Source organism: Giraffa tippelskirchi, chromosome 3 (genome assembly GCF_054371585.1).
Source record: "Giraffa tippelskirchi isolate mGirTip1 chromosome 3, T2T-mGirTip1v1.2.pri, whole genome shotgun sequence".
In the NCBI taxonomy this organism is placed as follows: domain Eukaryota; kingdom Metazoa; phylum Chordata; class Mammalia; order Artiodactyla; family Giraffidae; genus Giraffa; species Giraffa tippelskirchi.
In genome coordinates, this window is record NC_137277.1 from 25,227,536 (window position 1) to 25,371,714 (window position 144,179).

Genomic DNA, 144,179 nt, shown 5'->3' on the forward strand with positions numbered 1-144,179 from the left:
GCTAGGGAGATAAGTATAATTATGATGTAGAGAAAAGGAAGAAAAGTTAACTCTTCATAGCAGAGAAAGTATCTGAATTAGAATCTTGGAATATCAGTGCTGGAAAATTTCTTAGGGGTTTATATAATCCTTTTTATATAGGTGGGAAAACTGAGGCTCATGATGGGGAAGGAGCTTGCCCAAGTACCACGAGTTAGAATGCTTAAGTGGTCTTTAATCAGATTTATTAATGAGAAAATAGGAGCGGTCCTTAGCCTCCCACCCTGATGGAGTGAAGCCAGGAAAGGTGGAGACAAGAAGGGGAAAGTGGGGTCATCCTGTAAAAGGAAGCCAGGGAACATAAAGCAAGGTCCATGACCTAGGTCCTCCCTCCCTCAAGCTTAGATCCTCGAAGGCTGCCATTCCCTCACCAGGGGAGGCAGGCAGGAAAAGAGGGAGATTGGCCTGTTTGATTCTGAGCCCTGCTAAGGAGGGTTTTCCAGAGCTTCACTCCAGAGACTGACAATGGAGGGATAGGAATTCTCTCTTTTCTGTTAGCTGTATCTCGCAATGTGTTTTTGGCCAAGTGGCTTCTCTCCTCAGTTTTGCCATCTGTTAAAGGGAGTTATGGTCCCCGCCAAGTCGCAGGCGCAGATGGCAAGAGAATCAAAAGAGACCAGAGGCAAGGTTATTTGTACCCGGCTTTTCCTGAAAACAGATTTCGCCCCCCTCCCCCAGGACCTGTCCCAAAGAGGCGTCTGGAAATTCAACAGAGCCAGCCAGTCTGGGAGTTAAACAATCGGCAGCCGACGCGGGGATCTGCCGAGACAGAACAGCTATTCAGACGGCGGGGGCGGTGAGCGGGGCCCGCGCAGTGACACGTGGAGGGAGCAGCGTTGCACACGCGTCCTCTCCCGGCCCCCACCCGTTGCCATGGCCGCCCCCACCCCACCTCGCCGGGCTTCCCCGGCTTTTCCTGGTTCGCGGTCGCTGGAGAGCGGAGCGTGTCACGTCCAGGAAGGACGAGTTGGCCCGCGGCGGGGCCGGCATCAGGCTCCGGCTGGCAGCGGCCCTTTGGCTCCGGCCACGCCTCCGGCGGCGCCAGATTCTGGGTCGGGTGCGTCCGCCAGGAGAGTCGCTTCTCGGGCCGGGGTGCCCGCGTGCCTCCCAACCACACGTGGCGCTCCCGGGACGCCGGGCGGCAGCTCGCGGTTGCAGGGCGCACGTCCGTCACTGGCCCCCTTTATCAGCGCCGGACACTTGCTCAACTCGAGTTGGCATCTTAGGGGCTGAAACCAACGGGGAAGGGGCTCAAAGGACTTCCGCTGGCACCCCCCCACCCCCAGCCTCTGCTGCCCCGGGTGGGGTTCTAGAGCAGAAGCACTTCCTTCGCGCTTGGGTGACACTCTACCTGCCCCAAGGGTAACACTTTGCCTGCTCAGATGAACCAATCGGTAGAACTGACTGCAGGATAACATTGCCTGGTGGAGCAGGGTGGAGAGAGCCTAAGGTCAAACCTGTGTGTTTTACTGCTGGGGAAACAGAGGCCCAGAGAAGGGGGTTGATTTGTTCAAGGTCAAGGTCCCAAGGTAAGTTACTACCCAGCAGGAACTGGGACCTACGTTTTCGATGCCCAGCCCAGGGCTGTTTCTCCAACACTCTCCTACCTACATTAAATTAAATCACAGCCACCCTGGGGCTAAGGACAGTCAGACTTTTTGCCAAGAGTGGCTTGGCTAAATTAGTGAAATGCCAGAAAAATGGAAGGTTTCTAATAAAAGCTGTCTCCAGGGGCCCAGAGTGTTAGAAGGTCTCACCCACTGACTCCACTCCACAAATCACCTGCACAACCTTGCTGGATGTTTGCCGCCTGGCAACAGCAGGCGGTCCAACACCTCCCTCCCAACCCCATCCCCTGCTCCGGACTCACAGACACAATAGCATTTTCTTCTCTGGCACTTGGAAGGAGTGGAGATGTCCAGAGACCTGATTTGACCTCTTACTGCCTGTTTTCTCCTCTAACTTTAAAAAAATGCCCAGAACTGGGAAAGTGGGAGTGGGAGGTGGGTTTAATTTTTCTACTATCTTGTTCTTCTTGATGGGGTTCTTGCATTCTACCCACAGGCAGTTCTCAAACTGTGTCCTAGAGTTATATTTAGACGTCCCTTCATTCCCAGTCTTCATGAAGGGCTAATTTAGCTATTATCCAAGCACACCATGGCAGTGTTTCAAACCGCATCAAGGAGGACCTTTTGTATGTGAGTCCCACATCAAAAGTATTGAGTAACTCTTCCTAGGTCCCTGCCCTGCCCCCTAAAGAGTTCAGAGAGGAAATGGCCAGCTGTGTCTGCTGCAGTAGATTGAAACCTTAACCTGAGATTAAGATTTTCTTTGGTCAGGAAAACCCAGAGTGGAAACTGAGAATGTCAGCTGAGAATCGGGATCACCCCTCAACATGTGTGTGGTTCAGCACATCACTCAACCCCTCTAGATTCTTCTCCTTTCATCCCCTTGGGGAAATGCTGCATCTTCTCACCTATTAAAGAAACACCATCTCATCTCACACTGTGATGACAGACCTCAAAATGCTTTCAGATGACTAATCTATGCCCACAGGGGGGGTGGAAAAAAAAGAGGCATGTCTAATCTCCAGATCTCTGTCATGCCTGTGTACATGATGTATACGTGTACTTTCCCAGACTGCTGCATCGGTGCCCCAGAGGTGACTTCTGGGGTTACCTCTCAGAGAGGTAACTTCTCAGAGACCAGCTGGGTTGGAACACTTGGATTGAGCATGCTTGGTCTGAGGGTTTAGGGAATCCTAGGTCTTTTACCTCTCTGTGCCTCTCGGGCATTGGGGTCATCATAGACTCTTAAATAAGGAAGCTATCTTCAAGATCACCCTCTCATTTTAGAGTAATTCCATAATTATTTATTTGTATATTGACTACCTATAAAGATGAGATAATCAAGACAATTCTTTTCCTTCAAAAGCTCACAGTAGGCACATACACAGAGGAAGTGGTGCTTAAGCTGGGTTTTGAAGGATGGACAGTTGGCCCAGAAATGCAGGTTGTGATAGAGGCTGGAGTTAGGACCTGTTTTCTAGGCTGGTGCTCTTTACATATATGGTCACTGCTTCTGTCATCATTAAAAAAAAATTATTTAAAAATATTTTAATTTATTTATTTCATTATTTATTTGGCTGCACTGAGTCTTAGCTGAGGCATGCAGGATTTTCTATCTTTGTTGCAGCATATGGGATCTTCTTTTAGTCTTAATTTTATTTATTTAGTTAGTTATTAGTTTTGGTCTTTGTTGCTGCACACGGGCTTTCTCTAATTGCAGCAAGGAGGGCTATTCTTCATTGCCGTGCACGGGCTTCTCATTGCCCTGGCTTCTCTTGTTGTGGCTTATAGGCTCTAGGCTTACAGGCTTCAGTAGTTGCAGTGTGCGGGCTCACTAGCTGCGGCTCGTGGGCTCTAGTTGTGGTGCATGGGCTTAACTGTCCCGTGGCTGTGGAATCTTCCCAGACCAGGGACTAAACCAGTGTGCCCTACGTTGGCAGGTAGATTCTTAACCACTGGACCACCATGAAGGTTCTTTTTTTTTTAGTTGCAGCATGTGGAATCTTTAGTTGCAGTATGTGAACACTTAGTTGTGGCATATGGGATCTAGTTCCCAGAAGGCCTCCTGCAATGGGAGTGTGGAGTCTTAGCTATTCGGCCATCAGGGAAGTCTTTGTTTGTATTATCTTGGGATGACTTGCTAGGGAAGCTGGAGACCTGAATTCCTAGCAGGCTGAAAAGGGGCACCAATGCAGCAGTCTGGGAAAGGCCATTCTTATGTTCAGCCTTGATCCAGTATCCATCAGAAGACCAGAGGTGTCTGGGCAGTAAAAGGAGGAAATGAGAAACAGCCTCACAGATGGACTGTGCTAGGCAGCAGCAGTGGAGATTTGAAGCCTTCAAAACCTTGGCATCTCCTGGAGGGAAACCATGGTCAAGTTGTTCCATTTTTTCCTAGGCAAAGAAAGGAGAGGTAGTTTCCATTTCTCTTTCCACTTGTAGGCACCACAAGGATAATCTGCTGAATCTGAGCATTTGATTCTTGATTATCTGACTGTGGCTTATCCACTAATAAAGAAGCTATTTCCCAGACCCCTTGGTCCCTGCCTTCTGGCATGGGTGTTCAAAGGATGCAAATATCTTAGCATAAGACAAACCCAACTCAGAATGGCAACATGCCGCATTAAACACACACTTACAGAATGAATATCTAGTAAAAATGAAGTTGGAATCTGTTGCTGTTTTGGATTAGTCTCTATATCTCCTTTAAAATATGAATGAATTAGAATTTTCATATTATTTTGAAAGACTGAAATGAGAGAAATGTAACAGAATGTAACAGAATGCGGTGAGTGCAGGCCATAACTCACAGCCATTGCTGAGCATCATCACTCCGCACCCTGTTACTAGGCAACGGGTCCTGCTCAGTCATTGGTCAGTGCCTCAAATGGGCACCACCCACTGGCAATCAACAGTCAAGAAATGACAGTGAGGAGATTTAGACAACAGTCGAGTGGTGGTTGTGAGGTGGAGAGTAAAGCAAGAGGCGGATCCCGGCTTTCTCCCAAGGCCCTCCTGCTCACCTGGCCTTGGGCCAGTGGGTGAGCTGGGGGGCCCAGAGAACAGGCTTGGGACTGTGTCCTATAGGGACACAGAGCTCTGTGTCCAGAGCCCTCACCAAGGCCACCCACTAGCCTTGGCCCAGGCCTTGAGGCAGCAGTGAACCTCTCCCCTATCCTTGTCTCTGCAACCTAATAGCAGTGGCAGTCTGCCTGGGTTGCTGTCTGTGGGTCCTTGTCTCCCTGCCTTTGGGCAGCTGAGGAGCCCGAGGGCCAGTTGGGTTGGGTGCCTGCCTCCTTCAGCAATGACAACTAGGCAGGGCCTGGGGACCTGGCCCTGAGGAAGCTGCCAGCTGAGAGCTGCCTCCTCTCAACCAGGATGGGGATCTTGGAGGGTAAAAATTGTGCCTTGGGACCTGGCCCTTTCTTGTCAGGACAGAGAATAATATTCATTTGGTAGAGATTTACAGGTACATCATTACTTGACCATGACCTGATTTCAGGAACAGAGGATCTGATACCAAGAAATTTGCAACAACTAATCACACCCTTCCCTCACTTTTTTCTTTTAAAAGGGCTATGATGAAAGCTTTCAATAACTTTGGGGTTGTTAAGGCATGAGCCACCCATCTCCTTGCATGGTCCTATAATAAACCTTTCTGTGATCCAAACTCCAACATTTTAGCATTATTTGGCCTTACTGTGCATTGGGCACACTCACCTGCATTGTTTGGTAACATCAGCATGCAAGTGGAAGGATGAGAAAGGACTGCTCCAGGGAGGTTCTGGAACTGACCTTCCAAGGGACACAGCCTCAGCTCTGCCATGAACTTGCAGTGTGGCCTTGATTGGTCACTTCTCTCCAGGAGTCAGTTTCCTCACCTATAGAATGAAGGCAGAGACTCCAGGGACTATGAAACATGGAGTTTAGTCCTAGAGAGCTCAGACTCTTGAAACTGAAACCTACCTGTCTGACTGTATCCCCTGTCACATGGAAATGTCTCCTGGTGGCTGTCCTGCACATCAGTCTAGAACACAAGAGCAAAAGTGGAGGATGAGAGTCTCAGTCTGGGGCCCAGGCCTGGGTGAGCACGCAGAGGGTGAGCTCAGGGCCGGGCAGAGGGGCCGTGTGATCGTAAGAGAGCTGGTCTGGAGGGAGGTAGAGGTGGAGGCAGAGGGGTTGGAGACAGTTCTGCCTGTTGCTTGTTAGGTGGCCTTGATGGATCCTGCTCTCCTGTCATTTTCACAACATGTGATTCAACTGATGGGGCAGCTCTCAGGATTCTCTAGAATGGGTCCCCGAATATGGTGGAGTTTTCAGATGGTCTCCTGAGCTGAAGTCCCCAGCTCTCTCCTTGACCCTTCCGTAGGGTCTGGTAACTTAAAGAGATGGAAAAAACCAAATCCTTTGACAAGGGCTCTGTTCTTTCACTCAAGACAGCCAGTATGGTCTTCATAGGCCCAACCCAAACATGTCACATCACCCCCTAAGGACATCATTCTATTCATTCTGCTTGTGGTGCCGACCTGGACAGAAAGATGTGGCTCCCTGAGGGCGAGGAAGGTAAATAAAATGGTTTTAATTTGGTAACTAGCTAATGTCTGAAGTTCTAATTTTATAGCTTTCCAGGGTGAGCACTATTTTGTGGTCTGAGATTGTCTGGAATATTATTTGCTAACCCAAGCCACCGTCATTTACCTAAGCCTGCATGCATTCCTGTTCTTTAAAAGTTCTGCTGCTCCATGCCCGCATTGGGCTGGCGTTTTCCAAGTGAGTTCCCTGATTTTAACCCTCTACTGGGTTGGTCTATGGTAATGAATGTCCTTTCATGGGCTCAGCATGAGATGAAGACAAACCCAGCCGCGAAATCAGAGCATCGGTCAAGGCAGATCAGTGGCTTCCTAAACTGATTTTTACAAAGTCACAACCAGAAAGCAAGAAAAGTAATTTCCAAATGCTGAATGACGACTGTTCTCATTTTTCAGCTCAATATTCCTGACTCCAGAGGAGCATCTCTCATTACTCTGACTGGTCAAACTCTCATTCTTCTGCTTCTGACTCCTTTCAGGGCTCCATCCGGTCACTTCACACGAGGGACCGCGGGGGGTCATGCTACATTCATCTTGCAGGGACACCTGACTTCACCCCAACATCAGCACCTGCCCATTTCCTCAAGTGGGAGACTTTTCAATGGAAGTCTTCTTTGGATGAATGTGTGTGCACCCCCTCAGACTGGCCACACTCTCTGGTTACCGTTTCTATCATCCATTGACAACATTGCCAAATGTGATTTGCCACCATCTGTGATTATTAGCCTGGAGAGTTATGATCCTGAAAAGTTTTCTTCTTCCTTGGTCTTGTCTTTAACAACAAGTCTGTATTAATGGGTACCATAGCAGGTGCTTAAGACAGGTGAGCTGTGGACTTATGGGTTCCCTGGAAACTGGTGATTTGGGAGCCAGAGGCTTTCTGTCCATGCTCATGCTTTTTTTTTTTTTTTAATAAGCCCTCAGATAGTGATGCTGGCACAGGCCTTAAATCAGCCAGGGCTCTACCAGAGAGATAGAACCAGTAGGAGATATATCTGTGTCTATCTATAGCTCTAGAGACTTACTGCAAGGAACTGGCTTATACAATTGTGGGGGCTAGCTAGACATGTCCACGATTTATTAGACAGATCAGCAGTCTGGAACTCTTAGCGGCTGATGCTGCAGTCCACAATGGAATATATTCTTCCTCAGGGAAACCTCACTGTTGCTCTTAAGGCCTTTCAGTTGATTAGATGGTAGTGGTTTAGTCGCTAAGTTGTGTCTGACTCTTGCGACCCCATGGACTGTCGCCCTCTGTCCATGGGATTTCCCAGGCAAGAATACTGGAGTGAGTTGCCATCCCTTTCTCCAGGTGATCTTTCTGAACCAGGGACCGAACCTGGGCCTCCTGCACTACAGAAGGATTCTTTACTGACTGAGTCACCAAGGAAGCCTTCTTTAGACGAGGCCCATTCAAATTATTGAGGAGAATCTCCTTAAAGTCAACAGATGTTAACTACCATAACAGCAAAACCTAGGTTGAGTTGGTGTTTGATTGAATAACGCTGCTACAGCCTAGTCAAGTTGATGCAGTTCCCTATTAACTTCCCCGTGGCAGGAAGGGCAAACCCATACCCAGAATATGTGTTGATTCCAGTCAAGATTAATTGCTGCTTCATCCAGAGTAGAAGGGATCCAGTGTGGTCAAGCTGTTATCAAGTGGCTAGTTGATTTCTTTGAGGAATGGTAGTGCTATATCTGTACCACAGCATTGGCCTCTTAGAGGTAGGTTGGTTGGCAGTAACTGGATGAATCTTGGTGAGTGGAAGTCCATGCTAGTTGGACCAGTTATAACTTCCATTCCCTGCTTTCATGGATCTCCATTCATGTACCCACTGAGTAAGCACTGGATTGATCAATGTCAATGGTTGATGTCAACTGGCCCAACAATTTGTTCTACTTGGCATGTAGAGTGTAGACATGGTGGATGTCTGGGATAGTCCTTAATGTGTATTGTGAAGATCTTCACACTTCACACCCATTCCCTTAGATCCATCTGCATATCTCTTTACCATGTTTCTTTGTTCCTGATCATCCAAACTTTATTTCTCAAGCCCCTGCACAACTAGTCGGACCATTTGCACCTGTGCGTGTCTCTGGAATTTTCTTACCTCAGGCTGCTCCTTTTTCCACATGCAATGGATGTTGGTATGTGTGACCAAAGCTCTGCCCATGGAGGATTCTCCCTCATTGCTCTTCCTCAGGATGACCCAGAGAGGGTGACAGTGTAACACTAATCTATCCCAGAGTGTGTCCAGCAAGCCAAACCCTCTGTGAACCAAGCTTTTCCTTCAAATGATCATAGAGGGCCCCTCAACCCACACTCCATGTATCCACCACACATGGATAACCAGAGGGGAAGTTCTTATGTGGTGGGACACATGGGGGTTTGGGCCACGTCTTGTGTAGCTTATTTGTATGTCTTACTTGTACCCTCTGTCTTTGCTCAAGTTCAACCCTAAGTATATTCCTTACATCTTAGAGTGCTGCTCAGCCCACCTGACCTTGTGAGTTGGTGAACCTGACAGACTTGAGCTCATGATGGGAATTTCTGGCTGCATGAACATTGATAGCTGAGGTCAGTTGTTCTGTTTATACCAGAGTTCAGTGGCATTCCAGAAGCTGTTTTGCAAAAAGTTTATAATGATCTTATGCAAATAGGTCTGCTCCAGATCCCACAAGGAAAGTGTTAGTCATTCAGTTGTGTGCAACTCTTTGCGACCTCATGGACTGTAGCCCACCAGGCTCCTCTGTCCATGGGATTTTTCCAGGCAAGAAGACCCCATGTCTATGTAATTCTCCTATTTGGGCTTGCTATAAACTCCACATAATTTCTTCACAGATACCTCTAATGCCACAGTTGTGTGGCCCTAATGTGTAAACTGGTAGGCCTGCTTGCACCATGGCCTGGACCTGCTGAAGAACTCTTTTAAACTCTGGACCCCACTAAAGTTGGCATCTTTTTGTGCCACCATTTACATGAGTTGAAGCCAAGTATGGAAAGATGCCTCCAGAACCCATTGAGGCCCACCAGGCATTATACTTCTTTAAGTTGTAAGGTGCAGGATGAAACCATTTGTCCTTTATTATAGATACCCTAGGGGGCTTCCCAGGTGGTGCTAGTGATAAAGAACCCACCTGCCAATGCAGGAGACGTAAGAGACATAGGTTTGACCCCTATGAGTATGGCGGTCAGGGAAGATCCCCTGGAGGGGGGCATGGCAACCCAGTCCAGTATCCTTGCCTGGAGAATCCCATGGACAGAGGAGCCTGATGGGCTATAGTCCATGGGGTTGCAAAGAGTCAGACACAACTGAAACGACTTAGCATGCATGCATGGATGACTTAGATCACTGGACCCCTAAACATTTCACTGATGTGGCAGGCCCTGGAATTTTAAGGATAATTTTCTACTCTCTAGAGCACACGTGTCTTAGCAAAGCCTACAAACTACTTGCCACTTCTTGGCCCTGCAGTCTGATTAATAATGTCATCAATGTAGTGTATCAATGTGATGCTTTTCAGGATGCCCAGTCATGTCCCTTTGGACTATATTATATCAGAGGCAGGAGAGAGGACACAGATGGAGGGTAAGGGGAATAAGGCTATAAAATATACTTTTATCCATCTAAAGTGAATGTAAATTTTTTCTGCTTCTCTTTGACCAGCATAGCCATTCACTAGGTCAATGGCCATAAACCATGTATTAACACTTGAGGCTGTATTAGTTACCTTTAGCAAAGATACCAAGTCTGGCACAGCAGTTTCAATGGAGCTACCATTTGTTGAGTTTGCAGTGAAGCCTGTTTTAATCCCTGAAGCCCTGTCTGTTTTTTGCAAAGGCCAGACTGGTGAATTTAGTGAGGATATAATGGAGATTGTCATTCCTGCCATGTTCTATTAATCATCTCTGTAACTCTTTGCAGATCAGCTACCCTGCCCGCCAAATCTGACATGGCCATTCATTATAATTGAATCCACCTTGCCTCTGATGTTTAAGTGCTACCATCTGCCTCCATTATGTAAGGATCCTAGCATCCCCATTGCTATTAGGAAGTCTAGTTCTGTACCATCAGCTCTGGTCAGCAGAGGACAGACATGGAGCTTCTCAGCCATGGTCTCCCTCTCACCAGAGATTTCTAATTCCTCTGGTAAAAGCCATGTGCTCCAGGTCCTCCTGTGGAATACAGTTATCTGTTGACTTTTCTAGCTCTTCATTGTATGTTCCACTCAAGCATGCCTACTTCTTTGAGCCTCCCATAGCAATTTCAGCTTATCTACTTCTCTTAGTGTAGGCCGTTTTCTCTCCCCATTTCCAACAGCCATCCTTGCAGCAGTATATTAGCACCATCTCCTGTGGAATCTTTGCTAGGGTCCATTTTCAGAATGCTCCCATATCAATAAACTGTCACCTATTCAACCTTACACCACTCTGTATCTCTTGATCTTGATCATAATACTGTCCTGGCTTCTGTCAGTACACGCTGGCTAGGTCCTACAACTTCAGAACATGGAGTCTGAATCAGTCAGAGTCCAATCAGGAGTCAGAAACCACATTGTAATTTGGACAATGGAAACTTTAATATGTAGAATAATGAAGTATATAGGGAATTGGAATGATAAATGATTGGCTAGTAAAAAGCAAAGAGAACTGAGAAGAGTATAGAGCAGCAAATGTAAGGAACAGCCACTACCCTTAATGTTGGGATGGAGCAGTCAAGGAAGAGGCCAGCCCAGGGTTGAGATCCAGATCTTGTTTAGAGGATATAGTCATGACTCTCAGGATGGCAGAGAAGTCACTGTGGTGCTGAGCAGGTGGACTTGCTGGAAATTGGCCCTGCAAACTCACCAAATCCATCCTCCAGGCTGCCTGGGTCAGTCCACTATAAAATTTTCTGATAGGAGTGCTGGGAAAGGCTGCTGGCCACTGGGTGCTGCTGACTGTCTTGCACCAGAACTGGACATGGAAGCTGTCCATGCTGCAGAAGCTGGGAGCTGGAGAAGCTGCAGGAACCTGCCAAGAGTGGCACATGAGAACTAGGAAGGAAAGCCCCTTGCTCCTGCAAAGGTTCTCCACGGCCCTCTAGTGCTGAAGCTTAGCATCATGCCAGCTGGCAAAGAAGAAACATTTAAAGGGCTCAGATCCATTCCTACAGAGCAGGCAGTGAAGGGTATTTCTGGAACTAAGAGGCAAAAACTGACAACTGGCACAACTCTTTTCTTCCTTTGGCAAGGCCAGCACTTCCCTGGTTAGGTTATGTTGTGACTTGATCCTAGTTGTTGGTCTGGTAGCCAGGAGGAGAGATGGGGTAGGCCCAGAGAGGTGTGCATTCTAGCAAGGCAGAGGTCTCTGCGTCCTTTTTAAGCAAGAGGGGGATGTTAGTTTCTTCCAGGAAGGGGTGAACTGTTTCTGCAGTGCTAGAGGGTTCAGGGAGACCTGGGATTCCCTGGCCCAGATGTCTCCATTACATCTCTTCCCAACCAGACCCCTGGACTTGTCATAGTAGACATGCAATGGATGAGAATTCAACTGTATCTGGAATTCTGCTACTCTTATATTTAAAAACTGGACCTGATCTTCAGCTTTTCTGCTTTCTGACTGCAGAAGATGAGGATCTGTCCTTATATGTTGCCAAGGCAGTTAGTTTTCTATTGCTGTGTAACAAAAGACCACAAAGAGTTGCTTTAAAAAACATCCACTTAGTATCATGCAGTTATGTGGTTTAGGAGTCTGGGCAGACTGGACTGGGTTCTGCTCAGGGTGTCAAGTCAGCTGTGCCATAGTATACAACATAAACATGGGGGTAGAATCTCATCATATTAATGGGTTCTGAGGATTAGGGCATAGAATCTTGGGAGGCCATTTTTAGAATTCTGCCTTCTATAGTCTACCCTGTGGTCCCCAAAGATTCACATTCCTCCTAAATGCAAAATATACTCAACCCCTTCCAAAGTTGCCAAGGGTCTCATCCTATTACAGCATCAATTCAAAGTCCACAATCTCATCTAAATATCATCAACTCAAAAGTACAAAGTTTTATCATCTAAATCAGGCGCAGATGAATCTACTGAGTATAACCCACTAAGTACAGCTCCTGGGCACAAATCTCCATCTACTGACCTGTGAAACTAAAGAAATAACAGGCTCTGGTTCAAAAAGCAGAAAATGTCATCAGTCCAAAGCAGTCGTTAAATCTAATCAAGCAAGCTCTTAGATTTCAAGGCCTGGGACAACTGGCTCTTGACTCTGCCCTTGGGGCTCTTGGATCCCCTATTGTTCATTTTTCATGAAAGATAGCACATGTTTTCAGCTGAGATGTTTTATCAACCTGCTTCTTGCCAGTGAAATTTGGGGGACCCAAAAATCTTCTTTCAGTTTCCACTCTGTCTCTTTCCCTGTGGGTATAAATTTCTTGAGAACCTTGTGGGGTTTGCATTAATTGCACAGGGATTAACCAAACATCTAATGAGACAAAAGTCTCTCCCTCACATCTTTCTTGAATAATCCCTTCTCTACATTTGGCTTCTGTTGAGAAGGCTAAGGAGCAATAACCCCTAAGCTTCCTACAGGACCCCTGGTTTACTTGAGATCTATGACAATGACAGAGACTGAACTGTGTCCTCCCAAAATTCATCCTTGAAATCCTACCTCCCAGTACCTTAGAATGTGATTTTATCTGGAAATAGGGTTACTGACGAGGTAATTAGTTAAGATGACGTCAGCCTGGAATAGGTGGACCCTTATCCAATGTGACTGGTATCCTTATAAAAAGGGGAAATACACACACACACACACACACACACACATACACACACACGGAAATGAAATGAGAAGATGGAAGCAGATACCAGGATGATGCTTCTACAAGCCATGGAACTCCAGAGATGGCCAGCAACCCCCGAGAAGCTAGAGAGAGGCATGGAACAGACGGTCAGTCTTCAGAAGGAACCAACCCTGCTGATACCTCATTCTCAGGAACTGTGAGACAATACATTATTGTTATTTAAGCTACCAAGTTTGTGGTACTTCACTGCGGCACCCCAGCAAACTAGTACAACCCCTGATCTTTGGTGACTGGCTCATGGATCTTTCTGAAGTTTCAACAAAAGGTTTTATAGCCACATACCAGGGCTTTTCTTTAGGCCAGTTTTTGGCAGCCATTTGGCTTCCTTGGTGGCTCAGATGGTAAAGAATCTGCCTGCAATGCGGGAGACCTGGGTTCCATCCCTGGGTTGGGAAGATCCCCTGGAGAAGGGAAAGGTTACCCACTCCAGTACTCTGGCCTGGAGAATTCCATGGACTGTACAGTCCATCAGGTCCCAAAGAGTTGGACACGGCTGAGCAACTTTCACTTTCTGAATTCTAGTTATCTTTTGCAATCTAGATAGGTTAAGAATTTCCCAAATCATTGTTTCCATTCCCTTTCAACAATTCTTCCCTTAATTTCGTTCTCTCCTCTTGTATTTTATTATCATTAGCAAAAAGAAACCAGGCTTTGCCTAGAGAATTTCGGCTATACATCTACATTCCTTGCTTGTAAGTTCTGTTTTCCACATAACTGCCAGCCACAATTCTGCTAAGTTTTCTGCCACTACATAACAAGAATTACCCTCTCTCCAGTTCCAATAATATATTCCTCACTTCTGTCTGTACAGGCCCTGTCAGCATCTTAAGTTTATGTTTCCATTAATGATTTGTTCATGGAGATTGAGGCTTTCTCTAAGGCAGTTTAGGATCTCTAAATTTTCCTCACGTTCTTTTGACCTGCAGCATCTTGAATGTACATATTTCTACTAAGAGTTAATCTAGGTCTTTCTTGTCATTCCCCTCAAAATTCTCTCTGGCCTCCACCCGCTGCCCAATTCCAAAGCCTTTTTAGGTATTTGTTTTGGTACTCTCCTTCCAGGTACCACATGTTTTAACTTTCTATTGCTGAATATCACAAATGGGGGGGGGGCCTTGAAACAACACAAGGCCCTTGGCTTTCATACTTGTCTTCAGTCGGTCATTAAGCACCCTCAGCCATTCATTATCTTACTCCAATGCGTCAGCGGCATTCACCAATAGCCTTCAGATTCCACTGTCTTTAGAGTTAGTACTTATTCTGCTTCTCAAAAGCCTGTGCTGTCAACAGCCACACCCCTCAAGCCCCAGGCCCAGTGCATTCCCTTCTGCAGGGTCACCACTAGTGAAAGTCTGAACAGTTGTCCCACCTATCACTAGTGATGGTGTCTTCATTACCAGCTGCCCAGCAAGGGTCCAAAATTCCATTTTGACTCTGCTTCCCTGAGCCAATCCTAGTACCAACTGTATTAGGTCAGGTCCCGATAAAACTTGGAAAGTCTTCAAAGAAGGACTGGATAGAGGTCAAGTTGGGCAGAGTTGAACTGTGATGCATTCACAGCAAAGGCCTTAGCTTATCTCACAGGAGGTCAGGAGAGGGCAGCTCTTTAAAACTGTGTCCCCTGAGGCAACAAGTCCGGGTCATCATACCTCTGCTCCAACCAGTCACTGGATGTGGGCTTCCCTTGGGGAAGGGAGGAGGTGTGACTTTGGGGGAGGTGGCTGTCTGCAGCTGAGAGCAATCCTGGAGAGACTCAGAAGCTGAGGCACAAAGGCTTTGGAGTGACAGGGAGAATGAGTGCCTGGACCCTGAAGAGGTGGCGGTGGGATGGGGGAGGGGGCAGGGGGTGTTTGGGGGGTAGAATTTGGGGAAGCACACCACAGCATCTACTGCAATTATTATCTTCTGTATCTGCTAATAGGTAACATTTATACTTTATATTAATACTTTACTGTTGCACAAATTACCCCCAAACTTAGTAGCTTAAAACAACAAATGTATTATTTCATGATTTGTTGGTCATGAATCTGAGCTCAGCCTAGACAGGTGTTTCTGGCTCAGGATCATCAAGCTATTGGCCTGGGCTAAGTCAATTCCAGACTGTACTGTGCTGGACAGCCCGCTTCCAAGCTCACTGATGTGGCTGTTGGCAGGCCTCAGATCACTTCCAAGTTCACTCACGTGGTTGCTGGCAGGCTTCTGTTCCTGGGCAAGTCCTCCATAGGCTGCCTTAAGTGTTTTCATGACATAGCAACTGGTGATTAAAGAGGGAGAGACCATGACCAGGAGTCGTTTTACTTTCCTCCCAAGTCTTCTTGTAACTAATCTTGGAAGTGAAGCTGCATCACTTCTGTCATATTCAATTCCTTAGAAGCAAGTTTCTGAATCCAGCCCAACTGAAGAGGAGAGGATTGCATGGGGTGCAAATATCAGGAGGTGGGGGTCATGGGGGCCACTTGTCACAAATAACTACCTGGCAAACACTGAGCTGAGCATTTTACCTGCCTGGTTTTATTTAATCCTCATAGTGACCTTAAGGGAGCTGCTATTAATATCTTCCTTTGTAGATGTGGAAATAGGCACAGAGTGATTAGATAACTCGCTTGAAGCCATACAAGTGACTGCTAGAGGAGAGAAAAAAGAGAGTCCAGTTTTGTAGACACACACAAGTCTATGTATTTCTAATTCTTATACTGTCTCCATTAATAACATCTTAGGAAAGTCAAAATTGCTGCAAAGATCAACGCTAGATAGGGGCTACCAGCTGTAGGTGCAGGAGCTGGGAGTGAGAAGTACCAATCAGGGGAGTCTAAACCCAGGCAATTCTTAACTCAAGAAGCTCAGGAAAAAGGCTGGGAACACAGAAGACAGGCAGAAGTCTGGGTAGAGGGGAATTCTGAACTGGTTGTGTTCTTGATGAAATCAGTTGTGGCCATGAGGAAACCCCTCCTTCCTTTGCAAGTTTATAGTTGCTGAGTAGGGACTAGAAATAGAAGTAGTAGGGTTACAAATGAGCTACAATTATCACTTAGTCATGCCCCCCAAAGTTCTTGCATAATGGACTATGCAAATTTATAAGCTTTTAACTGTTAGACTTAAGTTTTAACTGTTAGACTTAAATCTGAGGGCTTTTCCAAGTTATCTTATTGCTGTGTAACAAACCACCCTGAATCTTACAGTTTCTAACAAAAATAATTTATCTCTAGTGATTCTCTGAGTTGGCTGGGCAGTTATTCTGCTGGCATCACCTGGGCTCTTAAGCAGGTGTTTAGTTGGAGTGTTAGCTGAGCTGAAGGGTCTGGGATGCCCTCACCCACAGGCCTGGAATCTTGACAGGGACACCTGGGATGTCTGTTTCCAGCAGTTCTTGTCAGTCAGTGGTCGCACCTGAGTTACCTCAGTCATGTCCCAAGAGAACAAAGGCGGCTGCTGCACTAGGCTCCAGAACCACAACATCACTTTCTCACACTCTATTGCTCAAAGAAGTCATGAGACCACCCCAGGTTCAAGGTAGTTGAGAATGGCCACTAAGTTCCTCCTGGGAGCTTAATAGAGAGAGGGGCAAGGACAAGCCTACAAAAGGGTATGAACACAAGGAGGCATGGCTCATCAAGGATCACTATTATTGCCATTTACCATGGAGACCTTGACACTACAATAAAGTAGTTCTAGCTACCATGGTACAGGCAGCAGGTTAGAGGCCCCACAAGACAGGACTGCAGTGTGCCCAAGATTGACCTGTCTTCACAGCAGGGCACTGGAATGAGCAATGGCTAATCTGTGCCAGGAGCTTTAGAGTCTGGACCCGATCAGAAATAGAAACATGGAAGACTTAAGATGTTGGGAGACCTAGTTAAAATAACCAGATGCTACATGAAATTGAATTCAGGCTGCTGTTGGGATAAAATAATACACATACACATATACCCTGCTTTAGAAAGATTCTTCAAACTGCAGGCAGAACTTAGTGGGTCTTAAAATTAATTTTGTAGTTAAAGGGTCAGCATTTAAAAAATAGAAAGCTCAAAGTGGATATTTTTCTTGAATTTTTAATTCACTTATACAAACAAACTCATCAATATATATATTGGATAGCCAACTAATGAGAAAATACATTTCTTACTATGGGTCACAGCCAAAGTTTGAAAGCCACTGATTTAGTATGTGCTGGGGTCAGGGGCTATCTACTTTATATTCATGAAAAAAGTGTGTTAACATCAGTATTTAGTCCGAGTTACAAAATGATAGAAAATAAGAATGTCAGTTCTATGATTTGGGCAGTTACATTCCATTCTAAGAGGTTTTAAACAAAAGGAACCTTGAACAAGGTTTCCTTTCTATATGCTTAACTCCCTCAGTGGAATCCTTAATCTGAATGAAACAGGGTGCATCCTGAGCTGAAAGGCTCCTGGCAGAAAATGGTTGCTCCTCCAGTGGCTACAGTAACAGCTCATGTGTTGGAGAATTATTTACTTGCTTGTTTTCTGGTTTTCTCCACTGGAACACAGGCTCCATGAGAGCAGAGACTATCTTGTTTATGGTGGAAGACCCAGTGGGCAGATCAGTGCCCAGAACCTGTTAGGCACTCCATAAACATTTGTGGAGTGGGCAAATGAGTGTATGAATGAGTGGGGAAGGGAGCCTCATCCAACTACCACGTTTTATAATCATTGCTTTTCATTGAATGTGCTTTGTAAGCACTTTCCATCTGGCTTCTTTTTCTTCAGACTGATTCAGAACCCAATCGTGATCCTTTTTTCAAACACTGTTTTCTAGGATAGGTTCAGATTATTGCTCAGTAGACAGAGTAGTGTTACTGAAACCAATCAGCACGGAGCCAGGCAGCAGAGAAAAGAGAGAATTAATCACTCTAACTTTGGCCAGCAGCCGTGAAAACATGCTACCCTTCATAAAGAGGTCAGCAGGATTCGTGGGCTGGATAGCGTGATATGAAGACTGTCAACTGAGGATAAGGAAGACATGAAGTGAAGAAAGACACGCAATGGATATGGCTACTTTTTTTTTTTTTTTTTTACTGTGAACATTAGCATTAAATTGGTTACCGTACACATCCAAAGGCCCAGCATCTTGGAAATATCATGAAATGGCACACCTTGTACCAGAGTCTCACAAGAATAAAATAGACAATGCTACATCAAGTGGTTAAAAATACACAAAAAAGTAGTTTCAACAGTCTATAAATTTTTATACTTAAAATTATGATTGAGTTGAAATAAAAAAAGTGCATTTCAATTGCTAAAAAAATAATATTGGTATAGTTAACACAAGGGGGGGAATCAGTACATTGAGGGATCTGACAGGATGCTGGAATACAGAGGACTCCGGGAAGCTGGGCACGTGGAGATGCGGGAGGGAAGCTTGGTTCCCCCTCCCCATGGTTCCCTGGGGCCGAGCAGCTCTCCCTCCCCAGTGTCTTTCCCATCCTACGAGATCCTGTCCCATCACCTGTCACTTCCCCAACTGAAGACTCCTCTAAACTTCTTTGCAGCATGAGAGTACCTGCCCTACATAAGTCCAACTTGACCTTCAACTGCATCCTCACAGAGGTAGGAGAGGGACTCTGCCCTCTTCTGGACTTGACACAAGTACCCCAGCCACATGGCCTTAATCCTTATGACCTAGCAGGCAGAACAGGGACCAAGCAGCTTCTGTTTCGTCAAACTCCTTTGGACAAATGTTCAACATTCAACAACAAGCTCTGTAAACCTAACGCTGAACAATTCCTGGCAAGCAAACTGGACTTTTTCTTTAAGAAATGAGGAAAAGTGCAAGTGATTTCAGTACTGTCAGGGAAAACAAAAATAAAGACAAATAAGTTACACCTGGCCCTGTTACCTAAACCGATCACAGCTTCAGTTTTCTTTTTCATCAAATGGAGTTACAAGCAGACGCCTCTGTCTATCTATATTGCTTAGGGTCAGATTTGGCTGGGGAAGAAGGGCCAGGCAGATACCTGTTTGGAAGGCCATTTCAGGTGCAAATGCCTCCCAGTTCTACAGGCTAAATAGTTAGGGTTTGGGGTTTCCTCTTGGGTGATAACTGACTTGCTTCTTGTGAGGAAGATGCTGCTATAAGCACAAACAAATCTTGTGATCAGAGAGCTGATGAGGATTACGAGCCCGAAGACAAATAACTGACACAGAGGGAACATGAGCTGAACTCTAACTGGGCGGAGTGGATGCTGTAGCAGACCTCCCACAGGTCAGGCTGCAGAGCTGACCCCAATGACGTGCTCCCTGCTGTAATGGACATGTGCTTGGAGCAGAGAAGGTAAGAAGCACCTCCTCATTCATACTCCAGTCATCCCTGCCGCTCTTCTTCTCAGAGACGTGATGGCCCCGCACTGATGGTGGGATTTGGGAGGAAGAAGTAAGGAGGGTGGCCTTCCTGCTTTGCATTTAGCACAGGACAGATCCCCCAAGGGAAGGTTCTGGCTTTCAATTCAGATGCCTGACCCACAAGGACACCTGACCCACACATCAACCTTTGTTTCCATAAGGCTGAGCACTTAGTAATATGGGGAAATGTGTTAAAAACCAAGATCTGAAAACAAATATTGAGCCAAGAAAGAATATTCTGTAAGAGACTTAAAAGTGGGATGTTGCTTTAGAAGGTGAGAATAAAGAAGCTGAAGTATTTTGTTGCTCCCTTGTGGGCAAAGCCAGTACTGCTGGTGGAGCAGAATCACACTGCCCATGTCAAGAAAAGAGGAAAAGGCATACTCAGACTTACAGAAGATCGAGAATTCATCTGAGGCTGCATATGCATGGTTGGGGATACAACTCTAGCAGGAAACACCAAAATTATGCCACACAGTTTCTTTCTTTTTCACTTTTGGAAAAAGTCTCAGGAGTTGAATGATCAAGCATAGAAGAGATATTTCTAGGTCAGGTTAGTGATTCTAAGAGAATAAAGTATTTCCCCATGAGCTTTCAAATGCAGTTAAAGATAGCCTCAAGTCCTATGCAGAATGTGAGTTGGAGTCTCTAGCCTTGCAATCACACAGTCCCTTTCTACCTGTAAAAGGCAGGTAGGAAGGAAGCTGCGTTTGTCAAAGGAGCTGGATACTTAGAAACAGCTGGACTCTTTGGCACATCCACTACAGAGACAGGCCCTTTGGTTGACCAAACCCAACAACACAAGTACCAGACTTCCTTCCAGCTGAAGGAAAATTCAGCTCCTACCCCTTTCTTGCCCTGTCCCCCAAATCATTTTCAAGTAATTTGTAACATCCCTGATCTCACCAGGGAAGCTCAGATAGTGTGAAACTACAAAGTGGAGGCAACACTTCTCCGGGGCAAAGACCCTTTGATACCTGTGCCAAACGTCTCATACAGACATGGACATGAAACAAGTCAACAGCCTGTCTCAGGGATGTGGCTCCTCAGTGTGAGTCCCCAATCACTCCCACTGCTGTACTGCCTGAGAGTCCCAGGAGAAAAGCCAGATATACAAAGCAGTTGCTTTAGGTAGAAAGTTACTACATAAAAGAGGCAAACTTCTAGGTCAATAATGAGGACTACCAAGGCGTATTAAAGTAAAAAGATTTAAAACAACAAGAAACTTTTGTTACTTATTCCTGTAGAAATCAACTTTTTGCATTTTGTAAACTAGTATTCCCATTCCAAATAGCCATTGAAATCTTCAAATGTCTAGAACGTATTCATTATCAAACATAAGCATTCTCACAATTTTGCACTATCCCATCAATAACATACTGTCACCAGATAAAAAGCAGTAAGAATTTATTAACAGCTGCCTTCTTAGACTCCCACTTCATGTGGTTATTAGTTAGTCTTGAAAACCTGAGTATTAGAATTACTAACTTTAAGGAAAGAGACATGACATTTCAAGTCAGAAAGAGTTTGACTAAGGCCAATATACTCAACAGCCTTCTTTTACTTAAAAAAAAAAAAAGCAACCTAATTTCCTCATTTGAAAGAACTAAATTTGTTTTCAGTTTTGGAGGAGAACTGAAAGGGAGCAAGAGACCTGTGCACGGCACAAACTACAGTGCTGACCGTGAAAGGTGAGCCAATGACTAAAATGTTTTTATCAATAAGGTGCTCATATCACATGGAGAATACAAGGAAACCTCCTTTTCATTACATCCTTCATATATTACGTATCAACAATATTTTAAAAATTAATTAGATGAGAACAAGTAGAAGAGAAAGTAACTGGAAGTTTTTGAGGGATAGGATAAAAGAGGCAGATCAAAAATCAGTAAGGGACTTCTGATAAACCCAGAGAGGAATTTGAAATTAGACTAAAATAAAATTATGAGTACAACCTTGCAAAATGTTTCTAGAAGAGAGAGAGAGCACAGAGAAAGAGGGCATAGCAACAGCAGCATTCACGATCCCTTACTCAGAAAGGGGAGGCATTCAGGAAGACTAAGATGAGAAAAAGATGTTCGGAAGAGATACTTAATGACCTTTAATTTGAAAGGAACATCTAGTTTCTGGTGAAAGAAAAACACATGAGGAGTAAGATAAGGATAAAATATTTCATCATTAGAGATGTAATACATGAAGAAACAAGATATAAATAAAAGTTTAAAGTGGAATCTAAATGGGGGAACAAAACAGAAATGCATAAAAAATTCACACCCAAGGCTTCAGCGAGCTGGTAGAGACAAATCAACTGGAATATAGGTGAGTTCCAACAGTCATGGAGGATGAAATAATCAGAGGTAGGATTCAGATCAGGAAAAGAATGTTCCAGGATGCTGGCTTTTTGAAGGCACTCAAGAACAGAGTGAGAGAGACTGAAGCTGCAGCGAGAGAGATTAGAGAGATGTACACTCACTAATCTGTCGTAAGAAAATTAAAAACAACTCCAGGAACATTGTGACAATACATATATTATCAAGTTATACACAGAGTCTAACAAGGTAGAAATCCACTTTGGAAGTAGTTTCTGACAACAGTATAGCTTCTACTTAGGGGATAAGGAAGAGAAGTTTGTTTTCTGGATATGCAATTCTGCAAATGATAAATGGTATACTATCTAATTCTTTAAACAAAAGTACTGAGTTACAGCATCAAAGCTGAGACAATCAAGGAGTGTGATTTTCCTTTGAATATTGCAAAACCTATCCTCTAAGACAAAAAGATCTGATCACAAAGTCTATAAAAAGTCCAGAGAGTATAAAAGTACACAACTATGAAAGTAGATATCTTGATGGCAACTTTTATGGCTTCCATAGAAAGTCTAGAGAGGATCTCTGGTTTGCTTTATCGAGGTAGTGTCCAGGGTTGGAAGGTCATTGTTATTTGTCACAAATGCTACAGATGACAGAAGCAGGTTAGCTAGGGTGTTGCTAGTACATAATAACGCCAGTATCTCTTAATGGCTAATGACCTTTCATTCCTGAAAAAAAAAAAAAAAGATCTTTTGGGAAATTTCCTATCTTGGTTCAGGCAAAGGAAAATTATAACCTGATATTTACTTGCTCAATTTTAATAGTCTGAATAAATCCAAGTGAGTTGATTTTTGTAATGGGACATAGTTCATAAAATTCCTAAATGTAATTTATCCCTTTTTCATCATATGCTTCCCATACAGTCTGGAACAGCATCAAAATGTTCATCATGTTGGGCAGCATCGTAATAATAAAAGTTGTCTCTGCTATACAGTAGCTCAAACAGAAGGGTTTCTCTAACTTTAGTTTTTCTCTCTCTCTTTTTTCAAACATTAAAATCCCACCCACCATTCTGTATTTCACTAACTGAAATCTTTAAGATGTGGTAAATACACACACACACACACACACACACACACACACACGCATATATACACACACATATCTGCAATGAATTTCTATTTCTGCTTGATTTTCTTAAAATTTAAAATTTCCAGTGAAATAATAATTAAGCTAACAAGCATATCCATTCAACAAACATAAAAACTGGAAAAAAAAAAGTCAAGAAAAAGAAAACCAAAAGTTCACAAGCATCTCTTCAGAGTGTTTTGCCTTTAGAATACAAGGGACAATCAACCATATATATAGAGTGTACATAGGGAACATTCTAACCACAATGAAATGTTCTTCCAATCAATGTTGGTTTAAGAAAGATGGTATGACTATGGTAATGTCCATGCTCAGTCATTAATTTAGAACAGAAAATATAAATGGTAGACTGTAAAAGTATATGTAACTGATTTGTAAAGGCTACTGTGAAATATGTAGTAAAGTTTTATGTGGAGACTTCCCTGCCTGCTAAAAATAGGAATCAAATCACAAATATACATGGAAAGGAAGCCACATGCTTTAAACTGTTCATCTTATTTTCTTCATTCAAATGTAAAAAATCTAACTCTGTATAAGCCTGCCCCTCTCAATTTGAGAAAACAAGCAGCCTTTCATTAAGGCTAAGGAAGAGTTCATATTTGAAAGACAAATCTAGGTGAAAGGACAGAAAAATGTGAAAAGAAAATTAAAAAGCAATATCAACTCAAGCTGGGAATTTCTAAGTCAGTCTTAATTCTAGCAATGGTACAAGCCTTTGAAGACAGTGAAATTTAAGTCATGAAAAACAGCCTCAATTTGATATCATCTAATGCTGAAATGTGGCCTTTGCTGTCTTTAAAATTTAAGTACAGATAAGGGCTGAGAACTCAAACTCCTCCAGAGTTCTTTTTTTCATAAACAGATAACAAATAGGTAATCATTTCTGGAGAAGTCACAGGGTGCTGTACTACAGGTGGGAGGGAACACACCACGCAACACAACTTTTATCTTAGTAAAGGATCCCGATCAAATTTGTAACCCTGAGTTTGAGTCTTAAGCATGTTAAACCTGATGCACATATATGTTTAAGGCTTCATCCTCCTCTATTCAGTTCTTCTATTCAGAAACATTGTTATGAATATTCTTAATGCATTTCATTAGGCATATGTAATCTGACACCGATGAGCAGCCAATGTGTTCTGAACAGTTTTCCTGAAGACCACAAACCCCAAATCAGGGAAGGTATACTTAGCTAGGGGAAAAATTTGAGTTTCCAGATTGTTCCTTAATACATTTCACTAAGAACTGTATTGTGTGACAATGCTGATTTTTTTAAAAAGATACTCCTTTTTTTTTTTTTTGCTTCTATTAAGGGTGGTAGTGATTATCTGCTTAGTATTGGTTTTCCTATGTACCAGATATTTTCTTATGGCTATATTCACTTGAATGAAAAAAGAAATATGACTACCTGAATTTTCCAGTGTGTAATTTATAGTATACCTCATAAAGTGGTTGATTCTGTAAGTCTCCAGTTAGAATTCAGAACTGTAGCCCAATACTGTAAATTTATTTAGAATAAAATAAGGTATAACCAATTAATTAAGCTCAATTTACATCTTAAAAATCATTTTAATATTATAAGCTTGGACATGAAAAAATGGTATGTCCACACAAAGGTGTATACCCACAAACCTGTCATGGAATGAAAAGGAAATTGTGGAAGTAAGGGAGGCAGCCACTAAAGATAGAACAGTCATAAATAAAGAATTAACTTTTCTTATTGGTTTGGGTACTTGAGTGTTCAAAGAATGTATACAAACATTCAAAATAGCATTCTTTAGAAGTTACATCCAAAAATAGGGAGAGAAGTATGATACTGAAGATACTTTTCTGCCTCACTCCCAAATTTTCCTATGCTCACTATAGAAGACAAAGGCGATAATCAGAAAGAAAAAACCTGGAAATATTAATCCAAAAAGCTAGCAGAGAATGCAGTATTTTAAAAATAGGGACTTAACCTCAATGGAGAGTTCCAGTTTTTCCTACCACAGAGCTAATAAGCCAGAAAAGTGCTGCAAATATTTCTGCACACTTAATATTAAAAATAAAAAATAAATAAAAGTCAGGGTTCTGAGTCACGCAAAAATTTAAAAGCCCGAGGAGAGAAAAATGAATTTCAAGATTAAAAAAACTGAGGAAGGGAAAGAGAGAAAGTAGACTTCACACTGGAACTCAGCTCACTGACATGAAAAATTAAAAAACTTTTAGCTATACTGAGTCTGGATAAATGTGATCAGTTAAAAATAATGTTAGCCCTTCTGCTCAGCCTTTCCTATAATGAACCCCTGATTGACCATGCTCTTTAGAAGTTACCCAAACTCTTCCAAACCTGCCCCAAATTAGAGACTGGCTCTTCTTATCACCAAGAAGACTGCTACCAGGTAGTTACTTGCAGAGGACAGGGCAGCAAAATGTCACTTTCTTTCCCTCACTGCAATTTTAACTGTGTTGAACAGCTTGAAGTTGTGACTATATCCATTGACAGAAGAGACATTTTAAAAGTCATAACCCATTTGTGTTCTTATCCAAATTTCTCAGCCACTATCAGCAAGATCATGTTTTGATTTTAATGTACTATTTTATCTTTCCACAACAATTCTAGAAAAACAAAGCAACCTCAAAACGAGCAGTGTAGCAGGAGACTTCAACCTGTCATCCCACAAAGGTTGAATCTGAACACAGTTCTGAGGGAAGTGAGACGTGACTGAGATGAAACAGCCTCCCCAACTTCCTCCTCTTGATGGTGAACAGCTTGACTCAGATTTTCAAAACAGGCCAGCTTCAGGTGACTTCCCTGGAAAAGGCTCAACCCCCTGCAAATCATTCCATTTAACACACTAACTGAACCAAACCGAACATGGAGGATAGAGCATGTCCATAAGCCTAACAGACCCCCCCAAGTGTTAAGCAGAGATTAAAAAACTACCAAGGACTTATGTCAAGTTCTGAAAGCAAAACCTCATTTTTTGCAGTAACTTGGTCTGGAGACCCTCTGAGATACATCTACTTTCTGAAGCACCTTTGAGTTGTACGGATGTAAGAATAACTTTGAACTATAGAAGTTATATGCATCTTTAAGAATCACATTTTGATGATTATAAAAATTTTTTCTATTTTACAACATAGGTCCAGCTACACTGAAAAAATTACACCGCTTATTGAAATACATTTCATTTTAGAAACAGACTACTAAAGAAGTCTATACAAAAACTCTAAAATAATTTCTGTAGTAAAATAAAGAGTGCATTAGGAGAGCTACACAAAGAAGAAAATTTCTGTCTTTCTCTATAATGCTTGATATACTGTGAAACACAGCTAGCTCAACTCTGAAGCCAGCACCAAAAGCTGAAAATAATTTGTTACGATACACAGTGATACAATTAATGCTCTGGATTAATCTCACAGCCTTCCCGATTAGTACAAAGGAAACCAGGCCTGTCCCCTCTTTGAGGAGAAGTCCAGGATATAAAAGCAAGCATACCTCATCAGCTGATATGAAATTATAAAATTCCACAAGTCTGAGTATTTGAAATTTATAAAAGTCACCAGAAAATGCAAGCAAATTGGGCTTTACTTCGGTGGTTCCCTGGTTTAGATGACAGTTCCCTCCGTGAGCTCAAGGTCTTCTTGTTCACTCCCTCGGATGTGCTGATTCACCAAGACAATGACACAGCTCTTGGTGGAGGCTGAGAGTCTGACAGCTACAGAAATGCTCACCAACCCCCTCTCTGCAAACTCACACAGGGGCACGTAACTCGTAACTCGTGGAGAACACACTTAAGGAGATGGATGTTAGTGAGGCTGTGCTGCACTGTTCTTCTCTGCCAGGTGCCGCAGAAAGGTGTCCTCACCCTGGCCTCTGTTATTCAAAGGCTCACTCTTAAAGAGAGCTGGAGGTGGGGGGAGGTGAGGGACTGGGGGAATGGGAAGGTGGTGTGGGTGGTGAGGGTGAGCGTGGATGTGAAGGTGTGAGAAGGGGTGGGGGATGGGCCGAGGGGGCAGAGTGCCGACAGGGTTCATACTGACGGGCGGGGCGGGGGTCGTGGGGGTGTTCACCGCAGAAGGAACTGGGGTGGCTGGGGAGGTTGTGAGTGGGATCTGGACAGCAGGCGGCACGTTCACGGGGCTGGTCACCCGGAAGCACTTCTCCTTGTGGGCCTTAAGCATGTTGGAGAAGCGGAACCGCTGGCCGCACACGTCACACGGGTAGGGCTTCTCGCCTGTGTGAGTCCTACGGTGCCTCTTCATGTTGGGGCGGCTGGTGAAGCTTTTGCCACAGATTTCACAGATAAAGGGTTTCTCTCCTGAGATGAACACAGACACAAAGACATGATTAACACACTAGGCGGTAAGTATGTGCTCCAGCTACCCCTCATACTAAATAAGGAGGTTACTACTCCTCTCCCTTACTGCAGATTATATTCTAATAGTCATAAAAGAGTCCCCCAAAGTTGGGACTTCACAAAAAACAGCAGACACAACTAAAACTTATATACAACCTACCATCGGGGCTTGGTTAAAAGAAGATTAAAAAAAAAAAAAGCCATCTACAAAAGTGATCTTCCACATCCTACAGGAAGAAGTGGTCAGATGGCTTTCCTGTGCTCAAGGGGACCAAGCCCACAGATGAATCTCTGCCTTTAAGGTAGGCAAGCTGATCTGTAAGCAATTTCTGACATTCCAACCCAAAGTAGGACTTTGCTGAAAATGTCCCACGGAGTCAATAAGTCTCCTTATGTCTACTCATACATAATCCTTAGCATGTGGCTTACTTTTTAGTATTTGGGGAAACACTGGACTGACTCACCCTACAACATGGATTTCACAATGCAGAGTTTCTCTGCAGGCAGTTCTCCATCACATGGGACTGTCTACACATCTGAAGAGCACTCAGGGGTCCTGGCTCCAGTCTACTAAACGCCCCCAAGAAATGCTGACCATCAAAAATGTCCCCATACCATTTCCAAATGCCCTTGGGTGTGGGGAGGGTTGAAAGGCAGGCTACCGTCCTTGGTGGAGACCCTTTAGGACAGGGAGCCAAAAAGGAAACAAAACCCCATAATTCTAAGTGCACCTAGGGAGGAACTTGGGTTTGGGTTCTAAGGGATTAATTTTTAAGCTTTCCTTTGGACTTACTGCATAGCGGACTTACTGCTTATTCTATGCTGTTTGCCTGCCCCTCTCCCCAGGTCATAGGGGAGAAACAAAATGATGTTTGAACATTATGTGTCTGTGATCACTTCATCCAGAATGCTGTGGCACGGTGTCAAGTACCTGTACACATGTGCTCCAGTGACCATGTGCTTGTATTTATCAATTCCTTCATCAGTGCTCAGTGTATGTAGCTTCTATTGTTACTGTAGCTCCTGCTACAAGAGTTTGCTCTCACTTCAATCATTGCTCCCTTTCTTTCTAATAGATGTCCTTATTCTACTCAGTATAAATCAAAGCTACTGCATATTGTTCTAATATGCAGTATTACTTACTTACCTACTGTGTTCTAATCACTTAACATCTCATTAACCTTTGGTGATCCTGACAGCCTTATGAGGGAGGTATGTTGTTATCCCTATTTTACTGATGTGGAAATTAAGAAATTTGCTAAAGGTTCTATGGCTAGTGGAGAGGCAGGATTTAAAAATCTGCAGAATGGCTCCAGACACAAAAACCACAGCACTTTACACCTCAATGCTTTGTGCATTCCTGCACACACAAAGGAATGTTATTTTCTTACTGTTTTCCTCCACTTTGAGACTTCTAACCCTTTGACAAACACCTCTTTATCCATACTGCAGTCTTTACTTCTCTCTGCCTTTGAAAACGGACATCTCCTGGTGCCCTCCTTCCATGGAAGCCAGAATTGTCCTCACTTCCTAAAGACTGAATTGAACCGTCAGGGCAGACCAGTTTTCTCCACTGTTACCAGTACTATCTGCTGACTAGAATATTTCTTTTATCTTCCTACTTTTCATTATTCAATCACTGCCACTCTTCACTGTGATTCACATTCATCTTTCTAGATAAATTCTACACCCACTTGCTTTCCTTCTTTTTAATCCATTTCCTCCAATTAAAAACTTAAAATTCTATGTTAAATGGAATCAGTAATTGTGGTATACTTATCTAACAGAGAGTGTCATTAAAAACAATATTTTAAAAAGTATAGAAATGTAATTGTTAACATGAAAATCTATAATCTATTATCTGTAGTCTACTAAGTAAAACAAGCAAGTTATGAACATGTGAGCATGTGTTATTCACTTTTAATAAAAAATGCATGTAGGAAAATATGGAAAAAATACAACAAATGTTACAGTGATTATCTTTAGATAATGGGTTTATGAGTGATGTTTTATTTTCTTTTTTATGCCTATATGTACTTCCTGTTTTCTAAGATAAACATGATTCATTTGTATAATAAAATGTTTTAAAAGCACACCTATTTGATAACCTATTAATCCCCTTGATCCTTTCCTCCTTGACTCTTCAGAGTTAATAGTCTTCATTCCTAACAGCCATGTGGAGCCAGAGCCAAAGGACCTAATCTTTGATTATTAATCTAACACAGGCAAACACTCTCCATTTCACTAATCACTTCGTTGGTTCACTATACATTTTACTGACTGAAAGTTTATTAAATATATGGACATGTAACTTTCTGTTATGTGCTCAAACCTGGGTCCAATACTGGATCTGTCTAATCATCTCTCATTTGTAGTCTTCCAGGCTATAATGATTTGCCACAGATAGATCAAAAAACTATTAGAATTGGTCTACCACAAATCCATGTATTCAAATTTAAATGAGTCCTTTTTACTACTTACTAATCTTTTATCCATTTCTTGAGGTCCTACCAAATTTTCTACATTTGCTGTTCGAGACATAAACCCACAATCTCACCTAACTCTAACTCTCATTATTTATTAGGCCCCATCTTTTAACTGTGCTAATGACTGATGATACCCTGAAACCTCAAGGCAAGATTACAATGAGGCTGAAACAAGGAAAAATAAAAATATAATATTTGAAACTAACCACCTGTACAATGTCCCATTTTAAGGAAATGCTAGTAAATGGGTGGCTGGAGGAGGTACTAACATCTAAGTCCATCAAGGTAACTAGAAATACATATATCAATACATCTTATGATATGACCTAACTGTTACATACAGATAAAGCTAACCTAATTGTAAGAAATAGTATAGTGAATCTGAAGAACACACAATATAAACGAACAGAGAATCTGCAGGGAAGATAAAAAAGAGCAAGAATTTGGCTACTTAGTTGTCTTCTGCACTGTTCAAAGGAAAAAGTGATCTGGCCAATAAACATAACCACTCTAGTCTGCTTATGAATATCCGTGAGCAGCATCAGAAATCTGTATATCTATATATCTGGCCTACCATAAGATTACAATTGTTCACCTGGATTACTGCAACAGCCATCTGACTGGTTTCACCTTATCTATTCTTGCTCCCCACCCTCCAATCCACTCTTCACACTGTGTAGGCAGAGTGAACTTTCAAACAGTTGTGTCACACTCTGCTTAAAACCATTCAAGGATTTCCAACTGTCCTTAGAATAAAGCTCAAACTTTTCTACATGGCTTATTCTGTGATCCAATACTTGCTTATTGCTCTCAGGTATCATGTCTTATCATATTCCCTGCCTCCTGTCCTCCCCTAATTCATAAAATTCTAGCCCATTTCATTTAGTTGTACTTACTATGCTCTCATCACCCAAACACTGTTAGGCCTTGCTTGTCTATCACCCTAACCTGACGATAAAGTCTGTGAACCTAGGGACTATTTTAGCGTTGTTCACTACAGTAACCCCACTGAGTAGATTCTTAATATCAATAAATAAATATTAGTTAATTCTAAGACATGCATCCCCCCCCATAGTGACATCTGTGAAACTGATATATGCCATAACAATCGATGGCATTTCATTCTTTAATTTGCAGCATTTTGTTAGTGATGTATAAACTTAGCTTTGTCATGGAACTGATGACTTCTTGAATTCAATGAAGGTTGGGACTCACCATTAAGATCATTCGATTACTTTCCTTGCCTATAATTTCCTGTCCCTGACAATCTTGTGATTATAATTTAGCAACTAATATAAATTTTATTTTTTATTTATTTATTTTGTGGCAAGGTGGACTCTCCACATTTCTAATCTCTGAATTTAGAAAACCATCAAATTAAAAAAATAAAAAAGAGGAATGCCCTGGTGGTATAAATTTTATTTTAGGCAAAGAATATTCTGACCAAAGAACATAAGAGTTCTGAACCACCTATCATTCAGCCTTTTCATTGTAAATTAGCAATTTTATTAATATATCATTAAGACTATTTAGCATACACACACAAAAAGACTATTTAGCACACACACACACAAAGACTATTTAGCACAGATCAATCCCTCTGACCCTGACTGGGTATGCTGACCAATTCTGGAAGTTGAGAACCAGACTCTGGGATGGTGCCTTTTGCCCTCATGATGTCCTGTGTATCCTTCCATTTTATTACTTGCTTCATTAAATTTGTATCAGATTAAACTAAGTATGTGTTTCTGGAGCCAGATTGCCTTGGACAAGTTCTTTACTCTCTAAGCCTCATCTGAAAAATGAAGATAATAATAGGTTACTATGATAAGTTAAAAATTCGAGGAAAGTGCTTAAGACAGTATTTGATACATAGTAAACATTCAATGCATTTTAGTGCTACTACTACTATTATTATTACTATTATTATCATCATCACTATCACTGGACTGTAAGCTTTGTGAGGGCAAAAACCAGGCCTTAATTCATCCTGTATCTCTAGGTACTTAGCACTATGCCTGGTACAAGGAGAATCAGCAATTATTCTATGTTGAACTCACCCCGTGTCCACACCATCCCAGGAAACCCTGCCTGAGGGCTGGTCGCTTCCCTAGATAAGATCTGCCTCACTTCTGTTTAACTGCAAAGAAATAGCCCAATCAATGTCAGTTCCTGCAATGGCCTTAATCCCAACCAAAACATACTCTACATGTGGTTCCAACCAGCCGTAAAACAGCTATCTTTTTTCTTCTGTAAAAGCTAACCCTTTCTGGGTCCTCTCCAAGGTACTACTGTCATCCTTATTTAATATTGATAGCAATGGAACCAGAGGCCTACAGGAGTTGCATAATTCAGGTAAGGTCACACTGCTAGTGAGTGGCAGTGCTTTCCCAGTGTGAGCATCATAAACAATATTAAAAGGCAGATGACAAACTAGGGGGAAGTATTTTAATACTTCTGTTAAACAACGTCCAGGGGACATAAATACATACAAAGAGCTATTATATAAAGAGCTGCCATAAGCAGTAAGAAAAAACCAAACACTGCAATGAAAGGATGAATACAAAAAAGGCATAAGCAATTCAGAAAAGGAAATATACTGATACTCAACAAGTGTACTGAAAGAAATGTTCCATCTTACTTAGCAATTAAGTACAAATTAACACAAAAAGAAACCATTTTTCACCTATTAATTCAACAATTATTTTATTTACATTGGACAGGGCTGGGAAAATGAGTGTTTTCATGCACAGCTGCTAAGAGTGTATATGGACAGCTATTTGGCAATATATACCACCAAGTCTTAAAAATACACACATCCCTTTGCCCTAATAATCCCATTTCCAGGAATTTATCTAATAATCATGGATGTGTTAGCCAGAAAGTTGTTTGTCACGGTACTATTAATAATTATAACAGTAGAAAAATTGGAAAAATCTAAATGTCCAATGGGGAACTGGCTAAATAAAATGGAGATAATATCCTTAACAGGACTGTGGTAAAGGTTATATTGATTAAATGAGATAATGTATGCAAAGTGCTTAAGATAGTACTTGGCATATATGTGCATAATAAATGATGGCTATTATTACAACAAATTTATAAGGACTATTACACAACCATTAAAATGATATTACTGTTAATGACATAATATAGTAAAATAAAAGTAGGTTATAATAGAGCATAAAGACCCAATTTTTGTTTTATTACTATATATATATGAATATATAAACAGTTTTCCACAGTATCTGTTTACATATTAAGAAATTACAGAATTTAAAAATATATATGCTAAAATGTTAACAGTAGTGATCTCTCAATGATAATATTATAGATCATTGCAATTTTCATATTTTCAATATATTTTCAAAAGTATGTACTACTACTTTTAATGAGAAGAATAAACATTTAAGTGAATTTAGGTGGCTATATTCCTTTAGAAGAAATAGGAAATGTTCAGGTTGCCTATTTGGTCAAAGAAGAATATGTTGAATATATAAAACTTTGTTTTTATTCAACAAATACATTAATCATGAAATGTACACTTCAGTTTCATACTCTGGACATTTAACGGCCTAAAAAAAGAAAGAAGGACAAAGGAGCAAGAGGAAAGAGGAAGAAACACAGGAGGAGGAGAGGAGAAAGTGCAGGGAGGAAGCAGAGGGAGACAGGCGGAGAAGCGGTGAGCACAGAGGCAGAGGCTTACACGGTGGACGTTCCTTCCAGTCCTGCAACCAACATTAACTGGGCATCTACCAGGTGCCAAGCACTGTTTGTGAGTGTGAAACAGCTTCTGCCAACAAGAAGACTTATTTTCTGCTGAATAGTTTCCTGCTGAATTAACAAAAAACTGCACCCTAAAACTGGCTCAGAACTAAGTGTCTATCCAAGAACCACCAGACTTCAAGGGGAGAATCTGTTAAATACTTTGATATATTAGGCTTCAAAGTTAGCATTACCTTTTGAAATGCAATTTACTTAAACTTCTCTTGTGACTCTTCCTCTAGTTTATTCCTTAAAATCTGAGGTGCTCTGCTCTGAAGGGGAAAGAAGCCCATCAGGCAGGCATTCTTCCTTGGACTTTAAATACAGAAATGGGAACTACAGAGACCCAGACATGGGAAGAATTTCCTCACGACTCATAAGCAGGCTAAGCAAGATAATCTCTTGTGGTTCTTTGTAGCTCTGCTACTCTGCAGATTAATAAAACCTAGAATTCTGTGATTAGATTTTATTTAAAAGCTTGAAAAATGTTTCATACTGTTCAGTTTGTGCAAAGATATCTAATTCCAGAGCATCAAGATGAGATGGAGATACAATGCCCCAGTGTTTACACTGGGCTATTATTCTAACCAGCTCTCTGAAGGCTGGGGGATCAAATGCTTACAAGACAAATCTATGCTATGAAGCATATACCCCTGAAAACATAAAGCAGTTAAAACATTATTTAACCTCAGTTGATGGTTATGTTCATGACAAGTAGTGAATTGTGGTAAATCAATTCCAATCAAACTTTAAGAATACTGAGAGGGTATTCTGTTAAAATCAGTCAATATCCTCCATTTTTTAAAGACCTAGAATCCTTTCCTCAGAAAAATAACATACACACATACACAAAATAAGTTTCATACAATTTCAGGAGATCCTGTGCCCCAAATAAAGAGTCCATCACCTTGAAGGAACTCACAGTTAAAAGGCACTAACAATACTTTTTGAAATAAATAAATTGATAAAAGCCTAATTTTTCAATATTATAAATTTATATTGTTCAACATCAGATTTATGTAAAGCGGTATTTGCACTTAGGATGCAGGCTTGTGGTTTAGAATTTTAAGTAAACAGACTCACAGGTGATCACTAATAAGTGCCTGAGACACATCTGTACCTTTCTCAAGAATTCCTTACCAGTGTGTGTTTTCATGTGCTCGTCGAAGTACTGCTTCATGTTGAAGTCCTTGCCGCACCACTGGCACATGAACTGTTTGTGCCCGATGTGGATGCTCATGTGGGAGCGGAGCTGGTACTTGTACTGAAACCTTTCGTCACAGTTCTGCATTGGACACAGTGGAGACTTTTGAATGCCAAGCATAGTCACTTTACTTGTGCCCACCCTATATAGTCTGAGATTAGGTTTATTTTTCATACTCAAAATAGAACCTGCTTGTGTCAACTGTTTGGCTCTGCTGTATTTCCCAGCTGAGTTATTAATAAAAGGGAACCTTTCTCAAATAATTATCACTGAAGTATATCCAACTTCTCTGAATTAGTGAGAAAAGTAAAATAATTTATCATGTGTTAGTCCCAATTTTAACCTAATCTAAGAAAGTCAACACTGTTAAAAATGACTGCTCTTCACCCAGCAGTGAGCTAACAACACACAGCGCTCAGCACATGGTCTGACGGTTCTGTGGAAATGCAGCCTGTGCTTTGCACAAGGCATGCCTCTCTTCCACTCTCACCACGTATACACACACACAAGCCAGTCCCCACACCTGGGTCTGGTGGGCAGCCTGGGCCTTACCTCACATCGGAAGGGCTTCTCTCCAGAGTGCTGCAAGGAGTGGACCTTGAGTGACATACTGCGTTTGAATGACTTTCCACAGGTTTCACAGGTAAATGGCATGTCTTTTGTGTGTGCTGCAACATAGAATGCACTTATACTCAAAATCAGTTCACCAAAAGGCTCAAACTGGAAAAGAGATATGTTCTACTGTAAGGACATCTTAATTTACTACGCTCTCATCTGTGAGGCTGTAGCAGCAGAGTTGAAAGAATAACAATGTTGAAAAGAAACCTGGGTGTGGAAGACTCTACCATCCAATCTGGTGATGCTTACTGAAGACATGTTGCATTTGGTTTCAACAAGTCAAAACTGATTCAAGTAAGGCAGTTTCTCATCCTGCCCAATTCGAAGCATAAAACACACCAAAGAACAAGGGAAAATTATAGGTGTTAGAGAAAAGCAACTTACCAACCATATGTTTCCGTACATGAGCCATGGTATAGAATTTCTTCTCACAAATTTCACAGGAAAATTTCTTTTCTGCATATCCATGGACGATCTTGATATGTTCATGAAGGGACCAGAGTTTCTTGAACGATTTATTACAGGAAACACACTGAGCAGGATAAACAGAAATAATCTTTATTTATAGGGGTTTCCAGAAAGCCTCACCTGTGGACCGGCAGCTGAAATATGCCAAGTTGAATGGGTTGCAGTATCTTAGTTCCCTCAACCAAGGACTGAACCCAGGACACAAAGTGAAAGTGCAGAGTCCTAACCACCAGACTGCCAGGGAAGTCCCATGCAGTGGGTGTGCTTTAGATTTGTGGCACAGACCAGAATCCAAACAAATGCTATTCTTCCATGAAGTCCAGATTTCAACACCAACATCTTTATGTTCCATTTCCTAAGATGAATTTTTTAGAGACACTTTGGCAGTATGAAAACAATGGCAAACAGTAAGACAAAAAGAAATACAAAGTTCCACTAACATCAAAGAATTGACTGCTTTTATCAAATTAGTATTGTACCTTTGAAAAGAACCTCAAGTTCTGTTTTTTTTTTAAATATGGATTACTATAAGCAGCCGTTTCCTACACGTGGGTTACTATGCAGTTAATGTGTGTTTACCAGAGAATACAAACTAATTTTAAATTAACATAAAAGCAAGATAAAACAAATCATACGTGAATGGTTATAAATCTACAGAAGAATAACAATATTTTTGTAGCTTAGTGAACATATTCAGAGTCTTCATTAACACAAACTACTGAGATTTTACTATATTTTCCTAATTTTCTCTATTAAACATTTCCCTCTGGCAGAATTTAACATAACCCCTCAGCTGCTGGTATCCGTCCCTTTTCCTGAGAAGCTCAGATCCAGATCTCACACAGGCATCTGTAGGAGACACAGGCAATCCACCTACTGCCCTGTATTATGCATCATTACCTGTCTAGGATATCATAACATGTACCAAAATATAATACTTCTCATTAAAAACAGTATTAGGAAGTTCTAGGTAAGCATCAGACTCTGCAATACATAAGGGAAAAAGTTGTTATTTGCTGCAAATATTTAATAAAGATCTCTGAACACACTGTCATTTCAGGAAATGAGGACCAAGAAGAGTCACAGAGATAAGCCTCTGGCTGGATACTGCTGGAGGAAAGGATAGACAAACCCTATAAGCCATTCATTCTGTAGAGCACAGCTTTAATTTTTACTTGTTATTAGGTCATCAGGATTAGAAATGCAAAAAGAGTTCATTCAGCAGAATTCACAAAACCTAAATTATAAGTTTAAATGAAATCATGGTGAAGAACAGTGAATACAATCACACACAAAGAGGATTTGTTAAATGTTTTCTTTTCTGCATTTCTTGTTGTTGTTTAGTCGCTAAGTTGTGTCTGACTCTTTGGGACCCTATGGACTGCAGCCTGCCAGGCTCCCTCTGTCCATGGGATTTCCCAGTCAAGAACACTGAAGTGGGTTGCCATTTCCTCCTCTAGAGGATCTTCCTGACCCAGGGAGTGAACCTGCATCTCCTGCACTGGCAGGCACTGGCATGCAGATTCTTAACCAGCAAAGCTACCAAGAAAGCCCCTTCTGTACTTAATGAAGGAAAGTTAAAAGAAAAAAAAACAAACAACAACTATACAAAGATCAAGATCAAGAGATACCTTTTCAGCAATGAATCGTTACAGAACTAAGTTTGACCCCTAGGGTGCAGCACAGCATCGCACTTCCTCTGGCCTGAATTGTTGCAACCAATTCAGAACCAAGCCCCAGCACCAGCAGTTATTGAGACAGGCGCCATGATTCAGTCTTCTTTTATTTACCAAGTGTGTCAGAGATCAAGTCACAACTGATGAATCAAAATGCAGTGAACTTTTAGCAAATGTAATTTATATATATATTTATTTATCATTTCATGTATTTATTTTTGGCAGTGCTGGGTCTTTGTTGCTGTGTAGGCTTTTCTCCAGCTGTGGAGAGTGGGGGCTACTCTCTAGTTGCAGTGCTCAGGCTTCTCACTGTGGTGGCTTCTCTTGTTGTGAAGCATGGGCTCTGGGGCACAAGGGCTTCAGTAGTTGCAGCAAATGGGCTTAGTAGTTGTGACTCTGGGGCTCTAGAGCACAGGCTCAATAGTTGTGGCACATGGGATTAGCTGTGGCATGTGGGATCTTCCTGGATCAGGGATCAAACCCATGTCTCCTGCATTGGCAGGCAGATTCTCTACTACTGAGCCAGTGGGGAAGCCCCTAATTTATATTTTTAAAAATCCTCTTTAAAGTAATGATTTCAGTTGTTGATTAAAAACAAGAAAGAAAAACGAAAAATAAGGAACATTCCAAATCAGGAGTACTCCAAGAAACACACTGAAACCAAACGATTTCATCTTCTACAAGAAGTTCAGCTTAAGTATGGTACAAGAAATTTCTATTTTACATGTCTTTTGGAGACATTAATAGACTTACCTTTTATGAATGAATATTCATATTCATTAATATGCACTTACATGTGCAAACCAACATAGCTCAACATAATATAGTTCACACAACATGATACAATTAGCACACCTTTTAACCTATCACAATATAGTCCTTTCAAGACATCAACCTGGTTTGAATACCGTGTTTTGTTACTTTAATACTACACAGTAGCATTATATAAGCCTACTGTCAGGTGGGCAATATTTTCAATCAGCTCAGCCTCCTTTAAAGTTTGCATATTCCCATGAGCTTAGCCTCTTGACAAATTTAGTGCTGTCATCTCTCCACTGGTTTAGAAGCAAACTCACTCCTGGAGATCTTCCATTTCCACCAGTCTGAGTCATTATGGATTTTGTCCCCAACAGCTGCACTAGAACCTGGCATCCTTTCAAACCTTAGAAAAGGACCTCTCTACTCCTGACTTTTACTTGATATCTCCCACCTTGACAGCGAAGACACCAGAATGAATTATATTACATGTCTTACAAGAGTAAATCTCAGTGCCAAGTCGGTGTTGACTTTACCTCCTTGTCAATCACCTATATCAGATTCCCCTTTCCAATGGACCTGAGTTCCCACTAGTCCAGCGTCAGTTAAATTTATGCTTTTGAAAGAAAATATTAAGCCTGGTTTTGAAAATACCAAAGCAGGGGCTTTAAAAAAAAAGATAAATTGGTGAAAACTGTCCCTTCAGCCTCTATTGTATTTATTCTCTTGGGCAGATACCAGGTGAGTCTGAAACAGCCAGGTTCTATCCTGGAAAGTTTGCCCTCTTGGTGATAAGACCTACCTGAATATTTTTTTCACAGTCTGTTTGCTGGTGAAGGGACAGCTCACTTTCCAGGACAAACTTCTTGCCACACTTATCACAAATCTGCATGCGCCTATGAGTAACGTTCATGTGCTTCTCCAGGTACCAGCGAGTATTAAACACCCTGGGGCACTTCTCACAGGTCAGAGTCTCTTTCTCTTCACACTTAGCTTTCTGCACTGGTGCTTTGGGCTCCTTTGTGGCCCGCTTCTTACGCTTAGGTGGCTCTACACTCTTCCTACGACCTCTCGTAGCTCTGGGAGTAGGGGAAGTGGCAGCTGCGGCAACAGAGGCAGCTCTCCTCGTTCTCCTCTGTGTAACGCTGACCTTCTCCACCGTCTTCTCCTTTTTCTTCTGCCTTTCATTCTCTCCATAGTCATTGCTGTCATCCGTGGCCTCTTCCTCACTCTCTTCCTCTTCCTCCTCACTGCTTGTCTTAAGAACAGGAGTCTCTTTGGACTGAGAAGAGACACCCTTTTCCCCTTTAGACACATTTAACGTTTGATTATTAAGGTTTACCTCCACTATGATCTGCTCCCTTTTGTAGGAGACTTCCTCCTCCTCCTCCTCTTCTGTGTCATCAGAATTCTCTCGGTCTTCTTTAACACCGTGCACGTCAGACACTGCTCTTGTCTCCCTGAAATACGGCTGCTCCTCTGTTTCATGGAGATGTGGCTTGCTCATCTTGGTGTCCACTAACACAGAATAAGGACTTCCTGATTCCCTTTTGTACACTTTGGTGGACAGGTCGAGTTCTTGGTTGGCACCATGATAAAAGGAAGATGGCACTTGACCACGACGGCTATCTTCTTGTGCCATTCCTGCTACGTGCACAGCACGGTTTTCAACCAGCTCCTGACAAGAGCCGGCTGTGTGGCTCATTAGTAAGTGGCCTAATTTATTAAGCAGTTCAGACTATAGAGAATAGGTTTAAAACAGGGTAATTATTAAGACTCAAATCTTTTTCCATCCACAAAGAATCACTCAAACGGGGGGAAAAAAGGTATTCCTGGAACCTGTGTGCAATTCTTCCAGTGTGTTGCAGCACCAATGCATAAGTCAAAAGGTTTGGTATTATGGCAAGAGCAGAGCACTAGTGATTTTCCTTTTGCAGAAAGCTGCAAATGACTTGGAGCATCTTATCTGCAAAGAAAAGCAAAGAGAAAAAAGATCAAATATCTCTTATTTCCTTCTTATAGCATGCCCTGACATCATACAACAAACATACCTTAAATGATTAAATTCTTTATATATACAATTCTTTATCCTGCTCAAATGGTTCAGTGTGGGCCATCATGTTACTGCATTACATGAATTCAACAAACATTTTGTTAGAATGCAAATTCTAAGACAGCAGGAGTCATTATCCGTCCCATTCACTGAGATATCCTTAGAGCTTAGTACAGTGACTACCAGTACTTAGCTGGTATTCATTACATACTTAATGATGCTTAGTGAACATCTGTCTTTGCATAGCAGTCATTATCCTGGACATACTGACATGGCAGAATATATGGTCCACGTCCACAAGGAGTTTATAGTCTAGATACCCAGTGTGTGAGGTCCATGAAATACACAAGAACCTCATGCTGGCTGGCTTTCTTTTCAACATCAGACACCACCATCCAGCACAGTGAGAGCTTAAGGAACAAAGGAGGTAGTGGTCTAGGCACTGTGGACCAGAAAAATAAAGCAGCTAACTGACATAACAATAGAAGAGAGAGCGAGAGATCCCTGGCCTTAAATAATTTATAATCTAGGTATAGATATCATTGTTTTCAGGTTTATTAGAGTAATTTCAAAGTTGCTAGGTATTTTTAAATTTGTTCTATGCATAGTTCTCTAGATTCACTCAATAACCAGGTGATTTTCATGTTTCAGCTGCATAGGAGTCTAAATGCTAAGAAACAGTAACCATAAAGCTGATATGGTTCCAGGAAAAATAAAATCCATTAAAAAAAAAAAAAGATGAGAAGGGTGCATAATTTGCTTTGTGATGTACCTCACATTGCTGCTTAGCCAACCACTTAACTTCTGAGTCACATAAATATTACTACAGACGTATACCCTAATTAACAAAAGGAAGGAAACTAGTACTTACTGAATACCTGCCATGTGCACAAACACTGTAAAGGTGCTCATTATTTATTATTCCTATTTAATGCCCACTACAAAACTCTGGGGTTGATTTTTAAACTTATTTTAAATCTTTCATCAAAGTAATCACTAATAAAAAAAGCATCCGCAGTTTTACAAATCAAATATACTGCAAGGTTTATAGCAAAAGCAGCCATCCTCTGCCTATTCCATCCCATCTGAGTCCTTTACCTGAGACAAAAGTGTTTCTTTTAGCTGTTCCTCTTCCCTTTCCCTCTGTATAAACTTTTATATTTCTAAACAATGTGGTTATATTTCTTTCTTTTTTCTTTTTTTGGGCTGTGCCACATGGCATGTCGAGTCTCAGATCTTCCATTAGGGGTTGAGACAGGGCCCTTCACAGTAGAAGCGTAGAGTCTTAACTACCGGACCGCCAGGGAAGTCCCTGTGATGACATTTCTATTTCTTGACTTTTTTCCCCCCAATTTTAGACACTACCACTTATCTCCCACTATAGTTTTCTTACCTTATTGCTCCCAACTCTCCTCTCATCCCCCCAATATAGTTGTATCACTTTTTTGTAAAGTATTTATTGCTTACATTATTATGACTATAATAAATAATTCACAACTATTACTATCATTCCTCTGCTACTGTCTCTCTTCCATTTTCTAAAAAATTATTTTAGGGAATTCCCTGGTGGTCCAGTGGTTACGATGCTGTGCTTTCACTGCCAAGTGCCTGGGTTCAATCCCTGGTTGGGGAACTAAGATTCCATAAGCTATGTGGCATGGCCAAATAAACAAATAAATTAACTTAAAAAAATGAATTTTACTTTCATTTTAGTAGAATTTCAGAAAGGAGCAGTGATAAATGCCACCGTGCTTTACTTGACATCTGAATATATATATATATATATATACGTATATATATATACGTATATATATATACATATATATATATATACTTCTTTGTATTTATAAAAGGGAAAATTATGCCTATGAGAGGTTAAATAATTTGTCCAAGATCGTGCATCTGTTGAATGACAGAAGCAATATTTGACCCCAGGCCTGCCTGACTCCAAAGCTTTATTTCTACTATGACAAATGACATTCCAAAATAATTTAAACTCAACTCTTCCTGTAACCATATAGCTTTTTAATCAGTTTTATACCTTGTATTTCAAGTAGGAAAATCACAGTAGCTTTATTTTGTATTGCCCAAACTTCTGAAATAATGTAAACTACAAGTACCAGTAAATAAAACTTACCCACATTAATTATCTCAAATTAAGCAAGGGAAGAGAGACAGTAAAATTCAATTAACCAGCAAAAAATAGGAACAGAACAAAATCATGACGAAAAATAAATGAAAGGATATCCTCTATGGTCATCATCAATGTGTTCTTCCCAAATATCCTGGCCCTCAGCCTTCTGGACACGTGACTGTACTTTCTGACTCTGCCCCTCCCCCAGTGGTTGGGGGGACCACGACTACTTTCAGCCAGTACAGCTGAGTAGAAGTGACACGTGGAAGAGCAACGTGAGACCCTCCAGGCCTCTCCTCCCACTGTGACAGCGACCAGCAACCCTCAAAGTGAAGACTGCTATGGCTGCTATCAACCTAGGACCCTGAGTAACAAAATGACCCACAGGATATGCACAGTGCAGCGATCATTAAAATTCTTTGTATTTTATTTAACTTTAAGGAGACCATGTTTTCAAAACCACCGAGATTTTGTGTTGTTTATTACTGCAGCATAACCTGCGTCTCTCCTAGCTGATACAGGTGGAATCCAGAAGTGTGGTGCTGTCTCATCAAAAAACCTGAAGTATATGGTGAAGGCTAAGGAGCTAGGGAGAAGGAGGTAAGGAAAAACTTATCAGAGGCTAAAAGGATAGCAGCTCATAGTGTGCAGTGGTGAAGAGAGCAAATATGCCTTGAGAATTTATAGCTCTAGTGGGAAAATGGACCATTAAGAGATTGTGTTGGTTACTGCTGGCTGTATTTAACAAATTATTGGATGAATTCAGAAAAGAATTCATCAGTTTCCAGCGATTTGTGGGGTCAGAAGAATCAAGTACTTAATCCAAAGCTGAGGTCTCTGAGCTACAAATGCTGATCAGAGTTCAGTCTTGAGGCAAGAATCAAGTCAAAGATTTGGCCTTTACAACCACTGATAAAACCTCCCAATTGATTAAGGTACTGCTGAATAAAACAGCTTTTCTAAAAAAAGACTAAAGAGGGGTTCTCTCATCAAAATAGCCTCTTAGTCTGTTTTGCTACTAAGCATGTTGCTTTGAAGTGAATTAGTTCAAATGCTATTAGTAAATAAGGAAATGATATCAATATAACACAGAAGTTAAGTTGGTTTATATGCACTTTTCTCTTGTTGGAAGTAACCAGGAAAAAGTTCCCAAATTTAAAAGAAAGCCTTAGCAATATATGAAAACACTAAGAAAAAAGCTAAACATCCCACTTATGTACCTTCCTTTAATGCAAGTCGTGGCTGATTCAGCTGCTTCATGAACCATTGCATTTTCCACTTTATATCTGGTGAAGCTGAGGATATATGTTTCTCCTCCTGTGTTTAAAGAAGAAAATTTTGATTGCTGAATCATACACCACACCACAGATCAAATTTTTACTGTAATGAAATTAGTTTCTATTGTAAGTGAATGTGTTCAAGACCCCAAAGTCTCAGAGGAAGAAACAAGCATTCCAGAGACTGAGTCTGTAAAGCTTCAACCAACTGATGCTGACTGCATATGCCAGGGGAGATTTAATATGCTATTGTTTTTATTTTAATTAGCTTTGTTTTTATTACTGCACTGGTTACAGTGGTCCACAGGTTTTGAGTCTGCACAATCCTATTTTTTCCCATAAGCTCCGTTTATTTTAGTGTGCAATTTTGCAGAACTCAGGAAAGCATATATGGCATTACAGCAGAAATACCTGTACTCAAAATTAAGTCAAGAAAGAAGTATGAGACCAATAAGGCTGAGCCACACAACAAATCTATGAAGTATGGTTAGAAAGAATTGTGGATGTGGCTAGGGCACATGGAGCTGACTAGAAACAAATAAGTAAAAAGCCAACTAAGTTTTTGAGAGTTATACTGCTAAAAGAACCACCAGCCTACACCTGAGAGGCTGTGACTATTCAAGACTTTTTCTTTCTTTTTGGCTGCACCATGTGGCATGCAGAATTTCCCTGACCAGGGGATCAAACCCATGCCCTCCTCAGTGGAAACAGAATCTTGTCCACTGGACCACCAGGGAAGTACTCAAGACTTCTAAAAATGATCTTTGGGTTCTCAAGCATCCATGGCAGGAAGTGGATTAAAAAAGCTGTTCATCCCCCTAAGGGGAAATATTCCTCATTGTCCGTTTGGGATATAGCCAAGGAACGTAACAGGAAAAAAGGAGGAGGAGGATCAAGAAGATGAAGCCAGGGAGCAAAGAAAGAGCAGACAATTGAGTTAAGGAGCAAATCTGGGATCTCTTTAAGAACATTTCCCATCCCTGGAGGGGTCCCCTCAATGACTGCTCAGAGGGACTGCAGTATTTGCTGTATGTCTCCTGTTCTTCCCCTTTTCAAATGGGAGTTTGTTTTTTTTTTTATCATCCTGCCACTAGTCACCACTTTACATTGTTTGTGAGGGCAGCCAATCATTTGTCAATTTTTTTCTTAAGTCTGTGGATCAAAAAGAGCAACATTTGGGCCCTATGTAGAGACGACTATGCATCATCTCCTCACGAACACAGGATCACGACCTTGCATCCACTCAGAGATCTGGACTTCAAGCTTAATGCCATGATTGGATACGAACTTAGGGTTTCCTACCTGGGGAGGAAGTGAGTATATTTTTCCTGTGTGAGAGAGTAGATCAACTAACTGGTGGCCAAAAGAATGGTGCTATTCATCAAATATTTTCAGCTGTCTGCCTGGCATAGGCATGTTATGCTTCCTGGCCCTGCCTAGTTACATGGAACCATCATGTTGTGAAATAAGCAATGTGAGTCACTTCTGAGGTAATTAGAGACCCTCTGGACTTCATTTCCCTCTTAGCATGAGGACCAGTGGAGTATAAGAAGGTGGTTGGTGGTTCTATCAGCCTGGATCACCGAGTGACACAAACAGAGCTCTCTTGCTGACCTATCATGGCCATAAAGTGAGAAAAAAAATTCCTTCATTGTTTTAGTGAACCAGATTGGGACATGGTTTGTTACTGTAACACAACATAGCTAATGTAGTTCTTTATGAATACATATATATAAAACATACATCAATGGTTTCAGTCTTAAGCTAGACAGACAGAATTGCTAGGTGAAAAGTTAAAAAATCAGAAAGACGATGAGATCAAGTCTCTACTTAGTAAGTTAGAAAATAAGACTTTTCTTTCTTTAAAAAAAGATTAGATTTAAAGGGCTTTATTCTATTTTTTTGTGGGGGTGATGCTGCATGGCTTGTGGAATCTTAGCTTTCTGAGCAGGGATTGAACCTGGGCCCTGGAAGTGAAAGCACTGAATCTTAACCACTGGACACCAGGGAATACCCTTCCCCTCCTTTTTTTGCTTTATTCTATTTTTAACGACGTACATATACATGGGAACTTCCCTGGTGGCTGCAGTACAAGAGATACAGGTTCGATCTCTGGGTCAGGAAGATGCCCTGGAGAAAGAAGTGGCAACCCACCCCAGTATTCTTGCCTGGGAAATCCCATGGACAGAGGAGCGGCAGGCTACAGTCCATGGGGTTGCAAAAGAGTCGGACACAACTTACCTACTAAAATTAGCAACACATATATGGATTCCCATATGAAACTGAAAGTGACATCTCACTACTAATAAAATCGGGAAAGCTCATAGAAACATCAATAAATCACACTGTTACAATGTAAGAGGCGTCTAATGGTTCACTCTGCAACACATATGGGCTTTCTGCTCACATTTTACTTTCTTCATTTGATTTTGGCACCTTTTCCCTTGTCTGAGTTTTGGTGGTAATCTTCCTGTATTTTCTTTCCAAAAAACTTAAAAATGTCTCATAAGGGCACAACTGAGTAACTTTTAAAAAACCAAAACCACATCAGGGAAATTAAAACCTTCCATGTTCCATTATCCAACTCTTTATGTGTAACTGAAGCTAGAGTTCTATCCTTACTTACAGAGTAAGAGTTCTAACTTATCTATTACAAATCATCTTAACTTAGTTTTTAAGAAGACTAAGTGAATATATTGAGCTCTAAGAAACTAAAGATAGAAGAGGCAAATGAGAAATAACTTTCACTGATATTTAAAGCTGTTCTATAGTATTAAAACAACATAAGTCCATCAGTTCTTAAAGATAATTTTCTAAAGTGTCATAAAATAAATTCCAAAATAAAATGGGTCATTCTTTAGTGTTTTGTTATAATTAATGTATATAACTTGGGGGAAAATGTGGTATGTATGTCAGGGGTACACAAGCTGAGAAGCAGTCAGTCCTGGTACTCTGTAAGTTGGACCAGCTATTGGGAAGAAAATACAATTAAAAAAAAAATTAGAAAATATGACGGCATATATATAGATAGTAAAGTACAGCTTCCAGAATGTGCTTTTTTCAATGCCATTTTCCCCCAAGTGGACTACAAAATAAGTTTATGCAGTCCTCAAGAGTGTTTATTTGAATTTAGTTTTAAAAGGAAAACAATTTTGTTCTCTGAATTTTAAGTTAATTTCAACAAATTTAACTTCTTTTTCTACTAAAATATGTACCTGTGCATTATTCTTGCATGTTAAAAAGATTCCATTTGGGATGAGTCTTCAAGTTGAAAAGGCAACCTTGTAAGATGTATCAATCTGGTAACTCTGCTTACTCCACTTCCTTCAGAGCTGTGGCCCCTGACCTGTTTCCAAAGCTCAAACCACTCATGTACTGCCAGACCCTGGTCCTGCTGACTGGAGACGTTTCTAAAGCATACAACTACCTACAAGGCTCAGGCCAAAACTAAAACCACCAAGAAATGGAAAGGAAAAAGGAGGGAGAGATAAATATGTATCAGCAAAGTTCTTTCGAAAAATAATCCATTAGAAAGAATGGACAAGATGGGTCTGTGATAGTAAGGGTCTGATGTTTTAGTCAAAGCTTTCTTGCTTTTGCTTAAGGCTATTCATCTCTTTCTTATTGGGAAGTATGTTGGTGACACATTGATCAAATAACAACTAATCTCAAAGTCTTTAGATGGTCAAGTAATTATTTAACAACTACTAACTATATGTTTAATATGAATTAAAAAAGTAGAAACCTGAAAGTTTGGAAGATAAATTGCATTCAGGTGGTAAAATCGGGAAAGTTCTGTAAAGGATAGTACATTCCAGGAAAACCTGAAAGGCAGGCAGGTTTCAGACTGGCAGAAATGAAGGCAGAAGTCATTTCTAGCACAGAGAAATAAGAATGGGCTAACAGTGAGGTATACTCCTGAACAAGAGACAGTATAAGTTGTTTAGTTTTACTAGAATATAGGGCTTGAGCAACAGAGAGATGGCAAGGTAGGTGAGTTATTGCCATATAGTGACAAACCTTAAATCTTGGGCTGAAGAGTTTGTAGTTAATACGGATGACAAGATAGAGCAAAGGTTTTCCAAGAAGGAACTGATATAATTAGTCGTGTTTTAGGGGTCAAATTATATCATAACAAACAATTGTAGACCTATATTTAAGTATGTCTTTGAAATATATATATGTGTTGTGCTTAGTTGCTCAGTTGTGTCTGACTCTTTGAGACCCCATGGGCTGTAGCCCGCCAGGCTCCTCTTTCCATGGGCATTCTCCAGGCAAAAATACTGGAGTAGGTTGCCATGGCCTCCTCCAGAGGATCTTTCCAATCCAGGGATTGAACCCAGGTCTCCCACATTGCAGGTGGATTCTTTACCATCTGAGCCACCAGTGAAGCCCAAGAATACTGGAGTGGGTAGCCGTATCTCTTCTCCAGGGGAACTTCCCAAGCCAGGAATCAAAACAGGGTCTCCTGCATTGCAGGAGGATTCTTTACCAGCTGAGCTAACCGGGAAGCCCAACATATACATGGTACAACAAATATACAATTAAGCAAAGTAGAATAAATTTAAAATATGTAAATAAATTGAAGTAGAAAAAACTGAAGTAGGAAAATGAGATAATACCAGGTTTAGGATGAAAACACAATTTTATCCTAAATTCTATATTAGAACAGACTAAAACTTAAAGTATCCAAATGTCAACTTTAAAGAGTTCTTTACAAGAATACATTCTTTATGAGATACTTAATTCCCTACTTAGTGATTAAACTGAGTTTAAGACTCATGTTCACACGAAAGTCTTTATATATATATATAATACAGCAGGTTCTACTTTCAGTAGGCCTAAGATAAGTGAAATCTTACCATGTCCTGTTTTTTTCTTAAAAATAATTTGTGAAAGCAGCCACTATGAAAAACAGTATGGCGATTCCTCAAATTAAATTAGAAATAGAACTACCTTCGATCTAGCAATTCCACTCCTGGGTAATTATCTGAAGAAAATGCTTATGTTCATTGTAGTATTATTTACAATAGCCAAGAAAAGGAAGCAACCCAAGGGCCCATCAATATATGAATGGATAAAGATAGTGTGTATGCACATATGTGCACACGTGCGCGCACACACACACACACAGGAATATTACTCAGCCATGAAAAAGAATGGGCTTCCCTGGTGGCTCAGTGGTAAAGAATCTACCTGCTAATGCAGGAGACGCGAGTTCAATTCCTGGGTTGGGAAGATGCTTTGGAGGAGGAAATGGCAACCCACTCCAGTATTCTTGCCTGGGGAATCCCATGGACAGAGAGGAGCTTGGCAGGTTACAATCTATGGGGTCACAAAAGAGTTGGACATGACTTAGCAACTAAACAACAAGAACAATGAAAAAGAATGAGAGCTCGCAATCTGCAACAGTATGGATGTATCTAGAGGGTACTATGTTAAGTAAAATAAGTCAGACAGATACTACATGACTTCACTTATATGTGGAATCTAAAAACAAAACAAGTGAACAAACATAACAAAACAGAAACAGTCACAGATACAGAAAACAAATAGGCGGTTGCCAGAGGCGTGGAGAATGGGGGGAGAAGAGAAACAGGTGAGGAAGATTAAGAGGCACAAACTATCAGTTACAAAATAAATCAATCATGAGTATGAAATGTATAGTGTAGGGAATACAGTCAATAATTATGTAATATCTTTGTATGGTGACATATTTGTAACTAGACTTATTGTGGTGAAATTCATAGAAATACTGAATCACTATGTTGTGTACCAGGAACTATCATAGTGTTTTAGGTCAATTATAGGTCAAAACAAAACACACACACTCGCAAAAAATAAGATCAGATTTGTGGTTACCAGAGGCAGGGCATAGGAGGAGGGGGAACTGGATAAGGTGGTCAAAAGGCATAAACTTCCAGTTATAAAATACTTAAGTAACATACAACATGATTAACATAATTAACACTCCCATACATTATACATGAAAGTTGCTGAGAGTAAATCCTAAGAGTTCTCATCATCAGGAAAATTTTTTCTATTTCTTTCCTTTTGTGTTTATGTGAGATGATGGATATTCATTAAACTTATGGTAATCATTTTATGATGTATCTATGTCAAATCATTATGCTGCACACCTTAAACTTACACAGTGTTGTGTGTCAATTACATGTCTATAAAACTGGGGGAAAAAATCTTAAGAAACCTTTCAGTATACAGTAAACCTTTCAGTATACAGAATACTGAATCTTTCAGTATTCAGTATACAGTATACCCCTATCCAGGGGTTCCACATCCACAGATTCAACCAACCTAACATTGAAAATAAACATATTTGAAGGCGAGGGTGGGGTGATTTGAGAGAATAGCATTGAAACATGTATATTACCATATGTGAAACAGATTGCCAGCCCAGGTTCAATGCATGAGACAGGGCGCTCAGGGCCTGCGCACTGGGATGACCCTGAGCAATGGGATGGGGAGGGAGGTGGGAGAGGGGTTCAGGATTGCGGATACATGTATACCCATGGCTGATTTCATGTCAATGTATGGCAAAAAACACTATAATATTGTAATTAGCCTCCAATTAAAATAAATAAATTAATTTAAAAAAAAGAAAAAAAATATTTTTTTAATCGCAGAAAGTTCCAAAAAGCAAAACTTGAACCTGCAGCACCCAGGCAACTATTACACAGCATTTACACTGTGTATGCCTAGTACAAGCAATGTAAGTACTTAGAGATACCTACAGGAGGATGTGCACAGGTTATATAAATATTATATACCATTATATACAAGGAAGCATCCTTGGATTTTGGTATCATGGGAGTTCTGGAATCAGTCCCTCATGGATACTGAAGGATGACTTTACCTTGTGGTGTACACCAGAGGTCTGAACTACTTAAGATGATAAACTGCTACAAATTTTAATTAGTAAGAATCATTTAGACCCCTCTGTTCTTGTTCTTTTATATAAAACAAAGCCATATTATTATGGTAAAGAATGCATGATCAAACAGGCTTAATGATGAGACTGATAACTAGGGTTCAATTTCAACCTAAATTTTGGTATTGTCAATCCTTAAATTTTACTAATCTATGTCTCAATCTGCCAATCTGGAAGATGTGAGCTAAGCAAACAAACTGCAAAACTTGGTAAATTCTACTCTCTGATCTATGAAACATATATGGTAGTGGAGGTAATTATACACATTTATATGATACTTTACATATTATATAAAGCACATTTATCATACATTTGTTAAACATTAACTAAGTGCCTACTTTCTAAAGGTGCTCACAAAATTGATCTGGGTTACACTAGAAAAGCTACCAACACATAAAAGGCAACTTTACAACAAACAAAACCCCAAATGATATATATCACTGGACAATATTTTAGATAAACATCATAAAGTATTCTCAGATGCCTATATTTTATATAGTTGAAAAATGTAACTAATTTTAATGCTGTCTTATCTAACAAAATTTAATGTGTGAAATTATTTTTTAAGCAGTGCATTTAATCCATTAACTGTAAGAGATGAAATTGAGAAATGCCTGTCACCTCCAATTTTAAACAAACCTTCTGTAAAAATAAAATTTCACTGTGGTTTCTTACATATGCATTTAAATGAGACTGTCACTGTGTTCCTTGGTAATATGCAAATGAGGCTAGCAGAAGAGGACAAGGGAGAGGTACTCCTCCTAGGTACTACCTGATTACCTTCAAGCATCAACAGTCTCCACATTTCCATATAAGACAGTAAAAACGAAAGTGCATTACTCATCACATAGTCAGCTTAAGCAACCTTAACTTTCATCAATAACTCCCTAGGGTCAAAGAAACCAAACACTAAGTAGGCTACACTGCAGGACCTGGGTGATCACAATATATTTTCACAACATCTTTCTCATTATTCAATTTAATTCATAAATGCTATCTACAGACAGGAGAATATAATTTAACAATGGAGTTATTTTTGAAAGAAGAGTAAGAGTTTTGTATCACTGTTATCTTTCCCAATAAAATCAAAGTCCTAGACACATGAACACTTTCAGTGCCATTAAAAACAATCAGAAAAAACAAAACAATCAGAAGAACATAACAACAAAATACATAATTTTAGGAATTCTCAGTCTAGCTTTGACCATAGATTGTTTTATGGAACAGTTATTGCATTTAATGTACCAGTCCATTTTCAAAATGGCTATCAATGTGAGTATCTTGATCATTATTAGTTGATATCCTCCAAGCCAGGCTTCAGCAATACATGAACCGTGAGCTTTCAGATGTTCAAGCTGGTTTTAGAAAAGGCAAGAGGAACCAGAGATCAAACTGCCAACATCCGATGGATCATCGAAAAAGCAAGAGAGTTCCAGAAAAACATCTATTTCCGCTTTATTGACTATGCCAAAGCCTTTGACTGTGTGGATAACAATAAACTGTGGAAAATTCTGAAAGAGATGGGAATACCAGACCACATGACCTGCCTCTTGAGAAACCTGTATGCAGCTCAGGAAGCAACAGTTAGAACTGGACATGGAACAACAGACTGGTTCCAAATAGGAAAAGGAGTACGTCAAGGCTGTATATTGTCATCCTACTTATTTAACTTATATGCAGAGTATATCATGATAAACGCTGGGCTGGATGAAGCACAAGCTGGAATCAAGATTGCCGGGAGAAATATCAATAACCTCAGAAACGCAGATGACACCATCCTTACGGCAGAAAGTGAAGAAGAACTAAAGAGCCTCTTGATGAGGGATGACCTGGAGGGATAGGATGGGGAGGGAGGTGGAAGGGGGTTCTGGAGGGGGAAAACATGTACACCCATGGTGGATTCATGTCAATGTATGGCAAAACAAATACAATATTGTAAAGTTAAAAAATAGAAAATAAACTAATGAAAAAAAAAAGAAAGTGAAAGAGGAGAGTGAAAAAGTTGGCTTAAAGCTCAACATTCAGAAAACTAAGATCATGGCATCTGGTCCCATCACTTCATGGCAAATAGATGGGGAAACAGTGGAAACAGTGTCTGACTTTATTTCCTTGGGCTCCCAAATCACTGCAGATGGTGACTGCAGCTGTGAAATTAAAAGATGTTTACTTCTTGGAAGGAAGTTATGACCAACCTAGATAGCATATTAAAAAGCAGAGACATTACTTTACCAACAAAGGTCCGTCTAGTCAAAGCTATGGTTTTTCCAGTAGTCATGTATGGATGTGAGAGTTGGACTATAAAGAAAGCTGAGCGCCCAAGAATTGATGCTTTTGAACTGTGGTGTTGGAGAAGACTCTTGAGAGTCCCTTGGACAGCAAGGAGATCCAACCAGTCCATCCTAAAGGAGATCAGTCCTGGGTGTTCATTAGAAGGACTGATGTTGAAACTGAAACTCCAATATTTTGGCCACCTGATGCGAAGAGCTGACATTTGAAAAGACCCTGATGCTGGCAAAGATTGAAGGCAGGAGGAGAAGGGGATGACAGAGGATGAGATGGTTGGATGGCATCACTGACTCAATGGACATGAGTTTGGGTAGGCTTCAGGAGTTGGTGATGGACAGGGAGGCCTGGCGTGCTGCAGTTCATGGGGTCACAAAGAGTCGGACACAACTGAGCGACTGAACTGAACTGAACTGATCCTGCCTATGAGAATGAGAAAAATTAGACTTAAAAGGCCTTGTGCATCTTACATTTCTTAAACTCCTAAAGGTAACATGTTAAGTTAGAACTGAGACCTATTCAGCAGGTACAGATGTTCATACCATGGCTACCTATATGGAAGCCATCACAAGAAGCCTATGTGTATCTTGACTAGATCACTGTGAACTTGAATTAAAAGCTCAGTTAGAAAGTGAAAATCAAGAAATTCTCTCATTACATTCATCCACGATACTTTATAAAAATAAAAATCACAGTATTCAGATGCGTGACCAACACCAGGAAATTATAGAATTTATATATTTGACCTGCATATATGCCTGCTCAGTCATTCAGTCCTGCCCTACTTTTTGTGACTCCACAGACTACAACCCACCAAGCTTCTCTGTCCATGGGATTTTCTCAGCAAGAACACTAGAGTGGTTGCCATTTCCTCCTCCAGGGGATCTTCCTGACCTAGGAATCAAACCTGAGTCTCCTGCACTACCAGGTGGATTCTTTACCACTGAGCCACCTTGGGGTGGGATATTTGACCTACCAAAAGACAAAGGATTGTTTATGTTTTCTCATTGTTGTTGCTGTTGTTGTTGTTCAGTTGCTCGGCATGTTGGATTCTTTGCGACCCCAAGGACTGTAGCATACTAGGCTTCCCTGTCCTTCACTATCTCCTGGAGTCTGCTCAAATTCGTGTCCATTTGAGTCGATGATGCCAATCAACTATCTCACTCTCTGTCGCCCCCTTCTCCTGCCCTCAATCTTTCTCAGCATCAGGGTCTTTTCCAATGAGTCAGCCCTTCACATCAGATGGCCAAAGTTTTGGTGCTTCAGCTTCAGTCCTTCCAATGAATATTCAGGACTGATTTCCTTTAAGATTGACTGGTTTGATCTCCTTGCAGTCCAAGGGACTCTCAAGAGTCTTCTCCAGTACCATAGTTCGAAGGCATCAATTCTTCGGTGCTCAGCCTTCTTTATGGTCCAACTTTCACATCCATACATGACTACTGAGAGAAACCACAGCTTTGACTATACGGACCTTTGTCAGTAAAGTGATAGCTCTACTTTTTAATATGCTGTCTAGGTTGGTCATAGCTTTCCTTCCAAGGAGCAAACGGCTTTTAATTTCATGGCTGCAATCACCGTTTCCCAGTGACTCTGGAGCCCAAGAAAATAATATCTGTCACTGTTTCCATTGTTTCCCCATCTAAAGCCATGAAGTGATGGGACTGGATGCCATGATCTTCGTTTTTTGAATGTTGAGTTTTAAAACAGCTTTTCCACTCTTCTCTTTCACCTTCATCGAGAGGCTCTTTAGTTCTCTTGGCTTTCTGCCATTAGGGTGGTGTTCATCTGCATATCTGAGGTTATTGATATTTCTCCCAGCAATATTGATTCCAGCTTGTGATTCACCCAGCCCAGCATTTTGCATGATGTACTCCTCATATAAGTTAAATAAACAGGGTGACAATATACAGCCTTGACGTACTCCTTTCTCAGTTTTGACCAGTCTGTTGTTCTATGTCCAGTTCTAACTGTTGCTTCTTGATCTGCATATAGGTTTCTTAGGAGGCAGGTAAGGTGGTCTGGTATTCCCATCTCTTTAGGAATTTTCCACAGTTTACTGTGATCTACACAGTCATAGGCTTTAGTGTAGTCAATGAAGCAGAAGTAGATGTTTTTCTGGAATTCTCTTGCTTTCTCTATGATCTAATGGATGTTGGCAATTTGATATCTGGTTCCTCTTGCCTTTTCTAAATCCAGCTTGTACATCTGGAAGTTCTCAGTTCACATACTGCTGAAGCCTAGCTTGAAAGATTTTGAGCATTACCTTGCTAGCATGTGAAATGAGTGCAATTGTATGGAAGTTTGAATATTTTTTGGCATTGCCCTTTGGGACTGGAATGAAAACAAATAAATAAATAAATGAGATGAAATGGGCTATCTGGACACTAATGCTTCAAAGATGGCCCAAAAGATGAAATTCGGTATTCTATATAAAAATGACATTATTGATTTACTGGATAGGTCATAAGTGACAAACTGGACTCTTAACAGCAGTGATGCAATAAGACTTAGTGGATAGTTTAAAACCACCCACAGTGCTAAGGTCACGGGACTTAAACTGGCACTATTTTGGGCTCTTCCATACCACTAGGCAGGTTACTTTACTTTTCAAACCCTCAGATTTCTCACCTACATAGTTAAGAGTGTCCCTTCCACCAGTGACACTTACTGTTTGCACTATTATTTCTTTCCATTCTCTTGCCTAGTTCATCTGGTCACCTAATGCTGCACAGTAACCCCAATCTTTTCAACATGAAGGGCTATCATTTATACTCCCCTTGTCACTCTCATGATGCCCCTTCCATGTTTGCATGCAGCATTGTTTTTAAAAGTTGTGTTTAGGAATTTGCATTTAGGTCATACTTTAAAAAAAATTTTGTACTAACCAAATATAAAAAAATAACCTACCTTTTCAGTTAGGCTCTCTAGCTTTTACCATAATTTCCATTTGACTTTCTGAACACTAAAATTAGTTTATTAATCTCAGGATGGGGATGCCTGAGTTAAGGGTATATACTACCTACAGTCTTGAAGGAAGTATGACACTAAATGGGACTGGCCCATAGCCTGAACCACAGTATAGGTAACTTATTCCAAAACCAACACTGGGTCCACCACACTTTCTCAGAGTAGAGAGAGATATGACCATACTTAACACCATTCCTTGGATGATTCAATCCTCAGCCTTGTTTAGAAGGCATTTAAGACAACATGCCAAATAGGATGTAGAAGAAATCTATGAAGCCTCAGATACCTGCCATATCCACTGCTACCTTACTTTTAATGGTCCTTAAAAAAAATGAGTTGTAGGTTGAGTGAAACAAAACCAGGTAGCAATGCCACAACTGTGTCAAAAAGGTAGAGACACATGGTAGCAAACTGAGCCAATGGCTCTTCCTTCTCTTTTGGGAAGTACAACTGAATATAGAGAACAGGTTGATACTAGGATGTGGGTTGTAACCCTAACCACACTAAGTTATGGTTAAAGAATTGTCACGAGACATCCAGTGAGTCACAGTCTTGGAAGTGATGGGACTCTACCAAAATTGCTGCTACTCAAACATAGGGTTTATTTGTGAATGCCCAGATATCCTTTCTTCCTCTAAGGAGAGAAACGTTTAACTTTTTTTTTCTGATTATTAAAGGCAAAGATTACAGGTCAAATGGGTTTATACACTAGGTGTTTTCTATCCAATTATAGCACTCTACTCTTCATTCACATCTGTCATCTAAACACAAAGTACCAAGAGTCTAATATAAGGAGAAAATATTTATTTATTCCTTCAAATAATTATTGTATTGACCCCAACCTTCATAGGCTTAAATTTGTTTGGAGAGCAAGAACAAAAAACAAGTCACGATTGCCCAATAAAACAAACAGTATTTTTTAAAGGTACCACATAACTATTGAAAAGGTCAAGAAAGATGTAGAATGTACAGCTATGGAAGATCCCATGAGGAGCATGAGATCTGAGTGAGGTCCTGGAGGATGGAGGGATCTCAAGAAGCAGAGAGGAAATGAAAACACAGGCTGAGGAAAGTAAGGCTGTCATCATGAAGAAGCACAGTATACTCAGGCCCAGTCAAAGAGATCTTATCAGGGGTTATAAGCTTATAAATGTGGTTAGTGCAGGGACAGAAAATGGAAGGGTTTGACTACAGGGCTGAGAGATATGGGTATTACTAAAAGTGGCAGAGAGCCAAAAAAAAAAAGGGAAAATCAACAGGATTTTCTCATCAGATGTGAAGGATAAACAAAGAAAAGTAATGGACTTCCCTAGTGGTACAGTGGATAAGAATTCACTGCCAACGCAGGGGACATAGGTTCAATCCCTGGTCTGGAAAGATTCCACATGCTGCAGAGCAGCTAAGCCTGTGTGCCACAACTACTGAGTGTGCACCCGAGAGCCCACACCACAACTACTGAAACCCATGCACCTAGGGCCTGTGGTCCACAACAAGAGAATTCACCACAATTAGGAGCCCGTGCTCCGCAATGAGGAGTAGCTGCCGCTCACGGCAACTAAAGAAAGCCCTCATGCTGCAACATAGACCCAGTGCCGCCAAAAAGGAAAGACAGAAAAGTATCAAAGACGACTTAAGACAATTTGAATTTCCATATCTAAGGCATCCTAATTTATACGGTCCTGTTTGAGATGCCAATTAGCCATGCAAGCAAAGAGGTCAAGTAATCAATTGGATAGAAGATCAGGGGAGAAGTCAGGACTGGAGTTACATGTTTTGGAGACAGCAGCATACAGAAAGAATTTAAATTTGAGGACTGGGAAGACAGGATAGATAGAGAAAAGAAAGCTTTAGGGCACTCTAAGAGCAGAGGAGAAAAAGCCAACAAGGAAGAGTGAAAAAATTAACACTGAGGTAAAATGAAAATGCTAACCTGCAACACACAGAAGCCGAGAGATTAAAAAGAATTTTTTTTTTTTTCAAGAAAGAAGAACTGGTCAGCTGTATCAAATACTGCTAAAAACACTGAGTAAGACGGAGACCTGATGTGAAGAACAGACCCACTGGAAAAGAAGACGCTGATGCTGGGAAAGATTGAAGGCAGGAGGAGAAGGGGACGACAGAGGATGAGATAGCTGGATGGCATCACTGACCCAATGGACATAAGTTTGAGTAAGCTCCGGGAGTCGGTGATGGACAGGGGAGCCTGGAGTGCTGCAGTCCATGGGGTCACAAAGAGTCAGACAGGACTGAGTAACTGCACTGAACTGAAGACAGAGAAAAGTGACCACTGAATTTAGTGGCTGAATAATTCCTTAACGTGAAGGCCCCCTTGTCCTTCCACAGCCTCCTTCTCCCTGGAAAAACAGGCATCTTGAGTTAATTAGTACAATACGTCCCCTACATATGAATGAGTTCCATTTTGAGAACATGTTTGGAAATCCAATATGCTTTTAAGTCCAACAAAGTTAGCCTAGGTACCCAACTAACATAATTGGCTATGTAGTACTATACTGTCATACGTTTATAATACTTTCCACACAAATAATACATAAAAAACAAACATAAAAAAATAAAGAAAAAATTTTAAATCTTATGGTACAGTACAGTACAGTACAGTAGTACCAGCTAGATGATTGCTGCTTTTATGCTTGCTTCAGGACATCCTGGGCTTGAAATATACTGTACTACTGTACTCCATACAGTACTGTACAGTAAAGCACACAAAAGCACAACCACTTGTGAAGGATGCATGCATATGGCAATGTATGGCCACATGTACACCAGACATGGGAACTAACTTATGTGACTGGACATGTGAAACGTTGGCATCTTTGAAAGTCTGCAACTTGAAGGTTCGTATGTACAGGACTTACTGTGTAATGCTTGAGGGCTCAGACTTGGGCTGAGTTCTAGAGCTTCCACTCCTAGCTGTGGGGCCTATTCAACTAACCAGCCTGTCCTGAGAGGAGGAGGGAAGAGCAGCTAAGGAACAGAAATTCAAACAGGACTCCAAAAAGACACAGTTTGATTTGGTTTTCAAAGATGGGAGAGATGTGAGTGTGTTTAAATGCTGATGGGAAGGGACACCTTTTACCACAAAGAACTCACTACAAGAAAAGATTTTAGAATTTCATTATAGTAGGTTAGTTTATTAAGCTTTAAAAAATTATATACAGAAGAAAAACTATGATAAAGTCACAAACTTAACCTCCACCTCATTTCAGAACATATCAACCCCCCCCCAAAAAAATTATCTACCACAATAAACAGTAACAATAAATAAGTGAAAAGTAGAAAAGTACCTAATCTTCTCTTGGTTATACTAAAACAGTAATTCCAATATTAAACACTAGGTACTAAATCATAAAAGCTCAGATATTTTAAAAGCTAAGGAAATCTATAACACAGTTACCTAAAACCATTTGGAATATGCTCCTAAAACACTTTGAGTCTTTAATACATTCTCAAATCTTAAGTATTTTTTCTTTTTGGTCTTACTGAAGAAATACGCTGTCTAGAGATGAGCTTTCTATAAACTTGTGTACAACAACCACATAAAAAATACTAAAACATTTTAATGTTCACTTCAGAAACTTCTAAAATTTAAAACCACTCCAAATTAAAATATGACCACTTCAAAGAAAAAGGGATAATTTCAAAGTTAAGACCAAAACAGCTTTTGATACAAACCACTGCATGTTGCAGAAGCAGTAACCTAGTTTCACTTTGAGTGTAGTGTTTGTTGCCCTCAAGGGATCTGCAACTTTCAAGTTTTTTTTCACTAAATGCCATATGACAGGTGAAGCAGTGGAGAAAAAAAAAGTCAAACACATCTCAACAGTTCAGTTTAAGGAAAGAAAAGCACACTCCTTACGAACACATACATATACAAACATGCATACATATACATGTATCATACTGACAAACTTGTGCTAGTTATTGGTGACAAAACACTAAAATTTTAACTCAAGGCCAACCCATAAAACATGTGGCAATTTAACAATGTGTTTGTGAGGAGCAAAAATCCCTCAGCATCACACAAAATTATTCTTGACTATTTGCTCTGTGGTTCAATAATTGGTCAGGGGTAGCCTGAGCAGAGAAAGCTGGTGCAAGATGTTCAAATATACAGAGGTTTTTCCACACAGAATTCTTAATTTTCCCCAAAACATGGTCCTCTATATTGAGCTGTGAATGACTGTGCATATTTCAGTAAGACAAAAATTCCAAACATCCATATTTCTGAGCGAACAACCTGTCCCAAGGCACTATCTCCCTATAAGCCCCAGAGAGGTTACTTTGAGGGTATAAAATAAATTAATTAGTAACAATACACACTTTAAACATTTATATTTTAACTGCACTGGAATGTCTAGAAAATGAGCTTATGAACAGCAAAGGCACTGAGCCCAAGAGGAAAAATGAACAGACTCCTGGACTGCAGACAAATGAGTAGGTGGAGGATGATTTATGTGGGGATGATTTTTATATGATGCTTTTCTTAATCTAAAGAAAACCCACAGCTCTTCACAATATATGTGCTATAAATAGATGTAATCAGTCCAAAAACCTGAATATTTATTTGCCTACTTTTTTCTTTTTAAATAACTTTTGTCATAACCCAAATCCAATGAGTGATCAAGGTAAGCAAGCTAACATGACCAAGCAGGTTGCCCAGTCAAAGCCTTATGGACATATGATCAAGACAAATTCTCCTTCACCTGTTTATGCTGAAGAAAATATTTTAAATAGTAATGTGGATTTTTATTGTAATATCTTTAAATATACTTCCCTCACCAAAACCAAAATGTTTTCACGCTGGTTCACATCAATGCAAAATTTCTATCAACTATTTTTGGCAATACTTTTAAGAAACGTTGAGGGTTTAAATCACGTAACTGTTGTTCAAGTAACTGCTTCCTCCTTCCCCAGCTCCCCCCTCCCCCAACCAAAACCCCACATCAATCTAAGAATTGCAAAGTTCTTGTCAAATGTGTATAAGTCTCCTTTATAAATAGAGGAAATTAAGGTCTGCTGGCTAAATGATGAGTGAGAGGGACTCTGAGAGTTAAGAACTAGTTGAGTATATAACTGCTATGCTCTTTTCTCCCTTAAACTAAAATCCAATCAAAGGATGTTGTTATTCTTTAGTTGCTGAGTCATGTCTGACTCTTTTGCGACCTGCCAGGCTCCTCTGTCCATGGGATTCCCCAGACAAGAATACTAGAGTGGGTTGCCATTTCCTTCTCCAGGGAATCTTCCCCACCCAGGGACTGAACCAGCATCTCTTGCTGAGTCTCCTGCGCTGTAGGCAGATTCTCTACCGCTGAGCCACTGGGGAAGCCCATAATCGAAGGATAGATGACTTTTTTTTTTTTTGGAAGTGGAGGTGAGAATTGCTGGTAAAGAGGTAATCTACATATTCTAATATTTTTACAATGAACATGTATTACTTCTATAATAAACAGAAAAACAGATCCTAAATTTAAAAAATTAAATGAATTCATCAAATCTATTCAGACTCAATGTATAATATCCTTTAGACACCAAGTGTTGATGAAAGCTGGAAGAAAGTGCAAACATAATTTAACAAAGCATAAAAAACACTTAAATCTACACTAAGCCTCAAAATATCAGCAGATTTTCAGTAACACTCAAGTATTTACTGAGCACCTACCACATGTGAGGTACCACAGACATAACTACTAACATGCTAATATGAACCCTTGTCTCTGGAAGCTTACAATATTGCCAATTAGTTTATAAATAGGGTGGCGGTATAGTCTTGATTTATACCTGTTTCTCCCAGAGTAATTATTAATAATGCCCCTCTCACATATCTCCCAGTCTGGACAATAAATTATATGGTTACATATTTATGCAAAAAACAAACATACTATTGTTCCTACATGGCAACAGGTTTGTAAAATGTGTATCATTTCCAGGTTTTATCTTTTTAAAGTCATTCTATTAATTTTTATTACACGTTAAATTTTAAAAAATTATTTTAGACCTTCATCTCATTCTGATATATATCTATCATACAATAAAATCAAAGATTTGTTTCAATCAAGTAAGAGAAAATAAAAATCTGATTTTACCACATCAAAATGTATGCAAAGTAAATAAATCAAATGAATAAAACATAAAAACTCTAAAGACTATAAGCCCCTTGAGATCAGGCAGTTCTTTTTGAAATACTACTTCAGCATTCCAGCCTGTGTCTAGCTCAGTACTGGAACATACTGAGGTCTGGATATTTCCCACTAAAAGGAAACAGGACAGGAAACATCTAAGTCTGAAACATCTTGTCATAATGGAAAGCAAAGAAGCTATCAAAGACTACCAAGGTTGTGTCAAAAGACTCAGAAGCCAGCCTGATAAGCTCCTAATGGATAAAAACAGTACAACTGAGTATCAACAATGATGAATAACAGAGTGCATTGAAACACATCAAATATGCTTAAATCCACTGGTCACCTTTAGGGGATGCCAAAAGAACAAGCTCATTCTTCTGAAAACTGGTTAGCGAAGGACAAGAATCAAGCATTCAACTTGCCATTCCTATCAGATCTGTACCTCAAGGAAACTAAATATTTGTTGAGGGGAAATTTCTTTTAATAGAAGTATTCTAATTGAAGAAATTACTTTTGTATCATTTTGCAACCCATAATGAATTAATAGATATAGACAAAGACCATCAGTGGCTGGTAACGGTACCAAAGAAGAAGCAACCAACACTGCACGTCTCCTGGTAGAATTATACGCCACCACCTATTAGTCTTGCCCCACACCCACAAGAAAAACTGAACCTTAATCTGATCAAGTCTGCAGATCTAAAAACCAATTTACAGGAAATAAAAAGGGACCAAGGAACATATTAAATGGTGTCACATGGATACAATCAGCACAATCCAGACTATGGAAGACTATTCAATAAATGACATGCATTCCTCAACAAAAATTTCAAGGAAAAGGAAAAAGAAAGAAGAAAGGAAGGAGAACCTATATATTTAAAGAGATTTAATAGACATATTAGCCAATCACTCTTTCTTTGGACCTTAATTCAACATTCTAGCTTGTATCTAAATGTTGAGAAAACAAACTGAAAAAACAATTATGAGTCAACTGGGAAGTACAGACACTGATTACTTAATGATGGTCTGGAAGTTTTTTTAGTATAATCATATTTGTCTTCTTCTAAAAAAGAATTTTCATATATAAAAATAATATGATATGACATCTAAACCGCTTCAAAGTAACTGGAGGGAGGGAATTACAGCGAGGGTGGATATATATGAAACAAAATTGTGTGTGTGCTCGGCTGGATCCAATTTTTTGTGACCCCATGGACTGCAGCCCACCGAGCTCCTCTGTCCATGGAATTTTCCAGGCAAGAATACTGGAGTCGGCTGCCATTTTCTATTCTAGGGGAATCTTTCTGAACCAGGGATAAAACCTGAGTCTCTTGCATCTCCTGCACTGGCAGGTGGATTCTTTACCACTATACCACCTGGGAACCCCTATGAAACAAGATTAGCCACGTACTAATAATTGTTGGGCTTCCCTGGTGGCTCAGTGGAGAAAAAAATATTTTATAACTACAATTAACTCTAAATTAACTTTTTGATATGACTAAACTAAGGAATTACAGAGGTAAATATAGTTTGAAAATCCCCCCATATTATGACATTTTCTTTTCCATAACTTAAATTCCACATCTCTAAAAACTATAATATAAAATGTACCAAGTATGGTATATGTTTGATGTAATAAAACTTTAATCCCAAATATGCTAACACAGAATAATAAAATAAAAATTAAATATGTTTGAATAAAAAAATTTGCCAGTAAGATCATCACTCAGTCAAGACTGGTTAGACAGTAGACACTACTCTATCCTATACACTAAGTCAACTTTCAATTTTTCAATGAAAGGACAATAAAACTGAACCACAAACTTCTATCTTCATGTGGAACTTACTATGTAGCTCTGGCTGCAGGTAAGGTTTTAGGTCTATATTGCTCACATGCATAGCTAATGTTTTAGTAAGAAATGGCATTAAAGCTGCTTTACATGTGTTCTCTAGCTGATGGACTACACAATACATTCTGTCACCTTCATATACACAGGTCCAACTAAGAAACCATTAGCCAAACAAAGTACATGTATGTTTATATAAAAAGAGGCCTATGGGTGAGAAGACCATCTTAGATGATTTTCTAAATCTGCTGTACTATGAAGTCACCGGGATTCTCGTCTTCAGTCAGATCTGTGGTGTTGCTATCACCATTAAGTACAATATGTGCTCAGTTGCTCAGTCATGTCCAACTCTTGTGAGTCCATGAACTGTAGCCTACCAGCCTCCTCTGTCCATGGAATTTTCCAGGCAAGAATACTGGAGTGGCTTCCCATTTCCTTCTCCAGGGGATCTTCCTGACCCAGGGATCGAACCCGGGCTTCCTGCATTGCAGGTGGATTCTTTACTGTTTGAGCCACCAGGAAAGCCCATAAGTAAAATGGCCTACACCATTTCACCGTATAAAAATCAGATGCAAGTACAACCCATAGCAATGGTTCTTCACTGTTAAATGAAAAACTACCTTCTTCCTTCCCTGGTTTGCTTACTCTATCCTGAGTCAGACCTAAGCTGCATTTTATGGTTTCTAGAACAGTTCAGTTCAGTTCAGTCGCTCAGTCATGTCCGACTATTTGCAACGCCATGAACCGCAGCATGTCAGGCCTCTCTGTCCATCGCCAACTGCCAAAGTCTACCCAAACCCATGTCCACTGAGTCGGTGATGTCATCCAACCATCTCATCCTCTGTCGTCCCCTTCTCCTCCTGCCCTCAATCTTTCCCAGCGTCAGGGTCTTTTCCAACGAGTCAGCTCTTTGCATCAGGTGGCCAAAGTATTGCAGCTTCAGTTTCAGCATCAGTCCTTCCAATGAATATTCAGGGTTGATTTCCTTTAGGATTGATTGGTTTGAACTTCTTGCAGTCCAAGGGACTCTCAAGAGTCTTCTCCAACCACAGCTCAAAAGAATCAATTCTTCAGTGCTCAGCTTTCTTTATGGTCCAGCTCTCACATCCATACATGACTACTGGAAAAACCATAGCTTTGACAATATGGACCATTGTCAGCAAAGTAATGTCTCTGCTTTTTAATATGCTGTCTAGGTTGGTCATAGCTTTTCTTCCAAGGAGCAAGCAGCTTTTAATTTGATGACTGCAGTTACCGTTCCCCAGTGACTTTGGAGCCCAAGAAAATAATGTCTGTCACTGTTTCCATTGTTTCCCCATCTATTTGTCATGAAGTGATGGGACCAGATGCCATGATCTTAGTTTTTTGAATGCTGAGCTTTAACCCAGCTTTTTCACTCTCCTTTCTCACTTTCATCAAGAGGATCTTTGGTTCCTCTTCGTTTTCTGCCATAAGGGTGGTGTCATCTGCATATCTGAGGTTATTGATATTTCTCCTGGCAATCCTGATTCCAGGCATTTCACATGATGTACTCTGCATATAAGTTAAATAAGCAGGGTGACAATATACAGACTTGATGTACTCTGTTTCCAATTTTCAACCAGTCTGTTGTTGTATGTTCGGTTCTAACTGTTGATTCTTGACCTGCATACAGATTTCTCAGGAGGCAGGTAAGGTGGTCTGGTATTCCCATCTCTTTAAGAATTTTCCAGGTTGTTGTGATTTACATAGTTAAAGGCTTTAGAGTAGTCAATGAAGCAGATGTTTTTCTGGAATTCTCTTGCTTTTTCTATGATCCAACAGATATTGGTAATTTTATCTCTGATTCCTCTGCCTTTTCTAAATCCAGCTTGAACATCTGGAAGTTCACGTACTGTTGAAGCCTAGCTTGGAGAATTTTGAGCATTACTTTTCTAGCATGTGAAATGAGTGCAATTGTGCGGCAGTCTGAACATTCTTTGGCATTGCCTTTTTTTGGGATTGGAATGAAAACTGGAATGCCATTATAGGTCATTCATTGGAATGACCTATAATGGCATTCTGCTGCAAAACCAGCACCATTTTCTCTTTCAAGAACCACTTAATATTTATATTCTCTCAGAGTCAGACAGTGTAACCATCCAGCACAAGTTAATTTCTTAGTAAAACAAAAGGTAGCTATGTGCTCCTAGAGATAGGGACTTGTAACTGGACTGAAAAGGGTATCACTGTGCAAGAACTATACTTACTCATATTATAAATTATGCTTCTGCATGGACACAAGAAGGGTGGGGGAAAAAGACCTTCAAACCTAATATGGCCTTGGGCAGACATCTGTGAACATCAAAAGATAACTTTCAAAGATAATAACATCAAAGATACTATAAATTTATCTAGACAAATATAGAGATCCAGATACATTATACATGGTACAAATGTACAATGTATGACTAAAATTAATCTATGAACATATATTCAAGCTTATTTAAGTACAGAGTTTAAAAGCTTGATTTAAGATGTTTCCAAATAGAAAAAGAATATTAGTTGAAAAACTAGTGAAACCTAAACTAAATCTGGAGTTAAGCTGATAGTAATGTACCAGCGCTGGTTGCTTAGTGTATGTAAGATTTTAACAATAACAGAACTAGATGAAGAGAATCATATTCAATATTTTGCAATAATGTGTAAGGGAAAATAATCTGGAAAAAAGATAAAAATAAATATCTGAATCACTTTGCTGTATACCTGAAACTAACACAACACTATAAATCAATTATACTTCAACAAAAATAAAGTTAAATTAAAATTTTTTAAAAAGAATTAATATATGAGAAAAGTATCTCAAAATCCTATTTGTCATTGTTGTTGTTCAGTTACTAAGTTGTCTGACTCTTTGCAACCCCATGGACTGCAGCACACCAGGCTCCCCTGCTGTCCTTCACTATCTCCTGGAGATGGCTCAAATTCACGTCCAAAATCCTATACAAATGTTATAATTATTACTATGCTTTGTGTTTATATGATTTTCAACTTTATTCATAAGATATAATCATCTGGAATATTTTCATATTCCACCTTTATTATAACTAAACGTGAACAAAATGTCAACACAGTGAAGTAATTTTCAAATGTTAATTTTCATAGTTTGCCAAATATACAATAAAAATGTACCAACTTTAACGTTCTTATCATTTTATTTTACCTGTTCTAACAACTATAAGAGAACAATGAATTTAGCTAAAAATAATTACAGATTCATTTCTCTAATATAAAGTACTCAACTTTTAAAATCTACGTAGGGCAAGTAATAAGCTCAGAAATATTGATATGTAATTGCTTTTTAAATAATAATTTGTTTTCAATTTAGGTTCAGAGTAATGTGAAAGACTAAATTATATTATTTTAATGGCTGTTAGGTAAAACTTTCAGTATCAGAATTAGGTTAGGAAACGGAAACACAGTCATAGAAAAAACAAAAATAAACCTTTAAAAGTACTGGACCTTAAACTCTTTTATTCCATAAACCACAAGACTATAAAGTTATTGAAGATTATCAATCACATTTATAATATTTCTATACACAGTTAGTTGTACTGTGTTACTATAACATTTTTAAGTATATATTTTAACCTAAGGCTTTCTTTTTATAACCAAGAAATAAATGCATATACATTCATCTTAAGAAAAAAGAGAGAACTGGATGTTTTAGTCTACAAACAATAAATGCTGGAGAGGGTGCGGAGAAAAAGGAACCCTCTTACACTGTTGGTGGGAATGCAAACTAGTACAGCCACTATGGAGAACAGTGTGGAGATTCCTCAAAAAACTGGAAATAGAACTGCCATACGACCCAGCAATCCCACTGCTGGGCATACACACCAAGGAAACCAGAATTGAAAGAGACACGTGTCCTCCAACATTCATCGCAGCACTCTTTACAACAGCCAGGACATGGAAGCAACCTAGATGTCCATCGGCAAATGAATGGATAAGAAAGCTGTGGTACATATACACAACGGAATGTTACTTAGCTATTAAAAAGAATGCATTTGAATCAGTTCTAATGAGGTGGATGAAACTGGAGCCTATTATACAGAGCGAAGTAAGTCAGAAAGAAAATCACCAATACAGTATATTAATGGAATATAAACATTAACATATATATAATGTATACATAATATATGTTAATATATACAGTATATATATGGAATTTAGAAAGATGGTAACAATAACCCTATATGCAAGACAGCAAAAGAGACACAGATGTAAACAACAGACTTTTGGACTCTGTGGGAGAAGGCGAGGGTGGGATGATTTGAGAAAACAGCACTGAAACATGTATATTATCATATGTGAAATAGATCGCCAGTCCAGGTTCGATGCATGAGACAGGGTACTCAGGGCGGTGCACTAGGATGACCCTGAGGGATGGGATGAAGAAGGAGGTGGGAGGGAGGGTCAGGCTGGGGAACACATGTACCCCCCTGGCTGATTCATGTGAATGTATGGCAAAAACCACCACAATATTGTAAAGTAATTAGCCTCCAATTAAAATAAATTAAAAAAGAAAAAAGTACCTGTTTTGCATCTTTTCTGTAAATCTAAAATTATTCCAAAATTTAATTTTTTTTTAATTTAAAAAAAGAGAACTTACAGGGATAGTACAAATTGAGATACAACCACATTAATGAAGATTTTCTTTGAATTAAAAAAACAAACTGCTTTATTAGTTCTTCTCAAAAGTGAGGGCTTTTTTAACTTTTTTTTTCCATGCCACGTGGCTTGCAGAACTTCAGCTCCCCCACCAGGGACTGAACTGTGGCCTTCAGTAGTGGAAGTTCAGAGTCCTAACCACTGGATCAGTAGGGAATTCCCTAAAAAACTGCTTTTTTAACTTTGATGTTTTCCAACATTTTCAGGTTTACTTGGTAAAGACTATCAATTACCAAATGGACTGAGTTTCTTCAGCAGGATCCACCTACAAACGTGTATAGATATGTTTTATGTCTTAAATCCCAAACTGGCTAATGCCAAGATAACCTGACTTCTGACATCAGCTGGTTTGGCCAATATAGGCCAGAATGCTACGTGAATATGGAATAACCTTTGTTAGAGCAACTCAGCACTATTTTCCTAAGTGTGAAGTGTGCATATATTTGGACCCAGCTATTGAGAATTCCTCATTAGCAGATAATAACACAAGTATAAAAAGATATGCATACAAGGGTATTCATTTTAGAGCACTACTTAATATAACAAAAACTTGAAACATAAATAATGATACACACAGATCCTGGCATACTACACAGTCATTCGAATGATGATGTAGGTTTATATTAATTGACACAGAAATATGTCCACATGAGAAAAAATAAGAGTAAAGTACATGCAGGAATGGAATCACGCAATCCCACTATGTAAAATTATGCACATACAACTATGCATATGTATGCTCATACTGAGAGATACCTAGGACAGGGGTAAAGATGAAGAAGGAGATATTTTATTTCTTCATATTTTTCTGTAATCCTTAAATAATTTTGGATAAGCCTGTATAATTCTTTAGAAAAACAATAAACTGTTCTTTGTAACACTATAGAAGCAATTTGTTCCACACTCAAATAAGACACTAAGTACCCAAATACGTAATTTCTAAAAAATGATCCCCTGTTCATGACTGAAAATGGTAAAACATTTGTTACTGAACTTACTGTAAACAATAGCCCTAGAAAGTTGAGAAATAGTTCTATTATGAAAACATCCAACATTAGCCAAAGACTCTAGGTTGTCAACGTTAACTGCAACATTAGCTGTATAATTTTAGCTTATAGACATGACAGACACATCTCAGTATTATTATGCTTAGCTAGAGCTAAATTACAGTTATAAATATCAAGTTATTTCACATAGATTCTACTTACAGATAGACATATATTGTTTATAGTGTTTATACCTTAGCTTAGATCAGTCAATAGATTTTTCTGCACAAGCAACACAAATCTGTCCTGTTGCCAAGGATTTATGGTTCCACACCAATGAACTGGGGAGCTGCAAGAGATCCTACAATGCATTCAATATTCTCTATTATATGAGAGATGAGGAAAGATGAGGCTTTAAAATGTTAAATGATTCCTGTAAGGTCAACAGCTAGTTGATGGCATAGCTGGGTCTATTACCCAGATTCTGGTCCTAACGGTCAAAATGAATTATTTCTACATACTCATTAGGACTCAGGCTTCTCTGGTAGCTCAGACAGTAAGAAATCTGCCTGAAATGCAGGAGAACTGGGTTCAATCATTGGGTTGGGAAGATCCCCTGGAGAAGGGGATGGATACTCACGCCAGTATTCTTGCCTGGAGAATTCCCTGGACAGAGGAGCCTGGTGGGCTGTAGTCCATGGCTCGCAAAGAGCTGGACATGACTGAGTGACTAACACTTTCAGGCATACACCCATTAGGACAGTGAAGATAAAAAATACAATTTCAGGTGTCAGCAAAGATGCAGAACAAACAAGACTTTCGTATGTTACTGGTGGAGATACAAAAGGGCACACTCTCTCTGGAAAACAGTTTGGCAGTTCGTTACAAAGTTAAACACACACACCATATCATCAAGCAACCCCACTCCTAGGTATTTACTCTAGAGAAATGAGAATTTATATTCACCCAAAACTAGAAACAAGCCACATGCCGTTCAAGAATGAATAAACAATCTGTGGTATACCCACACAGTGGGATATGACTTGATGATAAAAAGGAACAAACTGTTGATACCCAAAAATCTTGGATGAATCTCATAGGCATTATGCTAAGTGCAAGAAGACAGTCTCAAAAGGTTACATACTGACTGATCCTATTTGCACAGCACTTTCCAAAAGAGAAAACTATAGAGATGGACAACAGATCAATGGTTGCCAGAGTGGAGGGTGGGGGAGAGTACCAATGCAAAGGGATTACAGGAACGAGTCTTGGGTGATGGACTTGTTCTGCATCCTGATGTGGTGGTGGAAACATGAATCTATACAGGTACTGATACAAAGAACTGTACACATGCCAAAATATCACTTCTAGTGCACATTAATTTAAAAATTAAAACAGGGACTCCCCTGGTGTGGTTAGGACTTCAGGCTTCCACTCTAGGGGGCACAGATTTGATCCCAGGTCGGGGAACTAGGATCCTGCACACTACATGGCATGGCCAAAATATTTTTTTTAATAACAATTTAACGAAATTACTTACATAGTCTCTGGCTTCTAAAAGCCAGAAATATTTATGGGTTCTTAAATTCAACTTTAAAACTAATTTTTCAATTAGCAAAATAAAATCATTTGATGGGTCTTTTCCTACAAAATCTCAACACCAAGAAAATAATACATTCACTTTGGCAAGTTACATAACCTCACTTTGTCTTAATTTCCCTGTTGAAAAATGGAGATAATACCTACCTCAAGGGGTTATATGAGGATTAAATGGGTACATAAATAAAGAAAAATACAGACATATTCACAGTATACATAACTTTGGGTATGGAAATGAAAGACTTTTAAGTTTTGTCCTTCCATTGAACCACGTTCTGATGATTGCTTTTCTGACAGAGCTATCTCTGAAATATAGTCCAAGCCCAGAGTCTGATTTTCACACAGAGATAAAAATTCACTACTGAATCCTTGATGTATTTTTATTCTGTAACCATTTTACACAAATAAATTGTTATTTAAACCACACTTTGTGTTAAAGGTTATACTGTATAAATTACATTTGTATATGTTTATATGTATTTGTTTGTATATATTTCTTAGTCCACTCATTTCTACCTAACAATGAATAAACAGGTAGCCAGTGCTTGACTGTATGTGTGTGTGTATTAAGCAACAGTAGGTGTCCCATCTTTTAGAAGAACATAGTTTAAATGCTAGGCAAAATGAGAATCCAATTTTAACCTTTCCAGAGTTTCATCTTTAAGAATTAACTCTCTTTATGCAATAACTGGGCTTCCCTGGTGAGGCTGAGCGGTAAAGAATCTGCCTGCCAATGTAGGAGATGCCGGTTCAATTCCTGAGTCAGGAAGACTGCCTGGAGAAGGAAATGGCAACCCACTCCAGTATTCTTACCGGGGAAATCTCACAGACAGAGCCTGTCTGTGAGTTATAGTCCATGAGGTCTCAAAAGAGTCAGACACAACTTAGTGACTAAACAACAATAATGCAGTAACTAAGGTCATAAATACCATGATTTCCTTCATGCCACGTTTCTTAACACTTCAAACTCATACCATTAAGCACAGCTTTTCATTTTATCACTCCCGCCATCCCCATTTAATCCAGTAAGCATTTGTTTAGCATCAACGTCAAGAAAATACTTTTTGTTAAGTTCTATTTAGGGCAATGATTTTCAAACTGTCTGTCCCATCCCAATTTTTACAAATGAAATAGTGTAAAATAACAGACTCACAGATGATAAGGCTAACTACTGTTTCTGGAGCTTTGTTTCAGTTGTAGGTGGTGGTACACATGTGAGGGAATACATGTGGGCATGCATATACTGCTTCTCTCTGTGGATCATGGTCCAAAAGTTTGAGAAACAGCGTTACAGAGGATTAAATAAACACCAGTTCTAGATTTAGAAGAGTCCAACCCTGCAACAGCTGGCTTCTGTGGACATGTCTTTAGGACTCTCTGTACCACCTGACCTTAGAGACACAAGTCATCTTTAAAGAAAAAAATCTAACTTTCCATTTGAGGTGATGAAAAGGTTGAGGAGATTCTGAAAGGCAGAAAAAACTATCTTTTGGATACAGTTTCAATTCCTGACAAGTTGGAATGGATGCGTAAGTGTATAGCTGTTTACCACAATCCGACAGGAGGAAAGTAGCCATTTGAAATGATATGATTTTTAAATTAGAAAAATTATTTAGTATACACTTGCAAGGATCAAAAATTTTAAGTACATAAGAGAATATAGTGAATACAGCAGCATTACTCATGACAGCTATACCAGAAACAATCCAAATGTCCATTAATGGTAGAATGGAGAAATAAATTATAATGTATGTGTACAATGAAATATTATATGAGAATAAATGAAGTATTGTTACACACAATATGAGTGAATCTTATAAGCCATACTCAAATGAGCACATACTGTATTACACTTACATATGGCTTAGAGATTTTTCACAATAATATATAGTTTCTTCATTCTTTTTTGTAGCCATATAAAATTTACCCAACTGTATGAATATACGCTAACTTATTTATCCAATTCTTACTGTAAGGATTTAGGATTTTCCTAAACATTTACTGAGCTAATTTAAATGACTTTTGACTAGTGCGTATGCCTGGTATGCTGAAGAAAACTGAAGGGCTGAGGATGCTTCAGGTAAGGTAAGTTCAAACTCTTGTTCAGTCCCTCATTCATGTCCGATTCTTTGCGACCCCATGGACTGCAGCACACCAGGCTTCCCTGTCCTTCACCATCTCCTGCCTGTCCTTCACCATCTCCTGGAGTTTCCCCAAACTCATGTCCACTGAGTTGGTGATGCCAATCAATCATCTCATCTTCTGTTGTCCCCTTCTCTGCCTGCCTTCGATCTTTCCCATCATTAGGGTCTTTCCCAATGAATTGGCTGTTCGAATCAGATGACCATAGTAGGAGCATCAGCTTCAGCATCACTCCTTCCAATGAATATTCAGGGTTGATTTCCTTTAGGATTGACTGGTTTGGTCTCCTTGCTGTCCAAGGGACTCTCAAGAGTCTTCTCCAGCACCACAGTTTGAAGGCATCAATTCTTTGGCACTCAGCCTTCCTTATGGTCCAGCTCTCACATTCATACATGACTACTGGAAAAACCATAGCTTTGACTATACAGATCTTTAGAGGCATAGTAATATCTCTGCTTTTCAAGACACTGTCTACATTTGTTGTTGTTTTTCTTCCAAGGAGCAAGCGGCTTTTAATTTTATGGCTACAGTCACTATCCGCAGTGATTTTGGAGTCCAAGAAAATAAAGTCTGTCACTGTTTCCATTGCTTCCCCATCTATTTTCTATGAAGTGATGGGACCAGATGCCATGATCTTAGTTTTCTGAATGCTGAGTTTTAAGCTACTTTTTCACTCTCCTCTTTCACCTTCATCAAGAGATTAGGCTCTTTAATCTCTTTAATTCCTTTTCACTTTCTGCCATAAGGGTGCTGTCATCTGCCTATCTGAGGTTATTGATATTTATCCCCTCAATCTTGATTCCAGCTTATGATTCATTCAGCCAGGCATTTAGCATGACGTACTCTGCATATAAGTTAAATAAGCAGGTTGATAATATACAGCCTTGACATACTCCTTTCCCAATTTTGAACCAATCTGTTTTTCCATGTCTGGTTCTAACTGTTGCTTCTTGATCTGCATATAGGTTTCTCAAGAGGCAGGTAAGGTGGTCTTGTATTCCCATCTCTTTAAGAATTTTCCAGTTTGTTGTGATCTACACAGTCAAATGCTTTAGTCAGTGAAGCAGAAGTAAGATGTTTTTCTGGGATTCTCTTGCTTTTTCTATGATCCAATGGATGATGGCAATTTGATCTCTGATTCTTCTGCCTTTCCTAAATCCAGCTTGTAGATCTGGAATTTCTTGGTTCACAAACTGTTGAAGCCTAGCTTAAAGGATTTTGAGCATTACTTTTCTAGCATGTGAAATGAGTACAATTCTGTGGTAGTTTGAACATTATTTGGCATTGCCTTTCTTTGGGACTGGAATGAAAAATGACCTTTTCCAGTTCTGTGACCACTGCTGTGTTTTCCAAATTTGCTGGCATATTGAGTGCAGCACTTTAACAGCATCATCTTTGAGGATTTGAAATAATTCAGCTGGAATTCCATCACTTCCACTATCTTTGTAGTGATGCTTCCAAAGGCCCACCTGACTTCACACTCCAGGATGTCTGGCTCTAGGTGAGTGATCACACCATCGTGGTTATCCAGGTCATTAAGATCTTTTTTGTTCAAACTCCAGCTCTTGGTATATTAATACAGGAAAAGTCCATGGGCAGCTGGGACATAGTTTAAGAGGAACTGGGGGAAAAAACCAGATTTATCTACAGAACTGAGGTCACAAATGTTCTCCTTGCCACCCTCTCAAGAAACAGAACAGTACTTTACTGTATTATTTTTTGCATTTCAATATTCATAGGCCACTGATATTATTCCAGATATATTAAAATGATATATTCAAAAGGGTAAAGCCAATTTATAAGGGCCTAGTTATAAACCTAATTTTATAGCTCACACAGTATAATTAAGAAGTTATATTCTGGGACTTCCCTGGTGGTCCAGTAGTTAAGAATTCACCTGCCAATGCAGGGGACACAAGTTTAATCCCTGGTCCAGGAAGACCCCACATGCTGTGGAGCAACTAAGCCTGTGTGCCACAACTACTGAACCCCCTGCGCCTAGAGCCTCTGCTCCCCAAGAGAAATCACCACAGTGAGAATCCCATGCACCGCAACCCTAGAGCAGTCCCTGCTCAGCACAACTAGAGAAAGCCCATGAGCAGCAACTAAGACCCAGTGTAGACAAAAATAAACAAAAAATTTTTAAAAGATTATTTAAAAAAAGAAGTTATATTTCATTGAATCCCCCAAACTGAATCTAAATCACAAAGCTGAAAAGTATAAATGTGTTGAAGATTATATTCTACACTAGCATTGAAGTCAAAAGGAATCACCCACACTGCCTATCTTGGTGAAATCCATGTAGTCACATTTTCTGATACCACATCCATACTAAAGACCAAAAATCATGCTCAGGAGCCATTCTTTGCATTATTTCCATTCTTATTCTCTTCCAACAATCCTTTCTCACCACACACTGATTGGCCTATCAAAAAACTGACAAAACCAACAAACCATCTACTAAGCCATTTGACTCCAGTAAAGTAGACAGAAAAAAAAAAATAGCACCCCTTCCAAAAAAAAGCTTACTTGGCAAAATGTATTATAGTTGAGAAAAAATTATGTTAACTTAATCATCTAAACCTTGTTTAGTCAGTGGGTTCATATAGCATAAATGCTGCTGTTATACATTCTGGCCAAGGCTTTTATTCAAGTGTTCTGCAAAGTCTGAGGTGAGTCTAAGACCATTACTTGCCAATGCCTCTTTATCAGTAATCCAATACTAGTGACTGATTCCACTGATGGGCAAGCCCCTAGGTGACTCAATAATAAAAGAAAATAAGGCTTAGCAGATTCCCTTGAGCTATTTCCTAATGCATTACTGATGTGCCTACCTTATCTGAAAAGTCTCTAGTTAACTCTTGGGTTATGGACTTACAGTGATATTCTGCAAAAATGACACAATAATTTAATTCTATAGAACTCAAGAAACCCTATTTTAAAAGTTCTATGTATTGACTAAAACTGTATACATGCCCTGAACCTGCTTTTCAAAGTAACCAGTCTCTTAAACTATGTTTATGTACGTGAAGTCACTCAGTCATGTCCAACTCTTTGCGACCCCATGGACTGTAGCCTACCAGGCTCCTCCATCCATCCATGGGATTTTCCAGGCAAGAGTACTGGAGTGGGCTGCCATTAAAAAAATAATACTGCATTTTACCATAAACTTGCCTTTCTGACTAAAAACAATGCTGGGAACTATATACACAACCTAAAGGTATAGGTCTAAAGTGGAGAGCTGATCAAATTTGACAGGTAAGGGACCTTACTTTTCTTTCCTTCACCCATCAAAGCAAAAATGCCTTAGGCACTCAAACTTATAGCCATAATAATGGTTTATGATCAAAACTTCAGAAGAGCAATGAGAATTTTTTAAGAAAAAAGTTCATAAGTGTTTTCAAATATCAAAGATAACTGCTATATAAACAAACAGATTAACTAAAATAAGCATCCAATGTCTTCACTGATTCCACCAAGCACTTTATGACTTGCATTAACCATGAAAATTTACACAAGGCTTTGCACGTGATTCAACTCTGGACACAGAACTCATTGAGCTACATTAGTGTCCTAAAACACCCCTTTTACCACGTAAGCTCTGAAAAGGCTTAAAACAAGCACAGCCTGTGGGTAACACTGTTGAATTTGGAGCTAAGTTTCACTGTCTCCACCAAGTTCAGCCAGCCATAGAGCAACAAATCAAAGTTCCAACAAGCACAGTGCACCTGCAAGACTTAGGTATGCACCAAGTTAAATATTTGCAATTTTTTCATCTCAAATTGGCACAAATTAAAGTATGCAGAGTGCAGCACCAGACCTCTAAATCCTGTAAGCCAATATGATCTGTAGTTTCACTCCCACATCACTCCTGTCCTACCATTGAGTCCTTAATGTGTATATGTGCCTGTGTTCCAGAAGTTCATATATATTATCTCTACTATCATAACAAACCCCATTCTTCTGATGAGGAAACTGAGGCTATAGATAGGTCAAGGTGACTAGTCCAATGCTGTAAAGGCAGTGGAGCTTTATTCAAATCTAGTTCTGCCTGGCTCCAAAGAACCATCTCCCTGATCCTCCCTCAGCTAAAGTCACTAACTCTAACACCAACTCACTTTTACCAAAATAAGTTCTGCTTCTCAAAATCATTTCATCAAAATGCTAACTGTCTGAAATGATGACAATAGATGAGAAAAACATCATACCTAAAACGGTAGCATAAGACTCAGAAATTCCTGGTGAGGAAATGCAGTCACCTCTTTTAGTTCCAAAGGCTATGATTCAAAATATGAGAGAATCCAGTTGAGTTCTTTTTTGCTTTTGGTTGTCTCTCAACTGACTTTTTAGAACAAGGGAAATGAAACTCAAGAGTATATTCACATTTTGGTGAAATTTTCTGAAACTCTTGAGAAAAGGGTGATTTGTTTTTAAACAGTTTTTACAAGTTTGCTTTTTCGAAAGGCTTCAGACATTCAAAAACAAAATCACATCAGCAGCATTACTAATCAACTTTTTTCTATAGACTTGAAAAGTATTTTCTTACCACACTACAAGATTACTTCCCATACTGAGAGCAGAAATGGAAACAGCTCTGGCTGTCATGCATCAGATCTTGAGGCCACAGTTGCAGAAAGTAGGTGCTGTTTCCCTTGAGTAGAAGCTGATCTGAAACCTCCTAAGGGAAGGGTGTCTGAAGAAGAGCGTTGAAAAAACTATAGCAAGCTGTTTGTGCTAATGAGAGTGAGCTGCCGGTACCACCACTCCGTGTTTCACTGCTATGCAATTGTTTTACGGCTTCCAAGCTCTGAATTTGGCAGAGAGAATGCTGTTCTCACAGCCATATGAGTTATATGATCAGCTGCTTTGTGGTGTGTGGGTGTTTACCTAGGTAAGGGACTGGTTAGAAGAGGTTCTATGATGTTAAATCAAGGAAGCACACTGTCCCCTGAGATTTTAATGATTTGTCATATAATACTACACTGAGAAAGAGAAGTAATATATTTGCAATTTTGAAATTCTTTGGGGTTAGGATAGGCAAATAATTTCTAACAGTAAAACTTTAGGCACGACATGAAAAAAAACATAACCTGCAATATAAGCCACCTCAATCATGTTTATTAGATAATAAAAATGCAATATTTGCAATCTCAGCATGCTTTCATAGGGTATACTGCATAATTATTAGAATAAATGCTATTCTTCAGGTGAATGAAACCAGTTTTATGCAAGATTCCAAGGCTCCCTTGCCATCCAAAATGCTGTTAATACCATAAATTCCTTAGCCGCTCAGAAACTCCAAAATACCAAAAATACGAAAGTCCTAAAGGATTTTGTAAGCGAAAAATATTACCAGAATTACAAGCTCCTGGAGAGCTGGGGACCTGTTTCTTTTATCTCACTGCCCATCATAACACTATCACAGACTGTCTCCTGACTGAGATATGGTCAAAAGGCAAAGGCTGAGGGCAGGGTGATTTAAACAAGAATAGTTGATATTTATCCCCTGCTTATTGTAGAACGGTGCAACATTCATACCTAGTTCTAGATTTTAAACATGGAGACTGAATTTCCTAATTATAATTAAAATCCTTCCATTAAAACAAAATTTTAAAACGGATGATTCTGATGGTAACATCACCCTGAAAAAAAGACATGAAATCACATCTAATAAAGTTGAAAAACCTTCACAGAGCAGGTATTCTACCATGGGAAAGATAAGGTCTTCTTTTAAGAGATCAGATCAAGTTCAAACAACACAAAATGATTCCAGATAGGCATTAGAAAACAGACCACTGATTCTGCTGTTGAAATCTGCTACATTTATAAGAGAGTGCAAGGCACATTTAGACACATTTAGACAAGTTACTTTGACTCCAGTTTTAACTTTTTCTGAAATTCTCACATACATTTCTTTACTGCAAGACAGGGAAATGATACCTTACAAATACCTAACTCACTGTAATTAAGGAACAAAACACAAGGACACATATTTCATCTAGTTTGTTGCTTACTGCTCAGGACCAAAGTAATGCCAATCCTCAAGAAAGAAATAAAGGAAAACACAAAACTCAAAGTCCTTTCAATACAGATTTTAACCTCAGGGCCCAGGACCAGGCTCAAGATGACTGTAACTGCATACAAAATTATGAGTGTCTATTTCCCCTGGAAGAGGGTCCTAAAGGCTTCCATGACTCCAAAGAGAGGTTAGGAACCACTAACACAGACATTTTCAGAATCCCGAACACTCAGCAGTGTACATTTTCAACAAAATTATACTAAAGGCAGTATCTATCTGAACACATGTGCACAGTCCTGATACAAACAACCCAGATGCCTGCCAGCCCTATCACAGTACAGCTCACCACTCTCAAATCAGCCCTACATGGGAACACAACCAACATTCAGTGCACACACTTCTCACATGCCAGCCACAGCAGCTCTTCATTCCCTAAGCAAATACATGTTGTCAACAAAACATGTGCTATTTGCCATTCCCAGAACAATACGGACCGTGCCATCTCTGGAAAAGAAAAAAAAAAAAAAAAATTGGTCCCAAAATATTACCCTATATATTTACTATGCCTTGACCACAGATGTTAAACATTACAACAAAACAAATGAAATTTAAAAAAAAAATTAAATTCCCACACGCCATACGTAATTAACTGAGGGGAAAAAAAAAAACCATCACTCAGGTATTACTGAGGATCCACGGGAGATGTAATGTATATAGGGGAAACACTGGAAAGATGATGCTTGAACACAGAGGCAACCTGAGGACAATCAAAGACAGACTCACACAGCAACATCCTGAGAACATGGATGTGGAAAGCACCCTTCTCCAAAGGCAAAAGCACATTCCTTTGATTGGCACAAGCCATTCCTGACAATGGATCCGTGATGACAGGGACTGTTCAGCAATCAGGAAGTGTGTGTGTGTGTGTGTCCGTCCGCGCGTGTTGTGGGGGAGGGATGTGCTAGATGTGATCAAAGACGCCCTCTTCAAGAAGAGCAGACGGGATCTTAAATCGTGAAGACAGTGTTTCAGGGTGAAGCAGGGGTATTTATCATTTCTGGCGGAGACATTCCTCGACAATGAAACATGTTCTGTGCAGATGTAACGGGGGTGTCACTACCTTCAGTGGCTCCCATCTAAGAATCTTAAGCAGAGCCTGATTGGAGGGGAGGCTGTGGTGGGGGTGGAGAAAGGTCTGCATTACCCTCTGGGTGAGTATTGGGCGGGTGTACACTTAGATGCATTTTTATCTCAGGCGGCACAATACTCCCGGTGGTTTGGGCGCAGCCGCAGGGCAGGGGAGAAAGTGGGTGCAAGCCACCAGCTGCGGGGCAGGAGAATGCTCGAAGGAGGACCGGTGCAAACCTCCCCTCGGCCCGCTACCCCGTGCAACCCCAGCTTCCCCTCGGGCCTCCGGGCGAGCGCACTCTGCAAAACTGGAGCCCAGCCCGGGTCCGAGAAAGAGGGGGCGAAGGGACAGAAGCGGGCGCCTCCAGCCAGGCTCGGGGCCAGAAGAGCTCAGCGCCCGGGGCCTCCCCGCCGGATGGGGGGCTGCTCCGGCCTAGTGCACGCAGCTGCCTCGGCGAAGGGTTAACCCGGCGCCCAGAGCCCCTGTCGGCTCGGCGGGCGGCGGAAAGGAAGGGCTGCTGCCAGGGGCGCAGCCGCGACTGTGGCGTGTGCGTGGGGGGCAGGGGCTCCTACTCACCCGGGCCGGCCGCCTCCGCCTCCGCCGCCCCGACCGCCGCCTCGGCGGTCCATCCCTGCGGCGGGGGGCCTGTAGCCGCGGCGCTCGAGTAACAACCGCCGGCCGGGCCGGCCCCTCCCCCCTGCCCAACGTCTGTCCTCAGGGCCGCTCCGCAGACCCGGCCTCGGCCGCCACCGCCGCCGCCGCCGCCGCAGCGCTACGTGGCCGCCGCTCCGACGTCTCGCGACTCCCTTCCGAGCGCGCGAGGGCGAGCGGGGCTGGCGGGGCGGGCGGCGCGCGGGGAGGGAGGCAGGGGAGGGGGGGTGTGCGTGTGTGGTTGTGTGTGCAGAGAGGGGGGCAGGGAGAGAGGGAGGGCGAGCGGCGGCGAGAGCGCGCGCGCGCCCGCGGCCCCTTCCCTTGCCCGCCCCCCCCGCCCGCCCAACAGGGAGCCCGACACCTCCCTCCGCCCGCCCCCCTGGCATCCCGGCCGCTGGGCGCGGCGGCGCGCATGCGCAGCCCTCGGGGCCGGCCCTGGCGCACCTTTTCTCCCTCCTGCCACATTGTGAGCGCTTCGCCTCCCACACAACCGCCGACTCCCGCTCCACCCCCGCCTCCCCTACTCCGCCCACTGCCGAGCGCCCAGGTAAAGGCGTGGAGTGCGCGTGCGCGCCGCTCTCCTTGGGTCTGGGGGCGTGGCTGCTGAAAGGAAGCCAAAATGTGGAGTAGGAGGGAGCTTTGGGCTGGGGAGTGGGGGCGTTCCACGAAGTAGAGAGCGGGTTAAGATTAGGGAAAGTGAAGTTCAGAAAGGGGGCCAAAGTAGAAAAGTAGGTGCAAGCGAGATTTAGTAGAAGTCAAGGAGGTTTTTTGGTTTATAAGGTAAACAAACTAAAAACAACTTGACTCTGGCCCCCTTGTTACTGAAGGGCGGTGTGGGTGACAGAAGACAGAAATAAAAAAGACAGAATGTAAGCAGTAGTGGGTTATTTGTCTGATGAATGGGACAACTAATAAAAACGAGAAATTTAGAGATCGCCCAGACTTGTCAGAAAAACAAATTTAGAACCCTGCTTGTTCTGCGGCCAGAAATAGGGAAGGGGATTGTGTGTGTGTGTGTGTGTGTGTGTGTATGTGTGTGCAGGAGCGCGCGCGCGTGCGCGATTGTGCTTGAGATATGGAGCTGCGGAAAGAAAGGAAGCCTCTGTTTAAGCATTACAGCATCATGACTAATTAGCTATTAATCATTAATATAATTAATGGTACTATTAGCTAACAAGGTAGCATTTATCCAAGTTCATCGCCAAGAGAAGCTGTCCATAATTGAAAGCGCTTGAAATACAGGGAGGGGAAATGAACCAGGCAAAATAAAGGCCTCCAGTGGAGTAGAACCAAGTCATGACCTTTCCCACCATAAACCAAAGTTCCCTGATGTTTTCCAAATTTTATCTTAATTGGAATTCCTTATTATTCTTACACTAAACTTAATAAATGTTCTTGCACTAAATCTGAGCTCTCAACATTTTGAATATGTATGCAGCTACTTCTCCAAAAATTGCACCCCCAAAAATTCCTGTCAGGAATAAAATGACCTGAGTCTGGGAAAAGGGAAGAGATTGAAACTTTATAAATAAAAGGGTTCCAGGGCTAACTCTATCCTTGGCTACTTCTCAAAACAGATGCTTCGTTTTTATTATACTTGGACTCCAGGGATCATAATTTAGCAACTTTGGGTCATGTTGTTGAATAGGGAGTGTCTTCAGTGGATAAACACTAAAAATAATGTCATATTGAAGCAGGTGAGAGAAAATCTTTAAGAAAAACATGAGGAAACAAGCATAAGTAGTAAAAGGAAAAACTTAGATTCAATGTGAGAAAAACCTTGGCATCCATGGAGGCTAGTGAGCCTAGAACATCTCACTGAAATGTCTAACTTTGTCTTCTTGGACATTTGTTCCATCTCTTCTCCCACTCTGCCTCTTGGAAGAGGGGTATGCAGAGTGATGGCTGAAGAACCAAGTCTCTAGGAGTTTCTACCCACGGGCCAAACATCTGAAGGGCTCCTAGTCACTGGAATAGTAATATTATCACCTTCCACTTGAAGAGTGCTTTACGGTTTTTGCAGACAGGTTATATCCATTATCAGATTTTCCAACAACCTCATGACGCAAGCAGAAGTGGTATTATTCCCAATGCAGGCAATTCAAGCCAAGGTGTGTCTACTGGCTCAGCCTAAGTCACCCAGCTCAGTCAACAATGGAGGCAGGGCAGGACTCAGTCTTCTGACTCCCAACATGCTGTCCTCTCAAAGGGCTTAACAGATCTTCTTGGGAAAATAGCTGCATTTTCCTGTGGAGTAAAAACAAGTAGCCTCACCATGTGAGGGATAATAGTTCTAATATTCAGTTTTACATATCTCCTTTATTTCATGTATTTTTCCTCTTCGCTCTCTCCAGGCACTTGGGACTTGACCAGTGTATTTGAAACATTGGTGACGGGTACTTTGGAAGGCCTTGGGCCTGGCATGGTGATCCTAGTTCCTCTGCTCCCCCTTAACTCTTCCCCCTTGAGAACCTATCAGAAGAAGTACTGTCATCAGTTTGCTAGTTTCAGTGCCTCCCTTCTTCTACTTGGCAGTCATTACAGGCAATATTTAGCACCCACATCTGGCCTTATTGGAAAATGAAACTTCTGTCATCCTGGTTTCCTGGCCCTGGATAATTCTTCACTATCTCATTAAGGCCATCAGCCAAAACCAGCAAAACTCCCTTGCCCCCACCCTTTTATTGGCCATGCCATATAGCTCGTGGAATCTTGGTTCCCCAGGGATTGAACCTGGGCCATGGCAGTGAGAGCCCAGAACCCTAACCATTAGGTCACCAGGGAACTCCCACCATTTTTTTTTTTAATTTGAAAATTTTAGTAAAAAGTTCTATATATTTTGACAGCTCTGAAAACCTTACAGATTTAATTTAAACAGCAGCAGAGCTATCTGGCTCCTATAAGGTGAGCTGGACAGCCTGGTACAAGCTCCCGATTCACTGCATTTCTGTGCTCCCCAAGTTTCCAGGGGTGTAGCCCTAGTCAATACTAGTTCTTTCCACGTGGAGGGGCAGTGGCTGTGGCTCTCTGCCTACCCATTGACTAATGTTACCCCATGTATTGCACCAGACTTGGGGCCAGAGTTCTGTTTGGGGTTTCCTAGGCCCTCATACTTATAGTGCTGTGACCTTTGTTCAATCACTCCACCTTTGAGGTTTTGTAAGAAGAGAGGATTATATGGCTCTTAGAGCCTTTCAGATGTAATACCTAGGATTCTCCTTTAGAAAGTTGACTGTGTTCCTTAATACCTTGTAATTCCATTCCTTTCCTAAGAGTTACTATCCAATTTCTCATCTCAAAGCCCTTACTATAGGAAACTGCCCCTTTTACAGAATGGATAAAGCTGTCCTGGACTTCCCTTTGGTAGCTACTTTTTTCTTAAGTGATAATGTGTAGAGACAACCCAGAAAGCTGGACTCTTGGCTTGTCTGCCAGGGGGCTTGTGTGTGTGCACTTGTATGTATGTGTATATAAGGTCCATGGGTGCTTTCATTCTGTGCCCTCTCAACTTGGACCACCCCCACTAAAATTCCAAAGAAAAGTTAAATGCCAGAATGCACTAGAAGGTCAGGTATGTGAGTGGAGCTCTTTTGCTTTGGGGACAAAGATGAGGGAGGCTCTTGAGGCTCTTGGCCACTTTGATCTTAGCTGATTTAGCTGCAGCATGGCCTGGGACCATCATCTGGTTCAGAGCTCCGTACAGCTCTGGTCTCTACACATCAGCTTCTCCATCTGAAACATCTCAGAGTTTGGGTCCTGATTACTCTGGTGTCCTTATCATCAAAATGCATTTTATAATTTTTTTTTTTTTAGTTCTACCAGTTTATTGCTATCAACCCATCTCCCTCTACCCTCATGCACACATGCTCAGTCATGTAACCTCGTGGACTGCAGCCTGTCATGCTCCTCTGTCCATGGACTTTTCCAGGCGAGAATACTGGAGTGGGTTGCCATTTCTTTCTCCATATAATTTTTTTTTTAAACACACTTATGTGACAACTTCTACAAATCTTTCTTTTACAATATTTCACTTAATTCTTCCCTCGACACTGGAAGGTAGTAAGGGCAGAAAATGTTTGTTTCTGCTAATTTTTTAAAAACAGTATATTAAAAACAAGGTCCAGATTTTAAGGGTAACATGGCCAGAATGAAATCCTGGGTCTCCAGGGTCCAAGTCCGGGACTTGTCTGTGATACTGTACTGCAGCCCTTTGCTGGACACCATACAAAGCAAATGGAACACATGTGGTCTCTGCTCTCTGGAAGTTTGTACTCAAATGGCCAGCCATGATTCTGGCAAACATAAAAGGACAAAAAGACTGACAGGCGACTCACATATGCAAATAAAGAAATGAGTTAAATAGATAAGGAAAGCCATGTTTACCTGGCCTACTAATGTGTTTGTTTGTTTGTTTAATTCCAGTTGGGTAGAAAGGACAATGTTAATGAGGCTAAGGTTTTAGGCCAGGCCCATCTGCCTACTTGCTTTGCACATGGAAAACTGTTTGTAGATGTACTGCATGCTCTTTCCCTTTTTTGTCTTCAGCATTCTATGAACCTTCCTGAAATATCTACCAAGTGTCTGTCATGCAAGGTGGGAATCAAGGACCATTAAGAAATTATTTCTACTCTCAAGCAACATCTGTGACCGTTTTCCTAGTTCAAACCACTGTGAAAGCATTAGTTAAGCCTGTGTCTACCATCTCTATGGATGGAAGGACAGATTAACTTAGTCCCTATCCTGTTGTGCGGAGAAGGCAATGGCACCCCACTCCAGTACTCTTGCCTGGAAAATCCCATGGACGGAGGAGCCTGGTAGGCTGCAGACCCATGGGGTAGCTAAGAGTCGGACACGACTGAGCGACTTCACTTTCACTTTTCCCTTTCATGCACTGGAGAAGGAAATGGCAACCCACTCCAGTAGTCTCGCCTGGAGAATCCCAGGGACGGCGGAGCCTGGTGGGCTGCCGTCTATGGGGTCGCACAGAGTCGGACACGACTGAAGCGACTTAGCAGCAGCAGCAGCATCCTGTTGTGTGAGGGCCTCAGATTCATCTTTATCCACGCAAGATGGCCAATTAGGACAGTAGAGAGGTGGACTTTGGAATTTGAGAGACGTTGTTACTACCCTAGAAAAACCACCTGAGCTTCCTGACTATTTAACCAAAGGCCAAGAGGAACCCTGGGGTTAGGGAGCGTGGGTGGCCCAGGGCAGGAACCCACAACAAGAGAACATCTTCCATTCCTAAGTGGACTGCTGCAGCTCGATTCCTCCCCTGGGGGTTCTGCCTCAAGGTCCTTGTACAGCTGAGTGATCTAAGGTAGTTAGGCTCAAACCGTGTTTGGGTTGTTTAAGAGACTCACAGCTTCTTTAGGCAGCAGACTTAATTGTTGTGTGTAATTGATGTGACATGTGCCCCAGAGGCATGCACTGAGGTCCAAATGAAGAGATGGTTTTTCAAAAATTGGAAGTAATTAATTAAAGAAGGCAGCTGCATGGGGCTGTGAGTTAGTGCCAAACTCCGTAACCCTAAACCAGCCAACCCACCCAACTGGCCTCACCACCTGAGGAACAATCCTGAAGTTCTCACGCAGGTGGGATGCAAGACCTGGGATGCAGTGTAGGACGTGGGGAATGCAGGGGTGAAGGACAGGGCTCAGGGAACCCCCTCTTAACTTTCATGATCCTCAAAAGCCTTGGCTCTGGAGAGCAGTTTGGGAATCAAAAGAAATGTGTTGGGGGTGCTAGAAAACTGCAGAAAAGGGGAGATAAGGTCAAGAGAGGTGTGTGAGGTTACATGGGGGAGAGGTGGCAAAGGGGATGCGGGTGTCTGGAGCTGGGAGCAGTGGGAGCTGGAGTGTTTGCGGGAGTGAAGAATGATGGAGTCCCTCAGATAGGGCCTGGGAAGATCTGCTAGGTTGCAAGGACCCTGAAGGCGGAGCTCCGAGGAGGTGGAGTCTGGATGTGGGGGCGGGAACATGGTGCCTGGGGCCTCTGGCATTCAGAAGAGGTATTCATTAAACCCCTGACCTGAGGTCACTCACAGAGCTGTGGCAGCTTTTCACAGGAGTTGGGTTAAGAACAACAATAACAAAAATAATAACAACAATTAACGATAATGAGACCTTATCTGCAGCAAGTTGTTCCTAGAGCTTTGTAGGCATTAAGTCATTAATTCCCCTGGCCCCTCAGGGCCACTTTTTCTAGAAGTAATGGAGGTGCTAGAGAACACAGATAATCCTGTGTGGTTAGGCCTCCTGCCGTCAGCTGGGTGGGTCAGTTCACATCCAGAGGGGATAAAATTCATTCCTGTTTCATAAAGTTATAATCTTTTGCATTTGCTTAGAGTTTCTGAAATGATGCTTAAATGGGGGGGGGGGGGTGAGTACAGAAATGTAGGAACCAGCCATCACAAGATGTCTAAACAACTTGGATGTGAAAACTCAAGTCCCACCAGACAGCACCAGGCTGAACAATATGCTGCAGTGGAGAGTGGCTGCAGATGACCAGGGAGTGACCTGGAAGTGATCATCTGCTTAAAGCCCTAACTGGTGGCAGGGCTGAGCCTCAGCCTGCAAACAAGGTAAGTTGGAAGATTTCAGGTGTTTACCCCCCACAGACCGAAGTTTAGAGGGCTCAAGGGGAATAAAAAAAGGAGGGTCATTCTAGATTGGAGGAGTTACGTGGGATGGAGCCCGAGAGCCAAACCTTGAGCAAACCTAGTGCCAACAGTGACTGGCCTTGCAGATTTCGGCTGTTCTTTCATTTATCTGTTTCATATAACAGTGACTGTGAATTATACACACCCAATCCAGAGACAGCCTTTCAGTTACATCCCATAGATGGTGAGAGTCATCATCATTATCCTAGTCCCGATCAAAGACAGCAATATAGACAAAATAATCTCGATATGCTTAAGCAGAATGGGTGTCCTGGTCATCCTTGAGTCCTGGAGCAGCAGGGATGATCCTCCGCACTAATGTAGAGTGCAGGTGCGATATGGAGCAGGAACTGAGCTTCTCTGAATCTCAGAGTTGGGCAGAAGAAGAAACTGTATCACAGCTATCACCATTCATATCAGAGAAATAAGAGGGACCAGTCCTCACTATGGAGAAGGCAATGGCAACCCACTCCAGTACTCTTGCCTGGAAAATCCCATGGACGGAGGAGCCTGGTAGGCTGCAGACCCGTGGGGTCGTTAAGAGTCGGACACGACTGAGCGACTTCACTTTCACTTTTCACTTTCATGCATATGAGAAGGAAATGGCAACCCACTCCACTGTTCTTGCCTGGAGAATCCCAGAGACGGGGGAGCCTGGTGGCTGCCGTCTATGGGGTCACACAGAGTCGGACACGACTGAAGCGACTTATCAGCAGCAGCAGCAGCAACAGCCGTCCTCACTATTTGGACCCTTGCCATCCCTCTGGAAACAGCGTTCCCTCCTTTCCCTGTGTTAGTACAGAGAATGTCTACCCGCAGAAGGTACGAGAACTTTCAGGGCTTGAATACCAATCTCACTTGTAGATTACATCAAAGAACATAAAGTGTTATATGATGAATTTAGGGAACAGAGTATTCTGGTTAATCAAATAATCTGGTTTTTAAAGTATTGCTAAACATATAGTAACATTTGAGACATACTAAAATCATTCATTGTTTATCTGAAAATTCAGGTTTAACTGAGTGTCCTGTATTTTATCCATTTGCAGGTAAACTTCTAGGCAATCCAAAACTGTTCCTTTAGAGTTCCATAGAGAAAAAAGCAACAGAAAGGAGAGATTTTCTTTGATAGCTTCAGGTTCATTGGTACCAGAAAATGGGGACAGAGAAGATAGGGAAGAAGAGGCCCCAAACCAGTTGTCCATCAGCTCAGAAGCACACTCATGGGCACACTGGGTATGTGGCTGAGATGTCGCCAGGTCTTTCACTGGCCCTGTGTCAAATCAAACACTTGTTCCAGGGATCTCAGGGAAGAGCTTAAGACAAGGCATCACCTACACTCTAATATTATCTAACACAGACAGAACCCCACCTAAGGATAGGAACAGATTGGTGCAACTTCTATCTATCCCTCATTTCATTTTGCCAGCAAAGAGGAAGAAGGTGAGAGCTCCACTGAGCAACGTAGTGCCATTCAGAGGGCCTGCATGATTCCTCTGTGCCATAGAATCCCCTGCCTCTTGGAGACCTCCTTCCTATCGTGTTGATGGTCCTGTGGAAATGGGTCCTCTAGAAGCTATATTCTGCTCTGCATGGCACCGACTGCAGTCTTTTTGGCCAGATTGCTGTTCTTAGCATGTACTGAGCACCAAGATGTCCCCAGCTTATTGAGTGCTTTCCACTGTCCTAAGTGTTGCACCTCTATTAGTCTGCAGAATCCTTCCGACTATCTTTTGAGGTAGGTATTCTCATTTCAGAGATGAGGAAACAAAGACAGAGAGAAATGAAGTAGAAGTGATATAAGGTCACATAAGTCTTACATGATGGAGTCAGGATTGAATCCAGGAGGTCAGACTCCGACAGCTACTCTTTGAACCACTATGCTGTACTACCCAACACTCCAATTACCCCACGCTCCTGCTCGGAATTCTGGAATGGCTCCTGTGATAAGCAGAATAATAGCCTTCTAAATATGTCCACATCCTAAACCTGGAAGCTGTGAATATATTACCTTATGTTGGTGAAAGGGACTTTGCAGATGAGATTAAGTTAAGGATCTTGAAATGCAGACCTTAACCTGGATTATCCAGTGAAAAAAAGAAAGAAAGTGAAGTCGCTCAGTTGTGTCTGACTCTTTGCGACCTCGTGGACCCCATGGGATTTCCCAGGCAAGAATACTCTAATGGATTGCCATTTCCTTCTCCAGGGGATCTTTCTGACACAGGGATTGAACCTGGGTCTCCCGCATTCCGGGTAGACTCTTTACTGTCTGCCAGGGAAGCCCCATTATCCAGTGGGTCCAATCTAATCACAAAGATCCTTAGAAGAGAGAGGCAAGAACATTAGGGTCAGAGGAGAAGTGGCCAGGAAGCAGAGGTCAGAATGGTGTGATTGCTGGCTTTGAAGATGGGAGCAGGACAAGCGCCAAGGAATGTCGGCAGCTTCTAGAAACTGGAATAAGCAAAGAGCTGACTCTCTTCTAGAGCCCCCAGAAGACACACAGTCTGCTGACACCTTGACTTTGGCCCAGTGAAGCTTTTGACCTCCAGAACTGTTAGATAATAAATCCGTGTGGTTTTATGCTACCAAGTTTGTGGCAATTTGTTACAACAGCAGTAGGAAACTAATTCAGCTTCCATTGCTTAAAGGGAAATCTGAACCGATTTGCAGGGCATTCAGGGGCCTCAGGTTATCTTCCCCTCGTCTAACTGCCTGGCTAGCTTATGCCCACCCCACCCCTGTGCCCACCCTCACCATGCTTTACAGATTGAATTGCTTCATGATCCTCAACAGCCATCCCTTCCTTATGTCAGTGCCTTTGCCTGGAACACCCTCTCCTCACTTGTTTGTCTGGCAAACTCCTCATCCTTTATGTCTCAGCTATTACAAAACAATACCTCCTCTGTGAAGCTTATCCTACTTCCCCCAAAGGAACGTGGGACTCCTTTCCTGTATCTCGTGCCTCTGCTGTTTTTCATGTTCACTCCCATTAAAGCAGATTGTAAGAACCCGTCTGTTCCCTTCCTGGGTTATGAGCTGTTTGAGGGCAAGGCCCTCTCTTTTCAGCTTTGATGTCCTTTAGCACCTAGCATGGTCCCCAGCACATCAAAGAAAGGTCCCCAGAGAACAGAACTCTTATCCTGACCTATGCCTATACCCGTGATGCAGCCCCTCCAACCCCATTTCACCATCAGTAACAAGCTTTTCAGGACGTCATCCCTTCCCTTCCCTGGTGAGAAATAATGACAAAGAAAATCAGACATGGAAGTGTTTCAAGTTTGTTTTTTTTTTTAAATAGCACTAATCAACGTTTTGTGATATTCCAGCTGTAGAAAATGCTTCCTGTCCAAGTCTCAATTTCTTCAGCTGAGAAATGGGTCAGAGACGAGCTGTACAGAGACAGGAGCTCTGGCCACTTTGCATCCTATTGTATCCCCCGCATCTACCCTGCTCTTGACTTGGGTGAATCCTCTGATGTTGGTCGGTAAAGGTCTTGAGGGAGGTTTTTCCACATTCTTCGGATTCATCACTTCTCTCTGATGTGCACAGCAATGTTGGGTCTCTTGAGCGAAGGTTTCCCCACGTCACGTTCTATGTAACTGAGTTCCAACACTGAGTCAGATGAGCCTTCCAGGCCTCCAGACTCACCCGAGGGCTCTCCCCCAGACACATCAGATATGGGGCTTCTCTCCAGTAGGAATTCTCTGATGGATAAAATGGTTGACAGCTCCACCCAAATGAAGGCTTATTCACTTTTATTCTTTTTATTTTCCTGTGTGAATTCTCTGACGTTTAATGAGAAGTAAAGGGCAAGTGGAGGTCTCAATAAAGGCCTATTAGATACCCAGCTCGGGGCTGCGGGACTCTAAAATGTAAGGCATGGCCCCTGCCCTCCAGACGTTTTCAACCTGGTTGGAGAAAGAAGACTTGGACACAAAACAGCTGGGGAGCACCAGACACTGTGTAGTCATACCAAGCGATTCAGAGAAAGGAGTGGACAGCTGGAGATCGACTAGATGGGAAAGGTGTGTAAAAGAGGTTAGCCTTTAGCTTGACCTGAAAAGATGGTAGAATTGAGGCTGGAAGAGAGGAAGAAGGTGTTCCCATTGAAAGAGAAACAAAAGGAAGGATGGAAATAAAGAAGGGGGGGCGAGGCAGGAAAGATGGAGGGAAAGAAACTTTCTAATGTAGGAATTTGCCTGTTGGTTTAGGAAACCCCCACAGACTTAGGGCAGCGGCCTTTGAAAGTTTTCTTCTGATGCTTTTCTTGTTTTAGCGCTCATACCACTTTCACTTCTGCCAGGTGCAGCTAAAAAGGAACACTCTACTCCTGCCTTGCACAGGCCAGCCCCACCCCACCCACCACCTCCACAACATTCTTAGGGCCCACTCCAGTTCCACAGCCAGATGATAGAGGCACCAGATGGGGAGAGACCCCCCCCCCACGAGAAGGCCCCGGGGAAGCACCCAGTAGGCTTATATTCAAGAATATGGGAGCTCTCTGCCCCTACCCTCTTACCCCACCATCATGTCCTCTAAAAAAGTTTCTGCACAGGATCCTGACCCTTACAGAGAATGAGGGTCATCAGCTCTGAAACCCTTTTACTTTTGTAGATGTTTTCTGAAAACATTAGGAGTAGGGGATACTTCATAACTTTTCCTTATTTTCCCCATTCCACAAAGAGCAGTGGACAAGCAAGCCAAGTGGAATATGCAGTGTCTTGTCTTGGTTAGATTGTTGGAGGACTTTTCTGCCAATTATAGTGGTTAAGCACTGACTCAACGTCCAACAACTGCATAAGAGCTTAGAGCCTTCATTCATGGACAAGTTTCAAAATGAAACAACGTCACCACCTCTCATGGGCGATGTAGTCAGAGAACAGAGGAGAGTGAATTTCACCCTTAACAAAGTGGCTGCTTTCTGGAGAAGTGGCAGGATCTGGTATTCCCCAGCACGGTGAAATTGGGAAGTGCCTTTTGCAGCCCTTCTCACTTTCATGGTTGGTTTGGACATGGAATTCTTAAACTCTTAATTCCGTGCCTGCTTCCTGTGTCACTTCCCTAGGAGACTGAGTTCCAGGAGGGCGGGACCTCCTCCCCAGGGGAGGGGGGAGAACAGAATGGGGACTGATGCCTTTGGGCTCTTACCATGTAGACATCCTGTTGGCACATTCTCCACTCCTCCCCAGCAAAGCACACTCTGCTCTGTGAAAAAAATCCAGGCAGGAAGTAAAAGAGATCTGTGCAGCCACAGTGGAAATGCCCAGACTCTCAGGAACCCCAGATGGTCATCCAGTCTGATCACACATCCCATTCTGTTTTCATTATTAGTGTCTGTCCTGCCTGTCCTGTCTGTTCATGGGCTCCCCCAGGACAGGAGGCATATCTGCCCTAGTCACCATCAGAGCCATCTTAGTACGTCACAGTGCCTGGTATAGAGTAGCTGTTAGTAAATATTTGTTGAATAAATCAACAGTAAATGTGGAAGTGGTTCTCTTAAAGACCTCTTTGCTCTTTCTCAGCTACTGAGTTACAAGACGAATGTGCTGTTGGTGAGAAGGGACACTGTGGGGTTATAATAAAAGGAGCTGGAAATGTGTGGGAGGGCTCCTAAATGTTCCAGTAGTATCTACTAAGCAACAGGGAACCTCTGCAAGTTCTTTAGGTCACCAGCAGGAGATGGTGAGCGGGTCGGGGCTGTGTTGTTGTTGTTGCTCCAGCTGCCCAGTCATGCTTGACTCTTTGCAACCCCATGGACTGTAGCACGCCAGGCCTCCCTGTCCCTCACCACCTCCTGAAGTTTACCCAAGTTCATGTCCATTGCATCAGTGATGCCATCCAACCATCTCATCCTTTGATACCCTCTTCTTCTTCTGCCCTCAATCTTTCCCAACCATAGGTGACCCCTGGGAGTGGGGACTTTGCAGGCTATATTTGATCTGGAAGAGGGTAGGGTCATCTGAAGAACAAGTACATCTTCTTGGAGAAGTCTAATCACAGTTGCAAGCTCCAGAGATGACTTTTGTGACTGAAGCGTGAATATTTTAGCTAGGTGAGTGTCAAGAAAGTGGTAGGAATTCTAGTGAGCCTTGCTCCTGTGTGAACTCAGAGCTGGCGGTGGGAACAGAAGCAAGCCAGTGCAGTCATGGTCAGAAGTGGCCAAAGAGGAAGATGCCGCAGGACTCAGCCCAGGATCCTGGTATTGTACTACGTGGAGTGGGGTGAAACCAGATAGGAAAACTTGTCTTTATTCTGAAGGCAGAGGCCATGTCTTAAGGATCAAACCCACGGCTCAGAGCAGAGCAACTGACACATCATAGCTGCTTAATACATGCTTGATAATGAATGAATTGGGCTTCCTAGGTGGCTCAGTGGTAAAGAATCTGCCTGCCAACCCACAGGGACGTGGGTTCAATCCCCAGGTCGGGAAGGTCCCCTGGAGAAGGGCATGGCAACCCACACCAGTATCCTTGCTTGGAGAATCCCATGGACAGAGAAGCCTGGCAGGCTATAGTTCATGGGACCACAGAGAGTCAGGCGAGACTGAGCACACAATAAGTGCTTGGGCAGTTGGCTGGCTCTGGGAGTCACTGAGAACGCGAGAGCTTCTGGAGGCCTCCACAGCTGTCTTTACTATCCTCTCTCTTCATCCTTCTCAGCCTGCCCTCTGTGGTCCTACCTCTGCGTTAAGCCAGAAGATGTTTCCAAAGCTCACTGCTCTCTTGGTGGACAGCACCAGCTGGGTCTCAGCCTCAACTGATCACGCCATTCCCTCCCTTCTCCTGGGGGTTCCCACTGCCGATAAGTTCCCACTCAGCCCCCACCCAGTCATCAGATTGTTGTTCACATCTTTGGCTCTTCGGTCTCCTCTGGGCAGGCAGGGACATGCCACTGCTGGAAGCCTGGCCTTAGCGAACGCGTGTGTATATGCGCACACGCCCCTCTCCCTGTCTCAGAGCCTCGTCTGGCCCTCCGCCCCTGGCCTGGCCCGTCTTTATGAGATTTGGGCTCTTCCTCTCCAGGTGCTGAATGTAGGGTCTGATTCGAGAGAACCAGGCATTTTGCAGGTCTGCGTCTGTGGCCTTGGCCTCCCTCAGGGGCTTGGGTTGATCCACCCATAAGGAGGGACCTTCCAGAGAGACGCCAAACCAGGAGTCTGACCTCATGACGCCCGCAGCACCTGGCAAGGAGGGTACCAGCTCTGCTGTCCTGGCCCAGACCCAGTTCTCTCTTCTAGCATCCACACCTTCACCTTCCCTGGCTCCCCTCCAGGCCGACAGGACCTCCCCAATCTGGGGAAGGATAAGCCTGGTCTGGTGAGTAGGGCCAGGAGAGGGAGGACCCCCAGGATCTTGGTCAAATCATTCCCTGGCTCCGTGCCTCAGTTTCCCCCCTGAGAAAGTCTGCCCCTGGCTCTAGGGTTAGGAAGTTAGTTCCCTGGCCTCACTGGGGAAGAAACCCAAACTAGTGTTGTGTTCCCTTGCAGCCAAGACCTGCCCGCCCCGCCCTGCCCCAGGAGGCCTTGCTAGTTGGTGACGCCCGGCCAGCAAGGCAGGGTCCTGCAGGATGAAAGCTCAGAGAAGCCAGAGCAGGAATAATAATGATAATCATCAGCTGTGGCGTCTCAACCACCCGGGAATGCGAGGCCCACGCCCTGCGCTCCCCACACCCCGAGACACTCCGAGGGCTCCTCTCCCTTCATTTTATTGCAGTGATCCCACACTCAGCCATTCCCAGCCCAACCTATTTGGGTTCCCAAGGACTGCAGTCCAGCTACCTGCTCACTCAAGCCCTATGGGAAGAGTGAGCTCGACAAGACCCACTTGTCGAAGGTAGAACGCCCGGCTCCTTGGAGACTCAGGCTCCTGGGTTTCCCAGAGAAGCATCTAGCCATCCTTGGCCTGAAGCACTTTCCCACAGACCCATTTCTGTCTGGTTAGCGTCAGGTCTAGGAGCTTTGCCTGTGTCAATATAAATCTACATTCAAGTCCTGGCTGGGCCACAGATTAACTCACCATAGGACCCTGGGCGAGTTTTGTTTTGATTTCGACATTTTGTGTCCACTACCTCACCTGCCCCTTGCTCACTGCAGATAAACTCTGAATTTTGTAGTCTGATTTTTGAAAATCTGATTTTAAGTCACTTTTCCAATCCCACTGTTCATTCTCTAGATGCCAGCCAAAGGTGACTCCTCACTGCTGGTCATGCATATCCCATGCCTTCCCATTCCAGAACTTCTGTTCTTCTTTGGGAATGTCATTTGCTCTGTTTCTACCTTGTCAGACCTTCCTAGCCTTTGAGGTCCAAGCCAGGGACATCACCTCCATGACTGTGCCTGACTCCCCACCCACCTTAGAATGCTTGTTCCTCTTTGTCTGAGCCTCTAGCCCCTGGGTCTACCCTGTACTATGGTATGTGCAGATCTCAGTTTGCTCACTGAATCATTAGTGTGCTGGAGTCTCCATCTCTGGGTCCTCCTGGTGCCTTGTATAGCACCCTACATATACAACATGTGCTCGATAAGTGTGTTGGGCATAAATTGTGGGAAATAATCATCCCCACCCACCCTATTAATTTCCCCACACAAATGGGCTTTGAAAAAGTAAAAGTAGTTATTTTAACATAAAATTGTATGCATGTGTGTTCTCCCCAGCTTCCTCGGGGGCAGTGGGATGCAGGTACCCAAGTGGCTTGGGAAGGCATTAGCTCCCTGGCGTTGGGCCAGTAGGTGGAAGGCTTTCCTCAACCAGTCTGGTCCAGTCTGGTCTTGGATTCTGGCTCAAAGGAGATGAGCATTTCCTTCATAGCAATCCCATCCCTTTGGGGCTTCTCAACCCTAGCAGCCTCCATGCCCCATGGGACTCATACACCAGCAGGACCCCGAGATTCAAGTGTTGTAAAGAGAGGAGTGGTTGGATGTGTTTAGAAACCTCTCAGCTGGATCCTTATGAGAACACCTTGGAGCAGTGTTCACTGCTGCTGCCTGTTTAGTGTCGTGTATAATATTAATAGTAACGTAACTTCGGCAACGCCTTGTATTTACTTAATGCTTTTCTCCAGGGAGCTCAACTAATCTTTCCCTCATCTCCAGAAGGAAGAGAAGGACCGAGGCGATGAAAAAGTGAGCCATTGGGGCCACATTTTGAGTACAAGCATCCTTTGTTCTAAGAGGTAAATGCAATATGTAGCATTTCAGATGTGTGGAACTGATAAAGTAGGAAACCTGTTCATGTCCTGGGACCTGGAACCTATGACTTAAGAATTTTCCCTCAGATCAAAGCCAGTGTGAGATGACAGCTCTCATACTGAGAAGTTACATCTCATCAGTAATAAATGTTGAGAATGCACCCTTAACGTAAGTTCAATCACTTACAAATCATACACACGACCCACTATCATTATATTTCAAGACACAAAATACACTTGGGTGAGGTCTGTTTTTAACAATGGTAGAAGTGTAATTCACATTTCAAACAGTGACCTTGATAATTACAAATTATAAAGCAAGTTCGCTGGCCGTCACTGTGTTAGACCTGATCAGATTGTCCCTGTGTTACCCTCCTGACGGGGCTGACCAAGAGCTCCTGTGAGAAGCACCAGTGGTGCCACTTTCTTGTGTGCTAGCGCTTGCTGAGTTACAGAGATCTTTAACCTACAGCTCCTTTGCAGGAATTATTTTAATTCCCATGTCCATTTTGTGAAGTTAATTTAGTTCAAGTTGGATAATATAATCCATAACATCATTTAACCAGGCAGTGGAAACTGTGACATTAATACTTTGTGGTTTTCTAGCATGAGCTAAGGATTCGGGGAGCCCTGTCAGCCCCTCTGGTGTCACTCCCTCTGGTATTAGCTCCTCTGGTGTCAACCCTCTGGTGTCAGCCCTCTGGTGTCAACCCCTCTGGTATTAGCTCCTGTGGTATCACCCCTCTGGTGTCAGTTCCTCTGGTGTCAAACCCTCTAGTACCAGCCCCTCTGGTGTCAGCCCTCTGGTGTCAGTCCCTCGAGTATCAGCCCCTTTGATATCAGCCCTCTGGTGTAAACCCCTCTGGTATCAGCCCTCTGGTGTAAACCCCTCTGGTGTCAACCTCTCTGGTGTCAGCCTTTCTGGTGTCAGGTCCTCTGGTGTCAGCCCCTCTGGTATCAGCCCTCTGGTATCAGCCCCTCTGGTATCAGCCCTCTGGTATCAGCCCCTCTGGTGTCAACCCCTCTGGTATCAGCCCCTCTGGTGTCACCCCTCTGGTATCAGCCCCTCTGGTGTCAGCCTCTCTGGTGTCAGCCTCTCTGGTGTCAGGTCCTCTGGTGTCAACCCCTCTGGTATCAGCCCTCTGGTATCAGCTCCTCTGGTATCAGCCCTCTGGTATCAGCTCCTCTGGTATCAGCTCCTCTGGTATCACCCCTCTGGTGTAAACCCCTCTGGTATCAGCCCTCTGGTATCAGCCCCTCTGGTGTCAGGCCCTCTGATGTCAGTCCCTCTGACATGCCTCTGCGCCTCTCCCAGCAGCCCCCTGGTGTCTACCATGGCCTCTGGCTTCATGTCCCAACTTGCTTGATTCAGTCTAAAGGGAGTCTTCTGCAACTGCACCTCATTTCCATCACTGAACTACCAATCCCTCCGTCTTCAAGCCCCTCCTGGCTATCTCAGCCACCTCAAGCTCACCCTTTTTTTTTTTTCCTTTTTAAAAAATTTTTAGTTATTTATTTATTTTTGGCTGCCCTCGGTCTTTGTTGCTTCAGGCAGACATTTTCTAGTTGTAGCTTGTGGGCTCAGTAGTTGCAGCTCATGAGCTCTAGAGCATGGGCTCAGTAGTTGTGGCACACGGGCTTAGTTTGTTGGAACTTCAACAAACTCCACAGTTTGTGGCATCTTCACAGACAAGGAATCGAACCTGTGTCCCCTGCATTGGCAGGCAGATTCTTAATCACTGGACCACCAGGGAAGGCTCACTGTTTCTTTCTCTCTTTTTTTTTGACCATCCCATGGAGCTTTCAGGATCTTAGTTCCCAGACCAGGGATTGAACCTGGGCCCTCTGCAGTGAAAGCGCTGAGTCCTAACCCCTGGGCTGCCAGGGAATTCCCTGAAGCTCACCCTTCCTAAACCTCCTCTGTCAAGCCTACTTTGTTCCCTTTCTTCCCCATTTCTGATAAGGACACCACTAAACACTCAGACTAGAAACTACAGGGTCATTTCTTCTCTTTCCTCCTTGCCATCCTTCCAAACTAGTCCACTTTCTTTCTTTCGTTTTCTTGAGCAGTATTTTTATTTTATTATTATTTTTAATTGTATAGTTGCTGTACAATATTATATTGGGTTCGCCCAAAAGTTTGTTCAGGTCTTTCCGTAACATATTACCCAGTATGTTGTTGCTGTTCAGTCACTTAGTCATGTCTGACTCTTTGTGGCCCCATGGACTGTAGCATGCCAGGATTTCCTGTCCTTTACCATCTCCTGGAGCTTGCTCAAACTCATGTCTGCTGAGTCGGTGATGCCATCCAACCATCTCGTCCTCTGTCATCCCCTTCTGCTCCTGCCTTCAATCTTTCCCAGCATCAGGGTCTTTTCTAATGAGTCAGCTCTACATCAGGTGGCCAAAGTATTGGAGGTTCAGCTTCAACATCAGTCCTTCCAATGAATATTTAGGATTGATTTCCTTTAGGACTGACTGGTTTGATCTCCTTGTATGTTATAGGTGTACAGTATAGTGAGTCACAGTTTCTAAAGTCCATTTATAGTTATTATAAAATATTGGCTGTATTCCCCATGCTGTACTATATTTTTTATTTTCTAATTTTTTTTACATTTATTTTTTATTTTATATTGGAATATAGTTGATTTACAATGTGTTAGTTTCAGGTGTACAGCAACGTGACTCAGTTATATATATACATATATCTATTCTTTTTCATATTCTTTTCCCATATAGGTTATTACAGAGTATTGAGTAGAGTTCCCTGTGCTCCACAGTAGGTCCTTGTTGTTTCTCTATTTTGTATATAGTAGTGTGTATGTGTTAATCCCAAACTCCTAATTTATCCCTCCCCCCGTTAGTCCACTTTGTAAGGGCCCTCCCTTTGGTGTCTCTGGCCCTTACCATTGCTGGGCCACTAAACCAATTGGCCTCCCGGCCACTGTTCTGATCCCTCTCATTGCCCCTCCACACTTCTGCCAGAGAATTCTTTCAAATACATGAGTCTGATTTGGGTCTCTCCCTTCCTAGCCTCTCCATATGCCTCAGACTGAAAGGATGAAGTTCCACCTCTCAGCAGAGGATTGTTTGGCTAGGCCCTGCTGACCCTTCTAAGCTGGTCACTCCCAGCCACTCTCTCTGCTCCCGACCCCCAGGCATTCACCCAGGAGCCACACCTTGAATACCATGCTCCCTTCTCAGCCTGCTGACTTACTTTACTTGACCTCTAAGACCAGTATGCCCAGCGCCTTCCAAACACTGAAAGCAGGAAGTTACTCCATCTTCATGCACTCTAGCACTTGGTACGAAATGCTTTTGTTTTCTGCTGAAATGTGATGAGCTGTCTGTATCCTCTGTTAGCCATTGGTTCCTGAATGCTTAGGCTACATCTATCTTATTTCTATCCCCTCCTTCCTTCCCTTCCGTCCTAGCCTGGTGTGGGGCAGGCTCCCCATGAAGCGCTGTCCCCTGGACATGAGGCATTGGGAGCTTCTTCCCACATTTCACCTGTGCTGTCTCCTACTCCAGTCCCCAGCAGCTAATGCTGAAAAAGCAATCCTCGGTACCAGGTATTGTTCTAGAAGCCTTGGGCACACTAGCTCACTTAATCCTCCCCACGACACCATGAGCTCGTCCCTTCTGGCATCTCCATTCACCGATGAGGAAGTTGAAGCACAGAAAAGTTATGCATCAGCCCCAGGTGGTGGGGCTAGTAAGCGGCTGAGTCAGGAGTCAGACTCAGCATCCTGGATACAGGGGCGGATGGTTACCTCTGGCCAGTGCCATGCCACCTCACTCAGCCCTCTCACTGTTCTCCCTTCCCTCCACAAGACTGGGTGCTGTTCCCAAGGCCAGTTGAACCCCCTTCCACCCTGCCCAGGGGTGAGACTGAGGGTCTGGTGGCTCAGGTGGCTCTCTCCCCGCAGAGGGAAGGACAGACATGACAGTCTCCCGCTGGCCACCCCTGCCCCACTGTCCCTGGGGGCACTGCTTTCCTGGGCCAAGGCTCTTTGCAGGGGATTTGAGCCCTGGTCTCACTGGATCCAAATCATTTCTCTGGGAATGTCTGCCTGAACCCTGCCCATGAGCCCCTCAGGCACCTGGGGGGCTTTCCCCACCTGTTTTACCTGATCAACTTCCGGCCATTACTAACATCTCATTCTCCTTCTCTGGGGCTTTTTTTCTATTCTGCTTTGCTTCCCCACACTTCCTTCCTGTTCTTCTTTCTCTTTAGAAGAAGACTGGGTATTTTTAACCTGAGGTTTCCACTCACCTCTTACTGTCCGGTTGGGACTAGGTGGGGCTGCTGGCATGGTTTGCCAACCATGGGGGTTATGGTTTGTGGCCACCCTGCTGAGCCCAGTCTCAGCCCTCACCCTTAGCCATCTCTCATAAGCTCTCCCTTCTCCACTTGTAGAGGAAACACCCTAAACGGGCTATTCACTGAAGCTTTGGAAATTGTGCAGGGCAGGTAGGGAGCCGACTCCCTCCCGCTCCTGCGATGCTGGGAGGCTGCTATGGAACCAGGTGAGGATCACTCACACTGGAGCCTCACCAGGCCTCCAGGGTCAGCTCTCGGTCCACCTGTGTGATCCTCACTAGGAAGCGTTAGGGGGCTGCTGGTCCCTGGTCTGTGCTGTCTCCGCATTTTCAGAGAGGCAGCTCTGACTCCCTCTCTGCTCTCTGGTGCTGGCCGACGTCTCTGCCTCCTGGCAACGCTTCCTGGTTCACCTTCTGCCTCAGCCCCAGCCTGGTCCCCCATCGCTCTATCCTCACCGGCCTCCAACCAACCTCCGACCCAGGTTTCCCTGCTCTGCCGGTGCTTAAAAGAGAAACTTTTATTTGAAGACCAAACAACTGCAAAGGGAAGATAACTGGGCTTTTAGAGTTTCCCAGTTATTGTTGTTTATTTTTAAGTTTGGTTTCTGTGCTCAGCTTTCTTAAATAAGAGAATAGTGGCAACTAAGTGAGTTGATAGCTGAGATTCTCTTTTAAGCAACTGACAGTGACTCACTGCAGGCTGCTGGGCCCACGGCTAATGTTCTCTAAATAATTGATAGGCGTAAGGACTGCCCCGGGCAGTGCAGTATCCCACTGCGCCCTCTGAGTCACCATGAAGGATTAAAAGTATATTCAGCATTGTTTTTATGTTGTGTATGTGTGCATGCTGAGTCGCTTTTAGTTGTGTCCCACTCTTTGCGACACTATGGACTGTAGCCCTCTAGGCTCCTTTGTCTATGGCATTCTCCAGGCCAGAATACTGGAGTGGGTTGCCATGCCCTCCTCCAGGGGATCTTCCTGACCCAGGGATCAAATCTGTGTCTCTTATGTCTCCTGCATTGGCAGGCGGGTTTTCTTTTTTTACCACTAGTGCCACCTGGGAAGCCTGTTTTTATGTTGACTGTGCTTTAAAAATTTGAATTCCTTAAAAAACAGGCACTCCCCCACCCCCTCCCCACCCATATAACCTATGTAGTAACCAGCTGATTACTGATTGGAAATGGGTCTTTGGGCCTTGTAGACCTGACAGAGTATGTGCAGCCCACATCCCTAGCCTCAGCCCCAACCACATCTCTGCTTCACACTCTCTTAACTGACCCACCACTCCCCCTGGTCAGCTGCCCCACGGTCCGCTCTGAAGCAGTGATCCCTTCAGGCCCCACCATGAGCTGGGACTACAACCTGTCCTGCCTCTCCTGTTCCCTGGCACCCCTTTTGGAGTTGGTCAGTCATTCAGTTTACAAACACTTATTGGGCATCCCCCATGAGCAGAATGCCATGCTGGGTGGGTGCTGGGAAAAGACAGAAGAGGTTGGTGCCACCTTCAAGGGGAAAGCTCTCCCACCACAAACACCCAGAGAACTGCTTACTGAAAGTTCGCAAGAACTCTGTCTCACAATCAAAGAAGGGGGAGTCAAACAGGGGTGGGCTTTTTCAGAAAAGCCTTCTTAAAAGGGAGAGGCTGGAGTCTAACTTTGATTCTCAGTAGGGCCTTCCCAGCTGGGCAAGTAGGTGCACAGGGCTGCGGAGCTCATCTGGGAATGGGACCAGAATTCCCCACCACCTCTGCCCAGCAGCTGCCTTGTGAATCCTGGGCTGCTCCTTCCCCTCTGGGCCAACTGGGTGATAAGGACGGGGGACCAGCCCCAGCAAGGAGGAAGTGGCCTGGCTTCCTGTTTGTTTGTAAATCTCAGAGCAGCACCATGCAGCCATGAACCTCAGCTAAGCAGAGCAACCCCAGCCTGAGCCAAGAGCTCTGGGGAGCTCGCCAACCAATCCAGCAAGCCCTCAGCCAGCTGGGACTCCAGAGCAGGGACCCGTCCAGGGCAGCCACGCTTGGATGGCCAGCCTGGTAGCAGCCATGCCAGCTTGGCAGGGACAGGAGGTGGAGCAATGACTTCTCCAAAGAAGTTAGAGTCACACACTCACACACTCACTTATGTCACACACTCACAAAATGTCACACACTCACACATTCACAGAATGAAGCCTCTGGGCAGCTCCAAGGGCTCAAGTAATACCATCCCCCTACCCCAAAGATTATTTCCTAGGACCCTGGGCACATCTCTTTTGCCCTAGAGGGAAACCTTGTGCAGAGATCACTGGACCCTTTGAAAAATGGAGCTGCATGCATTGTGGTTTTGTTTGCAACAGCAAAATACATGAAAAACCACCACCAAGTCATTCAAAAGCCAATTGGTGACAACAAAATATGATAGATTCAGGGCAAACACTGCAGCCATTCAAAAGAATGGGGTGGATTTGTTTGTGCTACTGTGGTGAGATGTCCAAGATAGTTCAGTAAATGAAAGCAGTCAGATACGGAAGAGAGTGATCCCTTTTGTGTAAATAACCAGGACAGCAGAGGACATGTTCATATAGGCTTAGAGATGGATGTGCTCCTGAATGCTTGACTTTCTGTTTTTCTGAAAGGAAATTTAAGTGACCTAACAGTGATTATTTTGGGAAAAGTAACTGTGGGAGAAAAGTGATGGAAAGGTATTCACTGTTTACTATTTATTTTCCTGTGCTATTTTCTAGTGATGTATATATGATATTAAATATAATATTTAAAAAACACTACCTGTGGGCACTGGGACTGTGGTTTACTCTGTTTAATTCTTTATACTTCTCTGTATCATTTAAAATAAAAAATATTAGGCTTCCCTGGCAGTCCAGTGGTTAGGACTCTGTGATTCCACTACAGGGCACATGCCGTTTGACCCCTGATGGGGGAAGATCCCACATGCCGTGTAGCCAAAAAAATAAATAACATTAAAATATCAAAGCAATAAGTATTATTTTTAAGCCAATTTAAGGAGTCAGGCAGTGTGCATTTGCAAGATTAAACAGGGTAGAGCTAGGATCACACATTCTCCAGAAAAATTGACCAGAGGAGATGGGGAGAATGCTTTGCTTTAAGATCTGTACACATCGGTAAGAGCAGAGCCAATTCAATGCTCCACTTTATGGATTCCTATGGCAAATGTTTGAACTGTCTCTGTTTTCCTTTTAACCATTCCATTTCCCTGTTTCTCCTCCCATTTCATGGCCTCATCATTTAACTTTTGACCTGAACCTAACAATAAGAAACAGAAATCTGAAGGGAGAAGAAGATACACAATACGACTTCAATACACACGACCCGATCACCTGTCATTTGACTTAAGTTGTATTCACTTCTTTATAAAAGATCTGTGTTTGACTCGTCTTCTGGTCCCCTGAAGCATCTAGCTCAGGACTGCACCCAGTAGGCATTTAGTAATCATTGTTGGATGAGTAAATGGACCAGCATGTGTATTTGACACTTGTCCTTTTCAGGTCTAGTCATTCACAGAGCATCCACGCAGTGGAAGTCCAAACTACCCCTAAGACTATCAGATTTTATTTTGCTTTTCCTCATGAGTGTTTGGGGAGTTGGAAGGAAACTCTTGGGGTCTCAGAAGGAGAATGTGATGTCCCCTCTGTGTCCCACTAATTCATTAAAAACTGGTTAATTCCCCCAAACTGACCTCAGGCTGCCTAAGCCCGAGTATCCAACACCGTAAGAGCCTGTCTGGTTTTAGAAAGAGTTAAAGCTGCTTTCCCACCTGGCAAAGAGAGGGGTAGCACCAGTTTGGCTGGTGGTTGGGGCAGAACATTTGGTATATTTACAGTCGCAGATGCCCAGGGGGTTCTATATCAGGAAGTTGACTGCAGAGGGTCACCTCTATCTATTTACTTACCCTCTGGTTAAGGGTAATGTTAGCTGGCACTAACATCCTCCTGGTCCTTTCCCTGGGATCTTTTTCTGAACATCTTGTACTCGTCAACACAGCCTGGCACCTGCAGCAGCAGGCAGGTTGCTGCCACCTGGTGGAGAAGAGAGGCCACAGCCTTGCCGGGCTGGGCCTGAAACGGACTTGAGAGATGGAAGGAACCTTTGAAAACAGCTTCCACAGGACAGTGGATTTCAAAGTTTTGTAGCCATGGATCTCTTCCTTTAAGACCACTAAGTGACTGAGGCCTTCCTGTAAGACTGCTAAACTCAACACTGCTGTGGCTATAGCAGGGAAAGGAGGGACTCAGAGCCCCAGGGGACATGTTCCACACTCCCCTGAGCTCAGTTGGCAAACAGCTGTTTACTCCCTCACTGCAAGGATGGGGAAGTGGAGACTTGGAGATATAAAGAGATTTGTGCAAATCCTTTGTATGAAACACATTTTGGAATATGTGCAGCCAACTTGTACCCCCAATCTCAAATAAAGAAGGTCTGAATACAGCTTTCTGAGTGCTAAATCAAGCCTCCTACCTCAAGACATCTGGGCTCCAGGGAGAAGGAGCCTGGAACTCAACTCCTCCAACATCTTCTTGTTTGAATCAATCCAGGGGCAGACCCATGACGGCCCCTATGCCCCCTCTTCAATAACTGGCCTCGAATCAGGGGCCTGTAGATGCCCATATAAGTTTTTTGATATCTGACGTTAGAGAGAGGCAGGCAGCCCCTTCAAACACAAGTAGGGATAAGAACGAGGAGATCTGGGGCATGTCCTGTGTGCTGGGCCCTGTGCTGAGCATTTCCACATCTGTCATCTCACTTATTCTTCAACAACCCTGAAATGTAGATATTTGTGTCCTTAGTTTTGATGAGACAAAAAGGATGGTTAAAGTTGATGAGTAATTTACCCAAGGTCTCCCAAACTAGCAAGTGGCAGAGTCAGAATCCCAACACGAATCTTTCTGATTCTAGAACCCATAATCTTTTACAAACTTTGTTTTCTTCTGGGGTGAGAAACCTGGGACTTCCAGGCCAGCTCAGAGTTTCACAGTGTCAGCAAGGCTAATGTAGTGCCTTGGCATGAGGGCCTTAGAAGGCATAGGTGCTGTCTCTGCCTCCCAAGTGCTATGGTCTAGCTGGGGATTGAAGTGTGCCCACGAAAGGAATGAAGACCCCACACGCATTTGCACACCTGTGAGTGCCAAGGATTTACAGGACAGGGGCTCCCGGATATAGAATCCTAGAAGCTGAGAGATGGGATAGAAACAGTACTAGACGGAGGGTGGATGCTGGATTCCACCCTTGGCCTTACCACCTGCATCCTGTGGGATATTGGGCAAGTCTCCTCCCCTCCTCCCCCAAATGAAGGGGATGTTCCTGAAGCCCTGAAAATCTTCTGTTCAATTCTGTGCTGTTGTGACTGCAGTGGAGATCCCCAAAGGAAGCGAGTGAGCTGGAGGGTTGTGGACATGGGAGAGGGAAATAGCATTTTACACTGAGAGGCCGGCGGAAGCAAGCAAGATAAAGAAGCCATCGTTAGCCAGAGACGGCAAGCTCCTCTGTTCTTGAACGCTTGGTGGAGAACAGGGTTGGCACAATCTACAGTGAGGAACATCTGTGGGTTCTTTTGGGGTCTCTGATTGTCTAGGATAGACACTGTCTTAACCAAGAGACTCTCCCACCCAGCAGCTAAATGTCCCAGAGGCCCCATCTCTGAAGTCATTGCTGCACCAGGCTCCCTTCCTTGGCTGTGGCCTCACCTGGCTTGAAAAGGACAGTCCAGCAGCAAACGCTCCTGGAGGGCAGACAAATGGAAAAGAAGTAGTTTTACCCCAGGCCTGGAGATCCTCAGACCCCTCAGTGACTATGGGGCTGCCTAATTCCCATCTGTTGCCTACCCCATTCCCACTCTGCCTATTCCAGAACCATGTGCAGCCACGGAGACAGCTGGTGTTATAAGTCTGTGTGCCGGGGCCTCAATGTTACTTTGCTTCCCAGTTCACTGTAGCCTCGGACACAGTCAAGGACTTGGGTGACAATTACATTGCATCTGAAATAAAGCCCTCAGGCCTGAGACTTCCAAATTTCAGGGTTCACCCCATCTTTAAGGCTATCTAATCTTAAGTCAGAGGTCAGCAAACATTTCCTATAAAGGGACAGACAGTAAATACTGTAGGCTTTGCAGGCCATAAAATCTTGGTTATAAGTATTCAAGTCTGCTGCTGTAGTGCAAACGTGCATAGTTATTTTCCAATGAAACCCTACTTACGAACACTGAAGGTTGAATTTCATATCTTTTTCGTGTGTCACAAAATAGTATTCTTTTGATTTTCTCCAACTATTGAAAACCAGTGAAAACCACTGTTAGCTCATGAGCTGTACAAAAATAAGCAGTGGGCTGCATGTGGCCTGCATGCCAGACTTTGCCAGCCCCTGACCCGAATGTTTGCAGCTCATTCAGGCAAATTTAGATGGTCCAAGCCTGTCATCAATAAAAGGCTTTTCCGGCTAATCCAGGGTTTGTCTGATCTTCCCTGGATGACAACAGCTTCCAGTTCCTTCAAAGTAGCCTTGCCCTTTTAGCTCTACTCTCTCTTCCAAAGTAGCTTGATTGGAGGATGCTGGAAATACACCCTCCTCCTTCTCCACACAGTGTCCTGGGCAAAGTCGTCCACTTTCAAATCTAAACTAGCTTCCCCAGGCCAGTACATTTCCATTCTCTCTTCCAGCCATGTGCACCTGGGCCTTGCCAAAGCATCCCAGCCTCTACCAGCTGGGACAGGCCTCTTCACTCCTTTTTTGTTCAATCCTCAACCCCTCTGTTGCCAGAGTTCCAGAGCTAAAGTCTTTTGAATAAAAGGAGATCTTATGTGTAAAGAAAGGTGGGAAGAGGTCAGCCACAGGCGAATTCCTGGGGAAGAAGGATTTTAAGCTGGGCTTGAGACAAAAATGGATGGGGATTGAAAGAGGGAGGTGAGAGAAGGAGAGGGGCTCCAGAGAGAAGCAAGGGAGGGTGAGCTGTGGGCAGAGGAGAGTGAGAGGAGAGTCTGCACACGCTGGCCGCAGGAACTGAGAGGGTGGTGGGACCTTTGTGGATGGGTCGGTCTGCAGGACTGTGAGCCCTGCTTCAGAGCAGCCTGAGGCTACTTAACATAATGGCGGGGGGTGCGGGGGAAAGCCCTCACCTCACCTCTAACCTCAACCCTGTATGTCTATTCTTCATCTCTTCATCTGACTGACAAACATTCAGTAACTCCCACCAAGAGCCAGGCATGTTTGACTTGGGGGAAAAGGTCACGGGGGTTGGGGGAAAGAAGAGGAAGGGGAAATGTTGACTCGCATAAGGGTCCTGCCCTCCTTAAAGGTAGGGCTGGAGGGAGAACACACACACCTGCAACCCAAATGAGCACGAAGTGCCTCACGGGACTGTGGATCAGGGAAGTTTTGTGTGTGTTAGAGAAAGAATCTGAGCTAGCACTCAGAGGAGGTGAAGGAGGAAACAGACAGAACAGGCTCCATCTTGAAAGCAGGACTCCATCTTGGGCCGGACTGTGGACTTTGAGCTATATGTCCAGTACCTATGGAAACGACATACCAACTGGAAAACCAGGCCCCTGGAAGGAAGGCTCTCCATCGCCTAAAAGAATACCCTAATTATCTGTGTAACCAAATAGAATCATAAATTCTATTATGCTTATTGGGGTATGACCACAGGCCTATTGATAATTGTCCACCATTAACTACCTAGGCTTAGGCATATGAATCACGGGTTAACTTTGATTGTATCTTTCTTTTCCTTTGTTCAGGCTAGTTTCAGGAAATTTGAGGAGGTGGGTTTGGTCACGTACACTTAGGGTATATAAGGTTTTCACAAAAACTGGTTGGGGTCCTTGGCTAAGAGGAGACTCTGCCTTGGGCCCGCCGGTGTAATAAACTGCACTCCACTATCTGCATTGTCCTTCTGAGTGAGTTTGTTTCCCAGAACGCGTGGCTACAACAGATGGGGACATCTGGACTTGTGAAATGTGGGGGCAGGGCTGACTGGAGGAAGTGCCACTGAGCAGAGGGGTGCAGTGAAAGTGGGGGATATGCCGACAGGGGCAAGGAACTCAGCTTGGTGTGTGTTTTCAAAGGGGGTTTTCACTGGCATTACATTTGGGACAACTTTTGTCGTGTGAATCTGTCCCATACGAAGTAGGCTTCATAGTGTCCCTGCCACCTCCACTCCCCATCACCTAATGCTAGAACCAGCTGCCCCTTTCCACTTGCATTTTCAAATAGCACTCCCCATCCCATGGGAGCCACTAGGTAGGTACGCGACAGTAAGCAGTCAAGTATGTTGGACTAGAAAGGCAGCGAGGGGAGGGCCTTGAATGCCAGAACAAGGTATTTGCACTTTATTAACCAAAGGAGGCTTCCCTGGTAGCTCAGCTGGTAAAAGAATCCACCTGCAATGCAGGAGACCCTGGGTTGATTCCTAGGTCGGGAAGATCCACTATAGAAAGGATAGGCTACCCACTCCAGTATTCTTGGGGTTCCCTCGTGGCTCAGCTGGTAAAGAATCTGCCTGCAGTGTGGGAGACCTGGGTTTGATCCCTGGGTTGGGAAGATCCCCTGGAGAAGGGAAAGGCTACCCATGTCAGTATTCTGGCCTGGAGAATTCCATGGACTGTGTAGTCCATGGGTCGCAAAGAGTCAGACACGACTGAGTGACTTTCACTTCACTTCAACCAAGGGAGGAGTGGCTGGTGAAGGTTTTTGAGGAGAAAGGGGAAGAGAGCTACTTAGAAAAATGAAGTTTGTTGACATATATTCATTACTGTGTATAAAATAGAAAACTAATGAGAACCTACAGTATAGCACAGGGAACTCTATTCAATGCTCTGTGGTGACCTAAACGGGAAGGAAATCCAAAAAAGAGGGGATATATATATATATATATATATGTATGTGTGCTAAGTCACTTCAGTCATGTTCGACTGTTTGTGACCTTATGGACTCTAGCCCGCCAGGCTCCTCTGTCCATAGGATTCTCCAAGCAAGAATACTGGAGTGGGTTGCCAGGCCCTCCTCCAGTGATCTTCCCAACCCAGGGATTGAATCCATGTCTCATTATTGCATTACAGGAGGGTTCTTTACCACTAGCGCCACCTGGGATATATATACATATAGCTGATTCATTTTGCTATACAGCAGAAACTAATACAACATTGTAAAGCAACTATACTCCAATAAACATTAATAAAGAAAAATGAAGTTTGGAACAGTGTGTAGGATGAACAGGAGGCCAGGGAAAGGCAGGGACATCAATTACATCTTCCTGTGACTGTCTCACCCAGGTTATTTTCAGTCAGGATGGGCTGCTTTGCCCACAGTACTGGCAGATGGCAAAGGTCAAGGGAGGGCCTAAACACTCTTCCCTGCTGATGGCTGGCCCACCGGCTCATTAGAAGAGCATTTGCTCAACAGGCTTGGACAATATTCCATTTTCTCTCTTTCAAATTGACCCACCTGGGGATGACAGCACAGCTCCTCCCACTTTGGTCCACACCAGCAGAACTTGTATAAAATGCAGCAACCTTTGAAGGTCTCCTTTCCCTGGTTCCCCCACTTCAGGGCCCCAACAAGGGAACTATTCAGCCTGACCAAAGGAGACAGGGATGAAGACGCTCCCTGCTTGGCCCCCTTCCTGGCCAGGACAGGACAAGGCTTTTGATCCAAGGCCAAGAGAATCCCGAGCTGATAAAAGCCCATTGTGGCAGTGTCTGGAGAAACCCGGAGGCCTTCAGGGGACTCTGGGGCTAAGCAGTTAACAGCCTTTGCACATTTGTGAAAAGAATTACTTGGCGGAAGCCGAGGCAGAATGAGGCCCCGGGCTACCACTGGCACCATCCATGGCAGGGAGGCTACAGACAAAATCAGCAGGAACTGGCCTGCCTGCTGCTGAAGGGCTGACCTGGAGGCAGAAAGAACCCAGAAGCTGGGGAGGGCTCCCCTCACACACCTGGGTGGGAAATCCAATCTCCTGCCAAATGCAAGAAACAAACTGCTCTTTTAAAAAGGGCCTGGGGAAGAGAGGCGCCTCCTGCACCGCACTCCCCGCCCCGCCAGGGTGTCCGGAGCAATAAACTGCAGGAAAGGAGGAAGGCCGCTGAGTGGAAGCAGGTCTGGAACCTATTTAGCAGTCAAGCTCTTTCTGCTCCAGTCTTCCAGCATTTTGAGCTCAGGCACCTTACCACTTGTAGGCCTCGCTACTCTTACAGCGAAAAACACAAGAAGGAAGAGTTATCCTGAGATAACAGATGCCAGGGAGGTGGTGAGGTGATGGGCTGAATGAGGCTCGCTCAGCACCAGAATGGTTTGGTGGGAAGTTCAGCTGAGGGTCACGAGCCCATCACACTCCTGTCAGCATGCTCACAGTGGTGGGAAGGGAGGTGATCCCCGCGGAGGGGCCCTGGAAAGGGAGCAGGGTGTAGTGCCGGGAAAACTCAGTCCCCAGCCCACCCCGAATCGGTGCATCTGTCCCCTTTCCCAGCTGACAGCTGGCCCTATCACTCTGGGAGAGGAAATGCAGAATCCAGGTCACAGACCAGCCTGCAGAGTCCTCTTACGAGGCCGTGCTCCATGGCCAGGTGGTGAGCCTGGGATTAAACCAAGAGCAGAGGTTAAAGCACAGTCAGTGTGGGTGCTGACAGCACACTGTTGTTCCTGTGTTGTTCCTGAAAGGATTTGAGGTGGGTGACCGGCACAGCTCATTTCTCAATCCTGCCCCCGCTCCCTCCGCCCTTCAAAGACCAAGGCCTTTCCACATCAAAGTAAAGCAGAATAGGCAATATAATCCCAGGACAGGCAAGGCACCTGAAGTCACCTACTGTCAGTCAGTCTAACCAGAGCACACTGAGGGCTTGGCACAGTGTATTTTATGTCAATCCCTCTTCCGGTCAGTGCGCCTATAACTCCCAACTCAAAGGTAACAAAGGAAGTTAACAAACCTCCATCCAACCTTACCTCCTAAGAACTCATGTCATGATAAACCTCACTTGACATCCCTGATTGATTCATTTCAGGCTGGGGATGGATCTGGAACATGGCAACCCAGAGTTTTCTGAAACCAAAGCATTTCCTGCCCTGCTGGAGAGTCTGTCCTCTCTGGTGATACAAATGTGCACACACAGACTGCTGGAATGTTCTGTCCTGAGCCCATGGCTCCCACAAACAAACAAACAAAACAAACTGAGCTAGAAGGTCTGGGTGTCATTTATTGACAGTAGTTTACACACATTTGTCTTCTTCCCATGGTCATTTCCTTCAAGGCACAGGCACAGAGCCCTCTAGAAGGGCAGCCTCTGAACCAGGGAGCCAGGAACACTGGATACACACGTCTTTGGCAGGCTCGTACAGCTCTGGCCGGATGCAATCCTTCAAGCTGGAAATCCGCTGGGTATTTGAGACATGAAGGTGGGAGGTGGAGAGAAGGCCACAGGACTCTCATCTCGGTCCAGGCCTGCTCTCTCTATTCAAATACATTCCAGGACTCTGGGGCAGGGGGAGAGCAAATCAAATCAGGCCCACCCACCTTCATGGAGGCAGATTCTTCAACCCATGCCGTTTGTACACACCTGCTTCTGCTGGTCCCGCAGTTAAAGAGCATCAGCTTTATGGTAAGAGATGGATCACTTCCTCTCTGACCCTCCCCAGCACCTCTCTTCAGGAACCACTGGAGAAACCTGAGGCCTGTGTTCACCATTCATCTGTGTGTGCCATCTTCCTCAAATCCTGAATGAAGGGTTGGTTGGAGGCTACAAGTTTACTCAGGCCTCCCACTGACTCCCAGCTCATTACACACAAGGCCCTGCTTTTCTTCTGCCAATTGTCAGTGCCTGAGCAGGAGTGCCAGCCGGCCCCAAAGACAGGAGCCAAGCTGGTCTGTGTAGGCACTTAGCAATTTTGGGTAAGGAAGTAAATAAAAAAAAGGGGATGGAAATGAGAAGAATCAAAGAGCTTCATCTGATTTAGTAATTAAGAGATCTGAGGTGATTTTACTTTTATTTCCTTCACTTTAAGCCAATCATGAAGTTTCACAGTGATTTCTGGGGCAGGAGAAGGAAGGTGGTGCTGAGCAACTTTGGGGCTGTGGTCCAGATGGCCCAGGAGGTGTGGGCCTCACTGGGGCAGCTGGAGGAGCACCGACTGCCCGGCGGGCAGGTAGGTGATGTTCCGCGAGCGCGACAGCTGGTATGCGATGTCTTCTGCGGCCTCCAGCTTGCGCAGCTCAATCAGGCCGTCGCCTGCAGTGGCGAGCGAGTTGGCAATCAACTCCGCCGCCTTGGAGTCTCCCTCTGCAGAGATGATGGCTGCCTTCTTCTGCTGCTCAGCCTGCGAGGGTGGAGGCAGAGACCAAGATGACACCCTGAGGCGTGGATGGAGGGTTACAGCCTCAAAGGACTGTGTTAGGCACCCTCTCTGGGTCCTGAATGAGCTCTGGGATTTTACCTCCCACTTCAGAAGGGCTCAACAAACACTGTTCACCCAATCCTCCTTTCCCCTGTCATGCCCACTGCTCACTACTATAGGGGCACGTTTCTGTTGGCTGTATAGAGAGCTATTGTATTTCAAAGTCCTCAATAACATTAACAGCAACTGAGGCCAGCCACCTACTCTGAGCCTGGAGGATCCTAGGCCAAGGAAAGCAAGAGAGAAAGAAAAGTAGACTAAATCCTCATCTTTCCCTCCAGGCCCAAGTCAAAGCAACTTTCATCAAAACCAGTGCAGCCAAGTAGGAGCAGCAGGCACAGGATGCTCCTTAGAGTGTGGGCTGAAGGGGTTCCTGACCAGGAACTTGGGCACCCAGTACAAGACCTCCTGGCTTTCCCAGCTCTTATCAACATGCTGACGTCTATCTACAATGCATGACCTCCAGAAGGGTGGGAGGAGAGCCCAGTGCAGAGCCTCTCTGAGATTAACACACAGCTGCTCAACTGAGACTCTGGGGCTATTCACTCAACAAATGTTTATGGATACCTAGTATCTACCTCAGGCACGGTTCTGGACATGTTCTAGATGCTGGAGAGAGACAGAAAAAAGAAAAAAAAATCTCCACCCACACGGAGTCTATATTCTCTTAAGTTAAACGTCTACCCATTTCTCTCTCGGAGAAGGCAATGGCACCCCACTCCAGTACTCTTGCCTGGAAAATCCCATGGACGGAGGAGCCTCTTAGGCTATAGTCCATGGGGTCGCTAAGAGTCGGACACGACTGAGCGACTTCACTTTCACTTTTCCCTTTCATGCACTGGAGAAGGAAATGGCAACCCACTCCAGTATTCTTGCCTAGAGAATCCCAGGGACGGGGGAGCCTGGTGGGCTGCCGTCTATGGGGTCACACAGAGTTGGACACGACTGAAGCGACTTAGCAGCAGCAGCAGTAGCAGCATTTCTCTCTCTTTGCCTGATTCTAAGAACTAAGGCATCTTGGATTAGGAATAAAAATCCAAGTGTATTAGTGGTGGGGAGAAGGAGATACATGAAATAAATACACCTTTGCAAAGACTAGAAGACCAGGCCCTGTGCAAATCCACTGCATCCCAGCACACTCTGACACATCTGGATGGATTTAGTGCTTGAAAAAAATCCAGCGACAATAGTGTATCTGGTGCAACGTTTGATCCTTTGGGCTGTCAGCTTTCACTGTGTAACCACGGTTAAAAATGACTTCCCAGTGAAGCTGAAAATATTCCAGAAGAAACATTTTTATTTGTGGGAGAGTGTTTTTGATCTTAGGGACGTGGAAAAGAAATTACTCTTCAATGATTTAGGAACATAACCTCACATATCCCTGACTAGACCCTAAAGACTCTGGAACCAATTGCAGGAGTACAGTCCTTTCAATCCCCTTCCGATGATCCCGGAAGAAGAGATGACAGATGATGAATTTCCAGGCCACCCAGCAAACGAGGCGGCTTAGCACAGGAGAAAGGGGAGAGAGGCTCCTGCCATCTGGTTGAGCACTCACCTTTTCCACCACAAATCTGGCCCTCTCTGCTTCCTGCTGAGCCACCTGTTTGGCTTCCACCGCTTCTGTGAACTCCTTCCCGAAGGTCAGATGCGTCTAAGGGGAGAGAGTGAGAGCAAGATGAGGCATTGTAATTGCTTCAACAGGGCTGCTGCAGAGCCCCCATGGCGGCTGGAGGAAGAGGCCAGGAATGGCTCTAGCAGCTGGAGATAGCATGAGGCCAGAACACCCTTCCACCTCCACATCCGTGTCCAAACTGAGTTCACAGCCCAGAATCCCCAGCTGCCCAAAGTGCTCCTGTTCATCACTGTCATCCTCAGGTAGGAAACAGCCAGTGGGCACCAGAAGGTGTCTACTCAACTGACCGCCTCCCTAGGAGGAGACCTGCGGGCTCCAGGACCCCCACCACCGACTAGCGCTCTGCCAAGGTCCTTTGATGGCCTGTTCAAAGCCCCCAGAGAGACCAGATGGAAAACTGAGCCCCTGAGAGTGAGGAATGCAGCTGGTTCTCAAGGATTCACGAGTGTGAGGCTCTCTGCTTATAGATTAACCAGTCCACTGCTTTCTCACAGCATCTCCATCACAAAACAGGAAGAAGACGAGTGAGACTTCCAAACCATGATTTTGCAAATCACAGTGATCCTTATGAGCAAGTGCTTCTGGTAAAGGGTTTAAAAGAAAGAGAAAGCAGGTAAAGATTATTGCTTGGGGTGAAGGTTTAAAATGCTGATTATGCATAGGCCTTCCCTAGTAACAGAAGCGACCAAGTGCAAACAACGGGAACAGAGCTCAGCACTCCTAAAGCCTAATCTCATTTATTTAGCTAACTTTTTATTAAATGGGAAGAATAAAGGGGAGAATAGTATGGGTTTTCAAATTCTACTTGTTTCATTCCACCCCCACCCTCCCAACCTCTGCTTTAAAAAAAAAAAATAGGCAGCTCAAAACCTCTTCTGGAGAGTAAATTGCAGTCCATTGTCTTTTTAGAATTTTTAACACTCCTGACTGTTAAACTGCAGCTGTTCTACCTTGCTTGCTCCATTTCTGGACTCTTGTTCAAAGTTTGGGGAAGAAAATACAATCCTGAGAAATGAAAATGAAATGTGCAATTAAGGAATAAAATTTCTTTCCAGAAGGGCCAGCTGAAGGCAGCAAACTCCCCATGAAATCTAATTTTCTCCTCACACCTCTTAGACACTGTTTCTTGTGGTCAACCCGCATTTCTCCAGAATGGACTATGTGGTTAAAATTTAGCAAAATGCCAAGGTTCTCCTTAGGTTTTTACTTACTATGTTCTCATGGCCAAGGTGTTTAGATTAACACTAAGTGGGAGGGCCTGAGAAACTGCTCCGGTCACAAGGGCCAAGTAGCTGCAGCCTGAGAAACTGCTCCGGTCGCAAGGGCCAAGTAGCTGCAGCCTGGCGTCTAGCCAGTAGAGGGAACCCAAAAGCCTTCCACGGAGGCAGTGCCCTGGGGTGAGCAATGGGTGTGCACAGGGTAACTGTTTAAACAGCTGCACAGATGCTGAGTGGGAAACAGTGCCTTTCCCCAGCGACGCGCAGGAGAACGGAACAGGAAACACTCTACCTCACTACCCGAACAAATCACTCCAAATGATTTTTCCCAGAGAATCAGAAACACGACCCCTTTCCCTCACCCTCCCTGATCTGAAATGCTATCCTGCCTGTATTGCTTTCTGTCTGCACTGCAGCATTCAATGTCATATAAATACACACACCACACAGTCTCAAGAGGGTAACTCATGCCTCAGAGATGCCCCCATATCAGGCTTTGGGGGACAGAACCATTCATTTACACTCTATCACCTTTCATGGGGAGTTCTCAAAGTTCACGTCACTGCACTTCAAACCCTAGGTGTTAGGAAATTCCCAAGGGTCAGGCTGGGAGGTCTGTGCAAGGGAGAAAAGACTATCCAAGCTGCTCCCTAGCCTCTACCAGGGAGTTTCTGTCTGTGTCAAACGAGGTAAACATGACAACACTTCCTGGGGAGCTGTGAGGAACACTCAGTCTGGGGAAGGCAAAAAATCTAGTGGCTAGGGACCACCTGGGTAGGACCAAATATCAAAATAGAAATGTCTGTGGCACAGGGGTGGTAAAAGAATCCTCATCTGAAAATAAACCCAAGGAGACTGTCTCATACCACTAAGAAGGTTCCATGTTTTCAAGTCTTCATCAAGGAAAGTGGAAGGTAGGACCTCACAGTATCTACCCAGAAATGGAGCCAGGCACCCCCACCCCCCACAGGCTCCCCAAGTCCCTTACCAAGGATACATCATCCAGGATGAGCCCAAAGGTCGCTGCTCGCTCTGTGAGGTCATCGCTCACCTGTCTGGAGACCAGCTCTCTCTGAGTGATCAGTTCTCCAGCATCAAAGCGAGCCTGGTTCCAAGGGAAGGCAGAGGAGCCAGTCATGATTGCAAAGAAGTAGAATCCCAATCAGTCATCACCAAGCTCTTCCTGCTACCGAGTGCGCTCTTGGGGGCTTGGCTCGAGGCCGAGGCCCTGCTCACTCACCACCACGGACTTGAGGATTTCTGTAGTGATGGACGGCAGCACGCGCTCGTCATAGTCCTCTCCAATGCTGGTGAAGATGCGAGGAAGCTGACTAGCAACCGGCCGGAAGAGGATGCGTAGGGTAATGTTGACGTTCTGTAGATCTGAGGGCAGGGCCCAAATGCTGGAGTTAAAAATACAAATCACATGCCCTCCTATGACCTCCCCTATGCCAATCTGCTACCATTTGTAAGTAAAGTTGCTGATTAACAAACCCTTCAAGGTGAGGTGCACAGGTTCATGGTTTCTTTGGTAGAGAACTCAGCAGAGCACCAGCGCTAATAACTTCCAAAGGATTATGGTGATGACAGCTTCTCCGTGTCCTGAATGCCCTCTGACATGAGCAAATTCAGATTATAGGTCTAGTAGGTGCTGTGGAATCTCTGGAATACCGAATATTTTAAGCAAAGAGATAGGCCAATGCCAACAATTCTAGGATAAGGCCTCTCCAAGGCCGGGTAAATGTGGCTGAAGGCGGGAGTATGCCTCGGAGAGGTGACTGTGGGTCCAGTGGACTAGCAGTCCTGGGCCTGGCTGCTGCCTTAGCTCTGATGTTTACCTATTACGCGGCCTCACTGAGCCTTAGCCTCTCTCAGCTTATTTCCTCATCTGTAAGAACGGGGATGATATCATCTGCCTTCCAGGCAAGTTGGGGAAAACTGGAGGAAACAGATATAAAAGCACTCTGTCCTTCGGGACATTAAAACACAGGCTGGGGTGTATGTGGATGGAGACTGTTACTCTATTCGTTTACTCCCTAGCCTACGGATATGAAAAAAGAAAAAAATAAAATAAAAAATAAAAGCACTCTGTCAAATATGCAACAGAGGTGAGGGCTTATCAGACTCATTGAGAAGCCGCTTCTCATTACCAGTCAAAGGACCCAGGGAATTACAACTTCCCCCGACAATCCAGTTGAGCCTGGAGCTGAGGCACTGCTTGCAGTCATCAACAACATGGGACCAAGTGCCCATGAGATGAGTTCTGAACCAGGCACCAGGGTGGGAAATGGTTACACACGTGCTCGTTAAGGCTTTTAAGTTAAAATAAGATGTTTCTTAATGAACCCCACCCCACTGTTGATTTCCTCTGATGTAGTAGGCAGGCCAGACCCTTTACAGGAGGCTCGTCCCCTCCCTCGTTGGGAGAAACAGGACACATTAGACGATACCCTGTCCTCTCCACTGTCCAATACACCTCTCATTTTCAAGCACCAGCACAGACACCCGTTCCTCAGTTCCCCTTTGCTCCCCTACGTGCTGCACTCACCATGCCCCATTCTTAATGCCTGTCCACGTCTGTCTCCCTAGCTAGATAGAGCTCCTAAAGGCTCCTGCCTTACTCATCACTGAACTACCCCACCCTCCGACCCACAACAAAGCCTGACACTACTATAGAAAGCAAACATCTGCCGAGCACCAGCAACATCCAAGCGATCCTCTCCTCCCGCACAGAAAGGTGACGGCCGAGCCAGCACCTGCCGCGCCATTTGCTGCCATGCACCTCTGTGTGTACGATGCGGGGGGAGAACCGTGATAGCAGTTCATTTCAGGCTCCAACTAGGGAGTCACTGGCACGTCAGACACCAGATTGCTCTAAGGCACATGGGCCTTGGCCCAGGAGGTAACAGTGTGACGGCAGCACTGCTGGAAACACAGGCCTTGGCAAGCAAGAGAAAGGGTAAGTCAGCTGTGAAGGCAAACACAACGGCTGGAGATCAGTTTACAGTCACCCTGGAGGAACAAGAACTGATGGGAAGGGTCAACCAAGAGAGAGAGCAAAGGCACATTCAGATTTCTTTAAAACTGGATCGGTATGCAACTATTGAAATATATCTGTTCATTTCTCTAAATTTGTACAGTTGTGTGTGTATCTTGAATATACAGGCACACCTCATTTAATCGTGCTTTGCATACACCGTATTTCCTACAAACTGAAGGTCTGGGGCAACACTGTATCAAGCAAGTTTATCACCACCATTTTTCTAACAGCACCTGCTCACTTCATGTCTGTGTCACATTATAAAAAATATTTATTTGGGTCTTAGTTGTGGCACGCGGGATCTTTTGCTGGGATACGGGGACTCTCTAGTTGTGGCTCGTGTGCAGCCTTAGTTGTGGGATCTTAGTTCACTGACTGGGGATCAAACTGGTATCCCCTGCATTGCAAGGCAGATTCTTAACTACCAATAAAATCTCTGAGTTACATTTTGGTAACTCTTACAATATTCCAAACTTTCCCAATATTATTACATTCATTATGGTGATCTGTGATGTTACTACTATAATTCACTGAAGGCTCAGATGATGGTTAGCAATTTTTAGCCATAAAGTATTTTTTAATCACGGTATGTACACTGTTTCTTTAGAGATAAAGCTATTGCACCTGTAATAGGATACAGTATGGGATAAACATCTATATGCACTGGGAAACAAAAATATTTGTGTGACTCACTTTATTACAACATTTGCTTTGTTGCAGGGGTCTGGAACTGAACTCATATCTCTTGAGGCATGCTTGTATATTTCTTTCTCTGTAGCCATATAAAACTCTTCAGGAAAAATATTTAGGGAAGTTCAACCCATTCTGGATCCCACAGCACCCATTCCACACACTCTGCGTTACCTGACCCACAGATGAGACTCACCTTTGCTACCAGTGATTACTGGCACGTTACGTGGTCGAGAGCGGCAGTCAAAGATAATTGGTTTCTGTACCCAAGGGATGAGGAAGTGAGTCCCTTCTCCTACGACAATGTCCTGCACTCCCCGGAACCGGTCAAAGATGACAGCTCTGTGCCCAGCATCCACTGGGAATGAAGGATAACAATGGGTCAGAAAAATCCCCTCACCCTTTAACCAAAAGGATCGTGTCTGATAGACCCCTGGTGTTTTCTGTTCCTATAGTAGGTCTCTTGCTCTGTCTTCCCACACTTCAGGACTCCAGAGGCTTCTTAACAGCTACAAAACAAAGCAATCACTCCCTGTGATTCCCATGTCCTCCCAAGGACTTCGGTAACAGGATCTATTCTCAGCATTCTTCCTCCTTGAAACAACTGGCTGCTGATTTTCTGATTAACCACTCCACCCGTGAACTCCCACCAACACATTCCTAGGAACCAGCTCCCAAAACTTCCTTCTAAAACTCAGTCCATCCTGGTTCCAATTTAACCCAGTGTTCTCAGCAGTAGCACCCTTCCTATGGCAATCCTAAAATTTGGAAGTCCTCATTTTTTTCTTTCCAACAGCTTGGTTTCTCTAAAGTCTGCAGGGGTTATAGAGCTGTCTTGCTAATTTCAGAGAGAAATTAACGATAGTGATTACAGTCTAGCTATGCAGGGTGGCCAAAAAAATCAGAGTATAATGCTGGGCCACAGAAGCAGAGCAGGCTTTTCTGATCAGCCGCTTTCTGTCTCTGCCTTTTTGGACTTTATAGTTGGTCCAGTATCTTCACTCTGAAAGTAATCCTCCTGCTGTCAGAGTCTCGCGTGAGATGGGTCAATCTACTGCTGTTTTCCAACAGTGAAAAGTTAAGAGAATATCAAAGCAGGAGGGGTCTTAGACATAAACTAGTTCAATCCTGCTGCTTGACCAACGAGAAAGCTGAGGCTTATGAAGGGGAAGGTGACTTGCCTAAGGTCACACAGGAAACTGGAAGAAAACCTAGCTATTTTTATTTTTTAAATTTTTGGACACACTGTTCCACCTGAAGGATCTTAATTTGCCAACCAGGGACCAAACCTGCACCCCCTGCAGTGGAAGGACAGAGTCTTAACCACTGGACTGCCAGGGAAGTCCCCAAAAGACAGCTTAAAGCCTGGTTACGCTGTTAAAAGCTGGGCAATGCATTTCAAAGACATTTTCTCGGCAACAACGCAACTAGAGCAGACCAAAAGTTTCTGCTCAGATCAAGGTCACCAAAGATCTAAAGCCCTTGCTGAGTTACTCCCCACACAGGCAGAAGAGAACAGACTCTTCATTTCAACTGGCCAGCAAAATCCTGACACACTGATGCAGCATCACTTTAACAAGAGAAGGTGAAAACCGCCCACTAAGTTGGGAGGCTCTTTGTAAATAAAGGCTCTGAGAGAACCTATGGCTACAAGGACAGAGGTTCTGATGACAAGGCCATCATATGGTGCAGGATGGCAGCAGGTGAGCCTTCTTGGTCACAAATATATTCACAGCAAGTGGCTGCCAACAGGAGTGTCACATGGGCTAGGCAGACCAATGAAAATCCTCTGGCAAAGGTCAGTGACCCCCCACCCCTCAGTGCCTCACCATTATACAAAGCAGAGTTCACCACGCCTCCTGCAACGGCTAAGGCAAGACCAAACTTGCCAATGGACTCAAACACTTTGGCAGCCATGTCTCCTTTGGCTGGACCCACTCACACCTAAGGGTGTAAAAACAAAACAAACAAAACAACTCAATCTCCAATCCTCAGAGGAAGCCATCTCTGAAGCATTACATGCATTTCTCAAGCTAGCTATTTATTTCCCCACTCCTGAGAGCTCTAAATCTTCAACTGAAAGACATTTCATAAATAACACTCTGCAGCTTGTAAAAGTGTGTAATCAATTCCTCTGATCTTCTTTTTCCTCTGCTTTCTTCTTTTTCTACTACTTAAGAAATGGCGTCTGGGGTAGCGGTTCAAAATGGGAAGGAGGCATGGGCTGGATTACCCATAGAAAACTTAGCACCATACCAAAACAGCCTCTCATCTCCTGGACTTGCAGGCCCCAGAAGAGAGGCTGTGGGGTTGGTTCTGTGCGATTTTGATTCAGAAAAGAACGTGATTCCAACAACGAAACAACAGTAGCAGCTAACTTTTACAATAGGCAGTCTTCTAACAGCAATTTGTGTATTTAATCTTCACATCAACCCCTATGACGTAGAGGACTACACAGATGAGGAAACGGAAGCACAAAGAGAGGTTAAATTACAAGAGAAGCCTAAGATCAGGCGGCTATGAAGGAGGCAACCAGGATTAGAACCTGGAGGTCTAATTCTAGAAGACACAGCTTAACTCCTCACCACTGTTTCTCAACATCAGGTATTAAGAATGAATGACCTGTTATTATGGAAGCAGGCCCTGGATGACGTTCTGGGGCCAAGAAATCACGAGAAATAAGACGGCCAAAAAGGTACTAAACAGCTGCACCGCGAGCAACAGCCCTGGAACAGGTGGGGCTAGGGGCAGAAGCGGGGTGGGCGGAAGCGCGGCTGACCTCTCTACTACAATCTGCTCTTGCACTTAAACTTTGTCTTTCCCCGCCCCATCGTCGTCGTGCAGTTCAGCCTAATCCCCTCCTTCTCAGGCCTCAACTTCTGAGTATCTTCATTCTATCCGTGCACTTAACTATTCCATTCCCGTGATCAGGACGCCCAGTCCTGACCCCTCGGCCTTTCCATTCCTAATAGCTTCTGGATTATTCCTCACCCTGCCCCCATGCACACCTACCTCACTCCACGCAACTCCTGGCTCCTCCCAGGCTCACCCCCTTCCCCTCCGACACGAGGCGGACCCAGGCACACACCCCGCCCTCCCAAACTTGAGGCGAATGGAAACGCAGAGCGGGACTGCAGAGGCGTCGGGACACGGACCACAGCCGCTCCCGACCATTCTCACCTGCTTCCACTCTGACCTCCACATGAATTCCCCAGAAACACAGACTGCGCGTGCGCCGGACAGCTCCTCCACGTCCCCGCCCTACTTCCAAGATTCGCTCTTCGGATTGGTGGAAACGAGCGCTATGCATTCTGGGAAGGGTGGCTTGCTGCCTTACTGTTGTTCCCAGGCTCATCGCAGATGAACTACAATTCCCAAAAAGCCATGCAGGGGCTGAATCGCGCTGAAAAACCTTTTGTCTTTGGTGGTACTGAAGGCCCGGAGGTTGCCGCAAAGCATTTGGGGGGTTGTAGTTTCTTGGGGGATAAATGCACGTGCCTGTTGTGAACTGAAGCTGGAGGCTACCAGAAAATGAGACCTAAGGCCTTCAAAAAGAGTAGGTGGGCCTCCTGGCTGGTGGACGAGATGGGCAAGGGCAAGTTTATGGCTGATGAGAGAGGGCGGGTGTGCACGTGGGATAAAGTTGTGAAGTAACTGGTGGACTGAGAGACAGAGGAGCTCTCTTCTTTCCAAAGCCGTGTCTAGAAGCCACCTGAGTTGTAAGACATTGATTGCCAGAGTCAGAGAGAACCTTAGAAACCATCTGGACTAGAAAATAAGGTCCAGAGAAAGAAAGGGAGTCATTCAGGGTCATGCAACAATTTAAAATAGGGATTGGGCTGAAAGTCTAGGTTCCATGGACACATTTTTTTAAAAAGTCTTATTTGGAGAAGTTGCAAAGATAGTACAAAGAAGATGTGTAATCTTTACTCAGATTCACCTACCGCTAAGAATTTGCTCCATTTACTTTTTTGATCTAAAGCAATAAAGTAGCCAGTTATTTTATCAGCAAATTGGGTTTACTTGAGAACAGCAAAGAATTGTAATTCTAGGTGAGCAATCTGTGGCAACCCACAGGCAAGTCTGCAGAACAAGGAAGAGGACTTTTTTTTTTTAGTGGAGAAGGATGACTTGGAAGGGACTGTCATAAACAAAGAGTTAGAGGAAACTGGGAATTTGAAAGTGTCTTTACATTGTCTCAATTGTGACAGTCTTTTATTGGCTGGGCTGTTTCTGGGCAAGGAGAAAATTTTCCTTCCTTCTGTTGGAAACTAAAGTAGTAACCTTGTTGGAGATGCAAAGCTCTCTCTTCCTGTTGAGTCTCTACCTGTTGGTAGGTTGTGAGAGTTCCCCTTTCTGTCCTCCTGACTCAATTTAAAATGAGGTTTCTGCTTGTTAATTTTCACGTCTTATCCCATTTGTTCCCTCCTTCTCTCCCTGCCTCCTTTCTTCTCTCTTTTTGTATTTTTGAAGAATAAGGATATCCTCTTATAGCCTGAATAAATTTAATCTACCTTCTGCATTCCATTTTTTCCATTGACCCAATAATGAATTTTATAGCAGTCTTCTCCCCTCAACACCGAATACAGGAGGCAGTCAAGATTAGGTACTATATTTATATTTCATGTCTCATTAGTCTTCTTAATTTGTCCTCAGGCTTCCTTGCCTTTTGTTATATTAAAATAGAAAAAAAGAACGTTCTGGTATTGGGTTTGTCTGATGTTTCCTCATAATTAGATTTGTTGTTTTACATTCTTAACTGAGGTAACTAAGTGGTGTATGGACACTTAAATTTAATGAAACCAGGCCCATTTCTGGATTCTAGTATGATTGGATTGTTTCAACTTCTTTTTCCTGCATTCTTCTCCTCTCTGTCTCTCTTCTTTGTCCCCGCTTGGCACCAGTGGGGTACCAAAGGGCCAGAGATATGCATGGCAGCATTCTTCAGGTAGTATGTATTTACCCTAAGTGCCCACAGGCTTTTCCTCTGCCTACCAGAATGCAAACTCTATGAGAGCTGAATATTTAGTCTACTGTCTTCATTGTTCTGTTCCCAGAACGTACTACAGTGCTTGGCACACAGTGGGCTCTCAATAAGTATGTATTGAATGAATGAATAATGAAGAGCATTGAAGTGGCTGGTTAGGCAGACTGTGGCCAGGAAATGCAAGGCAAGATGCTCCAGAATCCTGCAAGAATAGCCTTAGTATTGTCTGCTTCTATTCTTATCTCACTAGCAGGAATGCTGAAAATATGAAAAGAAACCAATTTTTTTATGTTTTATAACTTTCAAGTCTGTGTATCTACAACATCCCACATGAGCATCATTGCTACCGCTGCTAAGTCGCTTCAGTCGTGTCCGACTCTGTGCGACCCCATAGACTGCTGGGCATACACACCGAGCCCACCAGGCTCCGCCGTCCCTGGGATTCTCCAGGCAAGAACATTGGAGCGGGTTGCCATTTCCTTCTCCAGTGCATGAAAGTGAAAAGTGAAAGTCGCTCAGTCGTGTCCGACTCTTAGTGACCCCATGGACTGTAGCCTACCAGGCTCCTCCATCCATGGGATTTTCCAGGCAAGAGTACTGGAGTGGGGTGCCATTGCCTTCTCCATGAGCATCATTACAACCCCTTATATTCTACAGATAAAGAAGTCAAAGTTCAGAGGTTAAATCACTTGTTTGGGGTCACTCATCTAGTCAGAGCCAGACTAGACCAGATCACACGTCTTCTAGGTCTAAGCCCTGTTTCCACTTTCCCTCTGTGTCTTGGGAAGCAAAGGCAACAGGAAAGCTCATGTGACATGAGGGCACTGTGTGGACCTGGGCTAGTTGTAGGTGGAGAGATGGGGAGGATAAAGGATAATGATACTGAGGGGGGTATCTGGGAAGAATTTAATTGGGCTGAGGCAAAAATTAGGGAAGAGCAGCATTGGGGCAGTGTGGAGATTCTTTAAAAACCTGGAAATAGAACTGCCATATGACCCAGCAATCCCACTGCTGGGCATACACACCGAGGAAACCAGAATTGAAAGAGACACATGTACCCCAATGTTCATCGCAGCACTGTTTACAATAGCCAGGACATGGAAGCAACCTAGATGTCCATCAGCAAATGAACGGATAAGAAAGCTGTGATACATATTCACAATGGAATATTACTCAGCTATTAAAAAGAATACATTGAATCAGTTCTAATGAGGTGGATGAAACTGGAGCCTGTTATACAGAGTGAACCAAGTTGGAAAGAAAAACACCAATACAGTATATTAACGCATATATATGGAATTTAGAAAGATGGTAACGATGACCCTATATGCGAGACAGCAAAAGAGACACATATATAAAAAACAGACTTTTGGACTCTGTGGGAGAAGGCGAGGGTGGGATGATTTGAGAGAATAGCATTGAAACATGTATATTACCATATGTGAAATAGATGAGCAGTCCAAGTTCAATGCATGAAACAGGGCACTCAAAGCTGGTGCACTGGGACAATCCTGAGGAATGGGATGGGGAGGGAGGTGGGAGGAGGGCTTAGGATGGAGGACACATGTACATCCATGACTGATTCATGTCAATGTATGGCAAAAACCACCACAATGTTGTAAAGTAATTAGCCTCCAGTTAAAATAAATAAATTAATTTTTTTGAAAATTAGAGAAGAGCAGGTTTGGGGCACCAGCTTCAGGGGTGGATCCAATTTATTGCTACACAAGGCATTTGCCCTTCAGCTCTTCTTCCAGCCAGGTGTGCACGTTGGTGTTAAGAAGAAATACATCTTGAACACTGACTGTGAACCACTTGCTTCATAAATACACAGTCTTAGTTCAGTTCAGTTCCGTTCACTCGCTCAGTCGTGTCTGACTCTTTGCCACCCCATGGACTGCAGCACACCAGGCCTCCCTGCCCATCACCACCTCCTGGAGTTTATTCAAACTCATGTCCATTGAGTCGGTGATGCCATCCAACCATCTCATCCTTTGTTGTCCCCTTTTCCTCCTGCCTTCAATCTTTCCCAGCATCAGGGTCTTTTCCAAAGAATTGGTTCTTCGCATCAAGTGGCCAAAGTCCTGGAGTTTCAGCTTCAGCATCAGTCCTTCCAATAAATATTAAGGACTGATTTCCTTTATGATGGACTGGTTGGATCTCCTTGCTGTCCAAGGGACTCTAAAGAGTCTTCTCCAACACCACAGTTCAAAAGCTTCAATTCTTTGGGGCTCAGCTTTCTTTATAGTCCAACTCTCACATCCATACATGACTACTGGAAAAGCCATAGCTTTGACTAGACAAACCTTTGTTGGCAAAGTAATGTCTCTGCGTTTTAACATGCTGTCTATGTTGGTCATAACTTTCCTTCCAAGGAGCAAGCGTCTTTTAATTTCATGGCTGCAGTCACCATCTGCAGTGATTTTAGAGTCCATAAAATAAAGTCTGTCACGGTTTCCACTGTTTCCCCATCTATTTGCCATGAAGTGATGGGACCGGATGCCATGATCTTAGTTTTCTGAATGTTGAGATTGAAGCCAACTTTTTCACTCTCCTCTTTCACTTTCATCATGAGGCTCTTTAGTTCTTCGCTTTCTGCCATAAGTGTGGTGTCATCTGCATATCTGAGGTTATTTATATTTCTCCCAGCAGTCTTGATTCCAGCTTGTGCTTCATCCAGCCCAGCGTTTCTCATGCTGTACTCTGCATGTAAGTTAAATAAGCAGGCTGACAATATACAGCCTTGACATAGTCCTTTCCCTATTTGGAACCAGTCTATTGTTCCATGTCCAGTTCTAACTGTTGCTTCCTGACCTGCATACACGTTTCCCAAGAGGCAGGTCAGGTGGTCTGGTATTCCCATCTCTTGAAGAATTTTCCACAGTTTGTTGTGATCCACACAGTCAAAGGCTTTGGCATAATCAATAAAACAGAAGTAGATGTTTTTCTGGAACTCTCTTGATCCAGCGGATGTTGGCAATTTAATCTCTGGTTCCTCTGCCTTATCTAAATCCAGCTTGTACATCTGGAAGTTCACGGTTCACATACTGCTTGGGGAATTTTGAGCATTACTTTGCTAGCATGTGAGATGAGTGCCATTGTACGATAGTTTGAGCATTCTTTGGCATTATCTTCCTTTGGGGTTGGAATGAAAACTGACCTTTTCCAGTCCTGTGGCCACTGCTGAGTTTTCAAAATTTGCTGGCATATTGAGTGAAGCACTTTCACAGCATCATCTTTTAGGATTTGAAATCGCTCAACTGGAGTTTCATCACCTCCACTAGCTTTGTTTGTAGTGATGCTTCCTAAGGCCTGCTTGACTTCACATTTCAGGATGTCTGGCTCTAGGTGAGTGATCACACCATCGTGATTATCTGGGTCATGAAGACCTTTTTTGTATAGTTCTTCTGTGTATTCTTGCCACCTCTTCTTAATATCTTCTGCTTCTGTTAGGTCCATACCATTTCTGTCCTTTATTGTGCCCATTTTTGCATGAAATGTTCCTTTGGTATCTCTAATTTTCTTGAAGAGATCTCTAGTCTTTCATATTCTATTGTTTTCCTCTATTTCTCTGCATTGATCGCTGAGGAAGGCTTTCTTATCTCTCCTTGCTATTCTTTGGAACTCTGCATTCAAATGGGTATATCTTTCCTTTTCTCCTTTGCCTTTCACTTGTCTTCTTTTCACAGCCATTTGTAAGGCCTCCTTAGACAACCATTTTGCCTTTTTGCGTTTCTTTTTCTTGGGGATGGTCTTGATCACTGCCTCCTGTACAATGTCACGAACCTCCAACCATAGTTCTTCAGGCACTCTGTCTATCAGATCTAATCCCTTGAATCTATTTCTCACTTCCACTATATAATCATAAGGGATTTGATTTAGGTCATACTTGAATGGTCTAGTGGTTTTCCCCACTTTCTTCAATTAAGCCTGAATTTGGCAATAAGGAATTCATGATCTGAGCCATAGTCAGCTCCCATTCTTGTTTTTGCTGACTGTATAGAGCTTCTCCATCTTTGGCTACAAAGAATATAATCAATCTGATTTTGGTATTGACCATCTGGTGATGTTCACGTGTAGAGTCTTCTCTTGTGTTGTTGGAAGAGGGAGTTTGCTATGACCAGTATGTTCTCTTGGCAAAACTCTATTAGCCTTTGCCCTGCTTCATTCTGTACTCCAAGGCCAAATTTGCCTGTTACTCCAGGTATTTCTTGACTTCCTACTTTTGCAGTCCATACCCTATAATGAAAAGGACGTCTCTTTTGAGTGTTCTAGAAGGTCTTGTAGGTCTTCATAGAACTGTTCAACTTCAGCTTCTTCAGTATTACTGGTCGGGGCATAGACTTGGATCACTGTGATATTGAATGGTTTGCCTTGGAAACGAAAAGAGATCATTCTGTCGTTTTTGAGATTGCATCCAAGTGCTGCATTTCAGACTCTTTTGTTGGCCATGATGGCCACTCCATTTCTTCTAAGGAATTCTTGCCCACAGGTAGTAGATATAATGGTCATCTGAGTTAAATTCACCCATTCCAGACCATTTTAGTTCACTGATTCCTAAGATGTTGATGTTCACTCTTGCCATCTCCTGTTTGACCACTTCTAATTTGCCTTGATTTATGGACGTAACATTCCAGGTTCCTATGCAATATTGCTCTTTACAGCATCAGACTTTACTTCCATCACCAGTCACATCCACAACTGGGTATTGTTTTTGCTTTGGCTCCATCTCTTCATTCTTTCTGGAGTTATTTCTCCACTGATCTCCAGTAGCATATTGGGCACCTACTGACCTGGGAAGTTCATCTTTCAGTGTCCTATCTTTTTGCCTTTTCATACAGTACATGGGGTTCTCAAGGCAAGAATACTGAAGTGGTTTGCCATTCCCTCTCCAGTGGACCATGTTTTGTCAGAACTCTCCACCATGACCTGTCTGTCTTGAGTGGCCCTACATGGCATGGCTCATAATTTCATTGAGTTAGACAAGGCTGAAGAAATGGAGATTCAGAGAAGCCAGGTAACTTGGTTACAGTCACATGGTTAGGAAATGGCAGATATATCTTAAACAATAGCCTGTGCTTTTCCAAGCTGTGGGACTGTGCAGTCTGTAATTAATATCCAAACAGAGGTTGATTCTACTTCCACGATCAGTGCCATAATTGGAAGGATGGTAACTAAAGCAAGTAATTATAGAAAAACAACTCTTTCTTTATTCATTTGACACATGTTTATTGAAGGGTTGTATCATGCTAGATACTGGGGATAAGTGATGAAGAAGATGGAAGAAGGCCCCTGTCCTCATGGAATTTACATTATGGGATGAAGGGAGAGTGATGTATTCAGACAAAAGAGAAGTACACAAAGAAATAAATGATATGGAATTTTGACTAGCTTCATGAAGGAAATAAGCAGACAATAAGACAGTGATGAATCAGTAAGGAAGTACTGCAAGTAACAGAAGAGTGGACTCAGTTGACTTAAACAGTAAAGAAATATATCCACTAACAAGTTCCAGGGGAGAGCTGGTCTGGTGTTGGTTAATTTAGTAGCTCACCAAGCCCTCAGTGACTCAGAATGTTTCCATCTTTCAGCTTTGCCATCTTCAGGTGTTGACTTTCATCCTTGTGCTTGCCCCCACAAGGACACGAGATGACTGTAGAAGGTTCAAGTTTAATGTTCTCACACAACAATAACCAAAGGCCAGAAGGCAGGAAAAGGGTATGTCGTGTTTTTGGTCCCTTTAGATGAGTGAGGTAAAGTTTCTCAGAAGCACCCAACCAGACTTCCACCCATGTGCTATTGGGCAGAATTGTGTCATCTGCCCCTTTACAGAACAGTCACTCGCAAAGGAACAGCATTACAGCGTTGGAATTTGATGAGCCAAAAGTCAGCCTCTGGGACTGGGGAGGGCTGGCCTCTCTTCAACCACATGACAGTCTAATATGCTAACAAATCAAAATGAGGCTGCTTGTTAGCAAGGAACAGGATGCAAGGGAGAATGGATGTTGGAATTGTGACCAACCGTGTCTGATACAGTACGTGTGTTTTGAGTGAGCTAGTCAAGGAGGGCTCCATGAGGAGAAGACATTTACAGCAAGAAGTAAAGAAGTTAGATGTGAAAGGTTGGGTGGGATGGGAAGAGAGAATAACATTGACATGTCCAGCCCAAGGAAAGGCATGGCAGAGAGATTTGGCTGGTGAAGAGACAAGGAGCCCTTTTTAGATTCAGACAGCTTATTACTTATACAGACACCAAAAGGAAGAGTAGCCAAAGATGCTAACTCCTGATGACCTTTGAGTAGTGCATCATGGAAACAAATGAGGCCAGAGGTTAGGATGCCCTGTTGCTGAGGAGCCCGCGCCCTAACGGGGTGGTGGGGTGGGTGAGACAGGAAGCCTCAGACCTCACCAGAACCCAAAGGCTAGGAGAAACTATCTTCTGACAGCTTTCCTGGTAGATAAGGAAATGAGTAAAAAAATGGCCTTGTAGCAGCTCCTCACCGGCCTCTCTTTTGTCATAGGAGGATCACATGGTATTCTGCAAGACAAATTTCACTGAGGTTCCAGCACTGCCGATATGGACTCTGTTGAGATGTGAAAGGTTACCAGGGTGCCACGGTGGAGCCATTTCCCTACAGTGCAGAGACCTCCAGGCAGGCTGGACCTTGGTGCCCTGAAGGAACCCAGTGTGGTCAAATTATAATGAGTGAATGGGACTGGGAGAGTTACCCACCATGACAGTGGTGAAATAAGCAAGTGCCAGATGCAGGCTTTCTAAAAACGTTCTAAGTGCAGGGAGAGGTCTCTGAAAGTTTCTAAGCAGGAGAAAATCCCACAGACCCTGACAGTTGGAAATCCCCACTGAAAGAACCTTGGCAGGTCACCCTTGTGCAATGGTTCTTAGACTTTTTGATCTTAGGAACTTCTGTGTTCTTCAAAGTTATTAAGTATTCCAAAGAGCTTTTAAAAATGGATTATGGGGGAACTATACTCAATATTTTGTAATAACCTACAAGGGAAAAGCATCTGGAAAATATATATATTATTTATTTATATACATATACTTTTTCAGATATATGTTAATCCCTGGGCTATACACCTGAAACTAACACAACATTCTAAAGCAACTATACGTCAATTTTAAAAAAGATGGATTATACATATTCAAGGTTGAAATGAAAAAATTAAAGAATATTTACTTACTCATTTAAAAATAACAATAAACTATGTGTTAATGTATTTTTATGCAAAATAACTATAGTTTTCGAGTAAAACTATTTAGTGAGAAGAGTGGCATTGTTTTACATTTTTGCAAATCTGAGGTTCTTCAATTCATTCTGTTATGCTATCACAGGTCATGTAGCCTCTGGAAAACTCTGCTGACACTCAGGAAAGAATGAGAGTGAAAAAGGTAAATAATAGTTTAGTATTGTCATGAAAATAATTTTGACTTCAAGTACCCCCTGAAAGGGCCTCAAGGATCCCCAGGTTATCTGCACCACACCTGGAGAGCCACTGTCTTGGAGTGAAACTCACCCCTGGACATTCACACCAGCTTTTCAGTGCTTGTATTAGCTGGAATATCAGTTAGAGCAGAGTCTGATTTGCTATACCAAGGAGACCCCAAAATACAGTGGATTAAAGAAGATAGAATTTAGTTTCTCTTTGTTCCATAGGTCATTCACAGACCCAATTTCCTTTCATTGGTTTGTCATCCCCTAAAAGATTGTCTTCATTTAATCATGGGCCATCTGTGTTCCAGCTTGCAGGAAGGAAAACAGAGGAAAATCAGGGCAGCAATTTTGTTGTAAGCATATGAGGCAGAAGCAGCACATAGAAATTCCACTTCAGTTTATTGGTGAAACTTGGCTGCATGACCTCATCTAGTCACAGAAGAGGCTAGAAAATGTGTCCTTTAGCTGGGCAGCCAAGTATCTGGGAAGGAAGGATTTGGGGACTAACCAGCAGTCTGCAGTACCTCACTTTCAAATATGAATAGACAGTGATGTAAGTCCATTTGAGAAAGCCATGAAATGAAAAAGAAAAGCAAAACAAACAAAAACAACTAAGCAGAACAAAAGCAAAAGAACACAAACAAAAAACTTGGCAGAATCGAAAACAAGGCAAAGAGCATCGAAAATCTAAACCAACTAACCAACCAACACTATAACTGATATCCTCAAGTAAATGCAAAGAACCTTGAAAGGTGCATGAAATGAGAACAGATGCTATTAAGAAAAACATGTAGAGATGAAAGGTGTTTTCCCTTAAAATCAAGATCAAGGTAAACATGCCCACTTCCATCACTTCTATTCAATATTAGGAGGTCTTTGCCAGTACAAAGCTATAACAGGCACAGAAAAATAAATAGGAGGTACACAGATAGGAAAAGATATGGTATAACTGCTTTTATTTGTTGTATATGAAGAAAATCCTAAACATTTTAGAAAGAAACAATTAGAACCAATAAGTGGGTGTAGCAAGAAAGCAAGATGTAAGGTTGATAAACAAACTGAAAGATGGAAATTGAAAATTAAAAGTACCCTTTACAATAGCATCAAAAAAATGAAATACTTAAGGATAAATTCAATACCACATGTCCAATAAAAACTACAAACATTGCTAAGAAAAAATTTTAAAAACCCCTAAAGAAATGGAGAGATCCACCATATTCATTGAAGAAAAATTCAATGTTATTAAAATATCAATTCTCCTCACATTAATCTATAGATTCAAAGCAATCCTAAACAAAATTTGAGCAAGCTTCTTTTGGATAAAAATTGACAAGTTAATTCTAAACTTTAAATAGAATCACAAAGGACCTAGAATTGGCAAAACTATTTTGAAAAAGAAAACAAAGAAGCTTTAGTGTATATAGAGGATATAGTGTCCATTCATCCATAAAGCTACAGTAATCTAGAAGATGTGGTGTTGATTCTCAACAGAACAGAACAGAGAATCCAGAAATAAACCCACACATCTTTAATCAGTTGTTTGTTTGTTTGTTTTTTTACAAAAATGACAATGTAATTCAATGATTGATGGATTGTCTTTTCAAAAAATGACACAGGAGTAAGTGAATATCCATATGGAAAAATGAAAGTACTTCACCCTAATCCTTCTCTACACACAAAAGTTAACCTGAAGTGAATCATGGACTCAAACATAAAAGCTAAACTCATAGAACTTCTAGAAGAAAAGCAGGACAAAACCTTCAAGACTATGGTAAGAATTTCTTACATAGGACACAAAAGACACAAATCATAGAAGAAAAAAAATGGATAAATGAGACTCGATTAAAATTTAAAACTTTCGTTTTTTGAAACAGACTGTTAAGAAAAAAATTTAAGCTGCAAACTGGGAGAAAATATCTGCAATGTATTTCTGTGACAAAGGACTTGTATCCAGTACATGTAAAGAACTCTTACAACTCAAGAACAAGAATATAAACTCAGTTGAAAAAATGTTTAAATAGATAAAAGATTTGAATGGATCCTACATCAAAGTGTCTTAGCATCAAAAAGCTAACAAACACATGAGAAGATTAGTCACCAAGGAAATGCAAATTAAAATGCAACAAGTTACTACTATCCATCCTCTAAAATGATGAAAATGAAAAAGCCTAAAAATATCAACTCCTGGAAATAATATAGAATAACTGGACTCTGCTGGTGGAACTGTAAAACAGTACAACCACTTTGGAAAACTGTTTGGCATTTTCTTATAAACTTCAACATGTAACTATGCAATTCAGCAATTTCATTCCTAGATATTTATTCCAAAGAAACAAAACCCTATGTCCATACAAAGACTTGTGTACAAATGTTTATTTCAACTTTCTTCTTAATCTCAAACTGGGAACAACCCCACTGTCGGTCACAAGGTGAATAGATAGAAATCTGTGGGGTGCAGTGGAAACTATCCAGCAGTGAGACGAAATGACTAATACAGCAGCAATATAAAAGTCTGAAACCATTTTCTTTTTTTTTTGAAACCATTTTCTTTGTGAGAGAAGCCGGGTGCAAAAGAGTGAAAATTTAAAATTCCATTTATATGAAACTCAAGAAGAGGTAAGTCTAATCTGTATTGTCATAAAGCGGATTGGTGGATGCTTGAGACCATGATAAGGGGATGATCAAATGCAAAGGGACTCAAGGGAACTTTCTGGCATGGTGAGAATTTTCTATATCCTGATTGTGGTGGTGGTTACATGGGTGTATTTGACAAATTTTACCAAATTTTATCACACTTAAATAGGTTCCTTTTACTTCATGTAAACTACACCTCAATAGGGTTGTTGTTGTTTTTCAAAGAAGTACAGTATAAATAGACTCCTAAGAACAGCGGTTTTTGTCTTTCTTCACTGTTAGATCCCTGTCACCTAGAAGAATGCCTGGCATATGCTCGATTCTCTGTAAATATTTGTTGAATGAGTTATTGAAAACATTAAAAAGCTCTTGGAGATTAAAATTTTGAGACAAAATTTAACATAAAAAATTCAATAGAGGAACTGGGAGATAAATTACTCCCAGAAAACAGAACAAAAGATAGAGATGGGTAGTAGGAGAGAAGAGATTGGAGAGTCAATTCAAGTCTGACATCTACTAATAAGATTTGCAGAAAATAAGAACAGAGAAAGCAAAGGAGGAAGAGATGATGAAATAGACAACATAGTGAACTAAAGGATATGACTTTCAGATTAAAAGATCACAACAAGTAGGGCATAGCAAGTGAAAAAGAGTGCTTGACACCAGCACTCATCATCATGAACTTTCAGAGCAATGAGGACAAAAAGGGGATTCTCAGTGCTCCCGAGAGAAAAGAACTGGAACAGATGGCATGAACATTTTACCAGTCCCACTGGAACTTAGGCTATAACAGAGCAATGCTTTCAAATTCTAACAGAAACTGATTTGCTACCTAGTATTCTATATGCAGCCTTCTGAACATGTGAGAAATCAAGACGTTTTCAGAATACAAGATCTTAAAATTTTTACCTTCCATGCACCATTTCTCAGGAAGCTACTTAGGGATGAGCTGCATTGCAGCAAAAGAAGGAGAAAAAGTTTTGAAAGGATTTAGGAAATAGGAGATCCAACCACAAGAGAGGCAAAGGGGATCTCTAGAATGATGGCTAAAGGAGCAGGAGGAAGCAGGGCTCCAAGGAGAATATTGTGAGGAAAAATATTTTGTATGGGGCTTCCCCGGTGGCTCAGATGATAAAGAATCCACCTGCAATACAGGAGGCCCAAATTTGATTCCTGGGTCAGGAAGATCCCCTGGAGAAGGGAATGGATACCCACTCCAGTATTCTTGCCTGGAGAATTCCATGGACAAAGGAGCCTGGCGGGCTGTAGAATTGGAATGGCTACCCACTCCAGTATTCTTGCCTGGAGAATTCTATGGACAAAGGAGCCTGGCGGGCTGTAGAATTGGAATGGCTACCCACTCCAGTATTCTTGCCTGGAGAATTCCATGGACAAAGGAGCCTGGCGGGCTGCAGTCCTTGGGGTCGCAAAGAGTCGGACATGACTGAACAACTAACACTTTCACTTTACCTCAGTGGTAAAGAATCTGCCTGCAGAGGACACAGGTTTCATCCCTGGGCTGAAAGGATCCCACATGCCATAGAGCAAGTAAGTCCATGTGCTACAATGACTAAGCCAGTGCTCTAGAGCCCAGGAGCCACAACTACTGAAGCCTTTGTGCCCGAGAGCCCATACCCTGCAACAAGAGAAGCCGCCACAATGAGAAGCCCTTGCACTGCAATTGGAGAGTAGTCCACACAGCAACTAAGATCCCGCACAGCCAAAAATAAATAAACAAATACAATTTTAGAAGTCTGTTTGAAAATACTGAGAGATTTTAATTTCTATCAAAGAGTGTGGGGATTAGCAATAAGCACATAGAAAATAAGCAAAATTTCTAAAAAGACAAGTTTAATTCCAGAGACAATGAAGTTTTTCAAGGTAGGAAATAGTATCATAGTACACTAACTGGCTCTATGTGAATAACATTCTCATAGTCATAATAATACAAGCACTTAATGATCTCATAAAAGGTGAGACAGCAGCTCTATTGGGAAGATGAGGAATGAAGATGATGTGTACGTGTATGAGCTAAATCTCCAACTTCCAAAAGTAATACTGACAATTAAACATTCAGCAAATAGTTCTACAAGCATGTGGTTTAGAAACATGAAGGAAAATACCAAAAGAAAAGATGCAAGAACTTCTGTTTGTCTTTGTAAGGCTTCTGAAACATCTCACACGATAGTAAAGTAATGCTCAAAATTCTCCAAGCCAGGCTTCAGCAATACATGAACCATGAACTTCCAGATGTTCAAGCTGGTTTTAGAAAAGGCAGAGGAACCAGAGATCAAATTGCCAACATCCGCTGGATCATCGAAAAAGCAAGAGAGTTCCAGAAAAACATCTATTTCTGCTTTATTGACTATGCCAAAGCCTTTGACTGTGTGGATCACAATAAACTGTGGAAAATTCTGAAAGAGATGGGAATACCAGACCACCTGACCTGCCTCTTGAGAAACCTGTATGCAGGTCAGGAAGCAACAGTTAGAACTGGACATGAAACAATAGACTGGTTCCAAATAGGAAAAGGAGTACATCAAGGCTGTATATTGTCACCCTGCTTATTTAACTTCTATGCAGAGTACATCATGAGAAACGCTGGGCTGGAAGAAACACAAGCTGGAATCAAGATTGCCGGGAGAAATATCAATAACCTCAGATATGAAGATGACACCACCCTCATGGCAGAAAGCGAAGAACTAAAGAGCCTCTTGATGAAAGTGAAAGAGGAGAGTGAAAAAGTTGGCTTAAATCTCAACATTCATAAAACTAAGATCATGGCATCTGGTCCCATCACTTCATGGCAAATAGATGGGGAAACAGTGGAAACAGTGTCAGACTTTATTTGGGGGGGCTCCAAAATCACTGCAGATGGTGATTGCAGCCATGAAAAGACGCTTACTCTTTGGAAGGAAGGTTAAGACCAACCTAGATAGCATATTTAAAACCAGAGACGTTACTTTGCCAACAAAGGTCTGTCTAGTCAAGGCTATGGTTTTTCCAGTGGTCATGTATGGATGTGAGAGTTGGACGGTAAAGAAAGCTGAGCGCCGAAGAATTGATACTTTTGAACTGTGGTGTTGGAAAAGACTCTTGAGAGTCCCTTGGACAGCAAGGAGATCCAACCAGTCCATCCTAAAGGGGATGAGTCCTGGATGTTCATTGGAAGGACTGATGTTTAAGCTGAAGCTCCAATACTTTGGCCACCTCATGTGAAGAGTTGACTCATTGAAAAAGACCTTAATGCTGGGAAGGATTGGGGGCATGAGGAGAAGGGGGCTACAGAGGATGAGATGGTTGGATGGCATCACCGACTCAATGGACGTGGGTTTGGGTAAACTCCGGGAGTTGGTGATGGACAGGAAGGCCTGGCGTGCTGCGATTCATGGGGTCACAAAGACTCACACAACTGAGCGACTGAACTGAACTGAACTGAAACTCTTTGAATTATTTAACTATGTACATATATATCTTTGATTAAAATGAAAACTAAAAGAATAAGAAAGAAAGATGGTAAAAAGGGGAAAGCATACACAAGAATATATGACAAAAGTTGTCTCCCTAAACTTCTAACAAATAATTACAGAAGATAAAAAACTGTGACAATTTGGCAGTACAAGAAGATATATATTCTACTTAGGCAGAGACACGACAGACTTTTAGTTAAAGAGAGGCTTCTATTCTCTCATATATATTTTACTTTTTTGGATTATAAAAAGGTAAAATGTGTTCACTGAAGAAAATAGGAACAAAGAAAAGCATCCAAAGCAAACAAAAATCACTTCTAATCCCAACATTCACAAATGACCACCGTTAGAATTTTGCTCTTTCCTTCATTTTTAATGTATAAATAATTGGAATCAGACAGAATATGCAGCTTTATATCCGGCCTATATTCACTTTACATTCTCTTATGAGAATTTTCCTGTCATTAACTATTCTTTGTAAGCATGGGGGAAGAAAAACAGAATAGGAAGCAGGGAAGTGGAAACTGAGTGTGTCAACAATTCTTTGGGGAAGCAAAGAAGAGAAATGAGGTAGAAGCTGGAGAACGACGTGGGAAAAGGGGGGATCCCCCATCCCTGGGAGTTACTCAGTCCTGTTTGTAGCCTGATAGGAATTAGACTGATAGGTGGTGAGAAATGATGATTCCAGAGGCTAGTTCACTGAAGGAGCGATCCTAGGAAAGGTGAGGAGTATAAGTGGAGGCATCGCAATCTCAAGCTGAGAGGAGGAGGAAGGATGGTGTGATGCAGGATGCAGGAAGTTTAGGGTTTGGTGGTGGGAAATGGCAGTCATGTCAGATGGTTTCTCAGTTAAGCACATGTAGGGTCATTGGTTGAGAGGCGGGAGGAGAAGAAGGAAGCAAAGAGATGTCTTGGGGAGTGAAAGCAAAGCTACCGGAGAAACACAGCAGGACGGCCAGGCAGAGTCGAGCCCACTGAGGTCTGTGAGCATCAGTACCCGGTAACCTGCTCAGCGTCGAGATTCTCTGCAGCCAGGGCCAGCTACTCACGCCAGGTTTGAGGAATGTGGATGGCTGATTGCTTCCAGTGTTGGGATTTTGCCCAGTGGGTTATGACAACAGAAAGAGGAGAAGGGTGGGTAGAGGAACTGCCAGAGGCGGACCTCAGAATCCAGGCTGGGCTAAAAGAGGGGGAGTCAGGAAGGGTTTAATGGCTAGTGAGAAAGTGGTACCCGACAAGGAGGTCTCAATGAGCTTGAAGTGTGGGCACAGCAGGACTTGAGAAGCAAGTTGGAAGGACAGGAGGTGGCGTTTGGAGTTAGAGATTTCAGAGGAGGTGTAGTTTCTGGTGAGGATGAGGTTCAGGAAGGTGGATTAAGGAACAATAGTGACAAGCTGGGGAGAAGGTAGATGAATCACAGGAGCTTCAATAAAGAAGAGAAGAGGGAAAAACGAAATTGGAAGCAAGGACTCTTGTCTCCTCTCCAAGCTGCAAGGTGTTCACGGTGTGAGAGAAGAAAAGCCTTCAACTGAACAGGCTTCAGGAGGGGCTGCCACGTGGGACCAGTTACTCCCGACAGAGGGGAAGATAGAAGGGAGTCTGCCAGCCAGAAGCTGGGAGCCCAAGGGGGCCCTGTGGGAGGGCCGGGAGGACTGGGGGCCAGGGTGGAATTTGGGTCCATTGGTGGGATGAAGAGGGATGAAAAACCTGGGGTGAGTTCTGGTGGAGATGGAGGTGAAAGGGGAGTGAGGCTGGGGACTGGTCTGGGGGTTTAGGGATGGGAGTGTGTTGGGCTCTCTTCCTGTCCCGATGCTCCCTTCCCTCCGTGGCTGGCCTTCCTCGGCAACAGCTCTCAGATCCTGCTGCTAGAGGTGCCCAGTCGCGGTCGCCTGCTCCTTCTCTTCCTCTCACAGGTCTTCTGTGCTGCAGCAGGACCTGGAGGCACCCTGTCTTCCCTGCAGAAGGGAATCGCCTCAGCCCTGGATCGTTCATGTGTTGGCTTGTTGGTCCCCGTCGCCCTGAAACCTCTGGAGGCCATGCTGATTTCCCTTTGAGGGCCCTGTGCTTAGACCACGCAGTGCTTCAGGCGGTGCTCCCCAGGCTCCTGCTTGATTAAACTGAACTCATTCAGGAGGGGAGAGGGGAGGGAGGCATGCGTTATGAGTGCCTTCTGCATCTAGGCATTTGTTAGACCATTTAAAATCATGTTTGTGGTTTCTCTAGTGGAGCATTGGCACTCAGCAAATGTTAAGGGTTATTATTTAATCTTCCTAACACCTCAGTGGATAGATATTATTAACTATTCTATTCTATGTATTCACGTGTTTCTTGAGTGCCTGCTGTATATCAGGCACTACGTTAGACTCCTGTAATACTAAGTGTATCCGAGTGTGCTCGTCCATCTTAGTTTAATCCCAGATCCATTTCTGTCCTGCCTGTAGGTAGGGAGGCCGGTCATTTCGTGTGTTATCAACCCAGTTTGCCCACTACTTCCTGGTGAGTTAGGCCTCTGGGAGGCTCTGGTAGAAGATGGGGTGAGATAGAAATTGAAGTGGTTCTTCCTTGCTCCTCCCTTGCTTTGGGCTGCGTTTCTGTCAGTAGCACAACTACCACACAGGGCCACCCCCTCCTTGAGGTTCTAGCTCTTAAGGGACTTTGGTAACAATATTCCCCTCCCTTCCGGTCTCTGAAGGGCCACAGATTGCGTAAAGGGGGCAACTCTGTTGGAGAGAAGAGACAGTGAACTTGAGAATCAGGAGACATAGGTCCCAGCTTTGTCACTCTTGCCAGTTCTGTGACCTTGAGCAACATATTTGCCTCAGTTTCCTCCTTTGCTAAATGGACATGGGAGAACATACCTTTCATGTTCAAAAGTCTTGCACAGAATCACCTCAGGACTTCTGCAGATATCAATTGCTGTTATAATCACATCCAACCCTGTCCTCAGGGCAGGACACCCCCCTCACACAGGACCTTTTCTTCTTGCTTCCTCAGAAATGCAGGCACAGCCAGGAGTGATGAAAACATTTCACCCTGGTTGGATGCCACACACAACTGACTCTTTACATTAAAAAGGAGGAAAACATCATGAAAATTACACCACCTTCCCTCCCCCAGAATTTTTTTTTAATTTTTATTCTTTTTCCTTTTTTTTTTTTTTCAGGATTGTTGAATAAGCAAAAATCTTCAATTTTTAAAAGACCACGTGGAAAAAAAGAGCAGGATGGGGCCTGGGAAGTGCTGACAAAGCCTCGATAAGGTCTCTGATTCACCTTCACTCTCTGAGGTGGAGTCGGGGAGGGGGACAGGGAAGGCTGGAGCCTGGAGGGCTGGGGGCTCGGTACAGACCCCTACAGACAGCTGGATGCAATTCTGGGAGGTGCTTCTCCATTTCCCCTGAAGCCTGGAGGGACCTGGCAGCAGCCACGCAGAGAAATCTGGGTTTTTTAAAAGGGGGAGCTTCATGATGAGCTGAAACTGAGAGGAGGATGCTGGTCCTGGGAGCGTGTGCAAAGAGGAGGCAATCTGAGCCCGGTGGGCTCACAGTATGTGTGAGTCCCTGTGTCAGACTCTGTAGAAATAGAGGTGAAGTAAGCATGGTTCTTGCCCCGAGGAGCTTTCCATCTGGCGAAAGTATCTGGGTGTAACAGGGTGGGATGTGGATTATAACCCATGGAAACACATCAGTCATGGCCCAGGAGTCTGGCCTGGAAGAGAGAGGGTCTTGCTGGGGTCAGGCCTCAGCTCTGGTGAGAGTGACCGTCCTACAGTTGCAGTCCTCTGTTGGGGAACGAGGAACAGGGACTGGGCCCATTCTGGAGATTGGTCAGAAGGAACTGAGATTCTATGCTCCAGGGACTTGAACTCCACGCTGACCTGGGACCAAGAGCAGTGCTCCTTGTGAGCACTAGGAGGAGCCAGTGCCCTCGAGTGGGCTGCAGGGTGGCACTCTCTAGGGAGAGGGAGTGTTCAGCAGGAGGGAAGGGAGAGCCCCAGAGGCCTGACAGAAACACCTCCCCTTTGCCCTGGGCTCTGGCTGCCTCCTCTGTCACACTCAGGGTGGTGGGGGGGAGTGGGGTACCAGGTTCTGTGGAAATGGGTAGATTGAGCATAAATCAAAAGCAAATCTAATCACCCCCCCAACCCAGAGGAGGAGCAACTTGGGGGGCAGTTTTAGCCAGGCCATTCTACCCACCTGAGCCTGTTTCTCCATCTGTAAGATGAGAGGATTCGATCAGCTGGATGATTTTTGAGGCCCTCTGCTACGGTTGAAGAAAGGATTCCATAACCATGGGGCTCCCACCATCCGTGGTTCCCAGCACCGCCCCTTCCCCTGGACCCCTTTTCTTCCCTGATTCCTGCAGGTGCACAGTGCAGAGCGTCCTGCCCCTACTTCCCCCCTCCGTAGCCCCCAATTCAGGGGCAGTTCTCTGTGGAGGGGACTCTTGTGAGAGGCAGCATCCCTGGGAGACTGGGGAAGCTACGCTGAGATCCTCGCTACTCTCTCAGTCAGTATCTCATTTGCACGCAGCCTGCTTCCCAGCTGACAGCCAGACCCCCCTGCCTGCATCTGAACGCACCCAGGCTGAACCCTCCACACCGATTCTAAGCTGTTCTTGTTCTGTGCTGTTCCTCCCAGGGGTGGCCCTGCCACTCTGCCAATCACCCTGACCTGTGGTGTGGGTATCAGCATCAACCTGTCTCTTCTCATGCTTTACTTTCTCATATTCACCAAAAGTCCAGACAGTCTTACCTGGAATGTGCCCTTTTCTCACTCCCTTGCCACCCCTGCCCTGGTTCAGCCTATGTTATTTCTTTCCGGAACTGGTCTGTCTCTCTGACTCCAGCCTGTCCTCTCTCTAATCTATCATCCATTTGTGTTGCTGCCAGAGAGCTCTTTCTAAAACACAAATCTGATTATGCACATCTCTGCTTTAAAATCTTGGCTCTAGCCTTGTGGCCTAAAGATAAATCCAAAGTCCTAACGAGCTTCCAAGTCCATTCATGGTCTGACCCTTGCTTCTGCAGCCAAGTGCATTTCCCAGCATGCTCCTTGATCCATCCACACCACACTTTGCCCCACCAAGCAGCCCATGTTCTTTCAGGGTTATTGCCTTGGTGGACATCACTCCCTCAACTGAAAATTCTGACCCTGATTTTTGCTTGGTGAACTTGGGCTCCTCCTTGAAGTCTGATCTCAAAGCTGTGAAGCGTCTCCCAGTTTCCCAAGCATATCTCTATTATCTGTCTGCCTCCCCAGCTAGAATGTAAGCCCCTGTTTAGCTCTGTATCTCCATATCTAATCAATGCTTGATGTGTGGCAGCGATTCAATACCGGAGTCTGAATGAATGAATAAATATATGAATGGCCTGGGAAATCACACGCTGGGTTGAAATCTTCTTTTTTCTCTGCCAGAACCCATTGAGAAAAGGAAAGGCAGGAGTGGTAGG

At 43.0% G+C, this 144,179-nt stretch overlaps 2 protein-coding genes, 2 long non-coding RNA genes and 1 other non-coding gene across 9 annotated transcripts; 3 read left to right on the forward strand and 2 right to left on the reverse strand.

Annotated features, from left to right (window-relative positions):
* Positions 1–24,344: 24,344 nt before the first annotated feature.
* ZNF652 (zinc finger protein 652) lies at positions 24,345–81,026 on the reverse strand. 2 transcript variants are annotated; one of them, XM_081582507.1, is made up of 7 exons: positions 80,965–81,026; positions 43,582–43,678; positions 38,977–40,140; positions 35,659–35,806; positions 35,209–35,324; positions 34,593–34,737; positions 24,345–27,162 (listed from the first exon to the last, which is right to left on the reverse strand). In XM_081582507.1, the coding sequence occupies exons 3-7, from the start codon at positions 39,877–39,879 to the stop codon at positions 26,651–26,653; spliced, it is 1,824 nt and encodes a 607-aa protein (XP_081438633.1). In that variant the 5' UTR covers positions 39,880–40,140; positions 43,582–43,678; positions 80,965–81,026; the 3' UTR covers positions 24,345–26,650. The 2 variants fall into 2 exon arrangements, with proteins under 2 accessions (XP_081438633.1, XP_081438634.1); XM_081582508.1 differs by lacking the exon at positions 43,582–43,678.
* On the forward strand, positions 26,889–29,294 carry LOC145542849 (uncharacterized). Its single transcript, XR_014080190.1, has 2 exons — positions 26,889–27,206; positions 27,435–29,294. It is a non-coding gene; the product is annotated as an uncharacterized LOC145542849 (long non-coding RNA).
* Positions 81,027–81,447: 421 nt separating the features above from the next.
* On the forward strand, positions 81,448–105,650 carry LOC145542848 (uncharacterized). Its single transcript, XR_014080189.1, has 3 exons — positions 81,448–81,586; positions 96,795–96,871; positions 104,480–105,650. It is a non-coding gene; the product is annotated as an uncharacterized LOC145542848 (long non-coding RNA).
* A 6,735-nt stretch (positions 105,651–112,385) lies between these two features.
* Positions 112,386–123,396, reverse strand: PHB1 (prohibitin 1). Of its 4 annotated transcripts, none has more exons than XR_014080191.1 (8): positions 123,364–123,396; positions 122,013–122,127; positions 120,380–120,541; positions 117,694–117,836; positions 117,442–117,558; positions 115,159–115,254; positions 112,766–113,522; positions 112,386–112,682 (listed from the first exon to the last, which is right to left on the reverse strand). XR_014080191.1 is itself a non-coding variant. In XM_081582566.1 (7 exons), the coding sequence occupies exons 2-7, from the start codon at positions 122,098–122,100 to the stop codon at positions 113,310–113,312; spliced, it is 819 nt and encodes a 272-aa protein (XP_081438692.1). In that variant the 5' UTR covers positions 122,101–122,127; positions 123,364–123,396; the 3' UTR covers positions 112,386–113,309. The 4 variants fall into 4 exon arrangements, 2 of the variants coding, with proteins under 2 accessions (XP_081438692.1, XP_081438693.1); XR_014080192.1 differs by having other exon boundaries at positions 123,196–123,396; XM_081582566.1 differs by having other exon boundaries at positions 112,386–113,522.
* On the forward strand, positions 118,421–118,502 carry LOC145543989 (small nucleolar RNA SNORA36 family). Its single transcript, XR_014081217.1, has one exon. It is a non-coding gene; the product is annotated as a small nucleolar RNA SNORA36 family (small nucleolar RNA).
* Positions 123,397–144,179: the final 20,783 nt, after the last annotated feature.

Coding starts and splice junctions, on each gene's coding strand:
- ZNF652 (XM_081582508.1), bottom strand. CDS start 39,879: ATGAGCCACACAGCCGGCTCTTGTCAGGAGCTGGTTGAAAACCGTGCT. Junction 35,325..35,658: donor TGTACGGAAACATATGGTTG/GTAAGTTGCTTT, acceptor TCTATGTTGCAG/CACACACAAAAGACATGCCA. Junction 27,163..34,592: donor GCACATGAAAACACACACTG/GTAAGGAATTCT, acceptor TGTTCATCTCAG/GAGAGAAACCCTTTATCTGT.
- PHB1 (XM_081582566.1), bottom strand. CDS start 122,100: ATGGCTGCCAAAGTGTTTGAGTCCATTGGCAAGTTTGGTCTTGCCTTA. Junction 117,559..117,693: donor AAATCCTCAAGTCCGTGGTG/GTGAGTGAGCAG, acceptor CCTTGGAACCAG/GCTCGCTTTGATGCTGGAGA. Junction 113,523..115,158: donor CCAGATTTGTGGTGGAAAAG/GTGAGTGCTCAA, acceptor CCACCCTCGCAG/GCTGAGCAGCAGAAGAAGGC.